We start from the raw sequence: 144,179 nt of genomic DNA, 5'->3' as shown, positions 1-144,179 counted from the left end.
ATAGCTCCCTAGATCCTGGCTCACAGTACGCACTATGCCCCAATGGCCCAGTCCCTGCACCACACCAGCGCTGGTCAACTGTGCACCGCCACACCATAAAAAGACGTGAATCCATTTTCATGAAAAACCCCTCAACCATTCGTCCCCCCTCCCCACCCTTCTCAACACCACCTCAATTCCCCCCACTCCCCTCCCTCCCACACTGCCCATCCCCAACTAGCAGTGAAACATTCCCACCCCATTATCATCAAAACCTCAAGAAACCAGAACAAGGCTCTCACCTGGGGGCACTGGACTCAGCGACCTCGTATGACCTTCCACCCCAAGATCACCCTCAGAGGAGGCCCAGCACTCACAAGAATAATAAGCAGCATGCACGTTTCGTTACAGTATTAACATTTCCACAACACTATATTCGAGAGTCCCATCACATGTGTGTGGGCAGATCTTACAAACCCAGCAGGACTCATCCCTTGAGCCATTCAGCGTTCGAGCGTGTTTACACCAACACTTAATCAATTGTACCATGGGCCGTCAATCCTAACCTTTACCCCTCTCTGGACTTAGGCAGAGATTCAACAAATGTAATGGCTTCAGCCTTGCTCATGTAGAAGTGAGTCTTGTTGTCATGAATCACACATAGTTGTACGGTTATAGCATTGCATACTGCAATCCACTCTCTCTCTCAATAGTCCCTTGGGGGCCAAAAACGAGAGCCTTGCCTTTTGGACAGATGGGGTGAAATCCTGGTAAAATGCGATCTTGGCATCCTTATATTGTAGGTCGCCCAGTTCCCACGCCCTATGCCGGATAATGTCCCGGTCACGGGAATTTAGCAGGTGGGCAATGATTGGGTGGGGGTTCTGCCCCATTCTGGGTTTTTGTGTCAAGATCCGATGTGCTCTTTCCACCAGAAACTGGGTTGACCGTGGCAGGTCTTTCAGCACTTCCTTAATAAATGCTTCCATAAACGTCTCCATGTTTTGTGCCGGTATTGTCTCTGGGATACCGACCACTTGGATGTTATTGTGCATAAATCTCGCCTCCAGGTCCTCATGTTTGTCTCAGATGTCTCTTACTTCTGTCTGTAATCCTCGAATAGCCTGAGTCACCTCGCCACTAGTGTCTTCCAGGATCCCCACCCTATGCTCTGCTTCACGGTTGCGGCTGCTCTCCTTTTTGATCCTATCTTGCATGGGATCCATTGTGTACTCCATTGCTTCAGCTTGGCATTCACAGAGGCAAACCCAATTTTAATTTCTGCCAGCACTAAGCTTAGTTCTGAGGGTGGGCCAGTGCCCCCATCTGAACCAGACCCCTCCAAAGTCGATGGCGACCCTCCTCCCTTTCCAGACGGTCCTGGAGACCCCATTGTGCGTACACCCTTCGCCTGATCTTCTTTTTGCATAAAAGGCAGGTGAACCTGCTTCTTGTTGCCTTTTGCCATTGGCACAGTACTCTCTCCACCACATGGGCCGAGGGTGGCTCCACTCACCTGCCCTCTCGCCAATATGGCTCTCGCATAGTCTCGGTGGGCTTCTGCTGATCCCCTATGCACCAGCAAGGATCTAGCCGTTGCTTGTAGCAGAAGGCGCCCCTGCAGTCAGGGTGTGCCCCATCTGCCAGTCAGTGGTCTCCAGCTGGCCCAGCTCCACCGTGGGTATTGTCCTGGTCTCTGCCGCACTTCTCTGTCAGGGCTTGTCCACACGTCCCATCCTAAAACCGGTGGTTGAGGCTCTACTCTGTCACTTTCCCCACCCTCTCTCCCCTCACCTGGCCCCCCACAGGCAGGGCCGGAGTTCCTCCTGATGAGCAAACCTCAATTATGGACACGAGGGGGGGCGGCACCAGCACCTCCGGGGGTTCAATCCTCCAATTTCCCCCCACACTGGCCAGCCTTCTCAGCTACTCATTTATTGCCTGGATTCACCCGGTCCGACCGGCACAGGGCAGGCTCCCCGGCCTGTCCGGGTGGCGGACTCTGCGAGACAGCAGCAACAATGGGCACGCTCTGTGGAGGCAGCGTCCCACTTCCTGTAGGATCAATCTGAGTGGACTGAATGGTGGCGATCTCCAGCTATCTCCACCTACCTCCTGAGTCCTTGTCAGTACATATTGTGCCTTACCCGCGGCACAGTCCACCCCACCTCCTTCGGCCTCCCTCGATATGTGCTCCTTACCTTGCTCTGCCGCTCTGACCAAGTGGCTGGGAAGCCCCAGAGGGCGCACCACTTTCCGGTCGGGGGCCCGGCTACTGTCCCCCACTGCCGCCGTTGCCTCTTTCGCCCAGCTCCGGGTCCCGGCATACGCGGCCACACGTTAGTGGAGAGGGAGGGGGGTTTGTCACCCCGGCCCCGATTTGCAGCAGGGCCTCAATCTTGCTAGCCCAACATCAAGCATTTGGTTCACTGGCCCCTTCCGACACACTTCTGGGTTGTTGGAACACTCAGCACCTGGCTCTGGCAGCTCCTGGTCGGCTCCTCCTCCACGCCAGCGCTCCTGGAGCGCAGAGGAGAGCTGCCATCTTGCCGCAACCTCATGAGCTCCCCCATACTTTCGGTTTTTGGTAGGGAGCGAACATTTGCAGGACAGAGTCCTTCCCTTCGGACTGAGCTCGGTACAAAGAGTCTTGACCAAGATTATGTTTGTAATAGCTGCTTTTCTCAGGCTTCAGGATTCTATGTTTATACATTTTCATACTATTGGTTCCTCAGGTGTTGCTGTCCTCGGAAAGCAACCTCCCAAATGCAGATGTTGCTACTGCTCCTGTTCAACCCGTGGTTATCAGTGAACTGGAGGAAGTCTTCCATGATGGTCACTTTAGATCTGATTTACGTAGGTTTCCACTGGAACATATCGATGGCCAAGGTTTTTGTAACGGAGGACAGAATAAAGATTCTAATTTGAACATGTACTATTTTTCTGAAATCCATCCACATGACAGCATGGTGGTTCCAGAGGCTTCTGGACTTGATGGCTTCCTGCGTCTTAGCTCTTCCCCTAGCGAGGTTAAAAATGAGGTGAACACGGTTAACCCTGAGACAGGCCTGGTCTCAGGCGATGGATCCAGACTCTCAATTGATTCTAGTGACTCCAGAAACGATACCTGACCTCAAGTGGTGGCCGGACTACTCCATCCTCTTAGAGGGGCCCCGTTTTACAGAACCGTCCCTGTATGTGACATTGACAATGGATTCCTCTCTACTAGGATGGGGGGCGACATTGGGTCACCTGGAGGTGTACAACCTATGGTCTCTGTAGGGCAGGGAACATCATATCAATTACCTCGACGGACTAGCCATTGTTTTGACCCTGAAAGCCTTCCAGTCCAGCATCACCAGCAAAGTAGTCCACATCAGGACAGACTACTCTGTCCCGATTTTTAACGTAAACAAGCAAGGGGGGACCAAGTCCCTTCCTCTAATATGGCTTTCCCTACAGATGTGGGAATGGGCCATACAGAAAGGAATGTGGCTTCAAGAGGTACACATCCCTGGCCAAGAAAACACAGTAGCCAACTCCATCAGCCACCCGTCTTTGGCAAACCACAAATGGGAATTAACCAACCAAGTTCTTTCCCATCTCTTTAGCGTGTGGGACACCCTGAGTATAGACCTGTTTGTGACCCATAGCAACAAGAAACCTCTGCTGCATGCTTCCAGAGAGGATCTGGGCTCACGCTCCATCGCAGAAGCTTTAGAGATCTCCTGGGACAGAGTTTTGGAGTTAGCTTTCCCACCCCTCTCTTTGAATAATTGTGCTTTACTGAAACTGCGGGAAGTGAAAGACTGCACAGTGGTGTTTAAGCACCTTGGTGGCCAGCCAGGTTCTGGATTGTGGAAAGTAAAGATTCTGTCGGTCTATCCGCCAATTCAGTTGTTAGAAATTCTTAACCAGAGCAATCAAAAAGTGTGACATCCCTCCCTGCAATCTCTGAACTTGGTGGCCTGGTTCCTGAGATAAGGTTGCTACCGCAGTTTAGTCTGATGATAATATGCATATCATACAGGCAGCACACAAACCTTCAACGTGTGCACAGTACAAGAGCAAATGGCTCTGTTTCTGTCACTGGTGTCTAAACAAATTGACTGACCCCGTCAGGCATCAGTTGATAGTGTCCTTTCCTTTATCTCGCACCTTGCTTCCATTGCTGTTCATCTGAACTCTTGTCGTACATACCTTTCAGCTATTGGCGCATACCTGAACACTGATTCTGCTTTGACCCCCCGTTCAACTCCAGTGATAAAAAAACACTTTGAGGGCCTGCTTCATCTTTGTTCCGCCTGTCAGGCCTCCTCAGGTGAAATGGGACCTCAATGTGGTGCTCAATGTGCTTTGCCATAAGCCGATTGAACCTATGGTGAATGTGGATCTCAAGTTCTCCACCTGGTAGGTGGATTTTTTGGTCGCTATCACTTCAGCAAGAAGAATTTGGGAACTGCAATCTCTGTGCATTGTAGAACCCTTTCTGTCTTTCCCTAATGATAAAGTGGTTCTTCGTAAACATCCTTCTTTCCTTCCTAACATCAGGGGTGTTGCTGGGGGGGGCTAAAGGGGCTATAGCCCCTGATCTTTTGGTTGTAGCCCCGGATAGAATCTCAGGAGCTACAGCCAAAAGACTAGCTAGCCCCCAGTCCCAACAGTTCCGACATCAGCGTAGCCCCGGGTCTTTTCCAGACCTAGCAACTCCCCTGCCTAACATAATTTTGGAATTCCCCATTAACCAATCCATTACCTTGCCTTTTTTTTCAGGACCCTTCTTCAAACGCGGAATGGGTATTACACAATCTAAACAAGAGAAGGGCTCTTAAGTTCTATCTGGATAGGACAAAGACGTTTAGGACTTCTTCTCATCTTTTTGTAACATTCGGGAATGCCAAAAAAGGAACACAGGGCTCCAATGCTCCAATTTCCTGCTGGATAGTTTCATGTTTAACAGACATCCACAGTGTACACGGTCTGTAGGCTCGCAAGGGCATCCCTGCAAATCTAGTGCAGGTTAAAACGGCCTCCGTGGCTTTCTAAAAGTACATCCAATGGGAAACCATCGCCAAGGTGATGACTTGGGCCTCTCACTTTGCGCTTTGTAAACGTTACTGTCTTGGCCTAAGTTATAAGACTGATGCTCAGTTTGGTCAGTCTGTCCTCAGAAACCTCTCTAAACAGGGGAGTTTAATCCATCCACCCATTATCTACTCATCAGTTCTTGTGAATCTTCCACTAGTATAGAGGAAAGAGGATGGGACGTAGAAGTAAGAAAATGTTACTCACCGTAGTGACCTACATACTCCTAGTCCATAGTCCCCTTTCCTCCATATGCCCGCCTCCCGTCCCCTCTAAAAAAGTGCCTTTTAGTTGCTAATATGTCTACCGATCTTGGCGATCGTATAGAACAGAAGGGTGATGCGCTGGGCTGGGCTCATGAAGGCAGGGCTGGAGCCATACACGTGCTTGCACTATAAAAATAGAAAAAGGACATTTTATTTTGGATGCTACTAAAAAGTGCTATCTTCCTGTCCCGTCTGATGGAATATCACACAAGGATGGAGGAAAGGGGACTATGGTCTAGGACTATGTTAGTCACTATGGTGAGCAACCTTTTCTTTCTGGCCAATAATATCTCCTGAGGTTCCGGCAGCTTGATCTTGATCATGCCTAGACAGTGCATCAGCAATGAGATTCTTGGTGCTTGGGATGTAGGTCACAAAGAAGTTGCATTGCACAAAGAAGTATACCTATCTGGCATGCCTACTGTTCCGTCATTCAAATCATTGAAGGGTTACAATGTGCTTGTGGTTGGTTTGAAGTTCTACAGGGTATCTGGTTACGGTTAACAGGGGCAGGGGGAGAATATCGGAGATCAGGGATAGGGGGTATTATCCTTGAGAGTGATTTTCATACAACCTGTACAATCCAAACAGGGTCTTAGTACACCCATGTCTTTGTTTGGGACAAAAACAGCCCCACCCCTCCAGGGCCTTAGAAGGTACAATGAGGCCATTCTTTAGATGTTTGTCCAGATAGACTCTGAAGGCCTCTGTCTCTGGTTCAGACAATATGTACGTACGGCAGACGGGTATTGTGGTTCCAGGCGTAAGGTTGATGGCACAGTCTTTCGCTCTATGGGATGGCAATTCACCTTCGGATGGCTCCAAAAACACATAGTGAAATCTGAATATTCCCGATGTACAGGTTGGACCATTGCCACAGTCAGGTTGTATTTAAGATGGTGGTTGGGGCTTTTCATTCTGGGACTGGGAACAAGACAGTCTCCCACATAGGGTACAGTACCGAAGGACAACGTACCGGCCTTCCAATGTATGTACGGGTTATGTCTTTTCAGCCATGCATACCCAAGATGGCCAGCAAATGAACTATCTTGATAAGGTCAAAACACAAGATCTCTATATGTGTACCTATCACTACGGTAATATCTGAAGTTTGTTCCATAACAGGACCAGAGATTAACGGTTGTCCATCTACCCCTTCCACTAACTGGATAGTTTGTTTGGGTTATATGGGTAGAAGGTGTTGATTGGCCCATTGGGTCAGCGGCTCTGCAGTCAATCAATTTTGGAATCTTGTAGGTTGATCGCCAAGGTGTAGTGACTCAAATCTTCACTACCCAAGGGGATGATGCCTGTTCTATGTCAACTGGTTGAAAGGTGGTCTGGTTGGTCTCCAGTGGCATGGTCACACTCAGGAACGGGAGAGAGCTGTCAAGTGACCTGAGGCTACCATGCATTCTTTCACCAGATGTCCACGACCAACACAATACATGTGAAGGAACAATGAACACCTTCACATTCTCTCCTCTTTGGTAAGAGGGCCCCTGGCCAATCCTACTTTCATGGGCTCTGGAGAATCCTACTCAGGCTTAGGGGTGGGTGGACCAATTCTGGGCTAAACCGGGAGGCACATATTTTCTTGCATTCAGACTTCCTTTCTAGAAGTCGAGGATCAAGCTGTAGGACCAAGGTAACAAGGTCTTGGAATGACGCTGGACTTGCACATTAGCAAATTCGTCCTTTAACTCATCTGGTAAGCCTCTCCGAAACAGTGTGAACCTTGTCTTTTCTGGCCTTCCAGTCTTGTCAGCCAACTTGCCGAACTTCGTTACGTAGGTCATGGTATCAAAAAAGACTTTAGTGACATTTAGGGGAGTTTCTTGGGCAGTGTAAGCCGTCTCAGGCCGCTCAAACATTGCTCTGAACAAAGGCAGAGTCATTATTGCTTCCCAATTATTGTTGCTCCTGGGTCTGGACTTCAACTAAAAAATGTTGGTAACTGATAATTCCAGCGGGAGTCAAATAGCCAAAAAGCTTTAGCTATTTCTTCCAACATGCAGGATCTCGGAACCCCCATCTTGTTGACATACTTGTCTGCTGAAATGTCCATTTTCAAAAGGATGCGACAATTTACTCTGTCCTTTCCTAACTTCTTAGGGCAAAAGAATCCACCATGAACTCCGGGGAGTTGATATGAAGTTCCCTCTCCCTGGGAATCCATTTCCCTCACATTGACAAGGGACCGCATCGAGCCCCCAGCATAGGTGAGTGGCATCTGATTCTTTTATTAGATCTGTAGCTATTGGAAAGATGTATTTTCCATATCATGATTGCATGTGATTCATCCACCATTGCAACTCTACTCTTGCTTACTGGGAGAGGGCAATCTGGTCTGCAAACCTCAGACCCCTTGTGGGATTAAGAGCCTTCAACCTCTGAAGAGCTTGATAATGCTGTTGGCCTGCATCAATGCAGACATGGGACAAACTATCTGAGCCACTGTCCTCAAGGAAATTGTCTAATCTGAGAGGACTGACTTGATCTCTCTCTTGGCCCTGATTTTGGAAGAGGTTGACTGAAGTAGCGCCTCCAAGGTGTTGATTTTGAAATCAAGAACATCTATTACCAGACACCAGAGGCGTTGCTAGGGGGTGGCTAAGGGGGCTATAGCCCCTGGTCTTTTGGTTGTAGCCCCGGATAGAATCTCAGGAGCTACAACCAAAAGGCTAGCTAGCCCCCAGTCCTGATAGTCCTGACATTAGCATAGCCCCGGGTCTTGTCCAGACCTAGCAACACCCTGCCAGACACTGTTGAGTTTGAGATTTTTCCCAATGTTGATGTCATGATTCCTGCCCCTCATGTCCCCAGCCATCCAAGATGTCAGGCTGGAGCCAGGCCACGATCACCTACATGGCCCTCAAGGGCCTCTCCATCCCTCCAAAGACCCACTTGGAGTCAGACTTGGCGCTTGTGGCACCAGACTCACTCACTCCCATAGGATAACGTTGGGGATTGGACTTGTAGTGCATTGATGGGGTCAAGATGGATGCCCCCACATATTTCGGTTCCCAGAACTGTATGTGCGGTCTAGTCTTTTGGGTGTGGTTCAGCCCAGAGGCACCTGGGATACCCAGAGACTATTTAAGCCACACCCAGGCTGAGAAACACGCTTTGCGTTTTCTGCACCTGCAGCGTGACACTCACCGTGTTCGGATCGGTCTCCAGTAGGCCTGCATCTTTCTTCTGCGCTCAGCTCCTGCAAGAACAAGAACACTGTTAGGAACAGCCTTACCTTGCGGCGCTTCTGCCCATCAGTCATCGCTCCTTCTGTTCTGCGGGCATCTTCGGCGGTGTCATTCCCATCCCGGCACGCCGCTTCCTAAGGAAAAGGGAAAAGAACAGAAAAAAGGCATTAGTAAGCATTCTGCAAATCTTCGCTTATTTTTAAATACTGTACAAGCTTAAAACGCTTACCTGAACCCCAGCCACTCTGGGGGAACTCTGTCTCCGCAACTTCTCATCCATCTGCAAGAGGGAAAAGGCACTCCAGGTTAGGGTTGAAACATCTGGAGACGCCGCATACCGCGCATACCCACCGCATTTGTTCTTCATAACCGGCATCCACGCTGAAAACGTCGTGGCACCTAAAAGACACAGAAAAAGAAATCAGTTCAATGCAAATACGAAAGGGGGGCATTACGCATCGCGCTCTCACTCACCTTCTGCGGTACTCATCTCAGCAGCACGCCGCCATCCCCCGACGCCGGCCATCATCTAAGGAAAGAAAGGAACAAGGTTAGAGAACTGTTCAAAAGACTCATTATACTTACCTGTCGGACTCTTGCCAGTGAAGTAACTAGGCAGCAACGAGCCCGCATCAATCAACGTGCGTCTGCGCTGAAGGCAGGATGGAGAGCACACTATCCAAGAAAACAAGGTGAGCTGTGGATCAAAGGGAAGGGTTGGACCCCGGGAAGAAGGGGTTCAAGCACACAGAGACAATAGGGAGTTAAACTCTACCAATCCTGTGTTTCAGGCCCAGTCTCCAGTCGAATAGCCTTTAGGGAAGGGTTTGAGGTCGTAAGAGGTCAGAACAGGCTGAGTGACGTCCCCGTGGATACCAGGTGAGCGTTACAGTTGATAACAAAATCCAGACCTTGAAGCAGGGATATCTTGATCTGTAGATGGGCTGCTATTATCTTGGACTGGGACATCAATAGAATATCGACTAAGCAAATGATCCGGATCCCGGAAACCCTGAGAGCCGTCACCACGAGCTGAGAGGCCGAAAGGCAGGGATACAAAAATACACTTTTTGTTGTCCCATAGAAACTGAAGGAACGTCTGGTGTAGGCCGTGAATAGGTATGGTAAGATAGGCATCCATGAGGTCCAGTCTTGTCATCCAGTCACCTGGAAGCAAAGTTTCCCTCAGAAGATGAATAACGTTCATTTAGAAATTATTGTACTTTAGGAATCCATTCAACTCGCCGAGGTTGATGACTGGGCCTTGACCCTTTTAACTTCTTTTTTCCAAGAAAATATTGCTAACGAAACCCAGGGAAGTTAAGGACACTTGCTGAATGGCACCTTTTTTGGGGTTTTGAACTTCTCGATGTACTTGCCAGACATGCTCTTTGGAGAAATACATTGGAGGTAGAGGTGCTTACTCTATTGGCACTGTGTATAATAGGATGTGAAACCCTTATTGTCGGCAGTACCCAAGAATTGTGAGTGATTTTGCACCAAGAATGGAAAACCACTGTCAACCTTCCCCCTATTTTTCCCCTGGAACAAATTTTTATTTAAATAAGGAAATGTCTCTGTGATCTTTGTCTGTGAAAGCCTCTGTTGATGACTTTCTGGACCTCCACCCCTTTGTGCCCTGGGCAAAGGAATGTAGCCGACTGAAAACCATTCTGCGATTGCTGAACAGAGCACATCTGTCTGTGAGGTCCTCGATTAAGGCGGCTGGGCAAGCGACCCCGTCCTTTTCCTGCTTGTCCGCTGATCCCAAAAAAACCTCTTTTTGGAGACGCGTGTTCCTTGTCGGGGGATGTGGAAAGGCCAACATATTTGGAAATGTCTTTATTTGGAATGTCTTTGATGAATCTGTCACCAAAACATTGGCTCCTGCTTCAAACCCAGGCCCCCTGCAAGCCAGATCAACCGTTTTCGAGTCCAACACCAGTAAGAACCCTTTTCTAGAGTATTTATATATGAGCCCATTGACATAGGGATACAGGACCCACCAAAATGCTATGCTCCCTGGCCACCTTGGCCAAATCAATAAAATGTGGGAGGTGTTCGGAAATATCTGGTACATTGGCCTTGGCACAATTGTAGTGCCCTATCAAGCTCTTTCTTTGGAGCCTTGCCCCATTTGGTAAAAAAACAACAACTGTGGGTCCAACTCTGGAGTCACTGTGACTTTCTGAGGAGTAGTAGACCTGGGCCAATTCAACCATAACTTACTCTTTTCTTCCTTCTCTAAAGGCTTCCTAAAGTTTGCATCTGAGTATTTACCCACATGGGGAAGAGGACCCCATTCCTGGGATCTAGTGTGTGCTACTTCAGAGGGATCGAATAAAGTAAACCCCTGTGTCCTTAAAATCCCCTGTGGGGCCTCAGATATTTCATTTGAAGGGGAAGCATATCCATCACCCCTGAGGGGGGGCAAAGTGATTTTGACCCTCTGAAATCAAAATCAGGTCAAAGGAATCTGAAACACATCTGCTTCATATCCTGAGCAATAGGAAAAAAGCAACGTCATGCTTCCTTTTTTGTGTTCCAACAACCTCCTTTTGTTTTGACATGGAAGCTTTGCCTGTCATTCGGACCACCTTCTTATGGTGAGGCTCACACACCACCGTTTTACCTATAGCACCACCAGAAGACTTACACCTATAAACTACCTCCATCTTGTTCTTTGAAGGTGCTTTATCATGAGAATCCTCAGGTTTGGAAAATTCCACAGACCAAAGTTGCTCCTCGGTATCAAGAGCCGTCGCATGGTGAATGTTGACCCTTTTTGTGCTCTTGGGTACATCAGAGATTTTAGATGAGCGGGAGGACATTGTTGAGGAAATTGACTGGGCATCCCACAAAAGCGAAGTATGCAATTTACCTAAACCTTCAATCTGGACTTTTGAAATGCCTGAGGTTTCCTTGGCTGGACTGAAGTACTCCCTAGTCTCTTCCATCCACTAACTTGTTAACTGCAACCAAATATCCCACTTGAAATAAAGGCAAGCCCAAGAATTTCTGTCAGAATAGGGGCCCGTGGTTCACACAGTCCGTAAATATAGAAATAGAAATACGGCTGTAAAGCTTGTGCGTGTGGTAGGAAGGGAAAGAGTTGGACGTTTCAGGGCTTCAGCGCTGCAACAGAACGCCACTTAAAGCAGAGCACAAAAAGAATAGAGCCTCTCTGGGAGCACCTTCCCCACTCTGTCCATGCTGCAATGAACTGCAGCTAAAAAGATTTCCGACTCGATACGGAAAGGTGGAGCCTGGGATGGAAAGGAGGACCAGAACCCCGCCACTCTCCCAGTGCATGCTCCCCCGTTGCACATGCATAAGCTACGCAGCTGCCCAAAAGGCTTTGAAGCCAAACAATGAAATGTTACAGCATCCAAGTGCTATTACTGTATGAAAGATTAATGGTATACAATAATTAAATATTGCATTGCAGCACAACATGCACAAATTAACTCTATTTAACTTGGCTGGCAGCAGCAAAGAAGAGGACGTCCTTCCCATGAGAGATATTTATAGACTGTTAATTGTGGGTATGTTAAACTTGGCCATGTTGGTCACATTACAGATTGCTTTTCTCCATGTTTTTCTGAAGTTCATTCATATTCTTTGCTGCTGGCATATCAGTTAAGAGGTTTAATGCAAAATTGCAGCCAGTCTTGACCTAAAACTATACAAAACAATTAAACAATTTGATTCAAAGCATTAACACTATTTTCCAATAATTAATCATTATCTCCCAAAAAAAAAACATTTACATTTCATATAATTTCTAGCCTCATTTCGCATTTCATAACGTTTTATTCAAACTCTTGTCAGGTTCAAAATGAAGGGTATATGCCCTTTCCTGAGACAATTCCAATACTACAGGTGATTTATCATTTACATATTTCGCAACGTGTAAGACTCTTAATTCTCTCATTCTCCCACGTGACCGCGTGTCTAATTGTCTCCCGCAAGCAACTGTTGCACAACCTGCATAAGCAATGTTTTGCATTCGTTCTTGGCCCCAGAACTTCCATTGTGAGAATGAGATTAAATTGAAATCTCATATAAAGCTTTTCTTCTGTTGGGGAAAGTTCAACAGGTATGGAGATAGAACCCCTCTTTTCTTTCCCATATTCCCAAAACAACGAGTTTGAAATTATTTTTTCTCTCGTCCTTCTCCAATACATGTCATATATTATTTTTTTTCACAGCAATCGGATATTTTACTAAATCGCTGGTGCCCATCTCCACCTTCCTAAGACATCTATTCATCCTGTCCCCAACATTGTTCACAGATGAAACCGATGTTTATATGTAGAATCAATTTGAAGTCAATAAACAGAATTAGGAGCGGGTTCCATAAATTACACTTACAAAAATAATTTCTTCCATTGAATATGCCCCTTCATTGAAATTGAACCAAGTTCATGTCTCAATACTGCTATTGGTAAACACTGTGGTACACATAATACTGTTTTCCATTGAAGGGATTACATGATATCAAAGCTTTTCCAGTTATTGAACATTTTTAGTTCTGAGCCACAAGTCAAAGGAGGGACCACTTTCATGTTATAATAATTAATTGGGATTTAGAGAAGGATGTTCAACATCAATAATCTTTTAATTTTCGCCCTACTCGCCAAAACCTCTCGGCATAGATATAATACACCTCTACATTTTGCCTACATTTCACAAGGGCGTCTGATAAAGTGTGCCTAAAATGTTTACTTCATAAACTACAGAAAGCAAGATTAGACCAAGCATGGTGTCACTGTGTTCATTTACTCCACATAAACACATTTGTAAAAATTAGATTAGACGAAAGATACAGCGTTACGAAAAAGATATCTACTGTATGGGAGGATAGGTCCATGAGACCCCCTCCCCGACATGCCCCACCTGCGTGAGGCTCGTGGCTCGACATAGGCCCACCATGCACCTGTGCTCAGGAGACAGGGTGGCTGCTGATCGACACACAGGGCTAATCGGATTGTACTGTAACACACCACGCACACCATTTTAAAAGCTTCAGGACTCCATTTTAGATAGAAGCAACCAAAACCCCAATGAAACAGTCTGCTTGCAAAAGCTGCAGCTTGGCCCCCTCTCGCTGCGCGCATGGAGCCATGCACTCCCCCGGCGCCTCCACCCCATGGCAGATCCGCTGGAGGCACGTTCTCACGAGCAACCAGGCACGAGCAAATATCGGAACAAACACTGTATCATTTACCTTCCGCAGTACATCATTGTCCCCGAAGTGACCTGACTCGAGGTTCAAGTCTGGAAAATAACAAAAACCATCCCAATTGAACAGGCCTCGACCCAGCATCTAACCCCTAACATTTAAAATATATGGTGTCAATACCCTCCGTGTATGAACCCCTGCCTATGTTCCCCAAATGAAGTGTTAACCGCATACCAGAGCCTAACGATTCACAGAGTGTGTATAGATTATAACACGGGTGTTGGGAAAGGGATAAAAGTTTATAGTACTGATAAAGCAAAAATGACCCCAGCCCGTCGCAAGACACCATGTGCCTTGAAGACTCAATGAAAGGGCTTGAGACAGCCCACCTAATGCTAACTAACGATTGCTGCTAGTGTACAAAAGAAGGCGAAAAGGCATTACTGAGAGTACTTGTGTGTCATACAGTGAGACACGTTTAAATGTTATGACAAGAATATAAATGCACAATCACAAATTAACGTATTGCTTCTATGCTCCTGAGTATACAACCAAACCTAATGCTACCTCATGTGTTATCTATCCATCTGTTGCCTTATGTAATTGCTAAAATGTATTCAATTAATGTTATGTGATATATGTAACACTGCCAGACTCTCATAGTCACACATGGAGTAGTACATGAATGTATAAACACTTGAAATGTGTAATCATCCTAATGTTACTAACTTTACTAACCGTCCCCTCGTATGGTATAGTGTGCAGCCCAGGCACAGAGAATTGCATATAACCACAAGGGCATCTCCCCCTCCTCCTGCCAAGGCCCGCCAGGGCTTACTGGTGCGCGGGCAGCGCGGCCTCACCTCCCCTCATTCAGTTGGACCCGTTTCAAGTATTCACCTACCGCATATCCAAGGCCGCCATGGTCGGCCAGATGAATTATTTACAACCTGGTCCTGAACCCCACCGCCTCAAGGGGCCAAAGGTGCACCCTCGCTGATCCAGTAGTACTCCAGCTCAACCCAAGTTAATTGGCCTTGGAGAATAGATATTCAACCTCGGACTAACATATCATAAAGTAATTCCTCACCACATCTAACAGGACAGACCGACAAGGCAGCTCACCTTGTGCCCTCAGACCAGATACATCGGTTTATGACACCCGGTCAACAGGGCAAAAGAAACAGTGCACTTTTGTATTGGTGAAGCTTCACATTGAATGTGTTTCTCCGGTCTCCTATTACTTCTTAAAGTAACATATTCTAGGATTTACAGGACAACTGGAATCGTCCAAAGGATGAGTGTTTGTGTGTGGCCACAAGGGCAGAAGGTTAGTGCAGCCACCAATCAACGACACTGACCACGCCTGGCCTTGCAGCTCCACCCCGATGAGTCCAGCTGACCCATCCACCCCACATTGGCACCACGCGGATGTCCACCAATCCTGGAGCGGCTCATCACTGCCTCACCTATAGTTAGTCGACGCCACCCAATCCCTGAGACAATGTGCCCCCTATAGCGTGTAGGACTTGTGACGTGGTTTTGTAATAAATAAGACTGTCTTTGCTATTGTCAAAATACAAAGAGTCCACAATACAGCTTCCTTTCCTTGCTGATCAGAGTGAGTCACCATAGATGCATGTCAACTTGCTTGTGCTTGTCCCTTACCCAAAAAGTGTCAGGTACTGTCAGGTTGGAGTGACATATTCCTTACATACAGTATCATATACTCACTTACATTGGGTCAGGGGAGACACATATTTAGTATAGAAAGGTTTTAGGAAGTTATTATGGGTTATATTTTTTATACAGCCAATTTTGCCCTTAACCTTCATTGCAGTCTATGGAGAATGCCCCAAGCCAAGATGGAGGTGCTCAGTCAAAATTCTGATTGGCTGGAGATTGTTTATAGGGAGGACAATGAACATTCTAAACTGCCTTTCATCGTCCTAGCCCAGCTGAGAGGTCGTGTGCCTAGTTGCTCCTGCTTAACTTTGTCAAGGGTGACAAGTTTCTAGCGGTAGAGCGGAAGATCTGAAAGTAAAACAGGAGTCATGTTTGGAGTTTGGTGGAGACACAGGACAGGAGTCAGAAACTTCTGAGGAAAGAAGTTTTCCAGTCTTTTTCAAGATAAGTGACTTTCCAGATTTGTTGAACTTGTAAAAAGGTTATATTTATCTATGAGACTGAAATCAAATCTGTATCAAAAAAATTGAAGCGCATATGTTTGTTTTTATCGCTACAAGTCAAATCAAACTAGCGCGAGAGTTTTTTGTCCGTTACTTTTCACCCGCGCGTGTGTCTCTGCGTGTGAGAGTGAAGCGCGAGCTTGTACTTTGGACTCGCGGTTAATGTTCGTTTACGCAAGGGTTTTTTCCGCGAGATAATATAAGCGCGTGTGAATGTTGCGCGTGTACTTATCAATTTGTAAGTTGGACATTAGCGCGAGTGCGTTTTACCCGCGAATTGAGTTGTCAGCGCGTGTGCGTGTTTCCCGCGACTTGGAGGAAAGCGCGTGTAATTTTTATCGCGTCTTGGACATAAGCGCGAGTGCGTTTTACCCGCGAATTGAGGCGCCAGCGCGTGTGCGAGTTTCCCGCGACTTGGAGGAAAACGCGTGTAATTTTTATGCGTCTTGGACATTAGCGCGAGTGCGTTTACTCGCGAATTGAGGCGTCAGCGCGTGTGCGTGTTTCCCGCGACTTGGAGGAAGCGCGTGTAATTTTTATCGCGTCTTGGACTGTAGCGCGAGTGCGTTTTTTTTCGCGTGTGCGTATTTCCCGCGATTTGGAGAAGAAGCGCGTGATTTTTTTTTCCTTCCCGCAGTTTCTGGCTTTCCACGTGAAGATTTCAGCGCAAGTTTAATTCGTCTAGAGAAAAAGACTTTCTACAAAGAAAATATTAAAAGCCAATACCAGAACTAAAAAGAACTTCATAAATCTTACTTGAAGACCTTGTTCAAGAATCTTGATTTGAGCAGACTAAATACAAAGTTAATTTACACTCATGGACCTACGGAGAAGGCTGAGTTTTCTATAAGATTCTGGTCCCCAAGTAAGGAAGTCTTGTCTGCTTTTCACTTCTCTGGGCATTCTGTAAAGAACCAGGTATGGTTTTTTAAACTATTTTGATTATGGATTTAGAGTTTAAGGTTAGTATAGTAATCAATGAGTAATGAGGAATATTGCATGTTTGTGTTTTTTACTACAGGTGAAGAACCAGCGAGTTGATAGCTTCCAACCTGGTGTTTGTTACTTTGTCCCTTCCCCCTTTCCCCTGAAGGTGAGGTAAACTGAGCAGTTATATTTATGTCAGCTCAGAGTGCCACATTTTGGGTGGATTGTCGGGGGTTCAGCAGCTTCTGCAGACACCAGGTTCTCAGCATGACAGTATGAAAGGCCAATAATAAAAAAAGTGTCTGCCCGAGCTGTTATGAACCCCGACGAGACAACCATGGAGGCATTGGGAGTAATGGTTAGGGAAATGAGAGAAGAGTTACGGGTGGCTCATCAAGAGTATTCAAGTCTTTGTCAAAGAATGGATGAGTTAAATTTAAAGGTAACCCAGATACAAGAAAGAGAAAGTGAAGTTTCGGAAGGTGCAGGAAACCCACCTAAGTTGGTAAGAGTAGGAGAAGAACAAGAACCTAGGCTTCCCAGGGGGGCAGAGAGAGGTTTAGGAACTTTAGTTATGCCTGTTCCTTTGGCAGCCCCAGAACGTTTCTTAGGAGATTCGAGAAAGTTTCAAATCTTTCAGACTCAGTGTGAATTGCATTTTCTAAGTCGTCCAGAGTTGTTTTCCACAGATGCTTCAAAGGTAACATTCATCTTATCATATTTATCTGGAGAAGCTTCTGCGTGGGGAAGTCTTTTGGTTAGTCAAAAGAATTTAGCTTTGAATAATTATTCACTTTTCCAGACAGAATTTAAGAAAATGTTTGATAAGAGACAGTTATCTTTAGAGGTTGATGGAGAATTACTGGAACTGCGCCAGGGAGGAAAGGAGTTGATTTCTTATATCACTCAATTTACTTTAATTTTAGAAAGTAAATGGCCAGAGGAGAAGAGGGCTTCCTTATTTTATAGGGGCTTAAAGGATGAGTTAAAAGATGCTCTGGCTGGAGTTTTGGAGCGACCAAATACTTTAGATGCCTTAATTGATTTGGTGGTACAGTTGGATTTTCGTTTAACAGAAAGACGTTCTGAGCGTAGACGTACTCAGGGAGAGGTTAGGTTTCTGGGAAGAATGGAGAGGCCTAAAGTTGAGGTGGTGAACAGAGAAGTGAAGTCAAAGATAATAGACCAGCAGAGCCGGGTGAGAGGTCCATTGTCTAAGGAAGAGAAGACAAGAAGAAGGGAGAATAATTTGTGCTTATACTGTGGTAGGAGTGGTCATTTTCTTGAAACCTGTCCCTTTACTCCCAAGAAGATCTCCAAATCTTCAGGCAGAGTACAACAAGTGGCAAACACAATACAGACAGCGGTTCCTCACATAACGGTGAACGTATCCTTGATGTTTGAAAAGGTATTTTTAGGTTCGGGGCCAATTATTATTGACTCAGGAGCTACGGGTAACTTTATGGATAGAGGATTGGCTAAAACTCTAGGTATTCCTATTGTTGCTAAGAAAGAAATGGAGCAGGTCAGAGCAGTTGATGGGACATCTCTTTCTTCAGGGCCAATCACTCATAATACAGAGTTACTTGAGATGGAGATGACTGGAGGTCATAAAGAAAATATCTCTTTTGAGTTAATTGACGCTCCAATCTTGAAAATTATTTTGGGTATGCCCTGGCTTACACTTCATAATCCCAGAATAGATTGGAGTGCAAGAATTGTATCCTTAGAATCAACCTTTTGTCAGGAACATTGTCTTTCAGGAAAATCTTTTGAAGAGAAAGAAAAAGTTGTGAATTCCGTTTCATTCTCGCTTGCAGAAAGAGGGGCAATAGGTTTTGACATTGGAGCAGTTGTGGGAGAACTACCAACTTGTTATCAGGATTTTTGGGATGTTTTTGATGAAAAGGAAGCTGGTGAGTTGCCTCCTCATAGGCCTTTTGACTGCAAGATAGAGTTGGAGCCTGGAGCTATTTTGCCAAGCAGTAGGGTTTATGCTTTAACTGAAAAAGAGAATGATTATTTGAAAGAATATTTAAAGGAAAATTTGGCTAAGGGATTTATTCGGCACTCTCAATCGCCGGCAGCCTCGCCATTGTTCTTTGTGCCTAAAGCTGATGGTTCTCTCAGAACTTGTATAGATTACAGGGCAGTAAATAGAATGACAGTAAAGAATCGGTATCCTCTCCCTCTCATTTCAGAAATGGTAAATCAAGTTCAAGGTGCAACCATATTTTCTAAGTTGGATTTACGTGGAGCTTATCATCTTGTAAGGGTCCAGGAGGGGGATGAGTGGAAGACGGCATTTAAAACCAGATTTGGCCTGTACGAGTACCAAGTGATGCCTTTCGGTCTTTGCAATACCCCAGCGGCTTTTCAATTTTTTATCGATGAGGTTCTTCGGGAATTTCTTGATGTTTTTGTTATCGTCTATATTGACGACATTTTGATTTTTTCACAGAATTTGGAGAAACACAAAATTCATGTTCGACAGGTCTTGAGGAAATTGAGAGAGAATAATCTTTTCGCTAAATTGGAAAAGAGTCAGTTCCATACAGATTCGGTAGAATTTTTAGGATTTGTGATTACTCCTTGTGGTCTGGAAATGAATCCAAAAAAGGTGGAAGCTGTTCGAGATTGGCCTACTCCAACTAAGGTGAAGGAGATCCAGAGCTTTTTGGGATTTGCCAATTTTTACCGAAGATTCATTGAAGGCTTTTCCAGTTTAGTAGCTCCAATTACTCGACTTTTAAGAAAAGGAGTTCCATTTGTTTGGGAAGCTAAGGCTGATGAGGCTTTTCATATTTTGAAGGAGAAATTCATTACCTCTCCTATTTTGATTCATCCTGATACTTCCAAACCATTTTTTGTAGAGGCTGATGCTTCCAATGTGGCAATGGGAGCTGTGTTGTCTCAGAGGCATAATGTTACAGGACAATTGCATCCAGTGGCTTACTTTTCTAAGAGATTTTCACCTGCAGAGGAAAATTACACCATTTCAGACCGAGAGCTTCTTGCTATCAAAGCAGCATTTGAGGAATGGCGACATTTTTTAAAAGGAGCACGTCACACTGTGACAGTATTAACTGATCACCGAAATTTACTCTTTTTGAAGACAGCAAAAACTCTGACACCTCGACAACTTAGGTGGTCATTATTTTTTGCGGATTATGACTTTATAGTTACTTTTAAGCCAGGTAATCAAAATAAAAAGGCAGATGCTCTGTCTCGGCAGTTTCCTGAAGGTGAGGTTAAGTCGGTTTGTGAGCCTCTTCCATTGATCGCTCCAGAACGTTTTGTTCTAGCTGGGGTTGAAAAGGAGAACGAAATCTTCAAGAAAGTAAGGGAATCCATTTCGGAGACACAACTTGAAAATTGGGTTCGTTTGGATCCAGCTCGTAAAATTAAAGATGGTTTACCTTATTTAGATGACAGACTCTACTTACTATCAATTGAACTTCGAGAAAAAATGTTGAAGGAATGTCACGAATCAGTCTTGGCAGGACATCCAGGGTATCGGAAGACTCTCGAGTTGATCAGAAGACATTTTTGGTGGGAACGAATTCGACAAGATACCCTCAATTTTGTTAAGACCTGTGAAGTTTGTGCTAGATCTAAGAATCTCATTGGAAAGCCTTCTGGGTTATTGGAGCCGTTACCAGTTCCACCGCGGCCTTGGTACTCAGTGTCTTTAGATTTCATCACGGATCTTCCACAAGATAAAGGTTGTACTTCGGTATTGGTTGTAGTTGATTTACTCACCAAAGAAGCACATTTCATTCCAATGAAGGGAGAGGTTACCGCTGATGGTTTAGCTCATAGTTTCTTGCAAGAAGTGGTAAGATTACATGGAATTCCCATTCAGGTCATTTCAGATAGAGGTTCTCAATTTATTTCTAAGTTTTGGAGAGCTTTTTGTAAGAGATTGGGAGTGGAAGTATGCTTATCATCAGGTTACCATCCAGAAACCAATGGGCAGGTAGAAAGGATAAATCAGGAGTTGAAAAAATATTTGAGGTGTTATCTGCAGACCGGTGAGGAGTGGGTAGATTTGTTGTGGGTTGCAGAATTTGCATATAACAACTGTAGTAAGGATGCCACCTCCATGTCTCCGTTTTATTTGGGACGAGGTTTTCATCCTCGTTTTCTTAGTTTTGAGATTAATGATGATTCTAGAAACCCAGAAGTCGAAAGAAGACTAGAAGTTATGAAAAGAAATTTGGAAAAGGCAAAAGGGGTGTTGGTGGAGAGTAAACAAAAATATAAAGAGTTTGCTGACCGTAAAAGGAAGATTAGTCCTCAATATAGTGAGGGAGATTTGGTGTGGTTATCAACCAAGTTTTTGAGAATTAAAGGAAGAAATAAGTTTTGTCCTCGTTTCGTAGGACCGTTTGTTGTAGAAAAGGTGATTAATCCAGTGGCTGTTCGTCTTAAATTACCCAGTCATATGAAAACTCATCCAACTTTCCATGTTAGTTTGTTAAAACCTGTGGTTAAAGGAACTAGATTAACACCTACTCCTTCGGCAGTTGTGATTGAGGAAGATGCTTCCGAAGAATTTCTGGTTAAAAGAATTCTGGACTCTAGAAGAGTGAGAGGAAAGTTACAGTATCTCATTGATTTGGGAGGGCTTTGGTCCAGAAGAGCGCACTTGGGAAAAAGCTAGTGATGTACATGCTTCTCGTTTGGTAGAAAGATTCCATAAAAAATTTCCATTGAAGAGTGGCCCAGGGACTGGGCGTTAGGAGGGGGGGTACTGTCAGGTACTGTCAGGTTGGAGTGACATATTCCTTACATACAGTATCATATACTCACTTACATTGGGTCAGGGGAGACACATATTTAGTATAGAAAGGTTTTAGGAAGTTATTATGGGTTATATTTTTTATACAGCCAATTTTGCCCTTAACCTTCATTGCAGTCTATGGAGAATGCCCCAAGCCAAGATGGAGGTGCTCAGTCAAAATTCTGATTGGCTGGAGATTGTTTATAGGGAGGACAATGAACATTCTAAACTGCCTTTCATCGTCCTAGCCCAGCTGAGAGGTCGTGTGCCTAGTTGCTCCTGCTTAACTTTGTCAAGGGTGACAAGTTTCTAGCGGTAGAGCGGAAGATCTGAAAGTAAAACAGGAGTCATGTTTGGAGTTTGGTGGAGACACAGGACAGGAGTCAGAAACTTCTGAGGAAAGAAGTTTTCCAGTCTTTTTCAAGATAAGTGACTTTCCAGATTTGTTGAACTTGTAAAAAGGTTATATTTATCTATGAGACTGAAATCAAATCTGTATCAAAAAAATTGAAGCGCATATGTTTGTTTTTATCGCTACAAGTCAAATCAAACTAGCGCGAGAGTTTTTTGTCCGTTACTTTTCACCCGCGCGTGTGTCTCTGCGTGTGAGAGTGAAGCGCGAGCTTGTACTTTGGACTCGCGGTTAATGTTCGTTTACGCAAGGGTTTTTTCCGCGAGATAATATAATAATAAATAAAAGTGTCTGCCCGAGCTGTTATGAACCCCGACGAGACAACCATGGAGGCATTGGGAGTAATGGTTAGGGAAATGAGAGAAGAGTTACGGGTGGCTCATCAAGAGTATTCAAGTCTTTGTCAAAGAATGGATGAGTTAAATTTAAAGGTAACGAAAAACCATGTATTTATCAAAAATATACACATATTTTAATGTCTATCAAAAAACACATCACATTCACAACTGAATTTTCTTAAAAGTAACACATCATTGCTATTGTCAGACAGAGCACTCTCTGAGTTTGCAGAGTCCTTTGCATGCCCTATTTTGATTAGATAAAACCCTTTACATTCACCCGCACTTGGTCGTGGTCTCATTCCCTCCTGGGGTGTGTCCTTTATTGCCTCTCATTGCAGGGAGGTTGCTGCCTTTTGGGGATGCTTGCTTTCAGTGGTGACCCCGAAGGCGTGATTAATTCTTTCATCGTCCCCTCTGGCACGAGAAATTCCGGGCGGCAGTGGAGATGCATGGTGCGCCTGCTCAGGATAGCTGCCCGCCTACGGCAACTGGTGCGCTTAGACGTGCGCATGCAGTAGGCCAAAGGGTACGGGTCCTGCTCCAAAAAAAACCTTTAGTAGCGCTTGCTGGAGCCGGGGGCGGCCATTGAGTGTGAGACAGCACCACCTGGATGGGCCCTTGTCCGGAGAATATCGAATCAAGACGGGCACGTGAGTTTTAGGTGCGAGTGATTCTAAAAGGTGAAGGGAAGGGAGCCAGATTATACAAGGTCATTAAAGGGGTACTTTCAACTATTAGTGCAATTTATATTTACTATTACTTTCTCTGCATATGGCCATTAGGACAAAAAAGGTGAAATAAGGGAAGATAAAGACGGGAACCTAGCTCTGCAAGGGGCTAGAAGGCGCGCCGCATAGTGCTATCTCAACTAGTGCTGGGAATAAGTGAAGAGTGGAGAATAAAATGAAGGTGTCTGAGAATAGGGAGACACGGTGTATACGTTAGAAACTGCTATTTTCTTTCTTCTTCTACTTCAGTGTGGGTACCTCGGTGGTGAACAAAGGGTAAAAACTTTAAAAAGGTTTAGGGACAAATGATGCGCTAGGGTAAGGGGGCCTTATCAGGAAGAGAAGTGCAGGGCAAGAAAAAAGCAGAGGGGTGAATGTTATGTGTTGTATTTTAAAAGTATGTTAAATGTCTGTCCTATGTTACACATGCTAAGCCAACAGCGTTTCAAAGGTTTGTAAAGAGATGATGTTGAATTAGTTGAAGCTAGTACAAACGAAACTGGTGAAGGTCGCCGCAGCTGTAGCAGTACTCCCCCAAGACAGAGAGGGGGAGGAGGAGGAGGGACTGGTAGCAATACAGGGGTGGATGGCAGCAAATTGGGCAGGCAACGGGCAGCCACAGTGGAATGGACAGGAGCAGTACGGAGGACTGCAGTGGCAAGTGTGGGCCCCCCGCGGAGGACGAGGTGGGTACAGAGGTCGCAGAGGGGGTGGTCAAGGGTATGGAGGAAATGGCGGGTATGGAGGGCAAGGTCCAAGGGGGGGACAAGGGAACGGTTGGAATTGTGATAGTTGGGGACATTTCTCACGAAAATGCAGGAGCAGACCAAATAATGTATACCAAGATGATCAACCCTATGGTCATACTCACCCGGGAAGCCCATATGGATTACCTATGGGATGAGCACAAGGGCAACCTGATCAGGGGTATGTAGAGCAACGAAGAGAACCTTCTCATAATGTACAACAGAATCCACAAAGCCGTGATCATATGCAATACACACAAGGTAACCCTTTCGCCACAACAGCTAACGGCGTGCCTGCACCATAAGGTGGAGTGGCAGTGGTATCGGGTAATGTCTTTAGTCAAGGAGGAAACATGAGACATCCAGCATAGGACAGCCCACAGGGAGCACTTGCATGTCCTGTACTATCTACGACCTACAATGCAGCAGAGGAACCATTGATAGGGGCGCAGATAGGGAATAAACAGTTCATATTTATGGTAGACTCGGGAGGCGAAAAATCTTGCTTACGTGAAAGCCGGTTTCCGCTATCTAATCGTAAATTGGAGACGCAGGGGTTCTCTGGGGCTGTTGTCGAAGTTCCTTACACAGAAGATTTAGATGTCACCGTGGGTGGTAAGACCGTGAGAGCACCCCTACTATACTACGAACAGTCCCCAATTAACTTACTGGGAAGGGACCTCCTCAGTAAGCTCAATATGACTATCTCCTTTACGGAGAGAGGGATAGTTTGTTCAACTCCAGGGATCTGTCCCATGCACGTAATGCTGGTGGTGCATGCGCGAGCAACAGCACCAGAAGTGCGCAGCATACCGGTAGATCCTGATGTATTCATTCAAGGGCTAAAAACATTGGCACGAGTGGTCCCAGAGTTGAGAAACCTAGATTGGCGAGTACCCGCAGAGTTCATCTTCCGACCAATAGCCCGCCCTGAAATAGTGCCCGGGACAGTGATGTCCTTAGATTTGCATGCAGTTCAAATCTCAGCTAAAAGAATAACTGTCATTGCAATGGATATACATAGCTGTGAGTGGCACAAAGTATTGTGCATCAATGCCGACATTGCACTGCGAGACCTATCAGATGAAGACCTTTTCTCAGACTCAGAAAGTGACAGGGAGATAATAATGGAAATAGCAATACCCTGTGAAATTATGATACAAGAAAGACAGGTGCCAGTAAAACTGATACAGTGGTGCGGGCACCGCCTTCCTTCTCTGATGATGATATGAAATCAGTGCCCAGTAATTTGTGGACCACAGGCCCCCATAACGTGGGATAATTGCATGGAGTCACACCAGTCAAAATAAAACTCAAACCTGGAGCTATTTTGCCAAGGGTAAAACAGTACTCCCGTCCCGAGAAGCAGAAGAAGGGATAAAAGAAACAATCAGCACATTACTGGCCCAAGGAATAATAGTACCCTCAAACTCGCCATGTAACACTTGCATTTACCCAATCAAAAAAGCAAAAGGTGGGGCGTGGAGGATGATCCAAGACCTACGCCCCCTTAATGACATCATCCAAAAGGAGTTCCCTTTGATCCCTAATCCGGCATCCATACTGTGCATCATCCGAAAGAATGCATCACACTTCACAGTAGTAGATTTGAAAAATGCCTTCTTCTCCATCCCACTGTCAGAAGAGTGCAGGTATCTAACAGCATTTACACTGGGGGGAAAGAGATACAAGCATTGCAGGTTGCCCCATGGATACTGTGAGAGCCCCAGCATATTCAACCGCACCCTCCATGAAGATCTAGAGAACATGACAGCAGAGAGCACGATTATTCAATACGTAGATGTTCTACTCATCTGCGCATAAAATGAGGAGGAATGCAGAAAAGACTCTATTGCTCTCTTGACATTGCTGGCCCACAAAGGCTACAAGGTCGACAGAGGAAAACTACAGTACTGCCAACGAGAAGTGTTGTATTTTGGGACAGCTAATCTCGCAAGATGGAAAATAATACCAGACAGGGTAGCTGCCATTACAGCAGTAAGACGGCCAAACACAGTGAAGGAAATGCAAACATTTCTCGGCATGTGTAACTACTGCCGAGCATGGATATTAGATTATGCAGCATACACAAGACCGTTATTGCAGGCACTCAAGGAGGCTCAACGAGAGAACACAGAGATACAATGGTCAGCAGAACTGGATGACGCATTTACCTCACTCAAGGAACTGATCTCAAGCGCGCCGGTGCTCGCGAACCCAGATTACGAATGCAAATTTTACCTGTTCTCCCACTGTAAGGGGATCCTCATGACAGCAGTGCTGACACAAAAAACATCCCTGGGGCACAAGCTTCTTGCCTACTACAGTGGCACATTAGACGCAGTAATACAAGGACATTTCGCTTGCGAGCAATCTCGCAGCCGCAGCGTTCGCCATTGAGAAAAATGCAACAATAGTGATGGGCTGCTCTGTGACACTATGTGTGGAACACTCCCTATTTGCTATATTGGAGAGATCAAAAAGCACATTGACAACACAAAGAGCAACTGCTTATGAAATAATATTGTCCAGTGCAAACATACACATAGTTCGATGTAAAACAGTAAATCCAGCAAGATTCATTACAGAACCATGCACATTAGAAGACATGCCGGAACACGACTGTACTACTTACAAGGGGGAGGAAAGGGGAGGCCCAGTGGTAAGTGAAAACACCCTAAACGAAGGAGAAGTTTTCTTCATAGATGGGTCATATCAATAAACCCAGACACAGGGGAAAAACATGGGGGGGGTGGCAGTTGTGAGATTGGAAGAAGGCGAGTACAAAGTGATAGTACAGCATCACCTGCCATCCCATTACTCAGCCCAAGCAGCAGAACTTATAGCACTCATTGAAGCATTACATGCAGCAAAAGGGTGCTCAGTAACCATCTACACAGACTCAGCTTATATGACCACTACAGTACACGGCGGATTGGCGAGGTGGGGACGGAGAGGGTTCCACAGAGCAGATGGATCACCAGTACAACATGCAGAGCTCCTAAAAGAACTCATTGAAGCATTGAAAGAGCCCACCATGATAGCTATAGTGAAGTGCCAAGCCCATAAATCCAATACAGATGTTATCTCTTTGGGAAACACAGCAGCGGACGCTGCAGCCAAGGAAGCCTCCTATTTAGTGAAAGAATGAACAGGTGAGTACCTAATGCACCTTCATGTAGAGGAAAACCTCCCAGATGGCTACAACTCTATGCCCGTGTCACAAATACTAGAGTTACAAGAAGGGGCAAGTGAGGAAGAAAAGGGGCTGTGGGAGAAGAGGGGATGTAGCCAATCAACAACAGATCTTTTGTGGCGTCAGAATAACACCGAGAAGGTGGTTATGCCACTCAAACTCTTAGAGATAGCATTCCAACAGCTACTCTTCCCAGCCACAATGCTAAACAGCATATTGCAGCAGAGATACAAGAGGACTGGTTTGTGCCAGGCCTCCAGGAACATATATCAAAGCTGGCAATGGAATGCACAACATGTCAAATATACAATTCAGGAATGACCCTAAGGACACTACGAGGAACAATACCCACACCCGTAGGGCCCTTCAGATAACTGCATATTGATTATGCAGATATGGGAGAAAGGTGTAATGGTGCACGATACATGATAGTGATAGTTTGTCCATTCTCCAGGTGGGTTGAAGCAGGGCCATGTGCACGACCATATGCCAAATGCGCTGCAAAGTTCTTAGTAAGGGAAGTATTCCCACGCTGGGGAATTTGCGACGTGATTCGCTCGGATAATGGCACACATTTTGTTGATGAACTTTTCAAAGAAGTAACAGCTCTGTTAGGAATTAAGCATAAACTATGCTCGATTTATCATCCGCAAAGCAATGGCGTGGTTGAGAAGATCAACGGCCTTCTGAAGGGAAGGCTGTCAAAACTGTGTTTCTCCCTTTAAAAGAACTGGGTGCATTGTCTGCCTCTGGCCTTGTTTGAGCTGAGGAATCAGCCCAGCAAGGACCACCATTTGTCACCGCACGAGATCGTGACTGGAAGACTCATGCACACAGCATACTCCCCACTCCGCAGAGATTCAGATGCGCACAAAAGCGCCACGATATTAGGGGAAGAATTTAATGACTATCTGACAAAACTCACCAGAGCAGCCCGCATGATATCAAGACAGCTCGCACCACCATTTACACAAGAAGAAGGGAATGAGGCAGTAAAATCTTTTCGAGGAAAACACACAAGGGCAGTTAATGCCAGGGGAGATGAACTATGTAAGGAGTTTCGTATGTAGGTGGAATGCCCCAAGATTTCATGGCCCTTATGAGGTGATACTTTGCACACCCACTGCGGTAAAGGTGAAGGGCTTGAGATATTGGATACATTTGACAGACATACGCAAAGCATATGACAGTGTCAGAGAAGAACGAGAAGAAGAAGTACAGAGAAAAGCAGTGGCCTCCCAGAACAAATAAAAGCAAAGAACATTAATATTAAAAATGGGTACAGAGTAAAAGAATGATAGCAGAAATTGTACATTGATGAAAATTGTTTCTGTGTCAAACGAAAAAGAAAAAAGAAAATGTAAATAAGGTTGAATTGCAATTATAAAATATCTCTCCCTCTCTTTCTTCCTCTCGCCCCCCCCCTCCTTTTATATCTCTTTTATTGTATAGTAAAATGATGATTTCAACTGTTTGGGTATGCTTAACGCACTTTTATGTTTTAACATATAGGAGTAACCATGGCAACGAACGGGCAGCGCGCAACAAATAACATAAGGGCAGTGAGAAATGTAAATGATGTATTCGATTTACGCAGATATTTGTATGAATGTGACCTGTTTGTATGCGCTGTTTCATTTTTTGCCATGATTTCCGGTCTTGTCACTTATTGGTTTCTTTCATTCATCTGTATTGAGATGAATGAGGGGGGAAGAAATGGAACTAACATGGGGAATGGAACCAGGATGGTTAAGGAAGGGGACTACTTAATATGGAACGGATTCCAGCTTGTATGGGGCTATGGTACAGTCCCTACCCATGCACAGCCCTTAAATGATATCAACAGCAGCCCGAGTATAAATCCAGCTCTGCCCTCAAATGTCTCGGAATATAATGTTTATAGTCTAAATGATCGCAACCCTTCTGTTATATCATGGTTGTATGACACTACTGCCACAATGCCCTCACCAGAAGTTACCCCAACTGCAGAAACTAGACCACCTGCAGGCAGAAAGGAAGAGAATGAAGAAACGGCAGAGAGGTTTCTGGCTCTATATGATGAATGGGAAAAGGGGGGCACGGGGAAAGGGGGGCCAATGCCACATATAGCCAGAGAAGCAAAGAGCTACCTTAGAAGCAGTAGGAGAAAGAGGGAGGTGGGAAGGAGAAAATACGACGAATATTCTGGCCTGGGTCTAGACACAATAGTAGACCCCAGACATCCACATCAGTCAAATAAATGGTATGCAGGCATGAGTTCCACTGCAAAACAGACAACCAACAAGAGTTGTTATGTCTGTTCCCTGATTCCTCACTCCTCGGGTTCACCTAAAGTTCTGTTGCCTAAAGAATTGCCTCTTGCAGATGCCCAATGTCTCCTTCATCTCACTCTGTGCAGAATTAAGAACACCTTTCAGGCACACAAAGTATCTTTTGAAATGCTGCAAAATGAGAAAACCTATTACTTAAGAGCCAAAGGAGTGATATGTTTGAAAGAACCTTTTTTCGTGATTAAAGGGACATTGTTTTTGGACAATAAATGGAAAGATGAAGTAATATCATGCAAAGCTGAAGCACTGCGAGGATTGACGGCAGAAAAACCACAGTGGATCAAGAAAACCTGCACACCAGCCTGGAAGGAGCACATCACGAAACTGACCTGGGTGACCGCCTTAGAAAAGCCATTCAAACTGCAGAAAGAACTATCATATGATCTGTATTTCCATGGTGAAGGGAAAAACTCAATGGGTGTAAACAAGAACTGTAACCGGACACTCATTATCCCAGACATGAAGAAAGGAACAGCAGCACTTATGGACACTTACTGGGTCTGCGGCAAACAGGCGTACTTGCACCTCCCACAATCCTGAAGGGGCACATGTTCCTTGGCAACGTTGCATTCAGCCTTGATGGTGATTCCGGACAGCCATATTAATGGGGGAAAAGGAGTGCCAGATGCCCATCGTGAACAAGACACCCAGCCAACAGAAAAACCACAATTGTATGCCCTGTCCCCAGGAAATGTGCAAGATGTGTTATCGAGGCGGCGAAGATCATCAAAGTACAGATCCAAAGCCTCTTCAGAACTATTGGCACAGATTCCAGACAAGTACCGGCTGTTCAGTTCTGCAGAAACATTCTTCGCCTCCCTCGTTCCGAGCATCCAGGCGCGAGCAAACGCGAAATGGCTCCAGATCACGCGCTGGGAGCTGGTCCAGCTGGCCCAGCTGGCCAACGACACTGAAGAAGGGTTTAACGTGATCAAGGTAGAGCTAAGGGCCCTGCGGCTAATGACCATGCAGAACAGGTATGTCCTAGACCTGTTAACGGCGATGGACGGCGGTATTTGCCGAAAAATCGGGCGTGCCTGTTGCACATTCGTGCCTACTGAAGACGCAGATAATGGTACACTGTCACATGTTATCGCAGCAGTGCACAACATGGGGGAACGCATGAAAAACGAAGGTGGAGCAGATGCCAGAACCTGGTTCGACAACCTTTTTTTTTGGGTGCCATCGTGGCTTGGACTAACAGTCAAAATGCTGATGCCCATCGTGGTATTTTTGCTCCTGTTTTTTTGTGTGTGCCAGCGGGGTCTTCGATGTTGTGCAAGTGCAGTGCCGAATGGCGCAATGATGATGGTGACAATGGGCAACCCTAGAGGAGCGGCACAGATCATGCAAGAAGCGCACGTACAAACAGGTGAGGACCCAGAGCCCAAGTATAGATTGGTGCCATTATACTACGATGGGGATATAGTAGATAGGCTGTATCACACCACAATAAAGGAGCCCCAAGAATGGGAGTGGTATACAGAGGTATGGGTGGACTTGGAAGGAGGTGGGGGCTGTATATATATGACCTGCACACCAGATGAATATGCTAGGAGGGGGGAGAGCCTTCGGGGGTGTGTAGAGCCTGGATGCCAATAAAAGGCACAACAGCATGGGATGAGGCTGTTCCAAATGAGAAAGAGCGCCAGAGGTTGGGCGAGTTACAGTATTTGTTACTTAAGTAACAAAAGGGGGGAAATGTATGGGAGGATAGGTCCATGAGACCCCCTCCCCGACATTTCCCACCTACGTGAGGCTCGTGGCTCGACCGAGGCCCACCATGCACCTGTGCTCAGGCGACAGGGTGGGTGCTGATTGACACACAGGGCCAATCGGATTGTACTGTAACACACCACGGACACCATTTTAAAAGCTTCAAGACTCCATTTTAGATAGAAGCAACCAAAACCCCAATGAAACCGTCTGCTTGCAAAAGATGCAGCTTGGACCCCGCTCGCTGCGCACAGGGAGCCATGCACTCCCCCGGTGCCTCCACCCCATGGCAGATCCACTGGAGGCCCATTCTCACGAGCAACGAGACCCGAGCAAATATCAGAACAAACACTGTATCATTTACCTTCCGCAGTACATCATTGTCCCCGAAGTGACCTGACTCGCGGTTCAAGTCTGGAAAACAAAAACCATCCCAATTGAACAGGCCTCGACCCAGCATCTAACCCCTGACATTTAAAATATATGGTGTCAATACCCTCTGTGTATGAACCCCTGCCTATGTTCCCCAAATGAAGTGTTAACCGCATACCAGAGCCTAACGATTCACAGAGTGTGTATAAATTATAACACGGGTTTTGGGAAAGGGATAAAAGTTTATAGTACTGATAAATCAAGAATTAGCCCAGCCCGTCGCAAGACACCATGTTTCTTGTAGACTCAATGAAAGGGCTTGACACAGCCCACCTAGTGCTAACTAACGATTGCTGCTAGTGTACAAAGGAAGGCGAAAAAGCATTACTGAGAGTACTTGTGTGTCATACAGTGGGACACGTTTAAATGTTATGACAAGAATGTAAATGTACAATCACAAATGAACGTATTGCTTCTATGCTCCTGAGTACACAACCAAACCTAATGCTACCTCATGTGTTATCTATCCATCTGTTGCCTTATGTAATTGCTAAAATGTATTCAACTAATGTTATATGATATATGTAACACTGCCAGACTCTCATAGTCACACATGGAGTACTACATCGATGTATAAACGCCTAAAAATGCGTAATCATCCTAATGTTACTAACTTTACTAACCGTCCCCTCATATGGTATAGTGTTCAGCCCAGGCACAGAGAATTGCGTATAACCACAAGGCCATCTCCCCCTCCTCCCGCCAAGGCCCGCCAGGGCTTGCTGGTGCGCGTGCAGCGCGGCCTCACCTCCCCTCATTCAGTTGGACTCGCTCATTGCGGGGAGGTTACTGCCTTTTAGGGACGCTTGCTTTCACTACTCACCAATGACTTAAAAAAGGATGTGCCTTATTTACAGTCAAAAGTACTTTTTTATGGCATGGGCCATAAAAGCAAAACAGCATTTAAAAACATTCATACATTTAAAAAGCACAGCACATTGGCGTGTTGAAAAGATTTTAAAAAAGGAATATGAATTCATAACAAATATAGAAGACCTTAAAAGCTCAGTTAATCAGAAAGCTTGATTTTAGCTTTTCTTCTCCAAGCCCTGAGTAGGCAATTTGACACAGCAAATACTATATCTGGTTGACACAACCTCCTGCAGAAAGGTTTGGCACTGTCTATTAGCACAGTTGCTTATGCAGACTCTGGAGTACCCCGGCCAAATTAATGAAAAATGTTGGACAGATTCAAAGACACCTTCACAAAAGGGACAACAGACCTTCTCGGTTCTTTAGAGGGAGCAATTTCAGTCTCAATTTCATGTAGAGTGATTTTATATCCATCAGCTAGCTCTCCCACTCCCAAGATACTTTGTTCACCATATAAAACCAGCCGTTAGACAATCAGCAACCTTATTGTTGAAGGCCCATTCTCTAAGTGTCTTTAATAATGATGTAGCAATTTCCCTGAATAGGTATTGGATCAGACCAAAAGCGTTCTAGGTTAAAAAGATACAATATTGACCTGATTTAAACAAACCATAAGGTTACTGGCTCCATCACAGTGCCTCCCGATAGCTCCCCAACTCTTGGTTGGACCACAGCTTGGTAGCACACGAAGTGCACACACAAATGATGAGTATTTATATAGGCGCATGAGCAACTTTGGAAACAAAGTATTTTCTTTGGTATTGAAAGGCTCACTCCCCGACTTACCAATACAACCTCATAAAATATAACACACCCCAGTAGGGAATGAGACTACGAGAACAGGTTGCAAGATTTGAAAAGACTTTATATAAAGTTGGAATCCAGAGAACTCTGCTGCCTCGAGTGCGCTCTGGCTCACAATACAGTTACATGGAAATATAAAGCAAAACAGCAACATCCGTGACATCATAACATAGGGTATTACATTAGTACAGGATTGGTTGGGGAGCGATGTCACGTATGTTTCTTTAGGCGCTGCTTTCTCCGGATAGGCTGCCCAGTTGGCGTGAGGGTGAGCATCACAAGGTCCAGCTGCCTGTGTCCGGGAGGGGTGAGGATTAGGTCACAGTGAGGTAGAGTTCACACTAACTAAATTGGCATGAGAAACTACCACTAGACATAATAAACAACAATCATTAGTACATCTTTGAGTAAATCTTGAAAACCTATAAATTACATGCACGTTATTATATCATCTTTCATTGGGACTTTTATGGGGTACAGGGTTTAGGGGGCTTGTCCCCTGTGATAACATTGGCGACTGGGCGGGTTTTAGCACTTCAAGGCGAGTGGGAGTATAATGACATATGTTAGTTTCAGGGCACAATATACTGCGACAGGGGTCTGGATTTAGTGGGGGCCCTCAGGGGTGGGCTGCACAGCAGGGTCACACTTCTGGCACATCAAGAGAATACCTTAGGATGGCACCGGGTTACATTGGCAGTAATTTTCCAACAGCGGGGGCAAGGGAGTAGGAGAAGGTTTGTCGAGATGGATGAGCTACAATGCATGATTCATGCCGGTTCACACACAGGACAGTGATCACAGAGGAAGGGTGAGATGATACAGTTTACTATTTGTTGCAACTATTCCCGGCGCATCCATGAGAAAGGGATTTTTGAAGCTTTCAGACGGGAAGAAAAGGTGGGGGCCATGAGCGCGCTGTGCGCGGCGCTGCAGTGGGGAGAGAAGTCTGTTTGTATTATCGGAGTGAGGCCTAGTCTAAAGATGGAGTCGAGGGCACACAAAATGGAAGCCAAGTGTATCCCGCAATAGCCCCAATTATGCTAATGTTAACACAAGGGCAATGGAGGCGTCTCCCGCTACTGCGTGAGCAAGTGGTCCATATTGTGCAGAATGTGCAAGGCGGGTCCAAACGACCCCTCACTCCCACACATTCCCACCTTTTATTACATCTAAAGTAACAAACTAATCCTTACGGTTATTTTCATTCCAATAGTACTTTGCTTCTTGCACTGCCTCATCCCATGCGGGTGTCCCTTTAATTGGCATCCAAGCCCTACAAACACTTCGTAAGCTCTGACCTCTTCTAGCATATACATCAGATGTACAGGTCATATGTATTCGCCCATCCCCATCTAGATCTACCCAGACCTCTCTATACCATTGGAGTTCCCGTGGTTCCTTAATTGTGGTGTGATATAAGTTGTCCACCCTATCCCCAGGATAACAGTATACTGCCGTCATGCAGTACTTAGAGGGATCTGACTCCTCAGTTTGGATCTGTGCATCTTACACGTTTGCTACCGTTGTCGGTTTGCCCATTGTTACCATCATCATAGCAGAACTAAGCATTGATTTTGCACAACATCGAATGCCCACCTGGCACACACAGAAAAATAGCAAAAGATAAATGATGAGTGGAACAAAAATGTTCATCATCACACTGAACCAGGACGGTATCCAATTGAAAATGTCATCGAACCAGTTGCTTGGTTCTATTCCTCCTTCCTTCCGCATTTTTTCCCCCAAATTGTGCACGGCTGAGATGACGTGGGAAAGGGTCCCATTGTCTGCGTCTTCAGAAGGTACGAATGTACAGCAGGCACTCCCGATTTTTCAGCAAACACCACCGTTTCTGCGTTGTCATTAACTGCAGAGTGCGGATTTCACCTTGATCACATTGAATCCCTCTTCAGTGTAATTGGCCAGTTGGATAAGCTCCCAGTGGACGATCTGCAGCCATTTGGCGTTTGCCTGCGCCTGGAGCCCTGGCGCCAGGAGGGAAGCAAAAAATGTCTCGGTGCAATTGAAGAGTTTATATTTGTCTGGAATTTCGGCCAGGAGCTCTGATGATTGGCTGGAAATGTAGTTAGATGACCTTCTTTTGCAGGACACTCTGTCTTGTAGCTCGTTTTCAGACAGAATGTCGTATGCGGAGGGCTCTGTTGTTGCTGGCTGAGGTACTGTCGATATGCTAGCCGAACCTCTCCCCCCTTGCATATGACTTGCTGGAATCACCATTAATTCCGAATGCAGTGTGGCCATGGCACAGGTACCCCTCAAGGAGGGCGGGAGATGCAACAATGCTTGTTTGCCACATACCCAATACACATCCATGAGAGCCGCTGTACCCTTTTCATGTCTGGGATGATGATTGTTTTGTTACACTGTCTGTTTGAGACCATCTGTACCTTCCCATCGCCATGGAAACAAAGTTCAAGTTCAATTTCTTTCTGTGTTTTGATGGGTTTCTCGAGAGCAGTAACCCACGTGAGCTTTGCGATATGTTGGGACCATATTGGAGTGCATTTCTCTTTGACCCATTGAAAGTTCTCCTTAGTGAGACCTTGCTGCGCCTCTGCCTTGCACGTGATTGTCTCGTCATGCCATTTGTTTTCTGTGAACCGTGTCCCTCTGATGACAAAAAATGGTTCTTTGATGCAAATCACTCCTTGTGACTTACACGTATACGTTTTTTCATTCTGCAGAAATTCTATTGTAACTGTGTGTGACTGGAAGGTGCTTCGAATCCTACTCAATACGTGATGAACCAAACATTGGGCCTCCGACAAGGGCACTTCTTGAGGTATAAGGACTTTGGGTGTGCCAGAGATATGAGGAATGAGAGAACAAACGTAACAGCTGTCGTTTGTTGCTTGTTTGGCTGTGGCGCTCATGTCTGAGTACCATTTGTTGGGTTGATCGGGGTGGCGGGGTCTTTAATCTCATCTAATCCCAGGCCATGGTATGCATCATAGCTCTTCCCTCCCGCCCCCCTTTTCCGCCTCCTCCACCCACCTTTACTATTATCTATCATTTTTACTCTCTGATACTTTATAGGAAAAACGTTTGCCCATGTTGCATCGCTTAGTTCACTAGCAGCTTGCCAATGTTGTGATACTGGATAGTCTTGGGCGCTTGGGGCATTGGGGCTACAGTGCATTACAGTGCTGTATGAGGTAGGTTCTGTGGTTGCATGTACATTTTTATATGTCAGGTCAGATGCACCGAACAGGGAATAATCACCATTGTATTCGTTAGTTTCATTATCATTATCGAAACCCATAGCAACAAGTGGAAAAACGGGGGTTTTGACAGTTCGGTTTTTATACAAAGTTGTGATATCATTAAGAGAGCCATTATGTGTCCAAATTGTCTTAACTCCAGCCCATATAAGGCTTGATCCTTCTCGTAGCATGTTTACCCCACCCCCCTCTTTCATATACCCAATTATGAAAGTCAAACTCCAATACTATCCAAGACAAAATAACATTACAGAAAACACTATTGCTACAACCGATAAGCCACACTCGTAGTTATAATATTTATTCACTCTATTATCTACCCTATCACTATCTAAATTTGAGTTGTTGTTAGTGAGGGCCCTCCTCTCTGTCATATTTCCAAAATACTTAATTTTCATATACATTTTTTCTTTTTCCATTGATTTTCACACTCTTATTCACATATATTTCCTAATACTTTTCTAGTTATTTTAATTAATAAAAATAACTTTTTAGTAAGTCATATCCCACTTCTTTCTGACATTCACTTTTCTACTTTTTACTCCTTCAACTAGTGTTAGAAGCGCAGCAAAAATAATCCGAAAATGGAAGCCAATAGAAAGACATAGGGCCTCATTACGACTAGTGCGGAATGGGTTTAACAGCGCCGGTAACGGTGCCGGCGCCGTTAAACCCACTCCTCACTATTACGAGGTCCCCTCGCAGGACCCGCTCTGGACGTCTGTTTTTTCCAGACGTCCATAGCAGGTCCCGTGAGGGGACCAGGGAGCTAACAACAGGCCCGTAATTGACGGGCCCGTTCTTAGCTCCCTCCCCATTCCCATTGAGCCCTATGGGGGCTCGAATGGGAATGGGGAAGGACCGGGCCCTGGTTCCCTGAAGGAGGAAATACCGGGCCTTCCAAAGTCGGAATGGCCCGGTACCCCATTCAGGGAACCCAGACACGATTTTGGAGGCAGCCATGGTGCTAAAAGCGCCATGGCTGCCTCCAAAGTCCTAAAGAGGCCCATATAGTAATAGTAGGAGAAAGGAAGGGAAAGATATACTGTACACTTCATCTTCTTCTTAAACTCCTTTATATACATTTGTAATTTTTGCACCCCTTTTGCCTTTATGCATTCTTTTTATCTTAGTTATTTTCATTTTTCCCCTTTTTACTTCCCCATTTTATTTCTTATGATTTTCCTTCTCTACTTTAGGGTATTCCAGTATCTGTGTTTTGCTGTTGTACACTTGGGGGCGTTGTACTATCGTGTGCTCTCCTCACATCTGAGAGATGCACCCAGTACTTCAACCCCTTCACTTTCACTGCGGTTGACATGCAATATATTACTTCATAAGGGCCATGAAATCGCGGGGAGTTCCACCCCCGCACGAAGCTGCGCACATATACATTTTCTCCTGGCATTAGCTGTTTCTGTTGGGCTGTCTTGTGCTGGCGTTGTTGTATCTGTTTCATTATTCTGTGTGAATGCAGGTGCTATTTGCTTTGCTATTCTTCGTACTGCATGTGTCTCTTGGGTGAGGTATTCCTTAAATTCATCCCCTAGCACTGTGCCAGCTCTGTGAGCATCTGATGCTCTTCTTACTGGAGATAGTGGCGTATGTATGCGCCGTCCCGTCACTATTTCGTGCGGGCTCAAATGATGGTCCTTACTTGGCTGTGTTCTGAGTTGGAATAGTGCTAGGGAAAAGCAATACACCCAGTTATTTTTAAGTGTGTTGCATAGCTTGGACAGTTTACTTTTGAGTAGGCCGTTGATTTTGTTATACCAATTCCTTTTTGCTTGCGGGTGGTAAATCGAACATAATTTGTGCTTTACCCCTAACAATGTGGTCACTTCCTTGAAGAGGTAATTTACAAAATGGGTGCCATTATTTGACCTGATCACATCGCATATGCCCCACCTAGAGAAAACTTCTTGCACCAAAAACTTTGCTGCACACTTTGGTCAGGATGGGCGCATGGCCCAGCCTCGACCCACCTGGAGAAGGGGCACACTATTACAATGCGTACCTTGCCCCGTTACATCTTTCTTCCATATCGGCATAGTCAATATGGAGCTCTCTTAAAGGTTCTACAGGGCGTAGTAGTGTTCCTTGTAATGTCCTGAGGGTCATACCTGAATTGTATGTCTGGCATGTGGTGCATTCTATTGTTAATTTTGATAAGTGCTCCTGTAAATTGGAGACAAACCATTCCTCCTGAATGTCTGCTGCAATATGTTGTTTTGTTACATGTGTTGGAAAATGTAGCTGTTGAAATGCTATTTGTAATAATTCTACAGGCATCACTACCTTTCCTGTCATTTCCTGCCGCCATATTAAATCTGTGGGGGACTGTTTACATCCTCTTTTTCCCCATAATTCCCGCTATTCTGCGTGTGCACCTCTTTGTAACTCAATTATCTGCAGTATGGGGGTGCCATTGTACCCCTCCTCTTGCCCTTCTTGGCTCTGTGTCTTTACAATGCACTGTAGTGGCTGGGGGACATTAAAGTAGGTTGCTTCTTTTGCGGCAGTGTCCGCTGCCGCGTTACCGAGCGAGATTGCGTCTGTGGTGTTGGTGTGTGCCTGGCATTTTACCAATGCTACCACTTACGGTTCTGCTAGTGCTTCATTTAAATCATTCAACAGTGCCACGTGTTGTACAGGTGAACCATCTGCTCTCCTAAACCCTCTTCTTTGCCATCGTGACAACCCCCAATGTACCGTTGTTGTCACATATGCCAAGTCAGAATAGATTGTCACTGCACATCCTTTGGCTGTATATAGTGCTTCAATTAGCGCAATGAACTCTGCTGCTTGTGCTGAGTAGTGTGATGGGAGACGTTTCTGCACTATAACTTTATACTCCTCCCCTTCTATTCTTACTACTGCTGCTCCTACATGTTTTTCTCCTGTCCCACTGTCGATGGATGCTGACCCATCCACAAAATATATTTCTCCTTCTTAGAGGGCTTTTGGGATATCATCTCCCTCCCCCTCGTATGTGGCACAATCGCGTTCTTGCATATCTTCTACTGTACAGGGCTCTGTAATGAAGGTAGCAGGGTTCACACTTTTACACCTAACTACATAGACATTTGGGCAGGATATTATGATCTTGTAAGCTGCTGCTCTTTGTGTTGTGAGCGTTGATTTTGATCTTTCCAGAATGACAAAGAGTGAGTGTTCTGCATACAGTGTCATTGAGCATCCCATTACAATTGTGGCGCTTTTCTCTATCGCGAAAGCCGCTGCTGCGAGAGCTTGTTTGCACGCGAAGTGGCCCTGCATCACTGTGTCTAATGTGCCGCTGTTGTAGGCCAATGGCTTGTGGCCTAGTGATGTCTTTTGTATCAGCACTGCTGTCATCAATATTCCATTGCAGTGTGAAAAGAGGTAGAACTCCCGGTCATAATCGGGGTTCGCTAAAACTGGGGCGTGTGTGATGAGATCTTTTAATTTGAAGTATTGCGTCATCATTTCCTGGGTCCATTTTATTGGGCGCTGTTCTTTTGTGCTTCTTTCAATGCTTGCAATAACGGGCATGTGTAGGCCGCATAATCCAGAATCCATGCACTGCAGTAATTATATATGCCGAGAAATGTCTGCATGTATTTCACTGTCTTTGGGATTATTGCATGGCGTATTGCTGCCGCTCTATCAGGTATAGTTCTTTTACCATCTTTTGAAATCAACTGTCCCATGTACAACACTTCTGCTAAACATTATTGAAGCTTACCCTTGTCCAATTTGTACCCTTCTGTAGCTAGTAAATTTAGCAATGTAATAGAGTCTGCCCTGCATTGTTCCTCAATCTTGCTGCAGATGAGATCATCCACTATTGGAAATGATGGGGCTCTCACAGTACCCTTGTGGCAATCTACAATGTTCATATCTGTTTCCCCCTAGAGTGAAGGCTGTGAGATACTGACAAATGGGGTCAAGTGGCACTGAGAAAAAGGCGTTTTTCAAATCTACAACTGTGAAGCAGGTTGCCTCCTGTGGGATGCTACACAAGATGGACGCTGGATAGGGAATTCTTTCTGTATGAGGTCATTAAGTGGGCGGAGGTCCTGTATCATCCTCCAAGCCCTGCCCCTTGCCTTTTTAATCGGGAAAATTGCTGTGTTACAGGGTGAATTTGATGCCACTATTATACACTGTTGTAATAATGCATTTATAGTTTCTTTTATTTCCTCCTCTGCTTCCCTTGATAATGGGTACTGGTTCACTCTAGGTGGGATTGTGCCTGGTTTCAATTTTATTTTTATGGACGTGACCTCTTGCAAAAGGCCTACATCGTGTGGTCCTGTTGTCCATAATTCTGTCATTACTTTTTCCATATCAGCTTCAAATATAGTGGGTGGTGCACTGACACTAGCCATGAGGGGGTTATGTATTTCCCTGTGCTGAATCATTATGTCACATGGTACACTTCTTCATTATAGTTTCCCCATCGCTTTCACTGTCAGTAAACAATTCTTCATCAGTTAAATCACGTAAAGCTATGTTTGGGTCTATACACAGAAATGTTCTCCACTCACATCCATGTGTGTCCAGTCCTATCACCGCAATATGTTTGCTTGACACTTGTACACCATCCAAATCAATAGACATTATTGTACCTGGCACAATATCCTGGTTTACAATGGGGTGAAAAAAAACTTCATCTGATGGCACTCTCCATTCCTTGTGTGTTATCTCGGGCACCACTCTAGCAAGTATTCGTATTCCATAAATGAACATATCAATATCAATGGGCACCCCTCGTACTGCAATTTCATTGGTCATAGTGCTGATAATTAACATGACCCTTGCTGGACATACCCCTGGGGTGGAGCATACTATCCCCCTTTCTGTAAAGGAGATGGTCATATTCAATTTACTCAGGAGGTCCTGTCCCAACAAATTTATTGGCGAGTCTTCATGGTGCAGTAGGGGTGCTCGCACTGCCTTCCCTCACAAAGTTATGTCTTTTGTGTAAGGAACTTTCAAAATAGTCCCAGAGAACCCATGGGTTTCCACATTTTTTCCCGAGAGTGGGAACCGGCCTTCCATGAGGCACCATTTTTCAGCTCCCGAATCCACCATAAAGATGAACCGTTTGTTGCCTATCTCCGCCCCCACCAGTGGTTCCTCTTCTGCACATAGGGCAGTTGATAAGACTGGACACGCAAGTGCTTTCTGTGGGCTTTCCTAGTCTGGATATGTTTCTGTTCCTGGGACTGAAAAGACATTGTCCTCCTATTGTCCCCCACTACGAAAACACAATGGTAAACTAGCACTCCTCCTACTGCTTGATCTGTCAGCAGCATTTGATTTGGTCAATCACCTAACGCTCTGCCACCATCTGAAATCTGCAGCACATTTCTCCGACTCAGCCACTTCTTGGATCAGCTCCTTCTTGGCTAACAGAACTATGAGGGTCTTCTCTCCTACTGACTCTGCTGAACCTTCCCTGTGGGGTTCCACAAGGCTCTTGTGTGTCCCCTACGCTTTACAATGTCTTTACGAAGCCCCTGTTCGCCATCCTTGACAGTCTGGGTGTTACGTATACTAACTATGCGGACGACACCCAGATACTCATTCCCATCTTTGGAGACTATGCAACTGACAGCAAACCCCTCAACGAAATCTACTCAGTGATACAAGCATGGATGGCGCAACACGGTCTTTGTCTAAACGACGAAAAAACTGAGCTGCTAATCCTTGGTACACACGCTAAATTGAAGAAACTAAACACTGCCTTCAAATCATTTACTATAGATGGTAACTCTATCACCGTCTCCAACAACACTAAAACACTTGGCATTTACCTTGACGCCACCTTATCCTTCTCCAAACAAACTAACACGGTAGCAACATCATCCGCATATACATGTAAACTAATCACCGCCTGCAGGCCTTTCATTACCACACCTAATTGCATCACACTTGCTGGAACTCTAGTTCTGTCCAAAATTGATTATTGTAACGCCCTCTACTTAGGTACTTGACACAAAAACATTTACAAGTTACAAGTAATTCAGAATAATGCTATCAGGGCAGCCCTCAACATCCCAAAAAAGTTGCATATTTCTGAAGACTAGACGCAACCTGCCTTGGCTTCCGTTAGAACACAGAATATCGCTCAAACCTTTTGCTATAACACACAAAGCTAGGGCCAACCTCGCTGCAGCCTATCTTACTAACCAACTCACCTCGCATATGTCCTCAAGGCCACTTAGAGCGGCCCAAGTGCACACAATGTCTATACCAAGATTCAAACTCCATAACTCGGGAGGTGCTAGCTTCCCTGTACTGGCATCAAAGTTATGGAAAACACTCCCTGCTTCTCTCAGTTCAGAACCCTCCTTCCATTTATTCAAGCGCAACACTAAACGCTGGCTTCAGGACATGGATACAATGACTTCTAACTTCCTTAGATCATTAGGCTTGTCTCCTGATTTACTGTATTTATTGTACTCCCTATTTATGTATTTGCTTTACCATTACTGACTTGTTTGCTGTTACATTATCTCCTTGTAAATGGGGGGAGCTAGAGTCTCCTGCCTTAATCAACTGTATCTTCCTGATTAACTGTATGTAACTGTAACGTTCTGTAACCTGTATGTAAGATGATGCGCCCGGTTGCCCATGGGCCTGGTTGCGCTTTACAAATAAAACAAATACAAATACAAAATACAAATACAGCTACACCGCAAAAAGGTGCCGCCGTGCCGTTTGCAGTTGTTGCAAAGATGTTTGTATTTGCATTTCCCATTGTGTTATGATGTGCTACTTGTTGCTGCATGCGTTGCTGTTGGTGTTGCTGACTAGCTACCATGTTTTGGACTCTCTGCTGGGGCTCATTACAATACTGTTCATGTTGCCCACCCCCACCCATTGGTAACCCGTACGGGCTTCCTGGTTGTGGGTGACCAAATTGCTGCTCGTTTCCCATGGGAGGGGGCCCTTGGTAATATCCCATTGGTCGCATTCAACATTCTCTTGAAAAATGCCCCCATCTCCCACAGTTCCAGCATGACCCTTGGGGTCCTCCCCTCATTCCTTGTCCTCCAAACCCTCGTCCTCTTGCCGGTCTGCCCTGCCATTGGGGCCCTTTGTATTGCTCCTCTCCTGCCCATTGCTCTTGTCCATTTGCGGACCAAGCTGCTGCCATCCTTGCCGATGTATTTCCTAACCCCTCCCCCCCTTCTCCCTGCCTTTCAGTGGGTAGCACTGAATTGATTGCCGCGACCTTCACTAATTTATTCTGAACTAACTTTGCTTTGTCTGCCAACCTTCTCTGTGCTATCTCCTTCTCTCTCTCTTTGATCCTCCTACAATGATGTACTATTATGCTCTGAATCTCCAGCCAGCCTTTGGCTTCAATCCCAGCTATTTTATCCAAGGCCTTCTGTACCTCTTTCGGGAGCCCTCGCTTAATTATAAAATAAAATATGGCGGTGGATTGGTCCCATGCTGTGCCCGTTTCTTATCTCCACAAATCCAGCACCCGAAGAATAAATTGCGCTGCCTCTTCCTCCTCTCCCATAGTGCATTGCATCACTAAATGCAAGTCTGGGGTGTCTGGGAAGGTTTTCCGCAATGCGCCTCTCACCTGCACCCTCACATTGTTGAACGATGACCCATCATGGCGGTCACAGTTTAGTGTTATTCCCGGGAAACCGACCTTCACCCACATTCCATCTGCTTGGTCTCCAACTGCAGACACTAATAAACTTTATACATCCCCTATCGCCAAGGGCACCTCTTCTGTGTGCTTTTCAAATGTGTGTATCCATTTCCCCGCCCCACCCGAAAGTGGAGGGAGTAGTTTCAACAGGTTGTTTTTATCCATCTGTACCCATGGTATTAAGTGGGGCCTCCCCGGTCCCTTGTGTATTAGAGGCATCTGTAGTTTGGCCTTGCTTCCTTTTTTTACTTAGCGTTACCTTCTTTGCTTTACTTAATGACATGTTTCCCACTCTTTGTCTCAGTCTCCCTTGCCATCTCGGGAGCCCTCCCCCATCCTCTGGGTCCTCCCTTAAGGGAAGCGAGAATCCTGCTGCTGCCCCCTCTTCATACTCATCCAGATCACTCCATACTTCATCTAGCTCCTCATCTGTTTCTCTTTCCACTTGTCCCTCTCCTCTCTGGCTGTCTGCGGCTTCTGCTCATATTATCCTTATTGGCATGACATTTAAATGGAAGAAAAACTCTCCTGATTGCTACTCATGTTCGGGTCCCTTGGGCACATTTCCCTGTGGCGGTGGAGATGGTGTAGACCCCCCGCTACAATGGGTGGGGGCGTCAGATCACTAGCTACACTAGGTGGTACCTCTGGTCTCCTGGGCAACATCTGACCAATATCACACAATGCTCTTAACCATGTTATTTTCATTTGAGTATTAGCAAGTTGCCTTTCTAAATCCCCAGTAAGCCATGCTATGTCCACTGGTGGGGCACTAGTAGGCCCGTATAGCCCTCTTGGGTCATAAGGTGGCGGTATTAGTATCCAGGTATTTTGCACACCTATTGTATCTGTGCATTGTATAAGTTGAATGTATATAAAGTTAATTGTAACCAAATATACACAAATAAAACATAAACAAATGTTATCAATGGTACTTTAGAGAACTTAGTGTCTCATCTTAATTCTTTTTAATTTCTCAATTAATGGTTTTCGCTTACACCTGTTTTTACTCTTACACAATGCTTCTGAAAGTGAATTAGACAAAAGAAAGGGAAAGTAAGAGCACAACATCTCTCAATTTTGTTATGTATTTGTTTCCTCTGATTAGTGAAAACAAGAATTTTATTATGTATTAACAACTAACTCTTTTTCTTGTTCGTATTTTGCAAAGATGTTAAGCTTGCAATGAAGACCCAATGCAGTTGCATCAAAAGTCGTCAGCGTGAGTGAGCCAATTCAATTTAAGAGGACCCGTCCATCTTAATTCGGTTCACTTGGGCTTCTATTTCCTCCAGATATCAGCTATGTCTGATTCTTGCAAATCAAACAAAGTAATCCTCTCAATGTTTTGATTGAATTCAATAAATCAGCCTCTTCGAATCTGCACAACAATATGCCAGTGCAACTTCATCCGCCATATCACTAGACTATCAAGGATATTCCATTTGTGTAATGTATTCCGTAGAATACCTCTGTCTACTCTGTCAAAAGCAGAGGACAGGGGTATGCTGGCCATATAAATCGGTTGTTTGTGATAACCTCTTGAAAACCTGAGTAAGACAGCCAGCATCAAATCATTCAGTGGAGTTTCTAGGGGTTCTCTAAAGCTGATCTGGAACACAGAAATTCTATTTGTTTGTCTGGCCTACTTTTCAACCTCTCTTAAAAGAAGTATAGCGAAGATCTTACTCAATACGTCCGAAAGGGATATGGGATGATAGAAGGATTCCCTCTGTCTCCCTTTTTGAAAATGGGACCAATGTAAACCAGGTACAATGATGGTGGCACAGTTAGTGTACTTATGATGTTTGCAAATTAGTGTGTTAACACAATTGACCAATGTTCAGTGTCATGTTCTTTTTTTTAAACAACTTTATTTTAATCCGGATGCAGCATGTATAAGGTAATCATGTATGCAGACAGACAATTACGACATAATAAATAGTTCATTCCAGTCCTCTGGCCCTCCCGGGGGTGCAGAGGGGGGTAGCTCTATAGCCTTAAGAAGCGTTTCGCCAGTTGCGGCTGGAAAGTCAGGGCCGGAAACTGGAACTGTTGTATTCCAAGACCGGAGACAACAGTCTGTAAAGCTTTTCAGCGACCAAAATCTCCCAGACTTTCACCCACCATAGGGGTATAGAGGGGCCCTCTTGTGTCTTCCATTTGCGGATCAGAGATATCTTGGCTGTGAAAAGCCGCTGCATAAGAAGTTTGGCGGTACAACCCTTTTCGGACAGCCATCCGGTCACGGAGCCCCCAGCAGGATCATCCCCAGGTCCATGGGCAGTTTGCAATGGATTGTAGTTTCAACAATCTGTATGACCTCCTCCCAGAAGGTCCGGGCTTTCGGGCATTCTCACCACATGTAAAGGAAGGTTCAGCGGGCACCACATTGCCTCCAACAGTTCTGCTCTATGGCCTTTTGAAATTGGTGTAAGCGCTCCGTGGGGTAGTACCAGTGGTGCAGGAGTTTCAATGCACATTCTTTATTGATAGTGCATCTCGAGGCAGAGTTGATTCTGGTCCAAATGTCCAGCCATGTTTGATCCTCTATGGGGTGCCCCAGGTCTGCTTCCCATCTGGCCATATACGTTGGTCTGGTCGTTAGCATGTCCTCTTGTAGCAATTTGTATAGCTTTGTAATCAGGCCCCGGCGCCGACACTCCTTTATTGTGTGTTCCAGGGAGTGAAGGTCTCTTTTGGCCCTCCGTCGGACCACTGGTTGGGAGAGCCAATGCCTGATCTGAGGGTAGGTGAACCTGTCAGATTCCTCCAGGTGGAAGCAGCTCTTACATTCCTCAAAGGAGAGCGGGGATCCATCTACAAAGAGCTGCGAAAGAGTATTGAGACCCACTCGGGTCCATCGGCTGCAGTTTGCTCCATCCATGCCAGGAAAGACGTCTGGGTTTCGGAGGATTGGGGAGAGGATCCAGATGCTTAGTGTAGCTCTGGTAGAGGACAAGATAGACGGCCAAAGATGGTGTGCCGAGCCCAATATGTGTAGCAGGGAGAACAGCGGAGGGGGTGTGGCGGGGTCATTTAGTTTGCTCTATGCGCGTCCATTTAGGGGGATTTATCTGCTCTGCCCAGGCAGCCACGGATGTCAGCTGAGCCGCTATGTAGTAGTTGGAAAGATTTGGTAAGACCATACCTCCCCATTTGACTGCTCCAGTCATTACCTTCAGGGGAATTCTCGCTCTGCATCCCTTCCAGACGAATTTGGATAGCTGTTTCCGTAGCCGGAGCAGGGGTTGTTTAGGGAGATGGACTGGTACAGTCACGCACACGTATAGGAACCTAGGCAGGAGGTTCATTTTGCACGCAGTGATTCGGCCCAACAGGGAGATTTCCTGGTCCCTCCATCTCTTCAGGTCAGCCTCCTGTTCCTTGAATGGTGGGGGGGAGAATTTGCTGTGTATAATTGTTCAGGGTCTGCGACTATGTGCATCCCTATAGATAAGGAGAGGCTGTAGTGTTCCATTTCAGCTAGCTGACTATTCAGAGACTCTTTATGAGGTTTTTGGACATGTTCACCCCAAGTGCTTAAGATTTCGAACATCCATCTACCTGATCAAAAGCTACCAGCTCCTTTAGGGCTTCCGGGAGAGAGGTTTGAGAGTTGGTGATGGCGAGCATTACATCATCTGCATACAGTGATATTTTAAATTGTTCCCCTTTCAAATCAATATCCGTTACCTTCTTGTTCTGATGGATTCTCTGGGCAAACAGCTCCTTTACAAGGGCAAAGACAGGGGAGATAGCAGGCAGCCTTGTCTCATCCCTCATGAGAGGGCGATAGGCACCAAGAGCTTCTGATTCAGCCGAAGGGACGTCTTCGGGGCCTGATAGTTGGCCAAGAGCATCTTCCGGAACAAAGGGCCAAAATGAAAGGCTTCCAGGGTGAGCCTCAGGAAGGGCCAGTCCACCCTGTTGAAAGCTTTAGTGGCGTCCAGTGTTAATACTGCTAGTTCGTGTTGATCTTGGGCGGGCACTTTGATGAGGTTGAGGGCCTGCCGGATGTTGTCTCCTGTGTTCCTCCCCCTGATAAATCCCATCTGGTCTGAGTCTATGATGGACGGCAGTACCAATGCAAGTCTGTTTGCCAGAATTTTAGAATAAATGTTCGCGTCTACATTGAGTAGGGATATGGGCCGATAAGATGTGCGGTCCTTGGGGTCTTTTCCGGGTTTCAGGTGCATGATCGTGGTGGACTCTTGCATAGAGAGGGTGATGGTGCCTGTCTCTCGGAATGAGTTGTAGAGATTTGTCATCGGGCCCAGTAAGAGGAGGCAAAAAAGTTTGAAGAAACTAGGCGGAAAGCCATCAGGGCCCGGGGCCCTTGGTTTCAAGGTTTTTATCACTTCCTCAATTTCATCGGACGCGATTGGGCAATCTAAGGCAGACTCATCTGCTTCTGAGATGTGAGGGAGCCTGGCTTGCGCTATGAATCGTTCCTGCTGTGCTTGTGGCCAAGGAGAGGCCATCAACATGCTGGTAAGGTAGGAGGTTGCTAACTGCAGTTTAGCTTCTTCCCTATACAGGACCCTGCCCTCCTGGTTCCTCAGGGCTGTAATGAGTTTCCTCCGTCTAGTTTTAGCCTTTTTGGTTACCAGGAACTTGTTGGCCTTTTTACCATGTGCGTAGTAATTTTGCTTCATCCTGATCAAAGCCTGGGCTGTGTCTTCCGCATGGTGTGCCTCTAGCTTACTGAGGGTGAGTCGTAGGAGTTTAGCTGCTTTGGGTGACCATCCCTTCTTGTGGATTATTTTGGCTGCTTCGACTTTCTTTTCCATCTGGTCTTTTATTGTACTCCATCTTTTCCTGTATGCTGCAGCCTGGGCTATGAGTTCCCCTCTAATCACCACTTTCAGAGCCTCCCATCTGATCGCTGTGGAGGTGAGGTCCGGTGGGTTCTCCTTCAGGTAGTTATGGATAGCCTTTGTTACATCGTCGCAAACTTTCATATCATGTAGCATTGGTTTGAAGAGAGCCAAGCGTTATCTCATCGGGGGTCGGGATCGAAGATCCGGGCTGTTAGCAGTATTGGAGCGTGGTCCAAAAGGATCCTCCTGCCTATTTCCACCTTGTCTGTAAATGAGAGAAGCTGGGGGCTGGCCAGTATCAGGTCATACTCGAGTAAGAGTGGTGGATGTGGGAAAGGAATGAGAAGTCTGAGGCTTCCGGGTGGAGGACTCTCCAGGTGTCTATGACCCCCATGGATTTGAATAGGTGGCAGAGACTTAGGGCGATCTTCAAGTCCTTAGTTGAGGAGGAGCCTGATTTGTCCCTCAGGGAGTTCGGAACGCCATTGAAGTCGCCGCTGATGACCACTTGTCCTTCGAGGAATGGGAGAAGCCTTGTTTCCAGTTCCGCGTAGAAGATTTCCTGGCCCTCATTCAGGGCATAGATTGCGATCAAGGTGTGTGTGTAGCTGGTCAAAAAGCATTTCTTTCAGTGCAACAAATCTGCATTGTGGGCATTGCAGGACCACCTGCTCTCTGAATGGTATCCCCTTAGCTAAAAGGATCGCTGTAACTCCTCTCTTGCTATCTCCTGATGCCAGGTATTGTTTGGGAAAGGCTCTGTGGTGTAGTCGTGGAAAATCTGCTGGGAGCAGATGTGTTTCTTGGAGGAATACCACTGAGCTATGGAGGTCTGTTAGGTGCTTGCAGGTCGATTTTCGCTTCTCCTCTAATGTTCAGCGAGACATAGCGCAGTTTTAGGTGTGGCGGGAAGTCCTTTTGTCGTACCCCTTCAGCCATCAGGGGATACGTGAGGGGTTGAGGAGGAACCTTGTCTGTGCAGGTCTGTCTGCTGGTGCCAGGCTATCAATCTTGTCCTGCTGCAACCAGGGTTTTTTGTATTTGCTGTGGTGGGTCCGAACGTGACCCAGAATACAAGTGAACCAACAATGAACCAAACCGAGTACTTAGTCCAAACAAAACTGGGCCTGAGGGGCCCTGAACCAGAGTGAGGGTCCATCCACTCGGTAGGGGCATATTGTGGGACGTCTGTGAGCCGAGACAGTGTTCTGGCATGGAGAACAGGTTACTTTTTGGTCCTAACCCCTCTTACAGGGGAGGGACCAGGCGGGTGTCAGGTGGTGGCAGGTGGTTTACTCCACCTAGGAAATATCATCCAGCGATTTCGCTGTGACTTTGGGGTTGTTCCTCGTTCCCTCTCGGGGGATGGATTTGCGAGGTCTTCATCTGGGTTTGCTGGTTCTCCTCCCATGATCCCACCTGCTCCCTCCAGTGAGTGCATTATGCGCTTTTGGCCCTCAAAGGAAAATTGGAGCGTAGCCGGGAAGAGCCACCTGTATTTGATTTTCTGATCCTGGAGGAAGGTGGTCAGTGGCCTGAGGGCTCTGCATCTCTGGACTTTCTCGGGCGGCAGTTCCTGGAAGATCTGAAGGGAGACCCCTTGATATGTCAGGTCTCCCTGGGTGTGGCATGCAAACATAATTTCTTGTTTTGTCGCTAAGAAGTGAACTCTTGTGATTACTTCTAGTATGCTTGTTGTTGGCAAGCCCCTGTGGCCTCGCAGCCTATGTGTGCGGTCCAGTAGGAGCAGCGACTTGTCACATTCAGAGAGAAGGGTTTGGAAGAGGACACTGATGTATGTCGGCAAGGCTTGGTCTGATACCCCTCTGATCCGGATATTATTCCTGCAGTCCCTATTTTCCAAATCCTCCTGCTTGCGTTTTATGTCCTCGCCATCTTTTTCAAGATTCTGGATTTTCCGATGCAGCTCTGCAATTTGCGTCGAGTGGGCCAGGAGCTGGTCCTCTGTTTCGTCAACCCTATGCTCGACCCTCCTCCATTCGATTGTCCAGGCCATCTATTCTTGGGGCCACCTCTGTCATACAGTTTCGGAATTCTGATTTAATGTCTGCTAAGAGGGCTTGTATATTTTCTTTAGTGGCCTAATGGCCTGAAGAACTCTCGGGCGAGGCAGTTTGGGCGCGGTCAGCGTCTATCTTTTTGGATTTTTCTTGCAGCTGCAGCATGCTGGCTATATCTGCAGATTTAGAGGATTTCTGTCTAGCCATTTTGACAAGCCAATGGTGGCTGGTTAGGGGGTAAGTAGGGTCGTAGGGGGAAACAAGACCGTGGCACAGCCTCTCCTCAGCCCCTCCGGACACCTCCCAGGGAGCACGGGGGCTTGTCAGGCTTTGTATTTGCGTGTCCTTTATCAGGGGTCATGGTCTGGTGCCCCGAACTCCGGAAGGCCGGGAGTGGGGAGCTGGCTTCCTGTAATTGCGTTGCTGGGGCCCAGCGATCCTGCCAGGCAGGCACGCTGGACTTTGCTGCCAAGACTGGGAGGAAAGTCCTCCCAGTTTGCTTCTATTCCAGAAACTAACTGTGCTCCAGGATTGAGCAGGGTCTGCTGGCCAGGTTGGGCCCTCCCTCCCCCAGTCGCTGTAGAAGGGCGGCCGGAGGGGATCTGGTAATGTGCTTGATGTGGTGGGGACCTCTTTCAGTGGGCCCTGTTGGAGGCCAAGCTTCGGGTGCGCCGTGAGGGGCGCTGGCAGGGGGCAGATGGTCCCCTTTGCCTGAGTGGAGTCGTGGGTGGGAATCCACCAGCCCTATTGCTTTGCTTTCATGTGGCGGTGCTTCCGGGCCCTGCAATCTTCCTCTCCCCGGATGGTGCGTTATATGGTCTGCGGGGCGGGAGGCCTTTATCCCGCTGCCAAGGCCCCTCCACACTATGTGCATGGGAGGGGGGACAAAGAGAGGACGCCTCACCATATGTTGCCAGAGGTCACGAGGCGTTGAGGGGTTGGTGTTTCTCTCACCCACGCTGCTATCTCGGCTGGGAATGCGGCTGTGTGGGGGGGTCAGATCCCCTCCCTGCGTGGTTAGATCCTCCTGTGATGCTTCTGCTAGGGCCCCGGCACCAGGATGCACCGTGCGGTGTAGGAGGGCACTCCGATCGTTGCTGCTGCCCCCGTTCTCGTGGAGCCAGAGCTGGCTGGAATGTCTCTCCCCCTCTTGAGCCAGGGATGTGGGCGCTCAACTGCAGGTCCCTGTCTTCCAGCGCTTGTCAGATGGCTTTGATAACCGGGATCCAGGCAGCTGATGCGGTCTGGTGACAGGTGACAGCGATGGCGTGGGCTCCTCCTCACCTTCTTCTGATACGCCCCAGCTCCGGATCCCGGCTGCGCTGTGTAATGTGGGTGGGCCGCCTGTGATACGCAGCTGGGCTCTCAGTTGGATGCCTGCGCTGCTGCCTTCGGGCTCCCTCACGGAGCCAGTGCCAACTGGAGCACTCCTCCTGTTCTTGGGCTGGGAGATGTGGGAGTTTGGCCGGAGGGCTTCTTCCCCAGCACTTGTCGGGCAGCTAAACTGTTATGGGCTCCGAGCCGCTGATGCGGTCGGGGGAGGGTATCAGCAGCGGGGCGGTCAACTCCTCCTCTCATTCTCTGACCACGATCAGGGTGCCGCCATATTGATTTTCGGCGGCTCTCCCCCGAGCTTGCTTCCCACTCTGCTGTTTACCGCAATCTTTCTCCGATCAGCATGTGCAGAGGATGTTCCGCTATCAGCGAGTTGTCTCTGTCACTCTTATTTCGCATTAAGGCGGACGTATGATGGCGGGCTCTCGGGTGTCCCACAGAGCTCTCAAAGAGGCGACCGCATTGCCAGCGCCTCAAGCCACGCCACCCCCCAGTGTCATGTTTTAATATATTTGCTGCTTTTGAATTCTTAGCTCTCAGGATTATCTCTTTTATTTCCTTGGGGAAAAACAACCTCCCAGTTTCTCAATATTCTTCTGTTAATATACAATACTGTTGCGCTAGTATCAGATATTGGGCCTCATTACGAGGCTGGCGGAATGGGTTTGACGGCACCGGTAATGGTGCCGGTGCCATTAAACCCACTCTGCCCTATTACAAGGTTCCCTCGCGGGACCCAGAAAGGACGTCTGGTAAAACCAGACGTCCTTGCCGGGTCCCGCGAGGGGACCAGGGAGCTAACAACGGGCCCATTATTAACGGTCCCATTGTTAGCTCCCTCCCCATTCCCATTGAGCCCTATGGGGCTCACATGGGAATGGGGATCATTTTTTACCGGGCCCATTGAATGGGCAATTACCGGGTCCGCCAAGGTCGGCATGACCCGGTAATTGCCCATTCCATGGGCCCGGTAACAAATCATTACAAGCGGGAGCCGTGCCTTTAATAAGGGCACGGCTACCGCCAGCCTCGAAATGAGGCCTATTGAGTTTATTTCAGCAAAGTGCTTTATTCAAGTTTCTTCCATCATGGCATTGATGGTAAATTCTGTTTGTTTTATTTTTTAGCAATTAACAAGTTCTGAACAGGCGGTGGTAGATTTAACACTCATTAACATGGACTGGCTATCCTGGATGTTCATACAATGTATTTCTGTTTCTCTCTGCGATTACCATTCTCTAATTTAGTCCCATCCTCCTTATATTTCTTTAAGCCCTTTAATAACCTTTTACATCTCTCTCTTTTGTCTAGCCACTAGGTTATTGTAGGTATGTAACTGGACTATGCCCTTGTATAGTAGGACTTTTCTAACCCATAAGCTCTTTTATAACTTGATTGAAAATCTCAGGGTCAAAACAAGAGGACTTTTTTCCATTAGGTGGATTCAACAAAGTTCCAGAAAGTGACTGCGTACATTTTTCAACAATCATTTTGTGCCAAACAATCTTGTTTCCTTGAAGTGAAAGTATAACCCAAGCAAGATGATGAAGGCAAGTCCCTCTATAGGCACACTCCAGAGTAAATACAACCCGCTAGGGAAATCAGCCAAGAGATACCTTTGATATGATATTATAGGTTATTTATAATGCTCTTAATACCCAGAGGTTTTTAAGCGCAGTCCCTGGGATCGAACCTGTGTTGCTCTATGTCGTCTTGCTTCCAAGGCGAGCATGTTGCCCCTTGAGCTATCCTACTGAGAATCCACTGTAAATGCTGTCTATAAAATATTCTTTGCAGGTGTCCATTACATCTTTTACATGACAGAAAGTAAAGGTAAAGAGTAAGGGTGATTCTATGTCAAGACCGGAGGCTCGGATTATGCTTTCTTCCTTTACTGAAAGCCTCGAGCAGCATACAAAATTATTTAACAACATAACACACAAATGAGAACAACACAACCAAAAACTACATTTCCCACAAATAAACTCCCCGGGTGTAGTTAGTTCTCTTTATGTCCATGAACTTCCAAGTCACATGTCCTCATTAATCAATCCCATCCGACACAGTCCCTTATCCTCTCATGTCCTGCTGTTTCCTTCCTCTTTATTTGCTGCTCGGGCAGCCAGATACGTGCCTTCTCATTTTTGATTGTGTTTGGAGTATTTTACGAGAGTGAATGATATTTACTATTGTTTAGTTTAGTTTACATGTACAAACTGGTAGGAGTAAACGGAGCGCGATCGCGCCCGGTGTGTGATTAGTGTTTGGCGGAGCATATCCACGCTGTTAGAGATTAATGGGTTGTGACCGTGCTGGGGCGTGCAGCTCTGGTAGCGCAACTCCGTTAGCACGACAGTAGGGGCTCTGTGACGCGCAACGTCTCTGGAGCGCGACGGGACCTCGGTGTCATGATCTCTGCTTCCAAAAGATCAGGACTTGCCCGACTCCCTTGGAAGCAGACCCATAACCCCGGTTCCGAGTGCCAGCCAGTCCCAATTGGGACCTTTTGGACCCTGTCCTGGCGCCAGTGGCACCAGGCTCATAAAGATGCCCAGTCCCAGCGCTGGAAGCGCCGGGCTCATAATGCTTGGGTAGACTTACCTGCAGCAGACCATGCTGCTTACTTACCTGCCAGTTGAACCCCTGATCCTCTTCTGTTTGGGACTACTTTTCCTGTTGGGTGGGGCAGGAGCCACTCCCTAGGTTCAGAACACTGGAACTCTTCTGGAAAGCAGGAACTCTTTTCTTACCTAGGCGTGGCTGTGGAAGGAGACACCTAAGCACTACAGGAGGCTATTTAAACCACACCCGATGGATGAATCTTGCTTTGCGTTATTCTGCATTCTCTGCAGCAGAACGCTCATCGTGTCTTCCTCTTCTGATCCTGGGCCTAAGGGAACAAAGGCTTACCATCCTGGAATCCAGTCTTCAGCAGCACCTGTAAAGACAAAGAAAGAACAGGTTAGCACTACGGTCTTCAGTGGCAGCGCATCTCTTACCTGGTCCATCGGCTGTCACCAACGCCTCGCGCTGCATTCCGGCATCAGAAAGACAAAGGCTTACCTACTCTTCGCATGCTCCGGAGGTCTTCGCACTGCATTCCGGCATCTGAAAGACAAAAGCTTACCAGCTCTTCGCACGCTCCGGAGGCCTTCGGCGCTGCATCCCGCATCTGAAAGACAAAAGAAGGTGCGTTTAAAGACATTGGGCAACTTTATTACTCACGTGCCATTACTCCTTCCCACGCCGAATCCAGTGGGTATTCCAGCACCCTTCAGCTTCTCTAAAGCTCCGAACTTGTACCTGCAAGATAAAAGGGACAGTTAGTGTGCATCGTGAAGCAGGCTACAAGCGCTTACTTACGTGCTTCCAGGCGCTTCTATTCCTCACGCGGGTTCGATCCTCAACTCTCATCAGCCCGCCATCTGCCATCGCCATAACCCTGCAAAACAAGAGATATCATTACAAAAGACTTTTAAGACATTTGAAGTGCCCAGAACTTACCGTTCGTGCAGTTAACGACGGACAGCAGTCCTCTGAGGTCAAGAGGCCTGCACCCTTATCCAGTGAAGAAACTGGTTACGGCACCCTGCCCCGAGGCAGATGGAGAGCTCGGCGTTCACTTACCTAAGGTGAGGGCGTTAACCTTTGGGGTTCTACAGGAGAAGAGAAAGGGAAGAGGAGAGAGGCACCCAATAACCCCAGTTCATTAATCCCATATTTTCTATCTGCAGACATCTTACTCTTCGAGTCAGACATACAGTGCACAGAGGTCCAGCCCAAAGAGCCAACCGTGTGTTACACATCACCTTTGAAGATACGGCATTCACCCAGTCAAGACCGGCGCCTCTGCGGGAATCAGGTGAGCGTTACAGAACGCAAAGCCTACCGCAAAACTCCCACCCAGACGCTATGGAAACCTCGGATACCGACCAGCTAGCCCAGTTACTTGGGGAACTAAGAGCAGAAGTGCATGCAGCCCGTCAGGAAACGAATGCTCTAAGAAGGGAACTGATTATTTCCAAGGAGCGAACAGACGATCTCGCTAGACAATTGCTACAGTCACAAGCCGGACAAACTCCGTTACCCGCATCAGGGGCAAATCTTCCTTCAACATCCTCTACGAACCCAGTGCAGATCAACCTACCTGGGAATGTACCTCTGGCTCCGCCCGAACGATTTTCTGGTGACCCAAAGAGGTTTGCAGTATTTATTAATCAGTGCCGGTTGCACTTCTTATGCCGGCCAGCAGCCTTTCCAACTGATCAAGCTAAGGTAGCTTTCGTGCTTTCGTACCTTAGTGGCAATGCGGCAGACTGGTCGATCCCTCTAGTTAATCAAGATGATCCGGTTCTCCATGATTTTCAAGCTTTTCAGCTCAGTATGGAAAAACTGTTTGCAAGACATTCACAGGGGCAGGCCTTGGACAATGAGCTCCTTTCATTGCGACAGGGTAATCAAGTTATATTGCGTCTTTCAACAGACTGATAGTGGAAACTCGATGGCCTGAGGACAAAAGGATTACGCTGTTTTATAGAGGTTTACGTGGAGAGCGCAAAGATGTGTTAGCCCAAGTAGTGAATCCCCCGCAAGACTGTTCGGACTATATTGACTTAGTCGTTCAAATTGACCACAGACTGCAGAACAGGAAGGCCGATCGTTCCAAGTTTGATGCTCGTGTATTTTCCAAACCACCAACTCCTACCAAAGGAGTAGACTCCGGGGAACCCATGCAAATAGGGGGCCTGAAAGGACCACTAACACAAAAGGAGCGGGAAAGGAGAAAACAGCTGCAATTATGCCTCTATTGCAGAAACTCGGGGCACTTTCTTCGAGACTGTCCGGTGAGACCAGCCAAGAAGGCAGTAGGAGCTGCAGTTACCAGGGTCACAAACTCTGAGCAGGGAAACGACCTCGCCCGACAAGAATAGAGGTCCTCTTGCCGAGCGTTAAAACCAGTTCCGTGACCTCGCATTTCGTGATACCTATGGTCCTCATTAGCCCTGAACATCCGGATCGATTACATGCGATTGAAGCTTACGTCGACAGCGGTGCCATCGGCAATTATGTGGATCATGAAATGGTTTTGAGGATGAATCTGACTCTTTGTCCAAAGGCTGTAAAGGACGTCATTACTACGGTGGATGGTACGCAGATAGCCTCCGGACCAGTAACGCATACCACCCAAGAAGTGACGCTAGTAAGTCAAGATGGACACCATGAGAAGATCGTGTTCGATGTGATCAAGGCCCCTCAGTTCCAGATTATTCTAGGAATTCCTTGGTTAGAGAAGCACAATCCTCAGATCGATTGGCGAGCAAGAACGGTTCAGTTTCCAGAATGTGTCTCTACTTGTCACCCTCGACCTGGTGTTGCACTGGCAGCAATTTCCTCGGAGGCTCCCCAGTTACCTCCTGAATACCTAGAATTCCAAGATGTTTTCCGGAAGGATCAGGCTAACTCTCTACCTCCTCATAGGTTTTATGACTGCCAGATAGACCTGATACCTGGATCTACTCCTTCTTGTAGTAGAAATTATGCCCTCACCGAGCCTGAGAATCTTCACCTCCAACAATACCTGGATCAATACCTAGCGAATGGGTTTATTCGTCCTTCCAAGTCCCCTGCTTCCTCAGCTTTGTTCTTCGTTCCAAAAAATGAAGTGGACCTTAGAACCTGTATAGATTATCGCGCCCTGAACCAGATCACTGTTAAGAATAGATATCCATTACCTTTGATCCCTGAACTCCTGGACCAAGTCAGAAAAGCATGCATATATACAAAGCTGGATCCTAGAGGAGCCTACCACTTGGTACGAGTAAAAGAGGGCGATGAATGGAAGACGGCCTTCCGCACCAAGTATGGGCTATTTGAATATCAGGTCATGCCCTTCGGTCTTTGCAATGCCCCGGCCGCCTTTCAATATTTTATGAACAATGTCCTCAGAGAGCTCATAGATGTGTGTGTTGTTGTTTACATTGACGACATCCTTGTTTATTCTTCATCGGAAACTGAACATCGGAAACACGTGAAAATGGTCCTCGAGAGATTGCGTCAACACAAACTTTTCGCTAAGTTGGAAAAATGTGTTTTCAACGTGACTGAAGTTGAATTCTTGGGATTCATATTATCACCTAGCGGAGTGCGTATGGATTCAAAGAAGGTCGATGCAATTCTCAAATGGCCATCGCCATCCTCCGTAAAAGGTGTTCAAAGCATGTTAGGCTTCGCTAACTTTTACCGCAGGTTTATCCCCGAATTCTCTCGAATAGTCCAGCCCATCACCGCCTTGTTAAAGAAAAACAAATGTTTTGAATGGTCTACCGAGGCGGAACAAGCTTTCCAGAATTTGAAGACTAGATTTATCTCTGCACCGATCTTAAAACATCCTCGCCCAGAACTCCCCTACATCGTTGAAACTGATGCTTCGAGCCTTGCCATGGGGGCAGTTCTATCACAAAAGGACCCAGTAACCAATCAGTTGCATCCCGTGGCATTTTGATCCCGCAAATTCTCGCCTCCTGAAATCAATTACACTATTACTGATAAGGAACTTCTAGCTATCAAGTCCGCCTTTAAGGCTTGGCGGCATTATCTTCTGGGGGCCCGACACACTGTTACTGTGATTACAGATCACCGAAACCTGCAATATTTGAAAACCGCAAAAGCTCAATCCTCTAGGCAACTCCGTTGGGCACTATTCTTTGCCGAGTTTGACTTCATAATTACCTATCGACCTGGTACAAAAAACGGTAAAGCTGATGCCCTTTCTCGGATGGGAGTGGAAGAACATTTGATCAATCCTAAACGTGTACCTATCATTCCCGGACAAAGAATTCTAGGTGTAATCGCCACACAATCCATAGAGGAAGTTAAGGATAAAGCCAGGCTACTGGAAACTCCAGCAGACATACAGAACTGGCATCTGCAGGGAAAGGACTTTACGGTGAAGGACAACCTATTATATTTCCAAAAACGGTTATACCTGCCCAGCACAGATTTACAGAAAAAGGTAATCTCTTGTTATCACGATTCTTTAATGGAAGGACATCCCCGTATGACCAAGACCTCGGAAAAGATCAAGCACTACCTCTGGTGGCCATCTTGGAAAAAAGATATCAGAGACTTTATAATGTCCTGTGGAGTATGCGCCCAAAACAAGAGTCAAAAGGAAAAACCAGCCGGCCTCTTACGCCCTATTGACATCTCGCCTCGCCCTTGGCATACGCTTTCTATGGACTTCATCACCGATCTACCTCCATGCTCCGGATACAATACGATCCTAGTAATCGTGGACCTATTCTCCAAGATGGCGCATTTCATTCCACTCAAAGGCTTACCAACAGCAGCAACTCTGGCCCGAGAATTTCTCGAAAACATCGTCCGACTGCACGGTTTTCCTTCAGTTCTAATTTCGGATCGAGGTAGTCAATTTATTTCTCATTTTTGGCGAAGTTGCTGTCGGTCGGCTCAAATTGATGTGAGACTTTCGACCAGCCACCACCCTCAAACCGACGGACAAACCGAGAGGACCAATCAAACTCTGGAACAGTATTTGCGCTGCATGCTACAACAAACTGAAAAAACTTGGAAAGATATCCTTTGGATAGCCGAATATGCCTACAATAACTCTGTCCACTCGGGAACTGGGAAGACCCCGTTTTTTCTTTTATACGGTAGTCACCCTCGAACCTCGGAGTTGGATCCACTCCAAGATCTTGGAACACCAGCAGTAGACCACCTGCATTCTACAATCACCCAAGCCTTTAAGGAAGCCGTTTCTCACCTTCAAAGGGCTAAAGAACAATACAAGAAAGGAGCAGACCAACATCGGAAGGAAGCCCCCCAATATCAAGTAGGAGATCAAGTCTGGTTATCCACCAAATATCTACCTCTAAAAGGACCACGCACATTCAACCCAAGATACCTTGGTCCCTATTCCATCACTACCATAGTAAATCCAGTAGCGGTCAAGTTGGACTTGCCCCCTCACATGAAGATACATCCGGTCTTCCACGTCTCTCTATTAAAACCCGTGCAACCTCAAACCCGACTAACTACATCTCCAAAACCTATTCTAGTTGACGGAGAACTCGAGTTTGAAGTCAAAAGCATCCTGGATTCCAAGATCTCCAAATCTAAACTATTTTACCTGATTGACTGGAAAGGCTACGGTCCCCAAGAAAGATCCTGGGAACCTGCAGAATATGTTCACGCGCCTCGTCTAATCAAAAGATTTCATCGAACATTTCCTAACAAGCCCAAACCCCCGGAGAATCCCGGTTTGGGAGGGGCCTTGAGGGGGGGTGCTGTCATGATCTCTGCTTCCAAAAGATCAGGACTTGCCCGACTCCCTTGGAAGCAGACCCATAACCCCGGTTCCGAGTGCCAGCCAGTCCCAATTGGGACCTTTTGGACCCTGTCCTGGCGCCAGTGGCACCAGGCTCATAAAGATGCCCAGTCCCAGCGCTGGAAGCGCCGGGCTCATAATGCTTGGGTGGACTTACCTGCAGCAGACCATGCTGCTTACTTACCTGCCAGTTGAACCCCTGATCCTCTTCTGTTTGGGACTACTTTTCCTGTTGGGTGGGGCAGGAGCCACTCCCTAGGTTCAGAACACTGGAACTCTTCTGGAAAGCAGGAACTCTTTTCTTACCTAGGCGTGGCTGTGGAAGGAGATACCTAAGCACTACAGGAGGCTATTTAAACCACACCCGATGGATGAATCTTGCTTTGCGTTATTCTGCATTCTCTGCAGCAGAGCGCTCATCGTGTCTTCTGCTTCTGATCCTGGGCCTAAGGGAACAAAGGCTTACCATCCTGGAATCCAGTTTTCAGCAGCACCTGTAAAGACAAAGAAAGAACAGGTTAGCACTACGGTCTTCAGTGGCAGTGCATCTTTTACCTGGTCCATCGGCTGTCACCAACGCCTCGCGCTGCATTCCGGCATCTGAAAGACAAAGGCTTACCTACTCTTCGCATGCTCCGGAGGTCTTCGCACTGCATTCCGGCATCTGAAAGACAAAAGCTTACCAGCTCTTCGCACGCTCCGGAGGCCTTCGGCGCTGCATCCCGCATCTGAAAGACAAAAGAAGGTGCGTTTAAAGACATTGGGCAACTTTATTACTCACGTGCCATTACTCCTTCCCACGCCGAATCCAGTGGGTATTCCAGCACCCTTCAGCTTCTCTAAAGCTCCGAACTTGTACCTGCAAGATAAAAGGGACAGTTAGTACGCATCGTGAAGCAGGCTACAAGCGCTTACTTACGTGCTTCCAGGCGCTTCTATTCCTCACGTGGTTCGATCCTCAACTCTCATCAGCCCGCCATCCGCCATCGCCGGAACCCTGCAAAACAAGAGATATCATTACAAAAGACTTTTAAGACATTTGAAGTGCCCAGAACTTACCGTTCGTGCAGTTAACGACGGACAGTAGTCCTCTGAGGTCAAGAGGCCTGCACCCTTATCCAGTGAAGAAACTGGTTACGGCACCCTGCCCCGAGGCAGATGGAGAGCTCGGCGTTCACTTACCTAAGGTGAGGGCGTTAACCTTTGGGGTTCTACAGGTGAAGAGAAAGGGAAGAGGAGAGAGGCACCCAATAACCCCAGTTCATTAATCCCATATTTTCTATCTGCAGACATCTTACTCTTCGAGTCAGACATACAGTGCACAGAGGTCCAGCCCAAAGAGCCAACCGTGTGTTACACATCACCTTTGAAGATACGGCATTCACCCAGTCAAGACCGGCGCCTCTGCGGGAATCAGGTGAGAGTTACACTCGGATGTTCCGATGCTCAGTAGTCACAGCGCGGAGTGTTGGAAAGGCGAAATTCGGAAGGCAGTGATTAAAGGCATCACACGGCAACACCGTTAAAGTTTATTTACATACGGCCGACACAGATAAGCAACGGAACGTTGCTCAATTGTGCCATCTAGTGGCCAATTGAATTATTGACTGCAGAAGAGCCTAATTGGGGCAAATCTGCTTGGTGCAGATACAGAAGCAGCAGCCAGGAGAACAGTAAGTGCTTAGCACCAAATAACGGGAACAGACCCAGGAAAACCTGCTATTTGGTACACACAGACCCACTTGGCCTCATTAATATACAGAAGCAGGCCCAAGGCACCTCCAGATAATCCACCAATAGAAAATATGCATAGCTCCAGTAAAGCCGAGGAACCCCACACCAGCAGACAGTGGTCTGCAGCCAATAAGGCTAGAGCAGTACAGTGTGTACTGGGGTCAGGTGTGGGGGAGCGTAACACATGGCAGGAACCTGGTGGAGGATCTCATTTCATTATCTCAGGGGATGGAAGCCCTGAGAGGAGAGGCCCCCGAGAGGTTTCGCAAGGGGCATGGGGGAAGAAAGAAGGCCCGAAAGGTCTGCAGCAACCTGACCCACCCTGGCTCGCCACGCAAGCTTAAAGGTGGCAGAAAGAGAGTGAGGTCTTGGGAGAGGAGTGGCACAGCATATATGGAAGACGATTCCTATTCAGTGGACACAGAAATGGAGGAGGAATGGGACGATTTGTCCGAATAAAGCTCACAAGGAGCAGACACATCCTCTTCAAGCCCCCCTGAAAGGCGAGGAGATGGGGGAAGTATTTGACCACGACTCGCTCATTCACCCCATGTCAGCGGAGTGAGAGCCGCCCGCCAAGGTTGGCAATTACATAAAGAAGAGAATAAGGTACTCCCTATCTAAGGAATCCAGAAGCAAGTTAAGGGCGGGATGTCCCAGGCCCTTGGTCCCAAATAACATGGCCGAGACGCCAGAGATTGAAGAGAAAATGATGTCCTTCATGGGGCGTTATGGCAGGGACATCAGGAAAGGAATTGATAGATCCTGGAGATCCTGCCAGGTCAAGCTCCTCTTGGGTCCATTGACCAAGATCTGGCAGATGGCGGAAGAGGCCAAGCAACCTGAGCAGAGGGTGGACCCTGAGATATTGGCAGGCTGGGCTCAGAGGGCTATATGCCTGCTTGGCAATGCCAACAATGCGGTTAAAACAGAGACAAGGCGGTCCGTTCTGGTAAAGATCGACCCAAAGATGGGGGAGTTGGCCACGGCGGAGTCGACCTCCAACAGTAAAGGGAAGCTGTTTAGGGGCACCTTTATTAAGGAGATGGCCACATTTGCGAAATACCTATGCAAAGGGTATTCGGCAGCAAGGTTTTCGGCAGGTAGGGGCCGCTCTGCCAGCCGTTTCTCATCCTTCAAGCCCTACGCCAGAAATAGAGACGAGTGGAGAAATCAACAGGAACGCCGACCTAACCCCTTCTTTCAATCAAGAGGAAGGGGCAGGAGTAGAGGCTGGAGAGGAAACAGAGGCCAACAGGCTGACACAGATGAGCCAAAATGTAGAAACACACGCACACGAGGGAGCAGAGGGGCCCCCACTAGTAGGTGGGAGAACAGCTCAGCATTTAGAGAAGTGGTCAGAATTGTCAGGAGATAGATGGGTCAGAGAAACGGTCGGAGGTTTCAAGTTAGTTTTCTGGCGGGAGCCGTTCCAGAGAGTGGAACCGAGGCCCATAAAGTTATCACAAGAGGACGTAGATCTGTTAGACAGAGCGATCGCACAGGTAGAGAGAAAAACAGCGATAGAAAAGGTGATAGATCCCAGACAGGTTTTTGTGATCAATATGTTCCTGGTCGAGGGCAAGAAGAAGCACAAACCTGTGATCAATCTGAGGAACCTGGACGGGCTTTTTTTTTAGTGTTCAGACAATTCAAGATGGAGGGCATCCATCTACTCAGGCATGTGTTACAGAGAGAAGACTGGTTGGTCAGGATATTTTCTAAGGTTGTTAGGCCTCATGGCATCCTGCATTTTTCTGGTGCCAGAGGCCAGATTGAGGATGAGATCCCTTCAATGAGCCCTCAGAACTCAATGGTCCCAATTTTCGGGGGGGGGGGCAAATGTGTTTTGGGGTTTGTATTGTGTGTGGGAGGGGGCAGTGGGCAGGGAAATGTGGTTTGTGAGGAGCGGGGCAGGCTAGCAGGGAACATAGTTCCACTACTTCTTTTCTTACACTTCGACCACTGGTGGGAGGACACAATCCATTCGAAGAACAAGTTACTTACCAACTGGAACGTTCTTTTGCTTGGATGTTCCTCCCACGTATTCCTCATCGACCCTCCCAACCTACCCTCCGTACAGTTTACGCCAGTTGCACCCGGACTTCCTTAAGAGATTGAGGACTTAAAAGACTGATCAACTGATGCGACCGTCAACACCGTAAAAACAGAACTGAGGTAATGGGCGCGGCTCGAGCCCTTTATACAGCAGATGACGTTGACCCTCGACGGCGGCCCTCGGGGGACTACGACTCTGCGGCCTCAAACACACCGCCCTCTGGTGAAAAAATGTTTCCGAAGCAGCAAAGCTGGGAGACAAGATATCTAAGATGAGAAATACGTGGGAGGAACATCCAATCGAAATAACGTTACAGTTGGTAAGTAACTTGTTCTTCTATAACGGTAGTATGGAAAATCAGTATTTCACCTGTGTCATTTTTCAGACTCAGAATGTTTTTTTCTATTTCACTGTCCAGAAAATAGACAAATAAGGTTGTCTGGAATTGAAGTGGTTAAGATGTGTGCATCAGAGTTCCTGTGTGATGTTATGCCCACTGCTTATTGGTTGGGAAGTCCTGAACTGCAGTGAGAGTACTTGACATAGATGACAGTATGATAACCGCAGGGGGATTGTCTGTGAGTACCTATTACTTAGTAGCTGGGTGAATGACAGTAATTGCAGCCAATGACTGAATGGATGTCTGACTGTATAAGGAAGCTGGGAGTTTCTATGAGGAGAATGCGAAAGGGCAGAGACAGCTGTGTGCCTGTTTTAGGTGAGAGGTGGTATAAACTGAGTCCCCAACTGAGAGGTGTCCCAGTTAGAATCATATCAGATTTTCCCCTCCCCTATTGCCTATGGGAAATACCATTGACATGAATAAATCTGGCCCTGCTGTGTTAATAGAAATTGTAACCCAGGCGAGCAGTTGGAGCCAATCAGATGATTCGGAATGCAGGCTTTAACTGCCATATTGGCCCACATTCTGGGCACTGTGAACTGCTCTCCACAGCTCTGCGTCCTTTTATGTGAGTAAATTATGTAACACTTCTCCCTGGGTTGCGCTCCCAGTATGATCTCAGGTCTCCTTGCTCCTCATTGGTGGCAGCTCCATCTAACCCCACCCCAATCCTATCCACCCATGAAAATTAAAAGCTGGCTTTTTCATCATGAAAGGAGTTTCGTTTCAAATTTCTACGGCAACCTCTTTGTTATTGCAAATCTTTTTAAGGGAAAGGCAGTCTGAGATCTGTGCTTTTATGTTCGGAACTAACAGTATTCTCATTTAAACAAAATATTTAAAAAGCAGTTGGCGTCTTGCTCGGCGGGCATTGATCATTTGTTGGCCCACTGTAGTGGGCAACACCTGCCGTTAAAGGTTCTGAATACCGTGCTCATACCCCTTGCATTGTTGTGCCATTTACCTAGATCGCCAGAACTTTAACTACGTGTCTGGGTCTTCAACAGCAGTCATGGCATGCTGTAGCCAGTGAGAAGGTTGAAATATTGAAGTCCGTGCTCCCGCTGTGTCAAGTGCAAATAATCAAATCTTTGTGTGTACTGTGATAACTGAAAATAATGATATCCATAACGTCTGTGTATTCTGGGAATAATGTTATTTGGCCCTTCTATGTTATTTGGGCATATGGAGCTTATTTGGGACCGCAATCATATTGGTGTGAGTATCTGGGGTTTTGATATCAATAGCTAGCAGTGGTTTTAGTAACTTTTTTATCACAAAACCTGAGATGTTGTGATTTTTTTTAATGATATACTGTGGTTATTTTAGAAATATTACCTTTAATGGGCGTTGATTGTGCAAATTAGTGACCAGTTTGCAACCGCCTGCACACATCGCTCGCCTGGGCTGCTGCTGGGATGGGATCCCAGTCTGCCCCTGTTCTGTATACTATGTGTTCATAAGAAAAGGCTTTGTAAAAGGCTATAAACAGATGTGAAAAGCTGAAAAGTCTAACAGGGAAAAGTTGAGCCATGACTTCAGAAACTGTGGGGAGAGAGGCTTTGAGCGATAGGCAGCGAAGAATAAAGCGGCTTCCATTTTTTGTTGTTGAACACAGGTTGTGAGAATCATTTCATTTATTAAATATTAAATACATATTCCTGTTTTTGTACACAGCACTGAAAACACGAGGAAGATCCGATAGAAGAAGGTACGGTTTAAACATTTTGTAAATGTTTACGAAACGTCCGAATGTTTTCCAAAGTTTCCACTAAAGTCAAACTAAAGACATATGAAATAAATCAGTCTGATTCTTCGGGACTGTGACCTTCGCCTGGTCCTGCTTCCGTAAATGGATACTTGTCATTAATCACATTATGCTGTGTTTGTCACAGGGACTCGGAAGTTCCCGACTGAATCATGCAGTACATTTGCTCACCCATGTCTACCCATGCTCGCCATGCAGTGTTGCTAATGGCAGACGCTATGAAAAAGCATGGCAGCTGTATTTTCTGCAGATTACTAAAGACCCTACCTGGGGCTCATTTTCGTTGGGGCCTTATGTAACAAGCATGTGTAAAAGCTTTGTGTATGCTGTCAACATAGAAGAGGATGTCTCTATTATGGAGAAAACATTCTCACATATCTTCTTAGTTCATCATATGCCAGTCTAGCTCATCTTACACAACTATCCTTCAAGGCAGATTCGAAGAAGACCCCTGCAGAAGCCGCTTTGCCCACCAATATTCTACCTCACAGCACTAGATGCCCTTAAAATTACAAGCCCCTAGCAATGTGCCGCCAGGATAAAGGAGGAAGAGGGCCAAATAATAACCCAGAGACAATCTTTCTTCTTCTCACTCTTCTATGTATTGCCATCTATAGGGGAAACATAACAGATATGGGTTAGAGAACTACACAAATCTACCTCCTTCTTATCATCCACCCAGAGAACCCAACCCACCTGGAAATCCCTCCTGCACCTCTGGCGGGATGTTTTGTGAATTCAAGAAATGAATATCTCAGGCCGAGAGTGAAATTTTGTATCTTCAAAGGGTGGACCTTACAACTCTCGGCATCTTGTGACATCTGCTAAAAGTTATTCTTTAATGGATACCAATCTACCCTAAACACCTAAAGACTCTAACCCTACTGAACTACTATTAGTGTCTTAGTGGCACTGCTGGAGCCTTCCTCAGAGAATACCTGCTATTCGAGAATCTGTGTGCTGCAGCTCTCCTTTGAATATCCAATCTTAGTCTTGGGGAGAACACTAGTCCATGGTAGTGTCACTGTGATCACTGAAGCTCCAGTCCAACGTGGAGCAGCAGAAACACTAATCTTTCTGTTTACACGGCAGCGGGCGGACTGGTGCTGCATTGAGGGTAAGAGAGAGGTTACACTGCACCAATCCCAGAGCCTAACTAGATGTAGTGCCGGGAGTTAGCGTGGGGAACTCGCCAGCTGCTGCAGAGCTTCAGAGGGGAAGGAGCCAGAGTCCAAAGAAGCAGATCCCTGAGGGAACATGAAGGTATTTCAGGAAAGTTCCACATTGAAAGGGCTCAACTTACCTTACAAGGATAATGAAAGGGAACCTAAATCTAGAAAATATCCCACTTGGATTCCTAACTCCAATAAGTCCCTAGGAAGAGATTTGTTTAACTAATGATGACTCAAATCAAACACAGCCCTAGTTCAACTTAATTGGGAATGCTGCACTCTGAGCCATGGTGGAAAAAAACAGGTCTTCTATGGTGAGAAACAGTTGAACGGCAAACCACATTTCCAAGATGTTCCAGATCCAGCAAAATGGTTCCACAGCCGTCTCAGTCTCTTAAGTGCCCCAATGGTTCTCCATCTTCGAGTGGAGCAAAAACCTAGAAATCTATCTCGTTAAGGATCAAAATTCATACCCTATGAGCCCATGACCTGCCCATGCCAGAATTTCGCCCTCTCTTCCTCCTCCTTTATACTCCGATAGTGTATTAAATGCCTCCACCCACATTTTAATGCAGTCAAACCCCCAACCATGCTCCCCTTTCTCACTTTTCTGACACTGTTACCATTTAACGCCTAGATTCTGTCATTTGAAAGACCAGTGTGTCTCACTGCACCCTCTTTGATTTTTGGTCAATGTATACAGACCTGAAAAAAAAACTATTATGAGGAACAAGCGAGCCTCTAGGGAGTAAAAATAAAGGCAGGGTAATAGGTATTCTCAAGACCTTTGATAGGTCTGTACTTTCCATCAAAAATCACAAAATGGTTATCACAGTCTCTTCTTTTTATCTCTGTGTATATATGCGCCCAATCACTGATTTTCAAAAGACCTGAAAACAAATATAACTAATGTGTTTTGGCTTTTGGCCTTTGTAATGAGAGGTGTTTTTACATGATGTCAGTAAAGATCATTGCGCTTACTCTATTTGGACCTCGAGCACTGCATGTTAGAGTGTTTTACTAGACATCCTCCTTCTCTCTTATTAAATGCGATTACTCGCTGTGGGTCTACCACTATATTATGACACTCGGCACACCTGATCACATACTCAATGTGTTGCCTTGCACACTGATGTGTCGTTGTAATGGTATAGTCGTAAGGTAGGCCGCTGTGTACTATGGTGTTCGAGAGGAAATACCCTAACGTCTTAAAGGAAACATGGATGTTTGTACAAGCACCAGTCATACTACGCTGAGCCCAAAATTGATTTTAGAATTTAATATTCAAATATTAATTCAGTTTTTCAGTGCTTACAAAACCATCTAGTGTCATGACTAAGGTTGCTTTGCATGCCAGGATCCATTCCATAGAATGGGCACTCTGGCGAATATATACATTCACATTAGTCACATATATCCACACCACCTTGCTAAACCATATTCATTCTTCTAGTCACGCTAGGACCCGCTGGCAACATTCCGATTACAATTGGAAACTTCCATTCTAAATATTCACTAATTAGACCAACCCATACTCATAGCTAACACCGGGAAGTCACTCACCTCATAATTTACTGGATTGAGGACACTGTTTTTTGAGAAGGCACGTGTGTTCATCTCTTCCCCCCATTATGATTTCCACTCAAATGATTTTTTTGTATTTTTGACTTTGATGTTTTGAACTTTACTCTGATTACTATTGATTGTAGCCAAAACCTACCCATGCTTTTACTAATGTTAAGCCTTGAAAAGGACCTTATGGTCGAAACACGGGTTGGCTTAGTTATGACACTAGATGATTTTGTGAGCACTGAAAAACCGAATTAATATTTAAATATTACATTCTAAAATCAATTCTGGGCTCAGCGCAGTATGATTGGTGTTCTTACAAACCATCCACACATCCTCAATGTGTTGGGTGAGACCTACATGTGTGTTTATTGTTACTCATCAGATCCTTTGCCTGATCCCCACCATGTTAGAGCGGATTAGTATATCCTCATTGTGATGGAGCTCAATTTGGTGGGTGAGCTCCATTACAAGATCATTACTGGGTTATGTTTTTAAATGTCCGGCAATTAAGTGAGTTTAATTGTGATGGTTCTGTTGTTTGTTATTAAGCCTTCTAAAAAAATATTTGTTATGTATATTTTTGCATATGTATATATTGTTGTGTGTTTAGTGGCACAAGATAAAGATTATATCCCTATCAGATACAATATATTTCTAAGGATTTAATGTTGTTTTTGATTAAGCATATTGTTTCAGAATTGTTTTTGTAGAGAATGATCATTATGAACAGTGCTAGACTTTCCTAGATTTTGTTGTGTAATGTCCCTAATAACTTTCTACCGTACTTTGTCACTGTATGCTTTTACATCTGTACTTTAGTCGGTTATCCCAGAAAGTAAAACATAAATGAATATCCTCGAATGAATGTTCGGCAACACGTGGAACTGAATCATGCAGGGAAGGCATAGTGTAAAACTTGAGGAGTGTAGCATAAAGGAAGTAAAGAGAGAGAGTCAACATGTTAAATGTATTTTAATAATGCATTTTTCAATGTTTTTTAATTCTCTGGTGGTTGGTTTGTTTGATTTGTCAAGATGCTTGGTTCATTCTCGCACTTATTTAGGGTATGGTGAGAGTAGATCAGGCCATGATTGATCATCTAAAAGTCATTTTAAATATTGTCATAAATATTTGTTTAAATAAAATGCGATTTGTTCTGCACAATATGTCTGATTTGCAAGACTGAAGTGACATTTCCTTTGGACTAAGGGAACTAGTGTGTGCTAATTGTTAATAAATTGTGTACCATTAAATTAGGTCATGATAATACATATTATATTATTAATAGATGATCATATCATTATCAGACTTAAGGGATCAAAATAAATATTTGATGATCAGATCTAAACACATCTCCTATGCATCAAGCATCACCCAATAAGCATGAGCTACTTTTGAGAATTGATGGGCTAGCACATAGTGTGCAACAAACGTAACTTTTACATGAAATGCAACATACACATTTCTTGTTGATCATGAATAACGTTATATGTATGATGTCTTCTAGCTGTATCCTAATACTCTCTTATACACCATCTCAAATACAGCAAATCAATTTGAGATATGTATGCTTGCGTGCAAGCAATTGGCTAATGAAGTGAAAAGTATCCCCTGACCTATATTGGCGTTAAGGTATTCTGGGCTACAAGTAAGAGCTGAACAGCTCCCAGTTATTTTGTTCCTTGGACACACTTTCATATAGTTTCTGTTCTTCAAATCTTTTGACGTATTATGTGGCCATGGATTAAATGGTAGCCTGGGCAGCCTCCCCAGTCAGGAGTTTATAAGCAAGACAGGGTCATGAATCTAAATGTCTCTGCTGAGTGATATGCAAAGAATATGCATAACGTATGTCCAACAAACTTGATGGTGCCAACTCAGAAGACTGGTAAACAAGGGTTACACAATTTCAGTACACTTCTCACCAGTTCATGGGAGATCTCTGTCTCCTTTACTTACCGAATCTCAGCCTGCCTCATGGAAGTGTAAACCGCATCTCAAGCTTTTGCACGTCCCGTCTCCTTTCCTCCACACGGCATGGGCGATTACAACTGGATGTAGCCCCAGGGTGGAGAGGAGTCCCTCCTTAAGCAAACAGGTTTCTAAGAACCGCCTGTCTGAAAGCCGCGTGTGATCTAGAGCGGGCATTCAAACAGTAATGCTTGCAGAAAGCTGAAGGAGTGGCCCAGGTGGCCGCCCTGCTTATGTCCTGCCAGGGGACGGGGACAAGGCAATGGCAGTTGCCTCGGCTCTGACCGCATGGGCATGCATGTTGGCCAAAGGTGGGTTATGCTGTCCCTCGTAGGCTTCTTTGATGGCCAAGACCGTCCACCGGGCTATGGAGGCCTTGGATGACTGATACCCTCCAAAGGTGATAAAAAGAGCGTCCGACTTGCGGAAGCCTTTGGTCCTGTCCAAATAGAACTTTAGTGCCCGCCTGACATCAAGGCAGTGCATGACTCTCTGTGCCTCATCCTTAGGATCAGAGAAGAACGTAGGTAGCACTATTTCCTCGTTTAGGTGGAATGTCGAAGGCACCTTAGGAGGAATGCTGGGTGTGTTTGGAGCACCACCTTGTCCCTGTGAAACGTAGTGTATGGCTCTGAGGCGACCAGCATCTGGATTTCGCTGATTCTGCGAGCTGTGGTGAGGCTGACTAACAAGGCTGTCTTAATGGTGACCAGCCTGATGTCCGCAGACGCCATTGGTTCGAATGGTTTGTGCGCCAGGGTGCCCAGGACTATGTTGAGGTTGCACACGGGGTGCGGCCTCTTGATGGGCGGGTAGAGCCTGGCGAGACCCGTCAAATGTCTCTTGACAATTGGGTTGGAAGAAGAAAAAGTTTCCTCCTCCAAGTGCCTGTATGCCCCAATGGCTGCCAGGTAGGTGCGGCAAGTGTCTACCTGCACGCCAGAATGGGCGAGATGCATCTAAAAGGAGAGCACATTGTCCAGGGAACATGCCAGAGGGTGGAAGTCTGCCCAGTGACAGAACCTGGTCCACTTGCTCTTATAATGGGCCCTGATAGATCTGCTCCTGGTGCCCTGTATGATCTCAAGATTAGCCTGAGAGAGGCTGAAATGTCCTAGCGTGACCTGTTCAGGAACCATGCTGTGAGGGCTAGTTTCTCTGGTGCGGGGTGGATGACCCTGCGCCCCGGCTGCGCCTGAAGATGGCCTGGGCTTGTTGGCAGGCGAATGGGAAGCTTCTCCGAGAGGCTGAGCAGCTCCGAAAACCATGATCTGGCTGGCCACCATGGAGCGATTAGGATGATGCTGAGGAGGCAGGACTCCTTGATCTTGCATATCACCCTGTGAATAAGGGGAGTGGGCGGAAAGGAGTATGCTGTAAATCCGTCCCACCTGATCTGGAAGGCATCGCCGAGGGAACTCGGGCCCTGACCCTGCCAGGATGCGACAAGCTGGCACTTTCTGTTGCCCCAGGAGGCAAAGAGGTCCACCTGAGGGTGACCCCATTTGCGAAAGATCTCCTGCAGCACTAGGTCATTCAGCTGCCACTCATAGTTGTCGGCTCCCAGTCTGCTGAGTCTGTTTGCCTCCACGTTGGATTCCCCCGGCAGGGGGACCACCGTGTGGTGGATGTTGTTCTCCAGGACCCACTACCACATGCCGCTGCCAGTCTGAACAGTGGGGGGGGGGGTCTGGTACCTCCCTGTTTGTTGACATAGAACACGCTGGTCGAGTTGTCTGTTTGAGTGAGGACGACTTTGCCCTCGATAACCGTAAGGAAGGCCCTGAGCGCCAGCCAGATGGCCTTCAATTCCAGCCAATTGATGTGGTAGTCCTGCTCCTGCCGGGACTAGGTGCCATGGACGCAGTGGTTGTCCAGAGTAGGCCCTCAGACCCTGAGAGAGGAGTCCGTGGTGATGGTGACCTGTGGAGTAGGTTGCCGGAAGGGCTTGCCTGTCCGCAGGTTGCAGTCCTTCGAGCACCATGTGAGGTCCGGGTGAAGCGACAGAGGAATGCTGATCATCTCTGACTAATAGCCCCGTTCCTGGTTCCAAGAAGCTGCAAAGTGCATCCTCCTCATCCTGAGTCTCGTGTGGGGGACGGCTCAGAGGACTGCTGCCATGAGACCCAGTAGGTGTTGGTACCACCAGGCCAAGGTCACTTCTCTGCCGAGGAAGTGCCCTGTGGCCCTCTTGATGGCCGTGATCTTGTCCTCCGAGGGAAAAACTTTCTCGGAGAATGTGCCCCAGATGTTCTCGGAGAATGTGCCCCAGATGGGGCCCAAGAAGGTTAAACTCTGCATGGGCTGCAGCTGCGACTTCTTGAGGTTGAGTGAAAAACCCAGCTTGTGCAGTGTGTTCATAAGAGCGTGGGAAGTATGGTGCACTGCTTTTGGAGATGAGCACATCCAGTCTCCTTTGCACAATTTCTCCGCTATCAAAGCTGGTGTAACAATCTTGAATTTTTGGAGAGGTACGGAGAGGTTGAGGGTGGAATGGTCCAGCACAACTCTCAGGCCCGCCTGGTTCTTCTGAATGTTGCGAAAATCCTGGAGTAAAAGCCCAAGCCTCGCTGGGATGCTGGAATTTCCTCCACTGCTTGGCTCTCGATGAGCGATCGGACCTGCGCCAGAAGAGTTACTGTTCCAACCTGTGGGAGTGGAGGGGAGGACAGAGGAGGGGCTGGGATAGGAAGGCGGTACCCTGTGGAGACAACGGAGAGGATCCAGTGGTCTGCGAATTTCTGGCACCAGAAATGTTCACAAAGGGCAAGACTGCCCCCCACTGGAGACACGGGTACCCGGAGAGTTGTCATGCCTTCTATCCCTTTGAGGCTGTTGCGGAGGAGGGGGACTGGAAAAAGCCCTTACCCCCCTCCCCCCATTTTGTTGCTTGCGCCGGTGCTGGGACGGCGAACGGTCTGGCTGCCTGGACCTCCTGTCCTGGAAACCGCTGAAACCTCCGTACATATGCCCCTTCTCAGTGCGCTGCTGTGTCTGGGTGTATGGTTTAGGCGTGGTCTTTGTAAGGATGGATAAAGACTTGGCCGTTTGAGAGCTGTTTTTCTTTTTGTCCAGCTCCTCGTCCGTTGTGCAGTGGAAGAGGTCACTCCCTTCAAACAGAAGATCTAAGATGCGCTCCTGGACATCTGGGTTGAATTTCGTAGCACGGAGCCAGGCCATTCTTCTCATGTCCGTGGCAAGACAGATGGCACGGCCAGAGGTGTCGATGTGGGCCACCGTTGACTCCATGATGTCCTGCGCCACGATCTTGGCCTCCACCAATCCCGCCTTGAATCGAAATTGGCTCTGCGCCGGAAGCTCTGGGAGGAAATCTGCAATGTCCTGCCAGAGCCTCTGGTTAACGGCTGCTAGCATGGCAACCGCGTTGGCTTGATGAACGTGCAAGGACGCGTTGGAATAGAGCTTTTTCCAGTAAGCCTCCTAGATCTTCTCCTCCTTGCCTAGCAGAAGAGCAGGCTAAGGACGACTGAGGCTTGGAGTATAGTGATGCCGCAGCGATCACCGAGGAGTGTGGCTGAGGATGGGCCGATAGCAAGAGTGCATCCCCCTCCATCTGCTTGTACTTGGCGTCCAGGCGTTTGTTCACCGGCTGGACTAAGTGGGGCTTGAGCCAACCCTTCCTGGCCAGGGCAACTACATCCTTCTGCATCGGATCCCTGTTCTGGTAACGGGACGGAGCGTGGGGACCTCAGCGAGGACCCCTTCTGCTGGTTGCTCGACCACTGGTTGAGGTAGACCCAAATACTCTGCCAGCCCTGCCAGACGTTTGTAGAAGGCCTTGGCTGAAGATGGTATGTCCTCCTCCTCATCTGTGTCCACCTGCGGATCCGGAGGATCTAGCACCCGGGGGGGGACTAGGAGCCGAGGGCTGCGGTGGAGGCTTGGATGGAACCACCTGGCCCAGTGGCTGGGGGGGGCTATAGCCGGCAGCTGAGGCTGGACAGGGAACGGGGGAGCCTGTGCTGAGGCCTGCGGAAACGGGGGCACAAGAGGGAGCAAGTTCCTGATGGCGTCCCTGCGGATGACTTCCATCTGCCCGAGGAATTTTTCGAAGAACCTGTCCTCGCAGGTTGGATTGGTGGTAGGGGACATTGACGGGGTAGCCTGCGGCTGCTGGAGCCATTGCACGCCCTGCCCATATGGACATAGCGGGAACCTGCCTTGCGCGAATTAAGGGTAAGCTGTAGGCCACATACCTGGTTGACACCAGTCCTACCTCGACACACGATCCTCCACCTGCCTTCCTTGTGGCGGCGTCGGCCTGATGTCTGAGTCTTCTGGCGTGGTAGCCATTTTGTCAAGCTGCCTTCCACATGCCTGTGTCGTGTTGCTCGGCTGACTGGGCCCCGCCCTGTCCAACGCTCTTGAGTGTGGATCATGGGGCCTACCCTGTTCCTCAGGCCGAGGCCTGGTAGGCGTATCGCCCTTGGCAGATCTGCTGGTAGAACTGCATGAAGGCGCCCCCTTGGCCATAATGCCGGTATTAGGGCGTAGCCCCTCGGGTGAAGACCCGGTAAAAGAACCTTCTGGTCCCTCAGCACCTTAACTGGGAGGATCTACCGATCCCTCGGCCTAACGGCCGGTAGCTGATACAGCCTCAGTACTTGTCCTGGTATGAGGACCTGGGTGGTCTCTCCCGCGTGTGCGAGTTCTTGGGAAGGAGTCTCCCTTGCGGGGTGCACTGGAAAAGAGCGGCCTTAGCTTGGGCCTGGATCGCTGATAGACGAAGTCCTTTAGGTCCTTTGGAGGCGATCTGTGGAAGAGCTCCCTCCACCTGGCTAGTCGGTTCTTCAGAGACCTCGAGGAAAGCGCGTTGCATGCGGAACAAGCTTGCCAGCCATGGTCAGGGCCAAGGCACCATAGGCAGAGGGCATGGGGGTTTTTAGTCGGAAGAGCCCGTCGCAGGATGGACACCTGCTGAGCCCTGTAGAAGTCGACATGCGCCAGGGAGGAGCATGACGCCTGAGGACCGAGTACCTGAATGATAAAAAGACAAAAAAGACAGAAGAGAAGAAGTATCCGTGCGTGGAATTACATGGCCGAAGCCAAACCCAGGAGCGCTGGGGAATTCGCTCCGCTCCCGTTGACACGGAAAAGGGGACAGAGGTGTGACGCCGCAGGGCAGAGTCATGGCAGTGCATGCTCCAAGGGCAGCGCGCCTCTAAATTTAAAGGGGAAGCAGGTGTTTTTCTAGTGAAAAAGGTTCTGTCTCCCGTCCCTTGGAAGGGACGCCCATGCAGTATGGAGGAAAGGGGACGCGACGTATGAGTATGACTGTCTACAGTGATTGGTAATGTGTGCGTTACTATGTTAGGGATGTCATAGTAGAAGTCTATGAGTTTGGTGCAGTGGGTAGTTCTGACATAAGGCCTCGGGTACATATACGCTCGTCCCAAGTCCTTCTTGTCGAGCTATGTTGAGGTGACTTACAACCTTCTGTTTGATTCCTGATCGATGCTCCCAGTTGTCGTTGTGAGTGGCCTTTGGTCTCTGGCACCAACTCTCTGTGATGCTTTGACCATGCCCAAGTGACTGCCTTGATTTATTTAACTATGAGCTGCAACACCCTCGTTATGCCCCCCACCTGCTTACTTTGTAACCTCAGCTCTGCATCCTCACCATGGTGCCACAAATGTGCCCATAGCTCTGTTACCCATAGGATACAAATGTCTGTGCTCTACTAGCTCAAGATACAGCACTCTGCAACATTTAAGTCCTCTACCCATGGTCCCAGAGACTAATGGCATAGCAATAACTGCTGGATGTGGTATGCTCAACATGCCTGACCCCAGGGAGTGATGTCCCAGGACTTAATAATCTTGTGAGGTAGGACAATCGACATCTCCTGGTGGTACCTGGCCTCAATGCTCGGTAACCAATGGATTAAGTGCTTTATAACCTCCTAGGGTTTTATTCTTCAACATGCCTCAACACTGTAAGCAGAGGATCTAAGTGTAACCCTCTGTCCCCCATTAAGTTCCAGTGCCTTATTGAACCCCCCACTTATAGCGACTGATTCAGTCTCTAGATTTCTTAAGGTGTCTCCAGGCGACAACGACCATACATTTTGTATCTTCGTGGCTCTAATACTCTATATCAAAACCAAAAGGAGATGGCTGGAAGGTTTTGAGTCAGTCATAACCACTGGCAGGGCTCTAGACGACCTTCCAGACCATCGATTTCCAGCTGCCAAGCCATTACAGAAAGGGGAACGACCATATGCAAATCAGGCTGGCTCCCACCCCAAAAGGGGCAGTTGAGCCCGAAATGTTAGGCCACATCCCAAGCATCCGCAAACATGTTTCGGCCTTGTTGGGCCTCATCATTGAGGAATAGCTTGGGGCTCTAGGCCCAACAAGCCTGGGACTCGCATCTGGGCATACCCATTCCACTCGAGGTGACTAAAGCAGACAAAAGAGGTGAATTCTGGAAGGTTTAGAATTAATCTTAATTGCTGGCGTCGCTCTGGGCAACCCTCCAGACCATCCTTCTTCACCTACCAAGCCATTTCAGAAAGGGGAAAGACCATATGCAAATCAGGCGAAGAACAATTAGAGCGATGCCATAGATTAAAAAGATTAGTTCTAGACCTTCCAGCCATCAACTCTTTTGTTTTGCGCTAATACTTTATTACCACAGATACTAATAACCTTACCAGCACTCCAGGACACAGTGCTCAGTAACCCCTGCTTGTCATTGCTGTCATAACAACATGTGCTAAGCATCAGAGTTGTTGACACCAGTGCCCCCTTCCGGCAGCCTTTGCACTAGGTGATGCTTGCTGGTAAAAACAGACTGCGCATATGTGAACTGTGACATGAAACAGCCATGTGACACTGGCGTGGGTTGGGTTGAGGCTGGGTTGCAAATTCAGTTGCTTACTGAAAGCAATAAGGAAAAATGCCAAGCCCAATGCTGGAATTGGATCAAGCGCCACAGCGTCATAAATCTGCCATATGTTAAGTACTGTGGACTTTAATTTCTTAGAAAGCCCGCCCCCGGACAGCTCGCGGGGGTGTTCTGTCTTCATTGGCACATGCTAGACAGCAGCCCAAGTCCAGCTAACAAATTGACCCTTTCATCGACACACAAGTCTATTTACCTCATCCTCTTTAGTGTACATGCTGTTTCTCTTAGCAAAAAATGAAACATTCTAAATGATATGCAAACCCAACGGCTACCTGTAGTCCTCGGGTTTGTGGTATGCAAATGACCATGGAGAACACCAACTTTACACTGAATGTGATTCTCGTACGTATTTACCTTTGTAATTAATGCTGTTTGGCATTAGTCTCCTCTGCCTAGAAATTCAGGTATATTCTGGAATGTTTTAAAAGTCATGATTCATTCCCCATTAAATAATTACCAACTATAAAAACAGTAGAACAAGGGGGGTCTGGGAATCTCTCTACCAGCACGAACACAGCCCAATGACCTGTTCCTGGGTGAGTAACCCCTGGGAGAGACTCTACCAAATCCTTAGCTCACTGTCCCTTTCACAGAGCAAACATTTCCCAGCATATCAGTCTTTGTCCTGCCCAGGGGCATTCCAGCACCGAAATACTAGGCAATTCTCCTCTGAACAAGAGTGCCAACAGCAACCCCATACACGTGTTTCAGCCTTGTTGGGCATCATCAGTGAGGTGAAGCTGTGCCTCTCTAAGAACAGTGAGCAAGGGGTCCACGTCTGGATTGCCCTTTTAACTTAGGGTGAGACCCAAAGTTAATTTATGCAAAATAAGGGGGGGTCTGGGAATCTCTCTACCAGCACGAACACAGCCCAATGACCTGTTCTTGGGTGAGTAACCCCTGGAAGAGACTCTACCAAGTCTTTAGCTCACTTTCTCTTTCACAGAGAAGAAATTTCCCAGCATATCAGTCTTTGTCCTGCCCAGGGGCAGTCCAGCACCGCAATACTAGGCAATTCTCCTCTGATCAAGTGTACCAACAGCAACCCCATACACATGTTTCAGCCTTGTTGGGCATCATCAGTGAGGGGAAACTGCGCCTCTCTAAGAACAGTGAGCAAGGAGTCCACGTCTGGATTGCCCTTTTAACTTAGGGTGAGACCCAAAGTTAATTTATGCAAAATAAGGGGGGGTCTGGGAATCTCTCTACCAGCACGAACACAGCCCAATGACCTGTTCTTGGGTGAGTAACCCCTGGGAGAGACTTTCCCAGCATATCAGTCTTTGTCCTGCCTAGGGGCAGTCCAGCACCGAAATACTAGGCAATTCTCCTCTGAACAAGAGTACCAACAGCAACCCCATACACGTGTTGAGTCTGGTAAATCCAGACGTAGACTCCTTGCTCACTATTCTTAGAGAGGCACAGCTCGTACTCTACCTGTTAACGGTGCAAGTTCCAGTTCCTTTCTGGTTTCCTTCCTCCCGGGACTCCCTACCTGATCCTCCCTGGAGTTCTGAACGCCTGCATATCTACGGACAGATACCTACCTGCACAATGGCGACAGAGGACACTCGCCCGAGTTTATACAAAACCCGAGTCATCCGGAAGAAAGAAAAACCTCTGACCAAGACTTAAACGGATAAACAGGTGAGATTTGAGGCGAAGTGTGACAGTTTGAGACGAAAAGGAATTGATATTGATACTAATATGGAGGCCGCTATTCAGGACCTCATGAGAGGAATGCAAGAGCTAACAACTGAAGTGCAGACCCTTAAAGCTGAAAATGCAGCATTGAAACAGCTTGTTCTATCCAGGGATTCGGCATTCGAAGAAAGTGCTATGGTTGGGGCAATAGTGGACAAATACGATGGAACCACCAAGGCACTACGTTCCTTCCTTGATTCATGTTGGGTGCATTTTACCTTCAAACCATTGTCACGCACGGCGGTCGCTGGCAGCTGTGGAGACGCTGGTGTTGGAGCGGCCATTGACATTAGCCGTCACGCCGCGCGCGTCCTACTGCAGCGGTCCAGCCTTCCGACTCCCGTTTGCCTTCCTGGCATTCTTTCTGTTTCTCTGCCGCCTCACCTTGTGGCAGCTCTTCTCCCCGCTCCTCCTTGGCTCCCTCTCCCTCTCTGGTTCCCCTGTTTCATTCCCTCTCTGCTCATTCACTTAATGCTCCATCACAGTAGTGTTATATTCCCTAGGAGCTGCCACCAAACACTACTTTCTGTGGATTCCCCGAACACCTGGATCCTTTAACTCACGCAGTCCTGCCTAGGAACCTGTCGCCATTTTCAACAAGGAAGGGGTTTTTTGCACCTTTCGGCTTTTTCCCCTTAACCGGTCTGCCCCGGTTCGGGGGCCCCCTTGGCCCCGGGTTTGAGGGGCAAGGTGGCTTCCTCTCGAAGCAGACCTCATCTATACTCCAGAGAAGAGGCATTGTGAAAAAAGAGATTTGGGATCAAATCGGACGAGGAGACCACAGGTGAGCAGGAGGGCGTAAGGGGCACTCGGGAGACTGGGCTGAAGTTGGTTGATTCAAGGAGTGTGCTTGACAGTTTGCAACGCCAAAAGGGAAACATGGCCACCCCCGAACAAATACAAGAACTAGTGGCCGCAGTCCAAGCCATGAACGTGGAATTGCAGAACGTGAAGGCTGATAACGCTGTCTTGAGGCAGATGGTCTCTGCTCGGGAAACTAGGGATTCCGACTTACCTCCTATGGCCTTATCCTCGGGAAAGTTTGACGGAACCCCGAAGCACCTCAAGGAATTCTTGGAAGCCTGCTCCATTTATTTTGCCTTTATACCTCTGTTGTGTTCTAATGATCACACCAAGGTGGGGTTTATGGTATCCAACATGACCGGGAATGCCTTAGCTTGGGCCACCCCTCTAGTGACCAACAATAATCCTGTAATCAAAGATTATGTGGGCTTTTTGGCCTTACTGCGCCAAACTTTTGAACAACCCGAGATAATACATGTGGCTGCTGAAGAACTATTGGATGTGCAACAGGGTTCCAGTGACCTGCTGACATATATCTCCACCTTTAAACGATTGGCCTCTGAAGCAGGATGGCCAGAACGGGCCCAGTATACAATTTTCCGTTGAGATTTGAAAGAGGAGATAAAGGATGAACTGGCAAGGATAGCCCGCCCTACTACCCTGTCTGACTTGTTCTCCATTGTCACTCAGATTGACTATCACCTCAGTGAACGCAAGGCGGAAAGGAAGAAGCATAAGGCCCCTGTCTCCCTTCCACCAAGTGCCCACTCGTTGCCCTCCCTGCCTCACTCCAGTAACAAGGAAGAACCTATGCAAGTTGGGTCCGCTAGATCCCCCTTGACACCCGAAGAGAGAAGACGTCGGAGGGATGCTGGGCTCTGCATGTATTGTGGATCAGATTCCCACCTACTTCAGAACTGTCCAGAAGTTCCGCCTAGACGGTCGGGAAATGAACGACCTCGGAACTAAAGGGGTTGAGTAACCGAGGTCAGAGCGCTAGTCCCTATGTCACTGTGACGGTAGCTTCACACCCAACCACCTTAGACTCACGCCCCATGGCGGTTCCAATTCAATTGGAAACTCCGACAGAAGTACTTACCACCATGGCTCTGCTGGATTGTGGCGCTGCGGGGGTATTTATGGATACCATGTGGGCGCACAAACAAGGTCTCCCTCTGTTAAAAAGGGAAGAAGTTCAGAAGGTAGAAGGAGTCAACGGTTCCCCACTTTTGTCGGAGCCTATCACCCATTCCACCGTATCCATGAAGGTCCGCATTCTCCAGCATTCGGAACAGATGCAATTTGACTTAATTCGAGCAGCCCATTTTCCAGTAATCCTTGGAATCCCCTGGCTGAGGAGGCATAATCCGCTCATCGATTGGGCACAGAACACCATGGCCTTTACTTCCTCATACTGTAAACAAAATTGTTTATTTCACCCTTCAGAAGATTTGGTACAAGTCCTCACTCCCCAACAAGAAGGGGTACATGAAATCTGTAAGGTTCCCCCGGATTTGGCCAAATTCAAGGAAGTCTTAAAAGACAATCCTGTCTTAGATCTACCTCCACATAGGCCTGAAGACTGTGCCATCGAGCTGGTGCCAGATGCTCTGGTTCGTTTAGCCGCATGTTTTCCTTGTCTCTACCGGAGAAGAGGGCCCTTCGCAATTATTTGGACTCCCATCCGACCAGTGGCCTCATTCGACCCTCCAAATCCCTGGCTGGAGCCTCTCTATTCTTCATACCTAAGAGGGATTCCTCTGGTTAAGGCCCTGCATTGACTATCGGGGTCTGAACAAGGTCACGGTTCGTGACCGCTACCCAATGCCTTTGATAGCGGACATATTGGAAGCAGTCCAGGGTTCAACCATATTCTCTAAGCTAGCCCTCCGGAGTGCCTACCACCTCCTCCAGATTAGAGATGGGGACGAATGGAAGACTGCGTTCCGGACTCCGTTTGGCCTTTTCGAGTATCGGGTGATGCCATTTGGCTTGGTTAACGCTCCTGCCATATTCCAGCGTTTTATGGATCGCCTGTTTTCTGACCTGTTATACCTCAGTGTCATAGTTTACCTAGATGACATCTTGGTTTTTTCGAAGTCCACCTCCGAACATACATTTAATTTTCAGACAGTTCTCCATCGTTTACAGTCACAACACCTATTGGTTAAACCAGAGAAGTGCCTCTTCAATATGTCTTCCGTTCCATATTTGGGATACATCCTATCCCAGGAAGGCATCACCATGGACCCGAGGAAAGTATCTGCCATCTTGGACTGGCCCACGGCCGCCTCTCTGAAGGACGTTCAACGGTTCCCGGGTCTAGCCAAATTCTACAGGAAATTCATCGGACATTTTTCGCAGATTGTGCTGCCCATTACCTCACTACTTAAGAAAGACGCCAAACCTTTTCACTGGTCGGAACCAGCCAATCAAGCTTTTATTGATCTAAAAAGGAGATTCTGCTCCGCTCCTATTCTAACTCAACCGGATCAAGACCAGCCCTTCATAGTTGAGGCTGACGCCTGTGCTAGCGCCTTGGGTGCTGTACTCCTTCAACTCAAGGATGGCAAGGAACATCCTGTAGCATATCTTTCTAAGACTCTTTCCTCAAGTCAACGGAACTACTCTGTAATCGAAAAAATAACTTTTGGCTCTCAAGGTGGCTTGTGAAGAGTGGAGACACCTGCTACAAGGCGGAGCCCATCCATTTACATTACGTACTGACCATAAGAATCTGAAGATTCTCAGAAACATGGAATGCGTCAACTCAAGACAGGCTCGCTGGGCGCATTTCTTCAGCCAGTATGACTTTACCATAACCTATATTCCAGGCACCCAAAGTAGTTCGGCGGACGCCCTGTCTAGATGTCAGTCTTCGCAGTGCCATTCTCCTTCCGTTAGCCACCCTTTGTTTCCCCGAAACAGAATCGTGGGGATAGCATCCTCGTTTCTTCAAGAGATTAAGACGGTAACCAAACCTGATTTGGCAACCACCATACCTGGTGACTTACGTCCTCAAATCAGTTGGTCTGAAGGTCTTTTACTGGTGGGGCAGCGATTGTACGTTCCCTCTAAGTCCTTACAACTGAAGGTTCTGGATTGGGGTCACAACCATGTAACCGCAGGACATAGGGGAGTCCGAGGTACATTAGAGTTAATCGCTCGTTCCTTTTTTTGGCCTTCACTCTCTCGTGATTTAAGGCAACACTGTAGGACGTGCGTGGTTTGTGCCCAGAATAAGAACTCCTCCCACAAACCTTATGGGTTGCTGATGCAACCGGACTTGCCAGGCCGGCCATGGTCCGAAATTTCTACTGACTTTATAGTAGACCTGCCCAGATCCCAGGGGTCGACCTGTCTCATGGTTATGATTGATACATTCACCAAACTGGCCCATTTCTCCGCACTGCAGGGAGTGCCGTCTGCGCTGAGATGGCCGAAGTTTTTCTCAGGGACATTTTTAGACTCCACGGACTGCCTGACAAGATTATATCTGACCGAGGTAGTCAGTATACATCTCGATTTTGGGGCGCCCTGTGTCAACGGTTAGGGATAGAGAGGGCTTTGTCATCAGGCTTCCATCCCCAGACCAACGGTCAGACAGAGCGGCTCAATGCCTCTCTTGAGCAATACCTCCGGTGTTATGTCAACAAGAATCAGGACAATTGGGTGAGCCTTCTGCCCACCACGGAATTTGCGTATAATAACGCAGTGCACTCGGCAACGGGTCTCAGCCCTTTTTTCTGTTCTTACGGTTTTCACCCTCGCAGTATTCTCCCGGTTTTTTCCTCATCCACTAATATACCCACCATTGAATCCACCCTGGATCAAATAACCACAGCCCACACTACAGCTCAACAGAGTTTAGCTTCTGCTAGACGCAGGTATAAAGATCTATCTGATCGAGCTCGTTTACCCTGTCCTGATTGGAAGGAGGGCGATCGGGTCTGGTTATCTACTAGATTCTTGCCTAGATGGGTACATTCGACCAAACTAACCCCCCGATTTATAGGACCCTTCAAGATCATCAAGAGGATTAACCCAGTGGCTTACAAATTACAACTCCCCAAGTCCATGCATCGGGTGCACCCGGTCTTTCACTCCTCCCTTCTCCAGGCACCCCAGTTAGGAAGGCTACAGGGTTGTTGAGTAATCCCAAGTCTATGCCTAAAGAATATGAGGTATCTGCCATCTTAGATTCCAGATATTGTAGGAGCAGGTTGGAATACCTTGTGTCTTGGAAGAACTATCCCAGTTCGGAGGACTCCTGGGAGCCCAGGTCTTATCTACATGCACATAGGCTAGTCAGGCATTTTCACCGGACACACCCAGGTAAACCCGGAGTGTTCGGATCTGGAGGGGGGCATACTGTCACGCACGACGGTCGCTGGCAGCTGTGGAGACGCTGGCGTTGAAGCGGCCATTGACATTAGCCGTCACGCCGGGCGCGTCCTACTGCAGCGGTCAAGCCTTCCGCCTCCCGACCAGCGGCGTCTTTTTACGTGCACCAACCCAGAAGCCAGCGCGTTGCAACCTATTCTCGTTAGGCTTCCGGGTTGGTACGCTGCAGTTCTTTCCTCCGCAGCTGTTGCCGTTCTCTTTCTTCCACTCCTGTTTGCCTCCCTGGCATTCTTTCTGTTTCTCTGCCCGCCTTACTCTGTGGCAGCTCTTCTCTCCGCTCCTCCTTGGCTCCCTCTCTCTTTCTGGTTCCCCTGTTTCATTCCCTCTCTGCTCATTCACTTAATGCTCCATCACATTAGTGTTATATTTCCTTGGAGCTGCCACCAAACACTACTTTCTGTGGATTCCCCGAACACCTGGATCCTTTAACTCACGCAGTCCTGCCTAGGAACCTGTCGCCATTTTCAACAAGGAAGGTTTTTTTTGCGCTTTTCGGCTTTTTCCCCTTAACCGGTCTGCCCCGGTTCGGGGGCCCCCTTGGCCCTTGGTTTGAGGGGCAAGGTGGCTTCCTCTCGAGGCAGACCTCATCTACACTCCAGAGAAGAGGCATTGTGGAAAAAGAGATTTGGGATCAAATCGGACGAGGAGACCACAGGTGAGCAGGAGGGCTTAAGGGGTATTCGGGAGACTGGGGTGAAGATGGTTGATTCAAGGAGTGTGCTTGACAGTTTGCAATGCCAAAAGGGAAACATGGCCACTCCCGAACAAATACAAGAACTAGTGGCCGCAGTCCAAGCCATGAATGTGGAACTGCAGAACGTGAAGGCTGATAACGCTGTCTTGAGGCAGATGGTCTCTGCTCGGGAAACTAGGGATTTCGACTTACCTCCTTTGGCCTTATCCTCGGGCAAGTTTGACGGAACCCCGAAGCACCTCAAGGAATTCTTGAAAGCCTGCTCCATTTATTTTGCCTTTTAGACCTGTGTTGTTTTCTAATGATCACACCAAGGTGGGGTTTATGGTATCCAACATGAACGGGAATGCCTTAGCTTGCACCCCTCTAGTGACCAACAATAGTCCTGTAATCAGAGATTATGTGGGCTTTTTGGCCTTACTGCGCCAAACTTTTGAACAACTCGAGATAATACATGTGGCTGCTGAAGAGCTATTGGATGTGCAACAGGGTTCCAGTGACCTGCTGACATATATCTCCACTTTTAAACGATTGGCCTCTGAAGCAGGATGGCCAGAACGGGCCCAGTATACAATTTTCCGTCGAGGTTTGAAAGAGGAGATAAAGGATGAACTGGCAAGGATAGCCCGCCCTAATACCCTGTCTGACTTGTTCTCCATTGTCACTCAGATTGACTATCGCCTCAGTGAACGCAAGGCGGAAAGGAAGAAGCATAAGGCCCCTGTCTCCCTTCCACCAAGTGCCCACTCGTTGCCCTCCCTGCCTCACTCCAGTAACAAGGAAGAACCTATGCAAGTTGGGTCCGCTAGATCCCCCTTGACACCCGAAGAGAGAAGACGTCGGAGGGATGCTGGACTCTGCATGTATTGTGGATCAGATTCCCACCTACTTCGGAACTGTCCAGAAGTTCCGCCTAGACGGTCGGGAAATGAACGACCTCGGAACTAAAGGGGACGAGCAACCGAGGTCAGAGCGCTAGTCACTATGTCACTGTGACGGTAGCTTCACACCCAACCACCTTGGACTCACGCCTCATGGCGGTTCCAATTCAATTGGAAACTCGGAAGAAGTACTTACCACCATGGCTCTGCTGGATTGTGGCGCTGCAGGGGTATTTATGGATGCCATGTGGGCGCGCAAACAATTTCTCCCTCTATTAAAAAGGGAAGAAGTTCAGACGGTAGAAGGAGTCAACGGTTCCCCACTTTCGTCATGGCCTATCACCCATTCCACCGTATCCATGAAGGTCCGCATTCTCCAGCATTCGGAACAGATGCAATTTGACTTAATTCGAGCAGCCCATTTTCCAGTAATCCTTGGACTCCCCTGGCTGAGGAGTCATAATCCGCTCATCGATTGGGCACAGAAAACCATGGCCTTTACTTCCTCATACTGTAAACAAAATTGTTTATTTCATCCTTCAGAAGATTTGGTACAAGTCCTCACTCCCCAACAAGAAGGGGTAAATTAAATCTGTAAGGTTCCCCGGGAATTGGCCAAATTCAAGGAAGTCTTCAAAGACAATCCTGTCTTAGATCTACCTCCACACAGGCCTGAAGACTGTGCCATCGAGCTGGTGCCAGATGCTCTGGTTCCGTTTAGCCGCATGTTTTCCTTGTCTCTACCGGAGAAGAGGGCTCTTCGCAATTATTTGGACTCCCATCTGACCAATGGCCTCATTCGACCCTCCAAATCCCCACTGGAGCGTCTCTATTCTTCATACTTAAGAGGGATTCCTCTGAGTTAAGGTCCTGCATTGACTATCGGGGTCTGAACAAGGTCACGGTTCGTGACCGCTACCCAATGCCTTTGATAGCGGACATATTGGAAGCAGTCCAGGGTTCAACCATATTCTCTAAGATAGACCTCCGGAGTGCCTACCACCTCCTCTGGATTAGAGATGGGGACAAATGGAAGACTGCGTTCCGGACTCCGTTTGGCCTTTTCGAGTATCGGGTGATGCCATTTGGCTTGGTTAACGCTCCTGCCATATTTCAGCGTTTTATGGATCGCCTGTTTTCTGACCTGTTATACCTCAGTGTCATAGTTTACCTAGATGACATCTTGGTTTTTTCGAAGTCCACCTCCGAACATACATTTCATCTTCAGACAGTTCTCCATCGTTTACAGTCACAACACCTATTGGTTAAACCAGAGAAGTGCCTCTTCAATATGTCTTCCGTTCCATATTTGGGATACATCCTATCCCAGGAAGGCATCACCATGGACCAGAGCAGAGGAAAGTATCTGCCATCTTGGACTGGTCCACGCCCGCCTCTCTGAAGGACGTTCAACGGTTCCTGGGTCTAGCCAACTTCTACAGGAAATTCATCGGACATTTTTCACAGATTGTGCTGCCCATTACCTCACTACTTAAGAAAGACGCCAAACCTTTTCACTGGTCGGAACCAGTCAATCAAGCTTTTATTGATCTAAAAAGGAGATTCTGCTCCGCTCCTATTCTATCTCAACCGGATCAAGACCAGCCCTTCATAGTTGAGGCTGACGCCTGTGCTAGCGCCTTGGGTGCTGTACTCCTTCAACTCAAGGATGGCAAGGAACATCCTGTAGCATATCTTTCTAAGACTCTTTCCTCAAGTCAACGGAACTACTCTGTAATCGAAAAAATAACTTTTGGCTCTCAAGGTGGCTTGTGAAGAGTGGAGACACCTGCTACAAGGCGGAGCCCATCCATTTACATTACGTACTGACCATAAGAATCTGAAGATTCTCAGAAACATGGAATGCGTCAACTCAAGACAGGCTCGCTGGGCGCATTTCTTCAGCCAGTATGACTTTACCATAACCTACATTCCAGGCACCCAAAATAGTTTGGCGGACGCCCTGTCCAGATGTCAGTCTTCAGAGTGCCATTCTCCTTCCTTTAGCCACCCTTTGTTTCCCCGAAACAGAATCGTGGGGATAGTATCCTCGTTTCTTCAAGAGATTAAGACGGTAACCAAACCTGATTTGGCAACCACCGTACCTGGTGACTTACGTCCTCAAATACGTTGGTCTGAAGGTCTTTCACTGGTGGGGCAGCGATTGTACGTTCCCTCTAAGTCCTTACAACTGAAGGTTCTGGAATGGGGTCACAACCATGTAATCGCAGGACATAGGGGAGTCCGAGGTACATTAGAGTTAATCTTTTGTTCCTTTTTTTGGCCTTCACTCTCTCGTGATGTAAGGCAACACTGTAGGACGTGCGTGGTTTGCGCCCAGAATAAAAACTCCTCCCACAAAACTTACGGGTTGCTGATGCAACCAGACTTGCCAGGCTGGCCATGGTCCCAAATTTCTACTGACTTTATAGTAGACCTGCCCAGATCCCAGGGGTCGACCTGTCTCATGGTTACGATTGATACATTCACCAAACGGGCCACTTTCTCTGCACTGCAGGGAGTGCCGTCTGCCACCGAGATGGCCGAAGTTTTTCTCAGGGACATTTTTAGACTCCACCGACTGCCTGACAAGTTGATATCTGACCGAGGTAGTCAGTATACATCTTGATTTTGGGGCGCCCTGTGTCAACGGTTAGGAATAGAGAGGGCTTTGTCATCAGGCTTCCATCCCCAGACCAACGGTCAAACAGAGCGGGTCAATGCCTCTCTTGAGCAATACCTCCGGTGTTATGTCAACAAGAATCAGGACAATTGGGTGAGCCATCTGCCCACCGCCGAATTTGCGTATAATAATGCAGTGCACTCGGCAACGGGTCTCAGCCCTTTTTTCTGTTCTTACGGTTTTCACCCTCGCAGTATTCTCCCGGTTTTTTCCTCACCCACTAATATACCCACCATTGAATCCACCCTGGATCAAATAACCACAGCCCACACTACAGCTCAATGGAGTTTAGCTTCAGCTAGACGCAGGTATAAAGATCTATCTGATCGAGCTGGTTTACCCTGTCCTGATTGGAAGGAGGGCGATCGGGTCTGGTTATCTACTAGATTCTTGCCTAGATGGGTACATTCGACCAAACTACCCCCCCGATTTATAGGACCCTTCAAGACCATCAAGAGGATTAACCCAGTGGCTTACAAATTACAACTCCCCAAGTCCATGCATCGGGTGCACCCGGTCTTTCACTCCTCCCTTCTCCGCCCGGTTGATCCAGGCACCCCAGTTAGGAAGGCTACAGGGTTGTTGAGTAATCCCAAGTATATGCCTAAAGAATATGAGGTATCTGCCATCTTAGATTCCAGATTTCGTAGGGGCAGGTTGGAATACCTTGTGTCTTGGAAGAACTATCCCAGTTTGGAGGACTCCTGGGAGCCCAGTTCTTATGTACATGCACATAGGCTAGTCAGGTGTTTTCACCGGACACATCCAGGTAACTGGAGGGGGGCATACTGTCACGCACAGCGGTCGCTGACAGCTGTGGAGACGCTGGCGTTGGAGCGGCCATTGACATTAGCCGTCACGCCGCGCGCGTCCTACTGCAGCAGTCCAGCCTTCCGCCTCCCGACCAGCGGCGTCTTTTTACGTGCGCCAACCCGGAAGCCCGCGCGTTGCATCCTATTCGCGTTAGGCTTCCGGGTTGGTACGCTGCAGTTCTTTCCTCCACGGCTGTTGCTGCTCTCTTTCTTCCACTCCCGTTTGCCTCCCTGGCATTCTTTCTGTTTCTCTGCCCACCTCACTCTGTGGCAGCTCTTCTCTCCGCTCCTCCTTGGCTCCCTCTCTCTCTCTGGTTCCCCTGTTTCATTCCCTCTCTGCTCATTCACTTAATGCTCCATCACAGTAGTGTTATATTCCCTTGGAGCTGCCACCAAACACTACTTTCTGTGGATTCCCCGAACACCTGGATCCTTTAACTCACGCAGTCCTGCCTAGGAACCTGTCGCCATTTTCAACAAGGAAGGGGTTTTTTGCGCCTTTTGGCTTTTTCCCCTTAACCGGTCTGCCCCGGTTCGGGGCCCCCCTTGGACCCGGGTTTGAGGGGCAAGGTGGCTTCCTCTCGAGGCAGACCTCATCTACACTCCAGAGAAGAGGCATTGTGGAAAAAGAGATTTGGGATCAAATCGGACGAGGAGACCACAGGTGAGCAGGAGGGCATAAGGGGCACTCGTGAGACTGGGGTGAATTTGGTTGATTCAAGGAGTGTGCTTGACAACCATACTATTTCTATACACCCAGGGCTAAAGTGGGATTCATAATCTCTCACCTTTCTGGAAACACATTGGCCTGGGCAACTCCTTTAGTGAATTCAGGAGACCCGCTCCTGGACAACTACGAGGGATTTGTGGACGCCTTTAAAACCATGTTTGACCGCCCAGAACAAGTATACAGTGCTCAAGAGAAATTATTGGAATTCCAACAAGGCACTCAAGATATGTTGTCTATGTTCCCCACTTCAAACAATTGGCCAAGGAGGCAGATTGGACTCCAGAAGCTTGTTTCACGTTATTTTGTCGAGGATTGAATGGCGATATCAAGGATGAACTGGCCAGAGTGGCCCGCCCAAGTTCCTTCCAGGCTTTGTTGGATTTGTCCTTACAAATCGACTTCCGTATCCAGGAAAGAAAGGCAGAAAAGAAATAGACACGGTCATTACCAGCAAGGGTTCCCTTGGATTATCCTAGTCCGAAGGAGACAGCTCCTACTCACTCGCCAGATCCTGAGCCTTTGCAACTTAGTTCTTTACGGGGACCCATTTCTCCACAGGAAAGAACTCGTCGGATCAATACGAGACTCTGTATGTATTGTGCTTCTGAAAAACACGTTATAAGAAATTGCCCAATAGCTCCCCCTCGGCGTTCGGGAAACGCCAGCTCCCGATCTTGAACGGAGCCCAGCTTCGGGAGAAAGGTACATGCTCCGAATCGTCTCCATGCGAAAGCAGTCAACACTCAAATAGCTTGGTGATTCTTCAGGTATTTATGTCAACCACCAATAAGGAGAAGCACTCCGTCCTGGCCCTGGTGGATTGGGGAGCAATGGGTATTTTTCTGGACCATGAGTGGGCTCTGAAACACCAAATTCCCTGAGAATCCAAGGACATCATACAGGCAGTCGAAGGAATCAATGGGAAACCATTATCGTCAGGACCCATAACTCAGCAAACTGCAGAACTGCTACTGTCAATAAACAACCACCAGGAGACACTGCATTTCGACATAATAAAATCAGCCCATTACCCAATGGTTTTAGGTATGCCTTGGCTCCAAAAACATAACCCATATATCAACTGGGCAGCAGGTTCCTTGTTTCTAGGCTCAGAATATGGTCTATCACATTGTCTGTCCCAGAATATGCAACCCATTTCCACAGAAACCCTGGATTCCAAGAAATCATCCATTAGTGTGTGCAACATTACCCAGGTGCTTGAAGAATACCAACAATTCTCAGATGTATTGTCATCAGATATTGTTCAAGTATTACCTCCCCATCGTCCCGGAGACTGTGCTATCGACACTGAGGAATCTGCAGTTATACCATTTGGAAGGATGTTCATACTTTCAGAACCTGAGAAAAGAGCTCTACGTGAATACTTGGACACCAATCTTGCCAATGGAACCATTCGCCCTTCTAAGTCCCCTGCAGGGGCTTCCTTATTTTTTGTACCTAAGAAAGATACTAAGGAACTCCGACCCTGCCTGGACTACCGGGTTCTTAATCAGTGCACTCGTGAGGACCGGTATCCATTGCCGCTCATTTCTGATATACTGGAAGCAGTACACAGCAGCGTTCTCTTTACCAAACTTGATCTATAGGGCGCGTACCATCTGATCCGAATAAAGGAAGGCGATGAGTGGAAGACTGCCTTCAGGACACCCTTCGGACATTTCGAATATCTGGTGATGCCATTCAGTTTAAGCAATGCTCCAGCAGTGTTTCAGCGCTTTATGGACAGAGTATTCTCAGACATGCTATTCCTTTTTGTTATCATTTATCTGGACGACATTTTGATTTACTCCAAGGATCCCATACTACATCAAGAACATGTGTCTCTGGTCTTACAACGTTTAAGAGAGAATAAACTGCTGGCTAAGCCAGAGAAGTGTATTTTCATTGTCCCTACTGTTCATTATCTGGGTTTCGTCTTAGGTCCTCAAGGAATAGAAATGGATCCTGCCAAAGTTGACTCAATCCTCTCATGGCCGGCGCCCACATCAGTAAAACAAATACAATCCTTCCTGGGGCTTGCAAACTTTTATAGGAAATTCATCCCTACATTTTCTGCCTTTGTACAGTCTATAGTTGCATTGCTGAAGAAAGATGTTCCTTTCAACTGGTCGACAGACCAAGAATCCGCCTTTCAAGAACTAAAACCAAGATTCACTGAAAGACCCATCCTGGTTCAACCTGACATCAACAAACCCTTCCTGGTGGAAACTGACGCTTCGGATTACGTCACAGGGGCAGTTCCAAATCAAGAATCTGAGGACAAGCAAGAACATCACATTGCATAATTATCTCGTACTTTGAGTTCTAGCGAAACACATTACTCAGTACTGGAGAAGGAATTGGTTGCCATCCGACAGGCTTTTACTGAATGGCGTCATCTGCTCTTGGGTGCCAAGTTTCCTGTACAAGTTCGAACTGATCATCGGAATTTACAGATCCTTCAGTCCCTGAAATGTAGAAACAGTCGTCAGGCTCGCTGGGCCTTCTTTTTCGCCCAATACCAGTTTCACATACACCATGTTACTGGAACAACCAACGTAAAAGCCGATGCATTATCCAGACATCCTGATTATGAACCTGATGAAACCTGTGCCCTTCCGAAGATGTTTCCCGAGTCTGTTTTTATTGCCCAGGCCAATTCTCTATTGGACAACATCCGCACAGAGATCCCACTCTCTGATCTTTGGAAGGAATACACTGAGACGAACAGATGGGTTCTCACTGCTAAGGACGGTTACCTTTTCAAGGACAAGTGTCTGGTTATACCTACGCAAGAATTGAGATCCAAGATAACAAACCTCTGTCATGATACTTTTCATTCCGGGCATCGGGGCATTACGGCAACTCTTCAACTCATTCAGAGGAACCTTTGGTGGCCCAGAATGGCCAATTCTATAAAAGCATACATCCAAGCCTGTGCTGTCTGCAGTCAGAATAAGTGTGACAATAAAAAACCAGCCGGTCTTCTGCATCAACCTGCATTACCAAACCGACCTGGGCAGATAATTGCCACTGACTTCATTGTGGAATTACCTCCGTCCAAGGACTTCATAACCATAATGGTTACTATCGACCTGTTCTCCCATTTGGCCCATTTCATTCCCTTGGATAAGCTGCCGTCAGCACAAGAAATGGCAGGAATTTTCTTCTGCCACATCATCAGAATTCATGGCCTCCCTTCCAAAATCATTTCTGACCGCAGACATCAATATATTTCTCAGTTCTGGAAGTACTTGTGCAAGATGTTGGGTATTCAACGTGCCTTGTCTTCAGGATGTCATCCTCAAACCAACGAGATAAGCAAACGAGTAAATCAGACACTAGAACAATACCTACGATGCTTTGCCTCCAAGGTCCAGGATGATTGGTCTGTTTTGATTCCAGTGGCTGAATTTGCTTATAACAACTCTGACCATACTGCCATTAAGACCAGTCCTTTCTTTTGATCTCAAGGATTCCATCCATCTGTTCTGCCTACACTCCTGCCTCACTCCACCCCAGTTCCATCGGTTGATTCCTGGATAGAGCATTTGGTCACTGTACACAAAGATGTGAAAGGACATTTGGAAAAGGCTAGGATGGACGTCAAACGATATGCTGGTACCAGGAGGAGACCCGGTCCGATGTATGCCATCAGTGACAAGGTCTGGCTTTCTTCTAGACTCTTACCTCGACACCTAAGACCCAACAAGTTGGCTCCACGTTTCTATGGGCCTTTTGCGATAAAAGAGATCATTAACCTTGTAGCCTTCGGACTACAATTACCAGATTCCTGGAAGAGGATCCATCCTGTTTTTCACACATCCTTGCTTAAACCTTATTTTCAAACCACCAGGACAACTCCTCGACCTACCCCTGTACTTAACAATGAGCAAATTGAATATGAAGTTTCCAGGATATGTGATTCCAGATATAGAAGGGGTCGACTGCAATATTTAGTGGAATGGAAAGGATATCCACCCAGCGAACGTACTTGGGAAACTATGTCCAACATTAATGCCCCCCGTTTGCTACGAAGATTCCACTTAATCCATCCAGGTAAACCAGGTGGATCACAGTTTAAGAGGGGGCATGCTGTCATGGTTCGCTGTTTCAGCCCCTTCTGGACTACGTGGTCCATAAGACACCGCAATATCCTTTTTAGCATTATTCCAACATGGCCAACGCCAGCACAAAGGTACTGCTCTAGTCTTTCCACGGACTTGCCATCTCCTAGAAAATAGACGTGCCCCCGCGGCTCTGCGCGTCTCAACGCTACCTTTCTGAACTTCCGGCAAGTGTGTGTCAACTTTTCCTCTTTCCCGTGCTATCTCCTCTGTTAGCGCTTATTAATCCTTCCAGGTAAATATTGATTCCATCGCGCTTCCCACTTGTGAACCAGTCCTCCACCTCCTCCATGGGCCCCATTCCCGGGCCATTGTACACTCGTACTCTACCTGTTGACGGTGCGAGTTCCAGTTCCTTCCTGGGTTCCTTCCTCCCGGGACTCCTTACCTGATCCTCCCTGGAGTTCTGAACGCCTGCATATCTACGGACAGATCCCTACCTGCACATTGGTGACAGAGGACACTCGCCCGAGTTTATACAAAACCTGAGTCAGAGTTTATACAAAACCTGAGTCATCCGGAAGAAAGAAAAACCTCCGACCAAGACTTCAAAGGATAAACAGGTGAGATTTGAGGCAAAGTGTGACATGTGGTTCTGCAGATATTGACACTAGACCTGGTGTGTGCGCACTAATCGTTTGGGTATATGTGTTTTTCATTAACCCTTTCTCATGCTTGCTCTGCCGACCCTGTCTCCGGCTTTTCAATTTGTTTATTACCACAAGTGATTGTGTCTTATTGCTAATTACATCCATTTCAAGTTCACTCATTCCTCTGTCAGATTTTCTAGGGACTGGAATGACTATGTGGGGTCTGGGTGCCTTTGTGCGTTTCATGCTTACATCATTAGGTGGGTGTACTAGAATCGGAACGCTTTGTGCACCAATAAAAAATGCAGTTCGAATCGTTAGTGACAATAAAACAACGATGAATATAATGCATAGGTACATGATTCCTCTATAAGTCAGTCTGCAGCACTTCGTTCTGGAACAGTACGAGCGCTTCTCCTCCTGAGGGATGACAACATTACTACTTAGGATGCCCATCTCTATCATTTGAGGAAAGAAAACTAACAGTTTAGTACATTCGAGATAATATTGTTATCTCTGGGTTTTGCTGTTTCTGCTCGTAGGGTTGCAGATACTGGAACGATTGCCTGACGTATAGATTGTCTCTTGTTTCTGGAAACAGTTCTCTTATTGTGCGCGTTCAAAATAAACAAGCTCCCAATCAATGCCTCTTATCTGTTTCACTCCAGAGGACATGTTGCTTCTCTGCCAGCAAAAGCGTATTTTCTGTCAACACTTCCTCGATCTGTCCGACGGCGGAAAGTTTACAGTCTTCTCCGGAAATTCTGATGATGATTAGAAAGTTCAACCTGCAGCACAATACCATGCATGAATATGCTCATCTGTGTAGAGTTTGCTGGGTCTCTGATGAAAGTGAGGACATCAACACTGGCAGGCCTACCCACAAGTTCTGGAAAGTCCTCAATTAGGCAAAAGAAGACGTTGCTTGCCAGTCTGCTGTCTTCTGGTGACAGGGACATTTGTCTTGTCCTTGCTGAATTCTTGAACTGCTCGGCACTTACTATGAGCAGCTTCTGTGATTTCGATGAGCTTGAAGAGCAATCTGAATTATGATTCCGTTCAGGATTATGCCCAAACGTTCTGTGTTTGCTGAATCTCGAAGAAATGTCAAGACGTCAGTGTGTCTCCCAACAGGATCTGGACCGTCTTCAATTAAGCGAAAGAATAGCACGCTGACAAGCCTATTTGCTGCTTCCTCTGCTTGGGACATTTGTCTTGTCCTCCCTGTATTTCCGGAAGCAGGAGGAACTGCTTGGCAATCACAATGAGCAGCCTCCTTATTGTCTTTTCGTTTTCAGGGACTTGAAGAAATTCAGTGATGTTAGTGAGTCTTCTCACTAACGACGGGTATGATCTCAGTACTCACTCGAAATATGTTAAAATGCCGTTAGTGAGTCCAAATAATGCTCCTGTTTGGAAAGAGTCCGGATGCTGTATTTTCTTCCAGTTTGTGTGTCCTTGAGCAACATTTGGCATGTCCCTTTCTCATCAAGGCTTCAATATGCCTCATCCCAAAGTTCAAAGTCAACAGACTATGTTGTGGCTTATACGTGCAATTTTTCTTCTTCACCCTGCAACTAGGATGCACAGAGTGTCCGTGTTTTTAAGTCCCTATCCCCTTCTTTGCTCAGCGGAAATGTCAAACTTTAAGCCACAACTTGCACAAAAGTTATTTGTCTTTGTTTTGCTGGTCATGCATCCTTCTTCCTCGTCATGGATCCCGCCTGCATGTATTGTGGTTCTTCCCCGTTGTTTGTAGTCTCTACGCATTGGGGTGTGGGCAGGGGCCCATCTCCGATGTATGGCTTGATATAACCCAGAAATATCCAAGCTCTTTTTCCTTGTAGCTTGACTGCAGAGGGAGTAACGCTCTCCACTCTGAATGGACCATTGAACCTTGGCTCATCCCACTTCTTTCTCCTGTGGTTTCTTACCAGGACCGTCTCCCCAGGAAACAGACAGTGGTGTAACACATAAACCCTGAACTTGGTCTGTTGTAGTATCTCCTTCTTTGTTCTGTGCTGCCATGCACCCTTTTTGTCATCGCTGCAGCTATCCTGAAATTACAGTAAGACAAGATGTCATGCAATTCAAGTAGTTTTGCATTTCAGACCCTAAAACCTCTCCTGTTAGCTGAGCATCACATCTAGCTCTATCTCGGGGTGTCAGTGGCATGTGCATCCTTCTGCCTGTTATGATCTTGTCCGGCGTAGGGTGATGGTCAGAAACAGGCTGGTTTCTGAGCACGTACAGTGCCAATGAAAGGCAGTATAGCATCCCTTCTTTAGAGTAAGCTTCAACTTGGCTATCCTTTTCTTTAACAAGCCGTTTAGCTTCTTGCATATCACATTACCTTGAGGATGATACGCCAAAGAGAACTTGTGCTTTATACCAAGCAACAAGCTAATCTGTTCAAAGACTGCATTAAGAAAGTGAGGCCCATTATCTGATCTCATGACCTCACACACTTCCCATCTGGGAAAAACCTCCCTTAACAGAAATGTTGCCGCACAGGTAGAGTCTGGGTGTGTACATGGACCTGCTTCTATCCATCTAGAGAATGGACACGCCACAGCAGTTAGGTACCTGTACACGTTACATACGTGAATCATATCGACATAATCGGCATGCAAGTGCTGAAAAGGTCCATTGGGCCTTGGGATGACTCCCCTAATTACTCGTAGTGTGTGCCCAGCCGTGAACTGTTGGCAGATTATACAGTTCACCATAAAAAATGCAACGTGCTCTGCTAACTTCGGTGAAAACCCATCTTCAGCAAGCGTTGCTGCCAGATTTTCTTTAGTCATATGTGCTGGATAATGCAACTGTTCCAGTGCTATATTCAATAGGGCTAAAGGCATCACCAGTTTACCAGTGCTGTCTTGTCGCCACAAGCTCTCGGAGGGGTTTAATGAACACCCTCGCCGCTTCCAAAAAATGTTCTCCTCCTATGGTGCCTCCTCTTGGAGTTCCATTAATTGGGTTTTCTCCATGTTGCTGTAACTGTCAGGTTCACTTTGGGCAACAATCTTTCTCTCATACACATAAGTTATTTCCACATCCATTATAGCTTCGTCTTTGGTCGACACACGCTTGGCTTCTGTGTCTGCTGCTTGATTTCCTCGTGAGATAAAATCTGTTCCCTTTATGTGGGCGGCACATTTCACAACCGCTATGCCCACTGGGAGCTGTAGTGCCTTAATCAGTCTGTCCAATAGGTCTGCGTGCTGCACTGGCATTCCATCCACTCGGAGGTAGCCCCTCCTTTTCCAGCGCGCTAAGCCTGAGTGCACTGTTGATGTCACTTAGGCGGAGTCACTGTATACCGTTGCTTCCTGGTCTGTGTGATTCTCGAGTATCAACACCAATAATTCTGGTGCATGTGCTGAGTAATGAGATGGTAATCGTTCACTAGTAAGTACTCGAAACGGTGCCTGTATATCTTTACCCATAATTTTGATCGATTCTTGAAGAACCGTCAGCAAAGATAATTTCTCCTTCTACCAATGCATTTTATTTCACTATGGGAATCTCATCATAGAATTCTTCATAATTCGCACAGTCATGGATCGGCTATCCTTCAGTGACTGGTTCTGCATATAAACTTTCGGTTTCTCTAGAATGGCAAATAGTACTTGCTCGACGAACAACGTCATTGAGCATCCCATCACAATGGCTGTCGCCTTCTCTATGGCGAGTTTTATGGCGAGTTTGCACGGGAAGTGACCCCTCATCACTGGGTCCAGATTTACACTGTAGTATGCCAGGGGCTTGTACCCCAATGTGGTTCTCTGTGTGAATACTGCTGTCATAACACTGCCATTCGTGTGTGAAAACAGGTAGAATTCCTAGCATAATTGGGAACTCCTAAAACTGGTGCCGTGCAAATGGCCCTTTTTAGTTCAATAAATCCTTCTTCCATGGTGTCAGTCCATTCAATTTTCGTCCCCTGTGCCTTCTTTAGGACTTGCAACAAGGGCTTGGTTTATGAGCTGTAGTCAAAGACCCATGCCCTGACATAATTGCATAATCCTAGAAAACTCTGCATCTGTTTTATCGTGTGTGGCTTGGCTGTGTTCAATATGGCTTCAGCCCTTTCAGGGGTAACCCTTTTCCCCTCATGTGATATCAGCTGGCCTATGTACAGCACTTCTTGTTGACAGTATTGTAACTTCTCTTAGTCAACTGTATATCCTTTTCCAGCCAATATAGTCATTAGCTGAATAGAACCGTGTCTGCACGTTCCTTCAGATGTGTTGCTAATTAAGATGTCGTCCACATTTTGCAAGACAACATTCTCTAATGCAATATTCCTTAAATCCACCTGTAGGACTCTTTTGAAAATCGAAGGAGACTCACGGTACCCTTGAGGTAACCTTGTGCTTTTCAGACGCATCTGTCTGAACATGAATGATGTCAAATCTTGTGAGTCTTTGTGCAATGGGATTGAGAAAAATGCATTTTTCAAGTCAATTACCGTGAAATATTTTGCCTCAACGGGTATATTACATAGGATTGTGGACGGGTTAGGGACTAGAGGGAACTCGGCCTCTACAATATCATTTATTGGCCTAAGGTCCTGGATTAAACGCCAAGACCCTCGGTTTGATGTTTTGATAGGGTACATGCATGACGACTCTGACGTCACTAAGATACCCTGCTCCATCATGGCAGAAATGTTCTTGAAAATCTGTTCATCTGCTTCCCTAGACATGGCATAGTGTTGTGCTTATGGTAAAATTGCTCCTGATTTCAGTTTAATCTTCACTTCTCTTACTCCTTTTAACAAGCCTACGTTACAGAGGCCTGTGGTCCACACTGACACAGGCACCTGGGCCATGTCATCAGAATATTCAGGATGTTTTTGCGCCAGCATCATTCTCTGGGGCATCTCTCTTTTGATCATTCTCACCCAGAATACAAGATTTACCTCAACTGTTGTTTAATCTACACCTGTTTGTTCGTCAAACAAATCGTCATCAGTGACATCAGTCAATCTGTACTCTTCCTCAATGGTGATTACTGTGCACCATTGTGTGCCTTCATCATCACAACCATCGATCAAAGCCATTTTCCCTCGCACCATGACTGTGTGTATTGCCACGGGAAATACTTGTCCCTTTTCTTCATGCATAGATATTCTTGGCCTAAATAAAAAATCATCTGGGGTTCTCATGGTTTTGTCTGCAAGGCCTGGTAGCCCTGCCATTGATATGCATATTCCATATGCAAATATTTCTGGTTCCAATGGAACAGCTCTCATAGCTGATTGTCCTGCGTATGCTCTAATCATTTCGTATACGTTCAAATAATACATTCCGGAGTCGAACATACTATGCCCTTCTCCGTGAACGAGATTGTCATGTTTAACTTCGTCATTAAGAGAATGGCCAATATTTCTTTTATGTTCATTTTTGGATGGGGTTACACTTTAATTACTGTGTGAAACTATATAAAATGCGTATGGGTGTTCATTGATTATCTTGCACGTGTTAATGCGTGCTAAAACTGTATACACCATGAAATGCAAATGGTACTAACATGTTTTTTATGATTTTGTTAATTTGCAAAACAATTAGCCCTGATTTGAAAAAGACGAGTAAACTTCGAAACACGTGTCATCACATAGGGCACTTGCAAACAAGTACAAATCAGAAAATTAAATGCACTTTGGAAAACTGAGGAAAGGGGTCACAAGTCTTTCCTTCTTTCTCCGAAAAGCGTGGGCCATTTGATAAAGTAACTGTAAAGTTTCTCTTTTTGATCAAACAGAGTTGAGGAACCAAGTACTCTGTAGTTACCCATGCCACTAGTAATAAGGAAATCCATACATCACCAAAAAATACAAAAAATATATTAAAAGGGCGCTGAGGTCCCCACAAAGGAATACCCACCAAAAAGAGGTTCCTCACACTTTGCATAACTTCGTCATTAGGTCTCGTCCCAATATATTTACTGGGGTTTGCCTTGAATATAGCAGTGGCACATTCATGTCACAATCTCCTATAGAGACTGGAAGTTCTTTTGTAAAAGGAACACGACTGGTTGCTCTTGTAAAGCCCTGAGTATTTTTGGCATTGCCGGACAAGGAAAACTTGCATTCATGTATACACAAGTGTGTTGCACCCGTGTCAACTAAGAAGGAATATTCTTTATCCTCTATAACAACATCTACCCTTGGCTTCTAGTGAGGGTCTGGTGTCACTGATAGGATAGAACACATCAGGGTTCCCAGTGAGCGGTCCTAATCCATAAATAACTTTGTCCCATAATGCATGAATGGACTTCCTCCATCACCAGTGTTGGTTCTCATTCCAGAGTTTATTGCCTGTCCTGCACCTGTTGTCTGTGACAGTTGCATCAGCGACAGTTGAGACTGTCCTTGTGGAAAATGTATCAAGTTCTGAAGTTGCAAGCTTTGCTGTGCTCCTGGCGCTTGCTGTTGCACCGTGTGATTTTGTGCAACTCCATTTCCACCCTGCTGTAAAAACACAGGTGGATTCACCATTCCTATTCTAGTTCCTTGATCGTTTTGCACCATGCCTTGACTTCTGCATGTGCGTGCTAGATGCCCTGTCATCCGACACGTCCAACATATAGGCAGTGGTCTGATTATTTGCCCACCTGATTGCCATTTTGCATTTTTTGAAAACCTCCCTGATTACCTTGGAAACCTCCCTGATTACTCTGCCACCATCCTCTTCCTCGAAAGCTTTCCCTCTGGGGTAAAACCCATTACTGCCCTGATTAACCTGCTGTTGATTATTGACCTGCTGTATGTTCAATCTGTCTGTGCTAGTTATCTTTGCCCCTTCAATGGCATATTTTGACAATTTTTCTGCACTCATTTTTCTTCTTCAGCTTTTCGTGCAGCTTCTTTTTTGCGATTCTTCTCTTGCAGTATCCTGCAATAGTGAGTTACGGTCAACTGTATTTCAGACCACGGTCTGGCCTCGTGTCATGATCTCTGCTTCCAAAAGATCAGGAATTGCCCGACTCCCTTGGAAGCAGACCCATAACCCCGGTTCCGAGTGCCAGCCAGTCCCAATTGGGACCTTTTGGACCCTGTCCTGGCGCCAGTGGCACCAGGCTCATAAAGATGCCCAGTCCCAGCGCTGGAAGCGCCGGGCTCATAATGCTTGGGTGGACTTACCTGCAGCAGACCATGCTGCCATGCTGCTTACTTACCTGCCAGTTGAGCCCCTGATCCTCTTCTGTTTGGGACTACTTTTCCTGTTGGGTGGGGCAGGAGCCACTCCCTAGGTTCAGAACACTGGAACTCTTCTGGAAAGCAGGAACTCTTTTCTTACCTAGGCGAGGCTGTGGAAGGAGACACCTAAGCACTACAGGAGGCTATTTAAACCACACCCGATGGATGAATCTTGCTTTGCGTTATTCTGCATTCTCTGCAGCAGAACGCTCATCGTGTCTTCTGCTTCTGATCCTGGGCCTAATGGAACAAAGGCTTACCATCCTGGAATCCAGTCTTCAGCAGCACCTGTAAAGACAAAGAAAGAACAGGTTAGCACTACGGTCTTCAGTGGCAGCGCATCTCTTACCTGGTCCATCGGCTGTCACCAACGCCTCGCGCTGCATTCCGGCATCTGAAAGACAAAGGCTTACCTACTCTTCGCATGCTCCGGAGGTCTTCGCACTGCATTCTGGCATCTGAAAGACAAAAGCTTACCAGCTCTTCGCACGCTCCGGAGGCCTTCGGCGCTGCATCCCGCATCTGAAAGACAAAAGAAGGTGCGTTTAAAGACATTGGGCAACCTTATTACTCACGTGCCCTTACTCCTTCCCACGCCGAATCCAGTGGGTATTCCAGCACCCTTCAGCTTCTCTAAAGCTCTGAACTTCTACCTGCAAGATAAAAGGGACAGTTAGTGCGCATCGTGAAGCAGGCTACAAGCGCTTACGTGCTTCCAGGCGCTTCTATTCCTCACGCGGGTTCGATCCTCAACTCTCATCAGCCCGCCATCCGCCATCGCCGGAACCCTGCAAAACAAGAGATATCATTACAAAAGACTTTTAAGACATTTGAAGTGCCCAGAACTTACCGTTCGTGCAGTTAACGACGGACAGCAGTCCTCTGAGGTCAAGAGGCCTGCACCCTTATCCAGTGAAGAAACTGTTTACGGCACCCTGCCCCGAGGCAGATGGAGAGCTCGGCGTTCACTTACCTAAGGTGAGGGCGTTAACCTTTGGGGTTCTACAGGAGAAGAGAAAGGGAAGAGGAGAGAGGCACCCAATAACCCCAGTTCATTAATCCCATATTTTCTATCTGCAGACATCTACTCTTCGAGTCAGACATACAGTGCACAGAGGTCCAGCCCAAAGAGCCAACCGTGTGTTACACATCACCTTTGAAGATACGGTATTCACCCAGTCAAGACCGGCGCCTCTGCGGGAATCAGGTGAGCGTTACACCTCGATTCCTACCAATTTCTTGAGCTGTTTCTGTACCTGATCTGGTAGCCCTTGGCATAATATAAGGTAAAACACGTGTATAGATTTCCCCCAAGACTCCAGCGTTTCCAGCACCCATGCGTCTTGGAAATTCTGAATGTAAAGCTAAGGATCTTCCGATTCCGTCATTTTGCATGTCATTATAGCTCCCATGTCAGAAGTATCCGGGGATAGCAATCGTAATGCTTTCCATACCGTGGCTCTGCAATTGTTAAATGGAGCTCCATTGTGCACAGTATTAACTGTAGTCACACTAGGATAACCTGCTCGTGTCCACACATCGTCAGCTCTATCACCAAGTATGGCGATTAAAAGACCCTTGATATCCCCTATTGCTAACGTGTTCCCTCCCGTCATTTTCTCTAGCTCATGTATCCATTTTCCGGCTCCCGATGTTAACATTGGAAGCTTATTTTTCAGATTTTCTCGATCCATGTGTGGCCAGAGTATATATTGTGGCCTCGTTCCTCCTTTTTTGAGCAACAGGAATTGTAATACATGACACTCCTTTTCCTCCCTCATCATTTGTCTATCCACTGCAGAGGTAATAGTCCTGCATCGCCGTCTACCTGGCAATGTCCTTATTCGGCTCACATAGGGTGGTGGAGACACCCCCTTCTGACCGTAAGATACTCCTTCGTATCTGTTCGATTGTGTCGCTGACTCTGATGCCTTAGGTGCAGACTTGCTAGAATCTGACCATCTTATTCCTTTTCCTCCAAAGAAGCGCTTTTCGCGTCTTCTCTCATCTTTCTTTTCTTCATATTCCTCTCTCTCTGCGTCCGATATTGTCTGTGTCCAACTCGTGTAATTCCTCTCATCTTCCTTGTGTTTATTTAGTGTCAACCTGTCTAGGGACAACTCTCTATTTCTGCTACTTCGGGAGGCGTCCTCAGTGTCGTACAACTGAGTGTTCGCAAAACGTTTGTCCTCTCCTCTTCCTTGGGGTACTTGTCCTAGCCCAATTTCATCATATAATCTATCGATCGTTTCTTCGATGCTTCTGGTGTCGAAGTCATCTTCGATATTTGCCCTAGACGGGCCTGGTACTGAATCTTACTCAGGAAAGAATTCTTCTATGTCTTCTCAGTCTACTATTGGATCAGGTTTTTTAACCTCTCTTTCCAGGTATTCAAGATCCTGTACTCTCTGTCTTCGCTTACATTCTATGTCATCATCAAACGCTCTACGCTTTCTCGTTTCCTCTCTCATCCTATCTTCTTCCTGCCTCTTTGCATCCTTACGTTCATTTGTCCTTTGTATTTCCTCATCCCTTCGTTTTTTATCTCTCTTTTCCCTTATCTTTTGTTCTTCTTCCTCTATTCTTTGTTGTTCTTGCCTCTCCTGATCATTAGCTGCTCTTGGCTTATGATTGCGTTTCCTTTCCTGCTCGTCGCGATACAACTGTTCTCCTCTCTGTCTATCTTTTTTTCTATTTCTTTCCTCTCTCAATCCTTTTTCCTTTGCCTTCTCTTGCCTTTTTGAATCGCCTGACTCTCCCTTTTGTCTCACATACTCGATGCCTTTACCATTGAGTTTCAATAGAATCTGACCTCCCATCCATTCGTTCTGTGTGAATGCCATCTCATCACTTCTGTCCTCCTCCCCTTTCCATCTCTTTCCCTCTCTATTCGTATCTGGAGATGTACTTGCTTGTGCTTGATCTCCTTTTTCTTTCTCGCGTCTCTCCTTGTCCCTCGGGACTTTGGAGGTGATATCTCTATCTCTATCTTTGTCTGGGTTTTCGTCACTACTTTGCTTAGGTGACTCATATGCCGGGTTGCTATATCCCGTGGCTGCTTTAAGTTCACTCAACGGGTATAATCCTTCGTCTTTACTGGCTTCACCTTTTGTTTCAGACGGGGCGGGTGGCACAGAAGGCATTTCACACCCCTCTGTGCATATGTTAAGTATCCAATCTAACGGCGGCTCCTGCTCCTTATCCTCTTGTTACATCTTCCAAAGCTCTAAACTGGCTAGGCATTTATCTAACTTTTTTCCAGTGTATGTGGCGTGCAAATATGTCGTCATGTGGTGCAGGACCGTTTTAGATAGCGATCTACCATGGTGCCATGGCATAAACATTTTGTAGGCGGCTCCTTTAACCAATTCTGCACTGTACTTCTTCAGTTAAGCTGCATGTTTTGGCAACTGTTTGCACAAGTGTACTAACTGTGTAATGTCTTCCATGCTTAAAATTATTTATCTTCTCCTCACACAACTCTTTATTACGTTTTACGTTTCTCCAACAAGATCAACAATATGAGCGAGCACCAATCGTCGCAAGCTCCAATCCCATTTTTTCAAAAACAATTTATTTTTACTTTTTCAAACAACAACTATCAATTCATGTCATACAACATGCTAGCTGTACAATCGCGTGATTTTCATGCTGTTTCCCCCAAAAATGTCTTACCTCCTGATGTCAGAGAAAAAAAAACATAAGACAGACGTAACAGACTAGACAGACTCCGGCTGGCTACACAAATCTCATGCCCCTATCATTATCCCGACATGGAATTTAAGCCCATCCCTTTCAGATCGCCCCTTTCATCGATTCTGGTTTCCTATTGCTTCTTCTAGCGCTATATTAAAGCTTAGGTATCTGGGTGTATCCTCTAGCTGGGTTTTCCTCCTGGTATCCTCTCTCTGCTCGGGTAACCTCGCCGGTATCTCTCTATGCTCGGGTATCCTTCCTGTTATCTCCCTATTGCTTGGGTATATTCAAGTCAATATTTTTCCCCTTATATATATAGTATACTCTTACTCTGACGTTATTTTTGTCCCACCTCCCTCCGTTACCTTCCCTTACTTGTTCTAAGGCATGCGATTGTTTGCCAAAATATTTAGTCTTTTTTCACTCACCGTTCGCATTTTATTCCTCTCTGTATGCTCGGGATCACTGCCTTCGTTGCCACCTCTCCCTGCTTTTCGTCCAGTCAGCTGCTCATAGAAGTGGGAAGGGGTTCGTGGGAAAAAGTACAGGTTCCTTCAGACCTCAACCTGCAGGTTTTACACTTCAGACTAACCACTATCTATGGGGAGCCTCTCAGTCTACTTAACCGGATGGCAAAGGACTCATGATATTGCCGAGGCCCTAGAGTTACTTATGTCAATGGGTGCCTTATCTAATCGATAATCAATAACCATCTATCTCTGCTACCAAGTGTGCAGTAGGACCTCAGCTGGCCCATAGAGCTGGGTGTGCCCCAACAGCACTTTAAGATGAGTAGCAGCACCCTCAAGATGGATGGGGAGGCAGATTAATACTTTTGCATCAAATCAATAATGACAACTCGATAGTTTGGCAAAGGGAGTCCGTTTAATGACAAGTACAAAAATGGGGAGTTTATGAATATCAGCAATCGCACAATCTTCCTTGTCGCTTCAACTCCACTTCATTTCATAAAAACACATCATTTATACTGAAAACTCGTTATCACTGACGTGTAACGCTTAAAATCTGGCATGCAACTCTATTGGTTCTAGGAAGGTAACTTTAATATAGGTGCTATATCTTTATATGGTAACGAAGTGAGGGGATTGGATAAACAGTTTCAGGTGGGGCATCTAAGCCCCTCCTTCACAATGGCTACTGTAGACGTCACTAAAAGTACGATGTCCCATTCGTTCTACTAACTATAGGACCCTAGATTACTTGGTCCACTATGATTGGGTTGGCATCAACCCCATTCATAGGTTTCCACTAGCTTAGCAGCTTGCAGAATAGCCGGCCAGGTGCAGGGAGTTTGTCTGCACACCCAGCCTCCCTCCAATTATTGCAACAATCAATCATCACTTCAGTGGTCATGTGTCAATTATTTCTTTGTATTTTGGCCTCGAGACTGCTTCTTGGTCTGGAAAAGTTAAGGTGTCTGGGCAAGGCACAAGTCCATGCTTAGGTGTGAAAGTTTCATCCCTTCTGCTTGCTCGGTTATGTGATTTTGACACCGTGAAATCGTCTTATTCTTCAGGCAATTTGTGTATTTGATTTAATTCTGCCAGCCATCTGCCATCTGTGGCTTATCTTGACGTTTCTGAATTGGATAGTCTGTTCTTCTCTTCATGAATTGTATCCACTGTGGGTCTATTTCAGCCAATACGACCTTGGCTTTTTGGCATGACTTGCCTTCGTCTGAGTTTCTTTCTGTCTTTAATTCTTGATTTGCTTGCTGCAAGGCTCTCCTCTTGAGACCTTTAATAACCTTTGGTTGATTCTGCTCTTTTGCATAGTGGAAGTATACTTGTATAAAGTGCTCTTTTTGAGGTAGATATGTATAGGTGGGCTTGCCGCAATCTATCTTACTACTAAGCTTAAGCATGCCTCATGATTCTTGCTTCTTGCGGTTCCTTGCATATGTACACATGTAAACTGGCTGAATATCCTCATCACGCTCATGGCATAAGTTTCTCACATTTGACATCAATTATTTCACTTTAGATTTGGGATGTCACTTATCCATGGTGTTTCGTCTCTGTTCATCATTCACAGGTCATCATATCTTCTATATGCGCGTCAGTCCGGGTTCTTGCGACGTCACCATTCATCTTCTCTTAGTATCTTCTTGGCTTCTTCAGGTATTGCATTTTGACAATCATCATTCTTTCTCATTTGTCGATATTGTGTTCTCAATGGGTACCTCACTGATCCAGGTTTTCTTAGGTGTCGGTAGTTCAATAGGTGCTGTGAGTCTGATAAGTGCTGGACAGAACCCCACTGTGGCTCTCTGCTGGTTTATTTGCTCATCATGCGTCACATATTTCAGCGTGAACGTTCCTGCTACTTCAAAATGGGAGGTTGGAGTGCAAATCGTGCTTGGGACCTCCTCTACGGTGGTGCGTTGATTTAAGAAACACACACGACAGAGTGATGTAACTCCGTTGCGTGTAATAAACGGGCAGTCCCGTGATGCTTCACTGCACGGGCAGAGCGCGGGAGATGAGAAGCATGTTTTATGTTGTCTGTGGGACCAGGGGTGGGGGGCTTGCTGCATGCTAAGCCCTGTGGGGCACGTACAAGACTGGTGACGAGAGGGTCATCTCTGATTCCACAGACCTGACAGTTGGGCCAGGTGGCAGTGAACACGAGCAGTAGCTCGAGGGAAATGTGAGAGACATTATATGCTCCAAGCAGGGTCATGCCTCACCCAGGACCGGCCTGTCCAAGGAGCGGTCTTCTAAGTCCTTTGAGGGTGCCTCATCCGTGGGGGCCCAAGACAAGGTCAAGAACCGCACGTCTAAGTCCATCGGGTTCACCGTGGAAGCGGGTCCCAAGGTGGATAGGGCACGATCAACATCACCTTCCGCCTACATTGCCAGCTGGAAATCGAGCTCCTCCTCGAAAAGTAAATCATCTCTGCCGGTTAAACGGCATCAGAAATCCGAGAAGCCACAGAGGAGAAGAAGGACGAACTGTCCAAGCAGGCTCAATCGGCACAGGCTAAGACTTTGTCGGCGACGGAGTCGACGACTGTTACTACCATGACAGCTAAGGGCGCTGACCCTGCGAAGGTGGCCCACACAGGGCAAACGCTATCCCTACCCCCAAGGCGCAACACTGCTGCAGTGACTTTGGCAAAGTTTGCTGGCCAGCCTGAAGGGGGGAAACCGGTTCAGGCCCTGGTTCAGGACCCTCAGTGGGGAAAAATGGGTGACAAGGAGGTCTCGAAACAGCCCCTCCAGGTCGTGGCCCAAGCCATGGAGGTCTTGTCCACGGATGATGAAGACCAGGAGTCCTTACACACAGTCCACAAGGACGTTGAAGACGAGGATGGCGGCTAAAATGGCACAGGGCCTAGTTTACAGGTCCTGCCATCTCAGCCGAGGGATATTTCCTTGAACATTATGTCGACCCTACACACCTTGGTGTCAGAGATGCAGAGGAGGATGCCCCCGGACCCAGCTCCGGTGGTCCCCCAGGTCCCCGATCAGCCACCAGCAAAGAAGATGAAGCATCCACCACCACGTCAGGTCCCTTCTCCCCCAGCAGACCCAGACATGGGTACGGGGATGGATACGGCCACGACGACGGATGACGACGAGGATATCATCGCAGCAGATGGCGAGTCTCCACATTTGGATGCTCCACATAGGGTGTTTCCACCGGATGAGGTGTGATTGTTCCACTCCATGATCTCCAGAGCCTCCAAGCTATTTCAGCTTGTGCCCGAGGAAACCAAGAAGGAGGATTTCTTGTACCAGAGCCGCGAGGCCAAGAGAAATACGATCATGGCAGTACCTCTTCTGGATGACTTTGGGAAGAGGGCCTGGCCCTCAGGAAGAACCCTTGCATGGCTCCAGACAAACTGGATAGGCTGGAGAAGAAGTATCGGGTGCCTGGCTCCACACCCAAGTGCCTGAGGTTGCAGCCATTGCCCGATTCGGTGGTATCGGCGGCCGCGAGGAAACGTTCGGCCAACCTGTCCTTGTCGTCTTCGGTGCTTCCAGACAGCGAGGGGAAGAGGATGGATGCCATGGGAAAGAAGGTGATTTACACCACAGCGTCCACTATCAAGGCGGCCAACACACTGGCGATCCTAGCCAGGTACGACAGCTTGTGTTACAAGCTGGGGCTTATTCTGGATTTCCTTCCTGACGATAAGAGAATGGAGGCAATCATTTTCTTACAGGAAGGGCAAATAGCGTCTGATCACACCATCACAGTGGCATTGGACGTCGCAGACACTGGGTTCTTGCAGATGGGGAATGGTGTCTGCCTTCGTTGCCAAGGCAGGATGAAGGCCACGATTTCCGTCAGGAGGTCCAGGCGAAGATACTGGACATGCCCTTCAAATGAGAGAATTTATTTGGGAAGGCCGTTAATGAGCCCCTCTCCTGGTCATCAAAGCGGATCCGGAGACGGCCCGTTCCCAGGGCACTCTCCAGCAGCATCTTCTTTTCTCTCCTCCAGGGGAAAGTCGAACATGTCTTCCAAATGTTTCTCCACATTGTACCGTCAGTATTCCAGATCCACAACTCAGGAAGCCTACGGAGGCCATTCCCAGGCCTACGGTAGCGGAGGACAGTGTCGCCAGCAGGACAGGATGCCAGCGCCGAAGTAAGCCTGAACCGGCTGAGACTTCAGACCCCCACTGGTAGAAGGCCGGCTGATGAAGTTCGTCAGCGTGTGGAAGAAGATCACCACTGACAGATGGGTCCTGGACTCTCTCGCCCAGGGCCACACCCTGGAGTTTTAACGCAGGTGTCTGTGGATCTCTCTGGTTACCCGTCAGGAGCAGCACATCCCTCAGCTCTTGGAAGAGGTACAGGCCATGCTACGAAATGGGGCGATAGAGCTAGTTCCCCAATGGCTCCAGAGTCTATTCCAGATACTTTCTGGACAGAAAGAAGACAGGAGGCTGTAGGCCCATCCTAGACTTACGACATCTGAACAAATGCCTAAAGTCCCAAAAGTTCAGGATGGTCACATTGCAGCATGTGCTCGGCAGCAGGAAAAAGGAGACTTATTGATGTTGTTGGACCTGGCAGACACCTAATTCCACTTTCCCATTCACAAGAAATATCAGAGGTTTTTACGTTTCGTAGTGCCGGGACAGCGCTACCAGTTCAAGGCTCTACCTTCCGGCTTGAGGTCGGCCCCCAGAGTGTTCACAAAATGCTTGCCACCGGTGGCTGCCCATCTACGTCTACAGGGCATACACAGGCTCGGACAAGCCCTTTCAGAAGTTGGGGACCCCTGGGGTCGGTTTTTCGGACAGGCACCCTGGGATGTTTTTTTTAGTATTATTTTTCTTTTGTATTACACTTTGCTTTGACAGTGACTAAATTGTCTCTGTGCATTGTGGGTGTGTGTGTGTGCGGCTCGGCGTGCCGCGGCACTGCCTGCGGGCGGGCGGCCCTGCCCACCGCGACCCGAGAGGAGCAGTTCAGCTCACCTCGAGGCTCGCAGCAGGCTGGCGGAGGGGCTGGGGCTGGGCAGCAGCCAGGCAGTCACTGTCTGCAGAGTCTGCAGCATAAATAATACATCAAATCAAGGTAACATATTGTTACCTTGCTTTGATGATTGCATCATGCATGCATCATAAATTATGATTCATAATTTATGATGCATGCATGCAGTCAGAAGCATATCATCATAGTTGGCCACCGACGGGCGTGCCGCTGCCACTGCAGGGGCCGGCACGGTGCGGTGTGCTTGCTGGGGTGGGCCGGCTGAGTTGCTGAAGCAATTAAGCAATGTAAGTTAGCAAACTAAAGCATAACACCTCCATCCTGACCCTGGGGGGCCGTGGGGCAGCCTACCTGCCTGCAGGCCAAGGGCACGGCTGAGAGCTGGCTGGGCATGGGCCCCCGGCACTTTCTGGCTGTGGCATTTCACACTCAGACTCACAGTTGCTTTCAACTTTGCAGGAAGTAACAACATATTGTTGCACTTCTTTGCAAAGTTGAAAGCAGCTTGTGCTGGGGCTGGGGGGCCGCCCTGGAACAACATGGCAGGGGCCATGAAAATTCAGCTGCGGGCACGCCCGACATAGACTCTGTGCCGCCAGGTGCTGTGCACGTCACTCACACCGCGTGATTGACTCTCGGATATTTGCCTTGGGCCTCTCTGACCCTGGGCATGAGATTTTGGCCACCATGGGGGCATGCCGCAGACAGACTAGAGACTGAGAGCCAGCTGAGCCGCACAGTCACACTGCACACCAGGACTCAGTCAGAGAGGAGACCACCAGGCGAGTCAGAGGCCGCCAGTGCCCACAGTAGGACTACCAGGCGAGTCGGAGTCACATTCATTCACCATCGAAAGGTCCTTAAGGAAGTCTTCCCTACTGGGTACACTAACGGACTTCCAGCACTTCAAAATACAGTGTTTTGCGATAACACATGCAATATTAAACAGTCGCCTGGTGGTCTCTGCCACCTTGCCAATGTCCTCAAAGAGGTATTTCAACGGAAAGGGGGATGCAGGCATTGACGTGATCATCTCAAGGATTTCTGCAACCTCTCCCCCAAAATCTTGCCACTAGGGGCATGCCCAATACATATGATATGCATTCGCATTTGGTGAGTCACACTTTAGGCATTTTCCCGTGCAGCCGCCCACAAATTTAACCATCCTAGCTGGGGTATAATGGAGTTGATTCAGTATTTTAAATTGAATCAGTCGCAATCCTGAGTTCATGGATACAGTTCTAGTGAGCTGACAACATCAAAGCCATAAAGTTTTGTTTAATTCACTGCCCAAGTCTCGTTCCGAGACCTCCTTAATGGTGTTACATGAACCAGAATGCGACTGAACCAGGGTGTATAACATTGAGTCCCCTTTCTTTTGTCCTCCAACCATTGTCATGGCTCTTATACATTTGTGAGTAGGGTGCTCCTGGGGGAACATTGGCCATTTAGAAGCAAATGCAGCCTTCATTCGGTGGTATTGAAAACGTTTGAGCTGTCCACCTCCCACTGATTCGACAAAGTCTCCCAATTCACAGAATGTGTGCCCCGGGAACATATCACGCATCTTGAATTGTTTATTTGGGTCCCGTGACATCTGCAGGGCCTTGTCAAACGTGGGTGCAATGCTGGGGAAGTCCCATAGTGGAATTTCCAGATCATATGAGGTTGTCAGGCTGATCCTCTTATATATCTTGGACCCCACATGTGTTGTGGTGCTTACAGGGTCAAATTCGCAAGAGTCTTTGTGTTTAGGGCCAAAAATGACAGATCTTTCATCACCGGGGGAGGCAGCGTATTTCTCTAGAGGGATATGTGTGGCTGTGTCTCAGGGTCAAACCAATGTTTAGCAAATTGTACCTGGGACTAGAATTTGTTTTTTCTGTATTTTAACATTTAATTTAGGCAAAAAAATAAAATAGACATATCAATGCCAAAAGAGCAATAATGGAGCTCTTTGGAAAGAGATTGGGGGTCATTCCGAGTATGGAGGTAACCATGCCGCTATTAGCGTCATGGCTACCCCCATACCGGGTACCGGGTCTGGGTTCCTAGAATGGGGAAATACCAGGCCATTCAGACCTTGAAGGGCCCGGTATCTCCCCATTCCCGGAACCCATACCCATTCCCATTTGAGCCCCAATAGGGCTCAATGGGAATGGGGTGCATGCTAACAATGGGCCTGTTAATAACGGGCCTGTTGTTAGAATGCTGGACCGCTCGCGGGACCCGCTAAGGACACCTGGTAAAGCTGCGGGTCACGCGAGCAGAACTCATAATGAGGCGGTAGGGGTTAACGGGGCCGGCAGCTCTACCGGCCCCGTTAACCCCATACTGCCAAGGTCACAATGACCTCCATTGTCTTCCAGTTCCCAAACCTATTGTTCGAATGGATTGTTTCCTCCCACGTATTCCTCATCTTATGATATTCGTATCCTGCCAGCTTAGCTGGTTTGGAAAAAAAATTCTCGGCAGATGGCGCTATGCACGAGGTTGTGGCACTGATGTCCCTCAACGGGCTCCGTACCGTGTCAGCGTCACCATCAGTATAAGTAGCTTGTGCCACGCCCGTTGGCTTCAGTTTAGTTTTTCTGATTGATTTGCTCTCGAGAACGGCGCGCTTCGACATTTTCTTCAGAAAATATCGTCTTCTTCAACCCCTTCTACTCTCAAGACGGGGTTCAAAAAATGTATCGACTGCGGATCGCAGATGTCGATTACAGACCCGGACCGCGTTTGTCTTTGGTGCCTAGGTTCAGACCATGGAACCGGCGACTGTGGCTCCTGTAAGTCGATGACGGAGAAGGCTCTTCGTGAGAACAAAGGTAAACTGGCGATGGGGCGGGAAGCTTCCAAGGCCTCCTATAAGGCCTTGTCAAAAAAACATAGGAAATCGAGCGATTCGAAAGAATCGGATCACCGTAAACATTCCAAGAGGTCTCCATCATGCAGTAGATCGAGACGCTCTTCATCTTCCTCTTCAAAGAAGGTTAAGAGGAGACATAGATCGCCCTCCTCTTCTTCTGATACGTCTACCGAATTGGTACGATGCCCGACTAAGTCGGATTCCCCAATAAAATGGGATGAATTTAGAAGGAAGATGATGAAGGTCTTTCAGAATGCGGCCTCAACCCCCTCAAAGAAGCCTCAAAAGAGCCAGACCCCTGCCGCTCTGTTGGACGACACAGGGAATTCAGGAACTACTGTGGAAAAATCCAGTAGTAAAGGCGAACCTCGAAAGTCTCAAGTTGACGTCAAATCGTCGAAGATTCATTGAGAATCGAGTGTTTCCCCGACACCGTCTAAAAAACATAAGTCGTTGAAGCCCTCGACGACTTCATCGACGCCATTGGCGCAGACTGCTTCGATATCGAAGCCAAAGGCGTTTTCGTCATCTTTGTCGAAGATGTCATCTGTGTCTTCAAAGACTCCTTCGATACCATTGAAGATTCCTTTGATTCCTTCGACCCAAACTCAAGTACAGGAAAGGAGATTTACTCCTTTGCCTAAGTCAGACTTCTTTTAGTCTATGTGGGTCATTATGAGGTAGGTGGTAAGGGGTTAATGGCGCCGGCGAAGGTGCCGGAGCCGTCAACCCCTTACCGCCTTATTATGAGTTCTGCTTGCGGTACCCGGTAAGGACGCCTGGTAAAACCAGGTGTCCTTAGTGGGTCCCGCAAGCAGACCAGGGAGCTAACAACGGGCCCGTTATTAACGGGCCCTCCAAGGTCAGAATGGGCTGGTAATTCCTCATTCAAGGAACCCGGACCCGGTACCCTGTAAGGGGGTAGCCATACCGCTAATAGCGGCATGGTTACCTCCTACCTCGTAATGACCCCCTATGTCTTCTATATTTGAAGAAAGTGGGCCTCATTACAACTCTGGCAGTAGCCGTGCCGGCACCTGCGAATGGGCAAGAACCGGGTCATGCCGAGCTCGGCGGACCCGGTAATTGCCCATTTGCGGGTGCCGGAATCAAGGGCCTCCCGATCCCCATTGTGCCCCATAGGGGCTGAATGGGGATGGGGACGTCGGATGCACCGGCACATTCAGAGTTGTGCCGGTGCATCCAACGTCCTCTGCTCGCGGGTGCCATTAAACCCGCCAGGAAAAACCTGGCAGGTGATACAGCACCTACGAGCAGAGCAGATAGTATGGCGGTCCGAGAACTACAGTTCCCGCATGCTTACCGGTACCGTAGTTCCCGGACCGCCATGCTCGTAATGAGGCCCAGTATCTCTGAAGAAGAAGTTTCTCCTTTTGGAGAACAATATGGTACCAGAGAGGTCCCAGAAGAATTAATCGATCCAGAATCGAAAATGAGAGATCTGTGTGACACCCTTCACTCTGCTAGTGGCATTGATACGTCAAATGAGCTAGAGTTTACAAAACCTGACCCTGCAGAACATGCTGATTCAGGGTACAGGAGTCTAATGAATAGGGTTGTTGAATACAAGGGCTGGGGTAGAGCCTCACCCACAATTGATCAGGATGATATGACTGATATATTTGACCATGGCCCCCAGAAGGACCCAGTTCTCCCCTTCCATAGGGCACTTAAGAGAACGGTAGAAAAGAACTGCAAAGTTCCTGATACAATTGCTGCAGTCAACAGTAATTTTCCAAAGAAGTATAGAACTTTTAGTTCCGACCCTGATTATTTAAGTAGGCATCCCACTCCAGAAAGTCTGGTTATTCAGGCTGCAACTTCATCAAGACAAACAGCCTATCCATCTATCCCCCCGGATAGAGTGGATAAGAAGGTTGATGCTTGGGCCCGTAAGGTCTCTACCTCGGGTAGCATGGCTCTCAAGTCAACTAATGTCACCTGTACCCTGGCCAGGTTCACCCATATCCTGTGGGACTGCATTTCCGCAGCGACTGAACTTATTCCTGAAGGTGAGGAAAGGGAAGGCTTCCTGAATATTGTCAAAGACGGAAAGGAGGCATTGGGGGAATGTCTCCAGTCTGGACTGGATACTGCTGATAGTATCAGCAGATCCATAGCTGCAAGCACAGTGTTTCACGGATTTGCGTGGTTGAGGAAGTTGGGGTTTGCATCAGACGTGCAGGCAAGGCTACTCAACATGCCTTTTGATGGCTTGAGGCTGTTTGGTAGTAAAGCTGATGAAAGCTTAGAAAAACAACAGACCTCAAAAGCGGCGGCTAAATCTCTTAGTGCCTCCATGCGACAGCCTCAGAAACCTTATTCGGGCTCATCTTCCGGGAGAGGTCGTTCTTTTCGGTACTACTCCTCTTTTGGTAGAGGAAGAGGACAGGTCATTCAAAGAGGCAAGAGAAATGTCTCTCTTGGTGGATGAGGAAAAAGTGCAAAACAAGCCTCAGGAATGGCATCTTTGCCCTCAGCTGCTCCTGCAGCCACCTCCAAATCACCCTGAGGCCTCATCACACAAAACCCTGGTGGGAGGAAGAATCTCTCAGCATCTGAAAGAATGGCGGGGCATTACTTCAGATGCTTGGGCACTGGAGACAGTAGCTCAAGGCTACTGCATTCTTTTTTTTTTTTTTTTATTGTGTTTGATGAAACATCTTCACAACATATAATTTAAACAATTCAGTTAATCAAAACACTTCAAGCTTTACAAAACATCTTTTTCAACCAATACAACACTAAAACAACACATATGTGATAAAAATTCAATAAAAGAATCAGACAGACATGTCCAATGTAAAAAAGTTCGATTTTCACAATTCAAGTTTAGGCTTCCAAATAAATTGTTATCAGGCATTTGATATTCAAAATTATGATAGGGATGAACAGGAACATTTTATTCCCTTTTCAGACTAGAGGCTATAACTAAATTTCATTACAACCATAGTTTCATTTCTTCTTTTTCAGTCAGCATTTACCATGCCTAATCTTTTTTCTATAATTTGAAGCAGACATACCAAAGCAAGTACAACCGGCACCCTAAATCCCCACATACATTGAACCCACAAGGATTCATAGGCAACGCCAGTAGCTGAAAATATATATTTGCCAAGATGTTTCACTCTCTCTGATTCCAAGGCTGTACAGTATAATACAAGATGTTTCAGGGTTTCCTGAGCACCTGTCATGCATAATCTGCAATTCATGTCCATTTGTTCAATGTTATTCTTCCAACTTTTTATGCGATCTTTAGTCAATACAAGGTTAAATCTAAATCGCATAAAAGAAATTCTCACCCATTTGCTGGGTACTTGTGTAAGATATAAGAGAAGAGGTTGCTGCTTATGGCGGAATTTCGCATATTCCTTATGATTGCTGTATTGTCCAATCTTATCAGCGGTGTTAGCCCAATCACACACGTAAAGTTTTTTTTTACAATCTGAGGATATCGGACCAAATCTGATAAGCTCTGTGCAATCATAGACAAGGCATTAAGTAATTCGGCATTTGCCTTCTGCAAGGATAAAGGAATACCTTTCATCACCATGGATTCTAGATCTTCATATAGTGAGTTTTTAACAGGATCTAACATTTTTCCAAAATTAGCAAGTCTCTGCCACAAGAGTTTAGATGCCAGAGAATTAAGTCCTAGCTCATGAATGATAATCGAATTAGGCATAGAAAGGGGCAAATGTAGTACCTTCTTCCAGATCAACCCCTGCAGCGCATTTAGTATCGGCCCAATTGAAAGTAAGCATAGGTCTAACCCATATAAAATGATTGATTCAACTTTAAGTAGATAAAACTCAATAAGTGGAATAAGCGAAAATTCGCATAACTTACTGTGAATAATCTTCATCTGACCGATCAATGGCATCGCTTTTATTGAGATTGCCGCCTGCCATTTAGATATTGAGTCGGCGTTTGACAGATTATATCCCAGATAAATGAGTCCTGGAACCCGAGGAATCTCATTACTGTTTATGGACCATTTAAATGATACCGGCTTTCTTTTGTTACTAAAGATAAGTATTTTTGATTTGCTTGGATTTACTGACAAATTCTGGGTTTCACAGAAGTTAAAAAACCACTGTAGTTTATGTTGTAAACCAAAGGGAGTGTGATCTAGAAGAATTATATCATCGGCAAATGCCATCCAATTTATGCATAGATCACCCAATTTCGCTGGAAAGGAAACCATCTGACTCCAGAGCTCATCTATGTCAGCAAGGTATAAATTAAAGAGCGTTTCCGCTAAATTACACCCTTGTTTGACCCCAATGTAGGTTTGTATAGGTTCAGTCAGGCGACCAGAACAATCGAGTCTCACCCTATAGCTGGTGTTAGAGTGAAGCATAACAATCATTGCTATTAAGTGATCAGGAATCTGAAACAATTTCATTTTCACCCATAAGATTTCTCTAATGACGCAGTCGAATGCAGATGATAAATCGACAAATGCCATATATATTGGACCTTTTTGATCCTGCCTTACGCTCTTTAATAAGTGTGCAAGAATAGTTGCATTTAGTTGTGTCCCTAGCCCTTTTCTGAAACCAACTTGATAACGAGAAAAGGTCTGAGAAACCGATATAAAGGAGTTTAGTTCTTTAAGGATTAGTGCAGCAAACACTTTTGCCGAGATATCGATCAGAGCGATAGGTCTAAAGTTGGCAGGATCAGCTGTGTCTCCTTTTTTGTGCAAGGGGATAACTAAGGCAGATGTCCAAGAGGGGGGCAATTTTTTTGTTTTAAATATAAGCTCAAAGCAGCGATGTAAATAAGAGGCCCAGAATTTTGGATCATCTTTCAAAACACACGGTGGAATTCCGTCTGGGCCAGCTGCTTTTGACTGCTTAAGATTCGTTATTACCAACCCAATTGCCTCCACCCCCCATGGACAACTGCTAGGTAAATCTGCTAAGCATACCTCATATTTAATCGACTTATATTTTTCAGGCATCTCATATTTGTTCCGGAAGAATACAACCCAATCTTACCCACCTACTGTAGAGGATTTCTGAACCTGGCTTCTATTCAATGGGTCTCTTAATATTCCCCAAATCTCTCTGGTTTTTCGACCAAGCATCACGTTAATCAGTTGTTGATTCTTTTTCATATGTATAATGAATTTTAAGGATCTGATATCATTTCTGTATTTTGCCATAATTTCCTTTTTTCTGTCGTTTACTTGAGCAGACGAGAGATTATATGCCATTTTCAAGACCCTTATTTCTTGATTTTTTGTGTTTTTCTGTTTGCAATCGCCAAGTCAAATATACCACCTCCTTCCACAACCCGAGCATGCTTGTAAGTGGAGGATATATCATTCAGGTGTTTACAAATCATTTTCATATTCCATAAATCCAACCACCTACATTCTGCCATTGACAGCATTTTCGGATCAAATGTTAGCAGGTCACGATTCACAAGACTGTTCAACTTGCGACACGTGTTTAAATTCCATCTTATGGATAACATATTTCTGTCAATTACAGGCAATTTTAACGGACCGTACAATTTGTGTTCATCTAAAGTACACGCTAACGTACAGCTCAAGCAAGAGTGATCACTGAGAGATGATTCTTCAATTGTGCAATGCACGTGAGACGTGACTAAAGAGGTTGATACAACGATGTAATCAATAGAAGACTTATAGCGGCCTCTTTTCCAGGTCGTTTGAGGACCATCTGTTGCAAACGGAATAACTTGCATGTTCCAGTCATCGAAAAAGTTACCCCACAATTGACCTCTTTCATGAGACGATAAAGCAAGATGATTATTTGGGTGTTCATACTCAACATGGCAGTACAACAAAGAAGAGTTAAAATCCCCGCCCAGAATAATTTCAGCATTAGGCATTTCATTCATAATCACCTCTAACAGAGCATTCAGTTTTTCTAATATTCCATCAACTGTAGACCTCATCGGGTTCCAGTACAGAGATATAACTACTAGCGGAGTATTCTGTGTGTTATTAGATAATATGACAATGGCCAAGATTTCTTCAGGAACATACAATTGCTCTATAACCACATCAAAAACCAATGAAACTAGAATTGCAAGGCCTCCTCTTGGCCGCCCTAGGAGTCCCTTTTGTGCGTGGCTAAAGAAGCAAGAAAAACCTTCAACGGGCATATCAGCAATGGCCATAGTTTCCTGCAGAATAATAATTGCAGGCCTGTTTAGACATAGATTTGTCCTCGACCAAGTCATTAAGTTCTTATAACCACAACTGTTCCAAGATTTTATAATAAATACATTTTCTTATGAGTTATCAACCACAGGATTCTCTTTAATCATTGATTTCATTAGGGGCTCTAACCATGCAAGGCTTTTTATTATTTGATCAACAGCTTCAGCCTGTGAGTTTACTTTTTCATGTAACAGACAGTTGAGTATCCCTTGGCTCATTTTTTTTATTTGATTTTTCCTCTACATCTTGATAATCTATGAAGGCAGAGGCATCCTCCATTGAATGGAAGTCAAATATCTTATAACCCAAAAACTCTAGGTCTCTATAGTGAGCCCAAATTAAAGATGCAATAATGGGAGATTGTAGTTTGCAAATCATTCTGTGATTGTATGTGAATGGTAATTTGACCCAGTCAATGTCGTTTGAGACCAAATTACGTAAAGCTGGTAGCTGGTGGAAGATTTTCATTATCGCTGCTCGATTTAGACTGGGTTTATCGATCAAGTTATAATCAGCCCACCATCCTATTATAGGTTTCATTTCTAATGGTATTTCTTCCCCTTGGACAACCCTACCTGCTTTCTCTACATTATCTGTATAGGACAAGACTGGATCTAAAGACCGTTTCACATTTGAAGAGACTGGCGTCAGGGTGGGCTGATGCCCACTTGTTACATAACTTTTTTGGATGACAATTTCGTTTCCTGCTTGTTTCTCCACATCATTCCCCACACATTCAGGAGAGTCATTTATCACATGTACCGACATAGACGTAATTTTTTTATCAATCTTCTCAAAAAACCTCTGTAATTGTGTTTGTATTAGCATAGGAGAGTTCTCGGATGTCTTTTCGGAGGAGGTATTTGAGGGAGGCAACTTGGTCTCAGCCAGCTGTTTGCTCTCCTCCAAGAACACCTGACTCTCCTTATTCAGTTGTATAATATCAATGCCCATATCGTCCAATTGCCTTTGCGCAACACCCATTTTGGAGGAAAAGGGGGTGGCTATTGTATTAGTTTTTTTTTTTTTTTTGTTCCATAACAACTAGGGGCAGTGAGGAGACTGTAACTCGTCCCTTTCTTTTTTGAGCTTTCGCATATTGTTTTTTGCCTTTCTTGACATAATAAACATAGATTGCGGTGGCTCGGTTTCCTCTGCCTCATTCACTGTGGGAATTTCTGTCACTGAAAGATTGGCCATGTTTAGGTCAATCAGATCCGTGATTGCTGAAGGACTATCTGGTTTGTCCGGGACCATGTTCGCTGCTATCGGGAGATTACCACCATCTTTTTCCATTAACTCTAGGGGTACTAAGTTCGCTGCTACTACGATGTTTTCAAGGACCAGTATCCTATCATGTTGTAATTTTGCAATCTCGAGATATTCAGAGACAGGTATAGGCTTGTGCTTAGTTACAGGCTGCGATTGTGCCTCAGATGCCTCTCTTTTTACTACATAAATCCCCTCAGTTTGAGAAGTCTGATCACAAATTGGAAGCCTAATTAAAGGGTGTTCCAAATGCCTCACAATGTCCAGTTGTGAAGCCCAGAAGTTATTACATTTTTCCTGTGACATCATGAATCCTTCGATTCTACTTAGGGTGTTCATGATTTCTGCGTTGGAGTTGCTTAATGCATGCAGCGCTCCATGTGTATACTCATGACCTTTATCAAGCAAGTTCAAAATTCTTGCTAGCACAGGAAAATGTTGGAGTTCTTGATTGTTCAGGTCAATTAAGGTATCCTCAAGTGGGTAGAGAGGAAAAGACGAGTTTGGTAAACGTGGACTTTCATTTCTCTTTTAGTTGGGTTCTGCCTATGCCCAAAACAGGGGATTGTGAATTACCTGATTCATTATACATTTGGGGTAACTCATGTGCAGGCGAGCTGACCTGCCTCATGGTGTTAGCATTAGATGTGTCATTTATTTTCATGTCCTTTTCAAGCTGTTTCAAATTTGCTTCAATGGCAGCATGAAAATGAACTTGTTCTCTAAATGGATGAGAACTCGCGGCTGGCGTAGAAGGCCCATTTGACAGTCCTGTTCGACTGTGTAATTCCGCCAGCACCACTGGAGCGACTAGGGAGGTATCTATAGGTGGCAAGGAGTCCTCGTCTCCAACAACACCCAACATTGAGTTGTCATTAATAGGTACATTAGTAATCACATTTTTTGGATATATAATACCATCAGAAAGTTCCGTGCAACTGTCCCTCTCTAAGTCAAGGGTCTTTACAATGCTGGCCACATGTGTGTGGTTAGCTGAATTGTAAGCTGCCGGAAAGCACTCATGGCCATTTAAGTCACTGCAAGCAATCGTGCTACACATATTACAACCTTTTTATTTTGCCTGATTCACCTGAACATCAATATCTTCTTCTTCTGAAGGGCTACCCTCATATGCAGCCCCGAGGGATCTATTCAGACACCTTTTACTGTTACGTAATTTTTTCACCATCTTAGATCTTTTACACTTGCAGAGAGGCTAGAAGTACTTCACTCTATCCTGTCAATTAGTGATTTAATCCACAGAGTGGTCAAATAGAGCTCCTAACTAAAAATTACGATAGACCAAATCCTGGACTCTTTCCCCCCAAAAAATAGCTATTACCTTACAGTCACTGAGTTATACCTTAGGGATGCCGCACAGCCACACAACTAAACAGCCTAACAGCCACTTCCCAAGCCACTTGCAATGCGCACGCAATGCGCGGGAACACCAGTAAATATCCTAGGCCAGTCGCAGGGAGAGGGTTATGGGGGCGTGGCCAAGGTGCACATTGTGTTGTGGTACTTGGAGTGTTACGGAGAAAAGAACACTCTGAAGGGCTTTGTTTTCTCAGTAGTAGCGGAAGCAGGAGCAAAGCTAGGCAGCGTCCATCCAGCCTAACAGCCACTTCCCAATGCCACTTGCCTTCCCTTCCCCGCCTTCCCTTCCTAAAAAGGCCTCAGGACCATCCACCGGGAACCAACTCTGTCAAAGTTCCAGATCCGCTCCTGTTGCAGAAAATTTTAACCCTGCTAGTGAAAGGTGCAATAGAACATGTACCTGTAGCGGAGAGGAACAAGGGTTGGTACTCCCCTTACTTTCTCATTCCAAAGAAGGACGGAGGATTGCGACCCATCTTGGACTTAAGAAACTTGAACAAGTTCCTCAGGAAGGACAAGTTCAAGATGGTAACCTTTTTCTCAGAGCCTTCAGGCTCTCCAACTCCAAGACTGGTTGGTATAATTTGACCTTCAGGATGCTTACTGTCATTTGCCAATCCATCCCAAGCAGTTTCGAGTTCTGCCATTCGGGTTAACCTCCACCCCAAGGGTTTTCACCAAACTGATGGCGGTTGTGTAAGCAAGTCTTAGGAGAGGGGGGATTCACGTCTACCCCTACCTGGACGATTGGTTGATCAGAGCGTGTTCTCCCGAACAAGCTCAGGGACATCTGTCGTTCACCTGTCACTTTCTTCACAAACTGGGCTTCTCCCTCAATTTCAAGAAGTCTCACATGATACCATCCCAAGAGCTCCAGTTTATCGGAGCAGTCTTGGATACTTCCTCGGGCAAAGCCTTGCCTCCCGTGGTGAGAAGTCTCCACATACTGCAGATGGTAACAAAGTTCCAGAATGCCCAACATCCACCGGCCTTCAATTTTCTGAGGTTGCTCGGCCTCATGCCATCCTGCATTTTTCTGGTGCCACAGGCTTGACTGTGGATGAGAACTCTTCTGTGGGCCTTCAGAACTCAGTGGTCCCAATTCTCGGGGAGTATGTCGGATCTTCTGCAAGTCCCGAACGCAGTTGCTCAGGATCTACTATGGTGGGCTTGCAACGACAATATCCTCAAGGGAGAATCTTTTTGGCAACCATGGCCAGAGAAAACAGTAGTGACGGACTCCTCACTCACGGGGTGGGGAGCCCACACCAACAATCTGACAATCAGTGGTCATTGGTCTCCATCGGAAATCCGAACTACACATCAACCTGTTGGAGCTGAGCGCAATCAGACTAGCGCTGAAGGCCTTCCTGCCCTCTTTGCAGGGGAAGAATGTCTTGATAATGACAGACAACACAGTGGCCATGTACTACCTCAACAAGAGAGGAGGTGTAGGATCACTACCACTGTGCAGAGAGGCAATGCAGCTCTTGTTCTCGGCAATATAAGAGGGAATCTCTCTATATCGGCAGTTCACCTAGCCGGAGAGCAGAACACAGCGGCAGATGCTCTGAGCAGGCAGAGCACAGTCTCCCACGAGTGGGAGTTAGCTCAGGAAGTCCTTCTGGAGATCTTTGCCCTTTGTGGAACCCCTCAAGTGGATCTGTTCGCGACTGCGGTCTACCGGAAGTGCGAACAGTTTTGTTCAAGGAAAGTTCCCCCAAGAGGAGCTCTAGAAGATGCGTTTGTGGTGGACTGGAAGTTCCCACTTCTGTACACGTTTCCTCCAGTCCCCGTGATTCCACAAATAATCAGGAGGTTGAGAAAGTTCAGGAAAACCATGATCCTAATAGCCCCGGATTGGGCCAGGTGGACGTGGTACCTGGACCTTCTGGACATGTCCACCTGCCCTCCAATACGTGTTCTGCAAAGAGAGGAGCTTCTCTCGCAAGAGGATGGTCGGGTTCTCCATCCAGAGGTCAAAACACTCAACCTTCACGCATGGTTTCTGAACGGTTGAGATACAAGGATTGGGATCTTCCGGATGACGTAATGGAGATTTTGCTTTCGGCCAGAAGGCCAGCAACACAATGTTTGTACCGGTGTCATTGGAACAAGTTCAGTAACTGGTGCAAAGAAAAGGATGTGGACCCTTTTCAATGTGGCACCCCAATGATACTTTCTTTCCTATTGCATCTAGGCAATCTGGGGCTCCAGATTAGGACAATTAAAGGATATCTAGCTGCGCTGTCCATTTTCAAGCGCTCCTCAGAAGAGGTTTCTTTTATGAAGATGGCAGGCAGAGACAGGTAAGGGTTCAAAGATATTTATTTCAGTTTTTCTGGATACTAGGAGGGAAGAAGACCCCCAGCATTAAAAGGCTCCTCCTCATTCAACCCTTGGCTCCAACTGACAACATTAGAATGAAAACAGAACTATAACAGAACTATGCCACAACAACATTCCGTGACATCACGCAGGATGATGTATGATACTGGTCCTCTTAATACACCTCATACTATCATGGAAGACATCTCAACACATTTTCCCCTTTTTTTTTTAACATAATCTATCACTATATATTTATCAACTAAACACCACCTTGGCTTCAACAAATTGTACGGACATCACCTCACACGTGTCCTCTCCTCACAGTGGCTATTCTGTCTTTGTTCCACACCTGTCCACCAGTCACTCGCACAGCCCTGCTCATGACTGCCACGACTCTGACAGGATCGGAATATAAAGAATCCCCTTTCTTCTTGACCAGACCCTTCCTTATCCTGACCCAATCTCCACATTCCACACAAAGGTCTTTCTTTCCTCTCCTCAAATTCTCGCGCGTGACCCACTCCGTCTTCTTTTTCATCAATGACTTTCTCACTTCATCAATGACTAGATCCGTCTCCCTGCGCCTACCAAGCCATGGTGGACACGCCATAGAATACGGCTTCCTGCCCCTCATAAGTTCAAACGGACACAAACCGGTTGTAGAATGAGGTGCCATCCTCAAAGCCCAAATTCTATTCTGTATCATGACCAGCTTGTCCAAACCACACTCCTCTCCCATACGTACACTCTCCATCACACATCTATTCATCCTTTCGACCACCCCATTAGACTCAGGATGATATAATAAGTCCTTTTGTGGCCAACTCCACATTTCCTCAAATATTTTGTGGAGTTTTCCCCTATAAACTGGGGACCATTGTCCGTCAGTACGGTTTCAGGTAAACCTTCATTCGCAAAAATCTCCTGTAGGACCTTTATCATATTCTCACCAGTAATGTCTCTTACCACTTTAAAATCCACCCATCTGGAAAACAAATCTACAACCAAAACAATGTATTTCCCACGGCCGTAACCCAGCTCCATGGGACCTAGTATGTCCATGGCCAGATCACTCCATATCCTGGATGGGAGACCGACATCCACCAATGGCTGCTTTTTGGCCACTACTCCCTTCCCACTCTTGGCACAAAACTGACAGTTTGCCAAACAATTTTCTATCTCCTTATCAAAACCCGGCCACCAATAGTCTTCTCTTAGTACTCCTTTGGTTTTGGTAACACCAATGTGACCACTATGCGCCAGATCTATCACTTTCTTCCTTAAACCGATCGGGACCACTGCCCTACCCCATCTAAACAAAATACCTTCATTTACCGATAATTCATCCTTCACCTCCCAAAATGGCTTCATGCCCTCCGCCAATTCCACCTTGTTTGGCCATGCCGCAGACACAACATAGGGAATTACCCTCTTTATGATATCATCCCTTTCAATTTCCTCCAACCACTCCTGTTTGGACACAATACCATCTGTGTTGACAAACACTATTTCCATGTCCTCATTCTCCACAATTTCATGGTTTGTCACCCGTACTCTCGACAAACTGTCGGCCAAAACATTTTCCCTCCCGGGTATAACTTCCATCCTAAAACAGTGAGTCTGCATCCTAGTGACCCAACCTGCCACTCTGCGTGAAACTTTTGTCTAAGCCCTTATTCTCAAAAATAAATTTCAGGGGTTTATGATCAGTCAGAACTACAAAATCTACACCCCACACAAAATTTCTGAAACGTTCCACAGCCCAAAAACAAGCCAGGGCCTCTTTTTCTAGAACAGAATACCTCAACTCCGCCCCCTTGAGACCCCTCGAGGCATGGGCTATCACCACTTCAGATCCGTCACTCTGCCTCTGGGACAACACAGCTCCCAAACCAGTTTCACTAGCTAAATTGAAAAAGAGTCAGTTCCATACAGATTCGGTAGAATTTTTAGGATTTGTGATTACTCCTTGTGGTCTGGAAATGAATCCAAAAAAGGTGGAAGCTGTTCGAGATTGGCCTACTCCAACTAAGGTGAAGGAGATCCAGAGCTTTTTGGGATTTGCCAATTTTTACCGAAGATTCATTGAAGGCTTTTCCAGTTTAGTAGCTCCAATTACTCGACTTTTAAGAAAAGGAGTTCCATTTGTTTGGGAAGCTAAGGCTGATGAGGCTTTTCATATTTTGAAGGAGAAATTCATTACCTCTCCTATTTTGATTCATCCTGATACTTCCAAACCATTTTTTGTAGAGGCTGATGCTTCCAATGTGGCAATGGGAGCTGTGTTGTCTCAGAGGCATAATGTTACAGGACAATTGCATCCAGTGGCTTACTTTTCTAAGAGATTTTCACCTGCAGAGGAAAATTACACCATTTCAGACCGAGAGCTTCTTGCTATCAAAGCAGCATTTGAGGAATGGCGACATTTTTTAAAAGGAACACGTCACACTGTGACAGTATTAACTGATCACCGAAATTTACTCTTTTTGAAGACAGCAAAAACTCTGACACCTCGACAACTTAGGTGGTCATTATTTTTTGCGGATTATGACTTTATAGTTACTTTTAAGCCAGGTAATCAAAATAAAAAGGCAGATGCTCTGTCTCGGCAGTTTCCTGAAGGTGAGGTTAAGTCGGTTTGTGAGCCTCTTCCATTGATCGCTCCAGAACGTTTTGTTCTAGCTGGGGTTGAAAAGGAGAACGAAATCTTCAAGAAAGTAAGGGAATCCATTTCGGAGACACAACTTGAAAATTGGGTTTGTTTGGATCCAGCTCGTAAAATTAAAGATGGTTTACCTTATTTAGATGACAGACTCTACTTACCATCAATTGAACTTCGAGAAAAAATGTTGAAGGAATGTCACGAATCAGTCTTGGCAGGACATCCAGGGTATCGGAAGACTCTCGAGTTGATCAGAAGACATTTTTGGTGGGAACGAATTCGACAAGATACCCTCAATTTTGTTAAGACCTGTGAAGTTTGTGCTAGATCTAAGAATCTCATCGGAAAGCCTTCTGGGTTATTGGAGCCGTTACCAGTTCCACCGCGGCCTTGGTACTCAGTGTCTTTAGATTTCATCACGGATCTTCCACAAGATAAAGGTTGTACTTCGGTATTGGTTGTAGTTGATTTACTCACCAAAGAAGCACATTTCATTCCAATGAAGGGAGAGGTTACCGCTGATGGTTTAGCTCATAGTTTCTTGCAAGAAGTGGTAAGATTACATGGAATTCCCAGTCAGGTCATTTCAGATAGAGGTTCTCAATTTATTTCTAAGTTTTGGAGAGCTTTTTGTAAGAGATTGGGAGTGGAAGTATGCTTATCATCAGGTTACCATCCAGAAACCAATGGGCAGGTAGAAAGGATAAATCAGGAGTTGAAAAAATATTTGAGGTGTTATCTGCAGACCGGTGAGGAGTGGGTAGATTTGTTGTGGGTTGCAGAATTTGCATATAACAACTGTAGTAAGGATGCCACCTCTATGTCTCCGTTTTATTTGGGACGAGGTTTTCATCCTCGTTTTCTTAGTTTTGAGATTAATGATGATTCTAGAAACCCAGAAGTCGAAAGAAGACTAGAAGTTATGAAAAGAAATTTGGAAAAGGCAAAAGGGGTGTTGGTGGAGAGTAAACAAAAATATAAAGAGTTTGCTGACCGTAAAAGGAAGATTAGTCCTCAATATAGTGAGGGAGATTTGGTGTGGTTATCAACCAAGTTTTTGAGAATTAAAGGAAGAAATAAGTTTTGTCCTCGTTTCGTAGGACCGTTTGTTGTAGAAAAGGTGATTAATCCAGTGGCTGTTCGTCTTAAATTACCCAGTCATATGAAAACTCATCCAACTTTCCATGTTAGTTTGTTAAAACCTGTGGTTAAAGGAACTAGATTAACACCTACTCCTTCGGCAGTTGTGATTGAGGAAGATGCTTCCGAAGAATTTCTGGTTAAAAGAATTCTGGACTCTAGAAGAGTGAGAGGAAAGTTACAGTATCTCATTGATTTGGGAGGGCTTTGGTCCAGAAGAGCGCACTTGGGAAAAAGCTAGTGATGTACATGCTTCTCGTTTGGTAGAAAGATTCCATAAAAAATTTCCATTGAAGAGTGGCCCAGGGACTGGGCGTTAGGAGGGGGGGTACTGTCAGGTACTGTCAGGTTGGAGTGACATATTCCTTACATACAGTATCATATACTCACTTACATTGGGTCAGGGGAGACACATATTTAGTATAGAAAGGTTTTAGGAAGTTATTATGGGTTATATTTTTTATACAGCCAATTTTGCCCTTAACCTTCATTGCAGTCTATGGAGAATGCCCCAAGCCAAGATGGAGGTGCTCAGTCAAAATTCTGATTGGCTGGAGATTGTTTATAGGGAGGACAATGAACATTCTAAACTGCCTTTCATCGTCCTAGCCCAGCTGAGAGGTCGTGTGCCTAGTTGCTCCTGCTTAACTTTGTCAAGGGTGACAAGTTTCTAGCGGTAGAGCGGAAGATCTGAAAGTAAAACAGAAGTCATGTTTGGAGTTTGGTGGAGGCACAGGACAGGAGTCAGAAACTTCTGAGGAAAGAAGTTTTCCAGTCTTTTTCAAGATAAGTGACTTTCCAGATTTGTTGAACTTGTAAAAAGGTTATATTTATCTATGAGACTGAAATCAAATCTGTATCAAAAAAATTGAAGCGCATATGTTTGTTTTTATCGCTACAAGTCAAATCAAACTAGCGCGAGAGTTTTTTGTCCGTTACTTTTCACCCGCGCGTGTGTCTCTGCGTGTGAGAGTGAAGCGCGAGCTTGTACTTTGGACTCGCGGTTAATGTTCGTTTACGCAAGGGTTTTTTCCGCGAGATAATATAAGCGCGTGTGAATGTTGCGCGTGTACTTATCAATTTGTAAGTTGGACATTAGCGCGAGTGCGTTTTACCCGCGAATTGAGTTGTCAGCGCGTGTGCGTGTTTCCCGCGACTTGGAGGAAAGCGCGTGTAATTTTTATCGCGTCTTGGACATTAGCGCGAGTGCGTTTTACCCGCGAATTGAGGCGTCAGCGCGTGTGCGAGTTTCCCGCGACTTGGAGGAAAACGCGTGTAATTTTTATGCGTCTTGGACATTAGCGCGAGTGCGTTTACCCGCGAATTGAGGCGTCAGCGCGTGTGCGTGTTTCCCGCGACTTGGAGGAAGCGCGTGTAATTTTTATCGCGTCTTGGACTGTAGCGCGAGTGCGTTTTTTCGCGTGTGCGTATTTCCCGCGATTTGGAGAAGAAGCGCGTGATTTTTTTTTCCTTCCCGCGGTTTCTGGCTTTCCACGTGAAGATTTCAGCGCAAGTTTAATTCGTCTAGAGAAAAAGACTTTCTACAAAGAAAATATTAAAAGCCAATACCAGAACTAAAAAGAACTTCATAAATCTTACTTGAAGACCTTGTTCAAGAATCTTGATTTGAGCAGACTAAATACAAAGTTAATTTACACTCATGGACCTACGGAGAAGGCTGAGTTTTCTATAAGATTCTGGTCCCCAAGTAAGGAAGTCTTGTCTGCTTTTCACTTCTCTGGGCATTCTGTAGAGAAGAACCAGGTATGGTTTTTTAAACTATTTTGATTATGGATTTAGAGTTTAAGGTTAGTATAGTAATCAATGAGTAATGAGGAATATTGCATGTTTGTGTTTTTTACTACAGGTGAAGAACCAGCGAGTTGATAGCTTCCAACCTGCTGTTTGTTTCTTTGTCCCTTCCCCCTTTCCCCTGAAAGTGAGGTAAACTGAGCAGTTATATTTATGTCAGCTCAGAGTGCCACATTTTGGGTGGATTGTCGGGGGTTCAGCAGCTTCTGCAGACACCAGATTCTCAGCATGACACGTCCACTGTGATGATGGACGGCTTCCTCGTATCAAAACAACCTAATGGACGAGCCATATTTATTTCCTCCTTTATTCTGGTAAACTCCATATCACATTTGCTATTCCACACAAAGTCAGCTCCCTTTCTCAGAATCTTTCTCAGTTCCTGCACTTTATCAGCGTAGTTTACCACAAATTTATGATAAAATTCCGTCAACCCCAGAAAAGATCGCAGTTCACTCTTGTTTTTCGGTTTTTCAATACTCTTTATGGAATTCACCATGTCTTCTTTGGGCCTGACTCCATCCCCCGAGACTTCATGACCGAGATAGTCCACCTTTGTCACCGCAAACTTACATTTCTCTCCTCTCAAAGTAATACCTCTCTCCTCAAATATCTTCAAAACTTCACTCAAATTCGTGTCATGCTCTTCCGAGGTCTCTCCACTCACCAACACATCATCTTGAAAACAGAACACCCCCTTCACTCTTCTCAACAATCGGTCCATGATCTTCTGAAACACTGAAGAGGCAGGTGCCAAGCCAAATGGCATCCTCCTAAATTGAAACACACCTTCATGTGTCACAAACGCAGTAACTTTCCTACAAGCCTCCTCCAGTTCAACTTGATGATAGGCTGAAGTCATGTCCAATTTGGAGAAGTATTTTCCCCCACCCACCATGGTCAATAGCTCACTCATGTTGGGCAGAGGGTGCCTGTCTACCAACACACGCTTATTCAACTCGCGCATGTCAACGCATAATCTCAGATCCCCTGAACTTTTCTTCACAATCACGACTGGGGAGACCCATTCAACCCCCTCCCCAGCTCTCTCAATCACTCCTGACCTAAATAACTTCTGTAACTCCTTCTTCACACTGTCCCTTAAAGCAAGAGGCACCGGCCTGAGCTTTGCAACAATGGGTACACTCCCCTTTTTCAAAACAATCTGGTGCTGAAACCCCTTCACTTTTACCAATTTCTCATGAAACACCTTCCAATACTCAGACACATATCTGCCATGCATCGATGACACTTCAGCAACTTGCAACACCTGCTCTGGGTGATTTGGATCAAGTTTGATTCCCAAATTCTTTTGCTCTCTCCATCCAAACAAGCATTGTCCTTTCTTGGTAACATACACCTTCCCTTCACAGCTGCGTCCCTTGAATTCGAACATACTCCATACGTAACCCAGTAGCTCAATCCGATCTTGGTTGTATCCCCCTGGACATATGTCAGGCTCAGACAATGCTGAGACAACCCCTTTCATATAACCTTCAAATACACTTCTGGACACAAGAGTTACTTTTGATCCTGAATCAGCCATCATGGATATCCTACACCCATTGACTGTTAACTCAGCATAGGGACGCTCACAATCATCCATCTCTCCACTATTTGTGACCACATTAACGGTATTAGCGATAATATTCTGCACTGGCATCACAACTTCGTCATCTGAGGACCTCCCATCTTCTTCATCATTTATGTAAAGAACCTTTCTTTGGGTTGATTGTCCAAATTGATAGTTCTTGCAGCATGTAGCCAAATGTCCTCTTCTTTTGCACTTGGTGCAAATGCTCTTCCGCCCCGGGCATATTACTGAAGATGCAAAGTGTGTCGCACTAGCGCATCGATAACATAGCCTCTCTTCCTTTCTGTCCTCCTTCTTATCACTTCCCTGCATTAATTCTTGGTTCCTCTTTTCTTCCGGGTTGTTCCTCCCTGACTGTTTGTTTCTTCCTCTCCTTTTGTTCTTTCCTTCAGACACATTTAATACTTCCGCCTTATTTTCTTTGGACTCTCCTCCTTCGGTTTTGGAGAGTTTGGCCACACATGCCAAGGAATGTTCTACACGTTTGGCTAAGTCTAATACCTCATCTAAATTCGGCTCATCCTTCAGCCATAGTTCCTCCCGAATCTTGTTTGATCGGCAATGTGTCATAAATTGATCTCGAATATGTTAGTCGAAACTACCTTGAAACTTACATGTCAGAGCCAGATGTCGCAATGCAGTCACATAGTCCTCAACAGATTCGCCCTGAGCTTGTGTGCGCATACGGAAATTGTAGCGTTCTAAAATTGTGCTCCTTTTTGGGTTGAAGTGCTTATCAAGTTTTAGCAATGCTGATTCAAATTCATTTAATTCATCACCGCTTCCATCACTCACTAGCTGGGGAAGAGTTTCAAAAATCCTCTGGCCTTCGTAACCTAAAAAATGCAGCAATAGTGCTAGTTTCCTCTCGCTGGAATACGCTGTTCCCCCAGCAGCTTTACTATAATGCATAAACCCCTTGCGCCACTGAGGCCACGCAATCTTCGCTGCTCCAGGAGCAGGCATGAAAATGGGTGGGCCTGATATGCCAGGTAAGGCTGCATAGTGTTTACACAAAACAACTTGGTTTGGACACTAAAACCCCTCTGAATTTCTTGGAACTTCAAATCTCTTCTTCTGGCTCCTGGTTGCAATCTTCTTTAAATTAAAACGTAACAGTGGGTTCTGAGATTTTTTTTTTTTTCTACAGAACAACAAATGGCAGTGTCACCTGCGTAGATCACTACAGCGTGTTGTGTGTTCTACATGGAAAGCCCCTCTGCTGTGCACTACAGTGACTGCCTTGCCATGCGTCTGGACGCTTCACACAGTTTGCATCCCCCCTTTTACAGTCAATGTGGTAGTTCCTGCAACCTCTTGGCTGATCCCCTGGCAGCTTCCTTAATCCTCTTCTTTTAGGCGTAATACGGTGGGAAGGATGGCTCCACCTCCCCGGCACACGCACGTAATCCACAGCCTTGATATTACGAGAGTCCAAACCCTCTGCCGGGCAGCTGCTGAAAGCGGCGCACAACTAATGGGCAGCACTTACTTGTTGGGAGATGCGAAGGCACCGGATGCCGGACGGACCTTAGCGGGCGCTCAACACCAGAGCAAACGGAGCGGCCAGCCGGGCTGCTCCTCCTTCGCCCGGCGGTACACCCGCAGGAAGACACTCCAATGGGCGTCACCAGTTGGGATCTTCTTTGTGGATTGCGGGCCGCTCAACGCAGGCAGCGGAGCAGCCCACGGCAGTCGCAGCAATTGCCTTTCCAGGTGGATGTGGGCCGCTCAACGCAGGAGGCGGAGCAGCCCACAGCGGATGCGAGCGGGGCCTCTTCAAACGGTGTCGCTGACTCCACGGTGCCCTCGAGAGGAAATCGCTGCTGCTCGTCGACCGTCGCTCAACGCCGAGGCAAAGCAGAGCGGACGCGGTCGGTTGCTGGGGGTCTCCGCCGATCTGCCTCTGATAGCCTCACCATCCCATCCTCGTCGCCATTGTTATGAAGATGGCAGGCAGAGACAGGTAACGGTTCAAAGATATTTATTTCAGTTTTTCTGGATACTAGGAGGGAAGAAGACCCCCAGCATTAAGAGGCTCCCCCTCATTCAACCCTTGGCTCCAACTGACAACAATAGAATGAAAACAGAACTATAACAGAACTATGCCACAACAACATTCCGTGACATCACGCAGGATGATGTATGATACTGCTCCTCTCAATACACCTCATACTATCATGGAAGACATCTCAACAGTTTCCTACTTCAACATTTCATTAATAATTAAATTCCTGAAGGGGCTTACTAATGTGTACCCTCCAGTCCCTTTTCATGTCCCAATTTGGGATTTTAATCCGGTACTGAAGTTTCTAATTTGTATACCTTTTGAGCCTCTCCACTCCTGTCCCTTGAGGCTTCTAACATTGAAGACTGTCCTTCTTGTGGCCTTAGCATCAGCCCGCAGGGTTAGTGAACTACAGGCTCTGTCAGATAAACCTCCCTATACTACTTAAGGACAAAGTAGTTCTTAAGGTGAAAACCTCTTTCTTACCAAAAGTAGTTTCTGACTTCCACTTGCCACAAAAAAACATATTACCAAAATTTGGGCAAAGAGGAGGAGAGACTGCATAGACTGGACCCAAAAAGGGCTCTCAGTTTTTAAATTTCAAGAATGTCAAAATTGCGTCAAGATGAGCAACTTTTTGTAGGTTATACAGGCCATAAATTGGGATTAGCGGTGACAAAACAGACTATATCCCGCTGGATCATTCTGGCTATAATTGAGTGTTACAGTGTAGTGATACACAAAATTGCAAATTTGCCAATCAGGGCTTTAGATGACAGCATTAGCCGCTGAAAGCCAATAGTTTATTCAAAGTATGTGCCAAAAATGCTGGCAGTAGTCTGTTGTAGCACTTCCATTATGCAGTAGTGAGCTACAAGGAATATGCAGGCCTAGTAGGGGCGGTAGGTCACATTATGCATTGTAGATAAACAGGCAGGACGAAGGCCCCAGCTCTGTAGCTAATAGACATTATTGGAGTGTTTGGAACATTATGGCACCTATATAGCGCTTAGATAGCCAGTCTTAAGCGCTATGAACACTAAGCTATGAGTGCATGCCTTTTAGAGCTTGCTCACATGGGGTTAATTCATCTCGGCTTCTCTTAGAATATTCTGCCTTTCTAACGGTAGCCCTGCATGGCTTCGTAAACAAATCCTCTTTCTCTGAGAAGGCACTGATAAGACATTCCTGAGCTTTCGCGCAGATGGGCTCCAAGTAGGGAGGGGCACAGAAAAGGAGCACAGTGGAAATTCACAGAGTTGGGTTTTTCCATGAGCAAGCCTATATTTTTCACAGGGAAAGTTCTGGAACTGAGCATCATGGACTGACAGCACGAGATTATAAAAATGCATGCCCACATGACTCAAGTGGGAGATCGATCTGTGGACTTGGTTCGAGCAAGATCAAGTGTCCGGAATTTATGGCTCTGTCGGCACCCTGCAGCGCTGTCCTCTGAGCGGGGCTTGTTACACCTAGCTTATGAGGGCCAGGGTCTACCAGTGCTGATTGAAGGGGCGTAAGACTGTGTTTCTCTATGTTTTTCTAAGTTCTATGTTTCTCTATATTTTGCATTTCTCTAAGTTTTGTGCTTTGTAATCTTCTCTAACTTGAATCCCAAGATGTTGCTGAAATTCACTGTTTAGAATAAAATACTAAAACTTATTGAAGGTGTCATTTGTCACTAGCATGAGTTCACTGCTTGGCACAATAGAACCTGTATTTTGGGCTGAATTGGGTAATTTTTGCTCCCAAGGGCTGGTCCCGAGGAAGATTTGCCCAATATCAAGACATTTGGTGGCAGCGGTGGGATTTGTGCAGAGCAGTGCCTTGCTGTGAAGTGACAAATTGTGTGAGAGAACACAGTGCAGAGTGATGAGCAGGCTGTCGCATTTCCTTGGTGGTCTCACTGCAGCTCTGAGACACAAAAGACAGAAACGTTGTGTAGGCTTGCCGTGGCCGATAGCTTGTGTGGTTAAGACTCCCTTCAGTAAATCAGTCGTGACTGACTTATTGCTTGGGAATGGAGCCAGGGAGCACATGGCGATAAAAAAACGGGAAATGGCTTTGTTTAAAGCGCTCTGATGAATGGTCAAGAAAGATTTATGTTCAATTAGGAAAGAATTTTATCATGCGGTTTCCCCAGTTTAAAGTTGTAATTTGAAATGCAAAGTGAGACGGAGTTCTCAACTCTATTCTGTCATGAGGGCAGAAAAATAGTTGCGAGGATTTGACATGCAAATTGTGAATAGTAATTCAACCATTGATTCAGCCCCAGTGTGCTAGCGAGTGGGGGGCTGTAATGTAAGGAGGCGAAGGTTCGCTTTTTTTTTTTTTTAAATGTATGCTTTTGAAGTGTTGACATTCCTGAAGATAACGTGGGAATGAGCCGTGTTTAGGAGAAAGAGTAACATCTGTGTTGAGAGCCTAAAGGGTTTGGTTTTTCTTTTTTGGCAACAGTGAATTCCATGTGCTGGTGGTGCATTCTGTTTTAAGGAAACACACTAAAATGGCTACATTACATTTTAGCTGTGCCATGCTTACAATGGGTGAGAGACTCACTTAAAAAAGAAAGTGAGTGAATAGTATTTGGATTTTCGATTTTCGATTTTTGTGTATTGATTTGAAATTGCAGAATCAGTTTGCAATGGTTTGGGGGGAAAAGACAATTTATATTTTTCTAAATTGCCCCTGGAGTATTTTTGACTGTTCTCACGCTATGCCATGGATTTGTACTGTTGCGTTATAAGTGATGTATGTTTTGGAAATAGTGACCTGTTCACTGCGGTACATGGTGAAAAATGTTGACACATTAACAGCCCACAAGCAAGATGGAGTGGGTTGCTCTTGCAGGAAGAAAAACGTGCAGGGAGCTGCACTACACATGGCATGTTTTAAATGCACTGAAATAAGTGGTTATATTCTGGTAATGGTACAACAGAATGAAAAATCTGTGTGTGATAAGACAGCACAAAGATTTAGTGGGTTGCGGGTTCTTTTTAAAGATCGCACATTGCATTGGAGTATGTTTGTGAAGCCAAACTACAAGGTTACGAGGAAAAAAAAAAAAAAATGTATGCCTTTAAATGGGACATTGATCAGTTCAAAACAGGCTAAAAGACGCTTTGACATTTTGGCAAAATTACATGGAGTAGAATCTGATGACAAGAAAGTGCCTCTTTTGAAAATAAGAGTCTTGCTGTGTGTGCAGAGCTTGTGCCTTGAAGATAACTTGCACTATCTTGGGCGAGGTGCGCGAAGAAAAAAAAAAAACTGTTGGAGGAAAGCAGTGCAGGAAATAGTTAATCTGGGTGAACTGTCTGAAACAAGTGCCTTCCATTGAAGCCGCCAGTTTAAGAGTTATAGGCAAAGAGATAAGTTTGCTGCGTGCTCATGGCACTGCCATGTGCACAGGAAAGATAAACAATGACATTCCTGCATTCCATCCCCTGTGAGAGACACCGTCAGTGTGAGCAAAAACGGAGGAGGGGGGTGCACAGACAGAATGCTGAAACAGAACTGAAGGCAATAATTGCTGTGAGTGAGAAAATGAAAAAGAGCGCAATCTACCTTACACATGCTGATGTACGCATGCTGACACTGGCATGCAAAAACAGCTGATCAGAAGTAAAGAATTTGCCCAGTAACAACACTGGAAGGAAAACAAATGCTGCATGCAGGATGGCAGACGGGCACATCGCATCTGAACATTTGGGGAACCTGTGCATCTGTGAATGGGCTAAGAAAAGACAGCTGCCCATTTCAAGAGACATTGCCGTGCAAGCTGCATCCCCATGCGCCATGTGATGTGATGTGAAGCAAAGCGACATTGCTGTGCAAGCTGCATCCCAGTGCTCCATGTGATGTGAACTGAAGTAAAGCGCTGTGCACTGGAGAAGAAACCTCTAGGCGCTTTGAGAAGTGAAAATACACAGCTGGCAAAAATGCAAGCTACATTGCCAGGGCTGGAGTAACTGACAAAGACATTATGGCATTCCAGATGGAAGCAAAACTGATGAAGGTAGCCGTTTTGCAAGAGACAACATGCAGAGCGGGGCTTTGGAGTATAACATGAACACTGCACATTAGCCATGATCCAGAAGCCTCACGGCTTAGTGCAAGAATGAATGATTTGTTGAAGCAAACAAAAGGAACTGATTCAGACTATCGCTCTCAAAGGGGTGGCCCAAGAAATCAGCAGACACCCTTTGGGAAAATGACAAGTGGAAAACCAGAGGCTTGAAAGACACTAGCTGTATGGAGAAAAAATAAACAAAGCTGCTTGTGCAACTAACTGCAGGCGGTATTGGACTGAAGGACTTTACCTTTGAAAAATGGAGTGATGCCAGCAGGGCAACCTAAATCAAGATCATGAAACACTGGAAGCAAGTTGGCGCCTGGCATTCGTGATCGCTCTGGTGACAAAGAAAAGCATTGATCCATTGAGAAGTGCGACCTGGGTACTTATTATATGGCTTTTGTAAAATCACAGATCAGTCTGAAGTACCATTGACCAACTATGATCGCATTGCACAAATGAGTTTATGATTAGGCAGTTACACCCCGTATGGTTGAGTGCAAATAAGCCCCCAGTAACATACAGAAGGGTGACAAATAATTGTGGTAGCAATGATAAAGTGTGTAGTTACCTGATGAGGGACTCTGAAGGTGGGGTGGTGTTAAGGGAAGGGGTGGTTAACGCTGATATTGTAGTTCTTATGACATCCTAATGTGAAGAACAATGACATTATACTTTTGATGAAATCCTAACATTTCTGTTTGTATTTTGCCTAGCCAAAAAAACCAAGACAGTTGCGTGCCATGATTGGGGTAGATGTGTGCAATTTGCGGGTGACACTGATCAGTCAAGCAGACACATTCTCAGAGAAAGCGAGTCACTGCGAGATGATATGTGAACTTTGAACCTGTCCTTTCCTGCACCGCACTCAATGCTGCTAACATGCATGACGTATGAGGACACTTGTTCTGCAACCTGTGAGAAGGTGTCCAACAGAGTAATAACTTTTGCTGAACTGGCACGGTGCAGACTTGGCTAGTTATCAAATATTTGATGCTGCACATTCAAATGATTCAGTTGCTGGAAATAACCTGGTTGATATGTTTTGCTTTTCTTGTTTAAAGGACTGTGGACAATGAGTTGTGGACTGTAACATCATGTACCACAAACAGATGTGTGACACAGCACTTGAATGCTAACACATTGAAAAATGTTTTTTTAAATGCACTTTTTGAGATGAATCTGAAAAAACGAAATGTTTTGCTCTTCCAACTGAATTGCTTTAACCAGAGATGCTTTGCTTTGAAGAAAAAGAAAAACTACTACGTTGCACGTAGGCAGGAAAATGATTTATGAATTGTGTGGGCAGCAGGATTATGCAAGCAGGAGCGTACTTTATTTTGAGATAAAATGAGTGCGCACTCCAAAGTCAGCTGTGCGTTGGTTAAGGTTCTTAATTGGAAGTAATGCTGCCAAGTGTGTGAGCTCTAATTTGAGATGGTAACCTTTGAAACACTGGATACTTTTACAGCTAGCCTTAAGGCAGGTAAATGAAACCATGACGGACTTGATATTTGATTTTATAACACAGTGTGTGACACGGTTTTTGTTAAACCAACCAGTTTCATGTTTTTGTGGGGACAGTTGTCTCCAGCACACTAATGCAAAGAGTCATCTTTTGATTGTAGACATTTAGAATAATTCCTTGGAAAAGCGCTACAAATGAGTATCCACATGGAATTGCTAGCGAACTGGCCTGGCACATTGTCGGGCATCTTTGGTCACTGACTCATATGACTGGTGCCTATGAAATCCTAGGCCCAAATGTTTCAGTGAATGGATCCAACGATTTGTTTAATTTGTTTAATGTGATGTTTTTTCTGACCAAGAACTGCAGCAAGTGTTCTCGCCAAGATTTTATGGACTATAACTTGACTAAATGCATTTCACACAATGGTGTGATGAAACAGCCACTGCCGGATGGTAGTATGTTGTTTGTAGCTAAAACTAATATTGTATATGGTAGCCATCCTACTTGGAGAAGGGTATTCTCCAAGTCACACAAGGTAGAAACTGTGAACATGTTAGATTTTCCAGTAGTAAGGCAACATTTAAATTGTAGGCTGGTAATGCACACCTCTATTATTACAGTGATACACTTAGACATAGATTTATCATGAGGCAATGTTTCCTTAGTACTACCAAGCTGCTACAAATGGAGTCCATTTCTATGGCCCATCACCAGAGTACACGTAGCTAGGGAGCTTGATTCATTAATTGCGGGAGCAGCGGGGGTAACAGGAGCTTTAAACGATTTTGACATAGAAACTGTGCACAATAAGCTAGCCACTATGGGTTCTGATGCCAGCTCTGCTACAAAACCTCTGGCCTAGTGGGGCCCATTGATATGCCCAACACTGCTACAAGTATTGGCAACCACTGGAGATGGCAGAATTTTAGGTATGAAGACATTTTTTCTGCCATAGGGCAGGTCAACAAGACTGCTAAATACACACAATGCATTTTATGGCAAACATTGTTAAATCAGCAGGTGTTGGCTTTTCGCTCCGAGTGGGGGCGACCATCCTCAACCCACTGGCACACAGAGCTACAGTTACCAGCAAACATATGGATCAAATTGCTTGCTTTTGATTGCATGAATAACACATGCCATGCTTTAATGCAAATTAGTCGAATTGTTTTTTTATTTAGATAACCTGGTGCCCATGGGTTCACCTTGCTCATGAAATTAGATGGTTTTTGGTTGGGTTCCACATACATGGGGGAAGTGTCTAATCACACAGCCCATAGTCACGTTTGAATGCCCTGGGATCAGGGGGAGGGTAGGCCCTTAGAGTGAAAGGCTGCCAGGTTTAGAATTGGTAACCATACATAAATGCAATAGTGCATTGTAGATTAGACTACACCGGATTGCCTTGACATTCTAACTGCATGCTGCTTTTTAACTGACAATCAGTTATACAATAATTATTTAGGTGTTTTTGTGTAGGCCAGGTTTTGGCTAGAGTAAATATCCATGTTCACTTTGTGTAGGTATTTTTTTGTGTAGGCCAGGTTTTGGCAAGGGTATATGTCACTGTTCACTTTGTGTACATTTTTGTTTAGGTAGTGTTTTTACTAACCTTGCATGCCACGCTGACTAACCGCTAGAAGATAGTTTGCTTAAACCTCTTGCAAAGCCCCAAGGTCTTTATCACTGCACTACATACTATGTTGATGGGTATTAGTCAGCATTGTCGCGCACACTTTGAATAGGGGTGGAGTGTAGTGATACACAAAATTGCAAATTTGCCAATCAGGGCTTTAGATGACAGCATTAGCCGCTGAAAGCCAATAGTTTATTCAAAGTATGTGCCAAAAATGCTGACAGTAGTCTGTTGTAGCACTTCCATTATGCAGTAGTGAGCTACAAGGAATATGCAGGCCTAGTAGGGGTGGTAGGTCACATTATGCATTGTAGATAAACAGGCAGGGCGAAGGCCCCAGCTCTGTAGCTAATAGACATTATTGGAGTGTTTGGAACATTATGGCACCTATATAGCGCTTAGATAGCCAGTCTTAAGCGCTATGAACGCTAAGCTATGAGTGCATGCCTTTTAGAGCTTGCTCACATGGGGTTAATTCATCTCGGCTTCTCTTAGAATATTCTGCCTTTCTAACGGTAGCCCTGCATGGCTTCGTAAACAAATCCTCTTTCTCTGAGAAGGCACTGATAAGACATTCCTGAGCTTTCGCGCAGATGGGCTCCAAGTAGGGAGGGGCACAGAAAAGGAGCACAGTGGAAATTCACAGAGTTGGGTTTTTCCATGAGCAAGCCTATATTTTGCACAGGGAAAGTTCTGGAACTGTGCATCATGGACTGACAGCACGAGATTATAAAAATGCATGCCCACATGACTCAGGTGGGAGATCGATCTGTAGACTTGGTTCGAGCAAGATCAAGTGTCCGGAATTTATGGCTCTGTCGGCACCCTACAGCGCTGTCCTCTGAGCGGGGCTTGTTACAGCTAGCTTATGAGGGCCAGGGTCTCCCAGTGCTGATTGAAGGGGCGTAAGACTGTGTTTCTTTATGTTTTTCTAAGTTCTATGTTTCTCTATATTTTGCATTTCTCTAAGTTTTGTGCTTTGTAATCTTCTCTAACTTGAATCCCAAGATGTTGCTGAAATTCACTGTCTAGAATAAAATACTAAAACTTATTGAAGGTGTCATTTGTCACTAGCATGAGTTCACTGCTCGGCACAATAGAACCTGTATTTTGGGCTGAATTGGGTAATTTGTGCTCCGAAGGGCTGGTCCCGAGGAAGATTTGCCCAATATCAAGACATACAGATTGGCGGGAAAGGACCCACCGAATGGGCTTCGAGCCCATTCTACTAGGGGGATGGCTACTTCTGCGGCTCTGAAGAGGGGAGTCCCTGCAGCAGATATCTGTTCAGCTGCAACATGGGCACCAATGCATACCTTCATCAAGCATTATTGCGTAGATGCCTCTTCTTCCAATGAAGGTTTATTTGCCAAGGCGGTACTTCATTCCATCCATGAGAAAAATAATTATCACTCCCACCTCCAAAATTCGCATTGCTATGGGAGTCTATCACAAGATGAGGAATATGTGGGAGGACACAATCCATTCAAAGAACAAGTTACTTACCAACTGTAACTTTCTTTCGACTGGATGTTCCTCCCACGTATTCCTCATCACCCATCCCATTCTACCCCGCAGTACAGTTCACGTAAATTACACTCTCCTCTCACGAAGGGTCTATCAGTCATGGGGCACGCCTGGGTGTTCCTCGAATAT

General features: G+C 46.4%; 1 long non-coding RNA gene across 1 annotated transcript; it reads left to right on the top strand.

Moving 5' to 3' along the window:
• Positions 1 to 35,904: 35,904 nt before the first annotated feature.
• Positions 35,905 to 142,747, top strand: LOC138526341 (uncharacterized). The gene is made up of 3 exons (XR_011283561.1): positions 35,905 to 36,004; positions 66,512 to 66,545; positions 140,133 to 142,747. It is a non-coding gene; the product is annotated as an uncharacterized lncRNA (long non-coding RNA).
• The last annotated feature ends 1,432 nt before the right edge of the window (positions 142,748 to 144,179 follow it).

The sequence above is a fragment of the Ambystoma mexicanum genome, chromosome 1q (genome assembly GCF_040938575.1).
Source record: "Ambystoma mexicanum isolate Mex_15411 chromosome 1q, UKY_AmexF1_1, whole genome shotgun sequence".
NCBI classification, from domain to species: domain Eukaryota; kingdom Metazoa; phylum Chordata; class Amphibia; order Caudata; family Ambystomatidae; genus Ambystoma; species Ambystoma mexicanum.
This window is presented reverse-complemented; position numbering and strand designations above follow the sequence as displayed.